Source organism: Pseudoliparis swirei, chromosome 15, assembly GCF_029220125.1.
Source record: "Pseudoliparis swirei isolate HS2019 ecotype Mariana Trench chromosome 15, NWPU_hadal_v1, whole genome shotgun sequence".
Taxonomy (NCBI): Eukaryota; Metazoa; Chordata; class Actinopteri; order Perciformes; family Liparidae; genus Pseudoliparis; species Pseudoliparis swirei.
This window is the reverse complement of record NC_079402.1, coordinates 6,077,742-6,199,802: the sequence shown is the minus strand read 5'-3', so window position 1 is coordinate 6,199,802 and position 122,061 is coordinate 6,077,742. Positions and strand designations below refer to the sequence as shown.

The 122,061-nt window shown below is 45.2% G+C and overlaps 3 protein-coding genes across 27 annotated transcripts; 2 read left to right on the top strand and 1 right to left on the bottom strand.

Annotated features, from left to right (window-relative positions):
* Positions 1 to 13,285: 13,285 nt before the first annotated feature.
* Positions 13,286 to 84,831, bottom strand: LOC130205452 (protein unc-13 homolog B-like). 22 transcript variants are annotated; one of them, XM_056432827.1, is made up of 49 exons: positions 84,574 to 84,830; positions 78,392 to 78,421; positions 68,820 to 68,919; positions 66,756 to 66,873; positions 65,920 to 66,043; positions 63,749 to 63,822; positions 63,515 to 63,572; positions 63,181 to 63,210; positions 61,620 to 61,836; positions 50,276 to 60,277; positions 48,822 to 49,115; positions 48,612 to 48,702; positions 39,928 to 39,974; positions 39,649 to 39,727; positions 38,773 to 38,847; positions 37,626 to 37,845; positions 37,295 to 37,522; positions 37,021 to 37,162; positions 36,718 to 36,887; positions 34,725 to 34,840; positions 34,279 to 34,442; positions 33,750 to 33,900; positions 33,552 to 33,620; positions 32,525 to 32,614; positions 32,231 to 32,368; positions 31,973 to 32,103; positions 31,728 to 31,813; positions 28,453 to 28,579; positions 28,176 to 28,272; positions 27,082 to 27,225; positions 23,331 to 23,408; positions 23,035 to 23,112; positions 22,818 to 22,838; positions 21,622 to 21,666; positions 21,460 to 21,495; positions 20,146 to 20,160; positions 19,989 to 20,009; positions 19,378 to 19,398; positions 19,137 to 19,157; positions 18,674 to 18,762; positions 18,423 to 18,569; positions 18,079 to 18,202; positions 17,925 to 17,978; positions 17,739 to 17,816; positions 16,828 to 17,029; positions 16,585 to 16,641; positions 16,288 to 16,380; positions 16,019 to 16,178; positions 13,286 to 15,481 (listed from the first exon to the last, which is right to left on the bottom strand). In XM_056432827.1, exons 1-49 carry the CDS (start codon positions 84,593 to 84,595, stop codon positions 15,196 to 15,198), a joined length of 15,060 nt encoding a protein of 5,019 aa, XP_056288802.1. In that variant the 5' UTR covers positions 84,596 to 84,830; the 3' UTR covers positions 13,286 to 15,195. The 22 variants fall into 22 exon arrangements, 21 of the variants coding, with proteins under 21 accessions (XP_056288802.1, XP_056288807.1, XP_056288803.1 ...); XM_056432832.1 differs by having other exon boundaries at positions 16,882 to 17,029; XM_056432828.1 differs by having other exon boundaries at positions 21,460 to 21,492.
* Positions 84,832 to 86,326: 1,495 nt separating this feature from the next.
* LOC130205455 (stomatin-like protein 2, mitochondrial) lies at positions 86,327 to 90,354 on the top strand. Its single transcript, XM_056432855.1, has 10 exons — positions 86,327 to 86,462; positions 87,099 to 87,251; positions 87,377 to 87,476; positions 87,572 to 87,630; positions 87,717 to 87,818; positions 87,924 to 88,058; positions 88,922 to 89,066; positions 89,153 to 89,232; positions 89,322 to 89,450; positions 89,573 to 90,354. The coding sequence occupies exons 1-10, from the start codon at positions 86,418 to 86,420 to the stop codon at positions 89,669 to 89,671; spliced, it is 1,047 nt and encodes a 348-aa protein (XP_056288830.1). The 5' UTR covers positions 86,327 to 86,417; the 3' UTR covers positions 89,672 to 90,354.
* A 1,515-nt stretch (positions 90,355 to 91,869) lies between these two features.
* Positions 91,870 to 102,320, top strand: pigo (phosphatidylinositol glycan anchor biosynthesis, class O). Of its 4 annotated transcripts, XM_056432851.1 has the most exons (12): positions 91,908 to 92,032; positions 92,106 to 92,231; positions 92,352 to 92,830; positions 93,533 to 93,676; positions 93,779 to 93,902; positions 94,112 to 94,271; positions 95,078 to 95,260; positions 95,374 to 96,958; positions 97,038 to 97,241; positions 98,866 to 99,050; positions 99,134 to 99,204; positions 100,269 to 102,320. In XM_056432851.1, the coding sequence occupies exons 3-12, from the start codon at positions 92,353 to 92,355 to the stop codon at positions 100,396 to 100,398; spliced, it is 3,264 nt and encodes a 1,087-aa protein (XP_056288826.1). In that variant the 5' UTR covers positions 91,908 to 92,032; positions 92,106 to 92,231; position 92,352; the 3' UTR covers positions 100,399 to 102,320. The 4 variants fall into 4 exon arrangements, with proteins under 4 accessions (XP_056288829.1, XP_056288826.1, XP_056288827.1 ...); XM_056432854.1 differs by lacking the exons at positions 91,908 to 92,032; positions 92,106 to 92,231 and adding an exon at positions 91,870 to 91,892; XM_056432852.1 differs by lacking the exon at positions 92,106 to 92,231.
* Positions 102,321 to 122,061: the final 19,741 nt, after the last annotated feature.

The following is a 122,061-nucleotide window of genomic DNA, read 5'->3' as shown; positions in this document are numbered from 1 at the left end:
GGAGAAGTCTCTGTCTCTCCCACCAGCAGCTGGAGTTCGTCCAGTTTGTTGCACAGTGAGCGGACGTTGGAGAAATATGCCCGGCAGCGCTGTATGAGATCCCGTTTCCGTGCCGCATAAGCGCCCTGAGCGTTTCCCTCTCCGCGGCGTTTCACGCGTGGGCGAAGGTGAGCACACCTTTTACAAAAATGTCCAGTAACTCCACAGAAGTTAAAAACGTTGGAAATAAATCCGCTGGAGTTGTTCCCCTGATGTTCATGAGCTCTTCTCTGGTGAAAGAGCTCTGGGAATCACAGCAGAAAACAGTATTTAAAACGAAAACAACAAAAAACATCGCGCACCAACACACCGAGGCGGCCGTCCGCGGCGCCATCAGGAGGGAGTTGCGGGTCAGCTACAGGCCAGCCGACCAGTTGCAAGCGCCGGCTAGGAGCCGCAGGGGCTCCCCTAGCAGTGCAATCGGGCATGCTAGCTTATAGAGTGGGTCTGCTGACCGCAGAACTAGCTCAGATAAGTCGCCACCCTAGTGCAGGGAGGACTGAAGCATCAGATCCACCCACGGCTGATCCATTCCCAAGGGAGGACATCCCAGTGGTAGCCTTGTGGGGGCAGTCGACGGCCCCATCGGGTTCGTCATTCGCAGGGCACAGGAACTGCTGGATATACAGCAGCCGGAACCCCACGCACGCTAGTGCATTCCTCAGGGGCATTCCCGGCCCTGCCACCTTTTCAGTCTCCCCTCCAGAGACTATCTGAGGGGTTACCATCTTACGATAGATCACCGAACCCCGGCGTCCATGCAGGATATGGCCAAATGTGGCCTTCGTCCCATGCCATCCATTGAGCTGACTATCGCATCCATCGGTTTTTCCCCAAGGGGACTCAGAGGCCGGATGACCGGTGCCCTCCAGCCCAGTCGGTTCTCAGGTGACCATTTTACCGTGCTTACTACACGGCAACTCCCCCTCATATGTCATACTTGACTACAGCCTCAGTGATGCTTCGCTGCAGGCATGTGCACTTACGTCGAGAGAACCTGGGCGCCTAATGCTCTCCAGGGTTCAGACCAGCTGTTTGGCCGGCGCAGGCACCCTTGTCGGAGGCATGTAGGGACAACCTCCCTACTGTCCCAGTGAAATCAGGGGACCTGCTCTACAGGCGCAGCAGCGCACGGTGCAAGCCGGTTAGACCAGGCAGCAGTTATCTGGTCTTCGCAGGACCGTGTCCACACCCCGCAGACTCGGGGGCGCCACATCTTGATTTTCTCAGGCTGAGCCCAGCAGACATCCTTCGTGTGGTCTCCAGAGGAGATCGGCTCATGTCTGTCGACTTAAGGGGGCCTTTTGTCAGGCTCCTAGAATGCTTCACAGACGGTTGCTCTGTTATGCTTTCCAAAAACAAATGGCGCGGCTGTGTCCAGACGCCGTCGAGGTAGCTCCGCGGAGATTGTGCGCTCTTTTAGTTTTTGTGTTTATTTTTAATGTTTTCTTTGCCACAAACACATCGGCACTAACAGCATACGACCACAGCACACTTTTGGACATAAACTTTTGCGCAAAACAAGGGTTTTTGTCCACTTTTTCCATCGATCCAGCGTGGCCGGCAGAGATCGTACGAGCGAACCACATCAACAACAGTGGAGCCGCTACTACGGGGAGACGACGAAAACATCGAGGAAACGGGCGAATTGGAACAGACTGAGAGTTCAAGCCCACGGCCCACCTCTGCCCAGCATCCTTCTTGCTAACGTCCAGTCTCTGGAAAATAAGATGGATGATGTTAGGGCAAGGATCAGATTCCAATGGGACATGAGGGACTGTAATATCTTTTGTCTGACGAAACATGGCTGACCCGCTGGTGCGGATCGAGTCATATGCCCAACCGAGTCCTTCTCTGTTTTCCGTGCAGACAGAACGGAAGAGTCTGGTAAATCTAAGGGTGGAGGGGTTTGCTTCATAACTAACAACATGTGGTGCGACCCCAAGAACATTAAGACTCTTTCTCGTTCCTGCTCGCGAACCTGGAACATCTGACGATCTCATGCCGTCCATTCTACCTTCCCGGAGTTCAGCTCGGTCATCACCACAGCCGTCTACATACCACCACAAGCGGACACCGACGTAGCACTATCGGACCTACATGATGTGTTATGTCGGCATCAGAACAAGTATCCCGACGGCTGTGGTGGTGGCTGGGGACTTTAATAGGGCTAACCTAAAAAGTCATGCGAACTTTCACCAGCACATTACGTGTGCTACCAGAGGAAAGAACGTTGGACCACTGCTATACGCCATTCAAGAGAGGCTACAAGGCTGTCTCTCTCCTCCGTTCGGAAAATCAGACCATGCCGCCATTTTTCTGCTTCCGGGTACCGCAAAAGATCGCGGGAAGCGGTAGTGACGAGGAACGTGAAGCGGTGGTCTGACCAATCAGAGGCTGAGCTACAGGGCGCTCTGCGTGTCGTCGACTGGGACATGATCCAATCCAGTTCCAGTGACGTCAGCGAGTTTTGAAGTAGCAATGAGCCTCATAGCAACGCTTAACGGACACCATCGCCCCACGGTAAAGTTAGGGTCTTTCCTAACCAAAAGCCGTGGGTTGATAGATCCATCCGTGAAGCTGTGAACGCCTACTGCTGCCTATAACTCCGGTCTTGTATCCGCAACATGGACGAGTACAAGGCAGCGGTCTATGGACTGAGGAGGCGGTGAAGGAAGCCAAAGGAGGTACCGAGACAGAGTGGAATCACAGATGGAGCAGCGCGACACCAGGCGCCTATGGCAGGGGCTACGGACTATCACAGACTACCAGAGCAGACCCCGCTATGGTGAGTGCCGACGCATCCCTAGCGGACGACCTGAACTCATTTTATGCACGGTTTGAGGCTAGCAACAACAGCGCTAGCTCGCCGGCTAACAACACCGTTAGCGTAGCCGAGGTGAGTTCTACCGCTGGGGATGAACACACACTCTATGTGACCGAGCACAGTGTGAGGAGGGCTCTGTTGAGGGTGAACACCAGGAAAGCTGCAGGTCCAGATGGCATATCTGGGCGAGTACTGAAGACCTGTGCTAACCAGCTAGCTCCAGTGTTCACCACAATATTCAACCTCTCCCTGGCTGAGTCCGTGGTCCCTGCCTGCTTCAAGAGATCCACTATTGTCCCTGTGCCCAAGAATGCTTCTCCAGCATGTATGAATGACTACCGACCGGTGGCCCTCACCTCGGTGGTCATGAAATGCTTTGAGAGGCTGATAAAGGACTACATCTGCGCCTTCCTCCCTTCCTCCATGGACCCGCTGCAGTTTGCTTATCGCCCAAACAGATCCACAGATGATGCTGTCTCCCAGGTACTGCACACCACACTCTCTCATCTGGACAGCCAGAAGGGGGCTATGTGAGACTGCTGTTCATTGATTATAGTACAGCTTTCAAGAACATAGTCCCTCCAGACTGGCCGGCAAGCTGATTGAGCTGGGACTGAACACCCCTGTGTGCTTGGATCCTGGACTTCCTGACCGCCAGGCCACAGGTGGTCAGGGTGGGCAGACACACCTCCAAATCCCTCACCCTGAACACAGGATCCCCAGGGTTGCGTCCTCAGCCCCTACTGTACTCCCTGTACACACATGACTGTGTGGCCAGGTTCAGCTCAACACCATCATCAAGTTTGCGGATGACACAGTGGTGGTGGGCCTGATCTCCGACAACGACGAGAAGGCCTACCTGGAGGAAGTTGCTGATCTGTCACTCTGGTGCCAGGACAACAGCCTCATCATGAATGTCACCAAAACTAAGGAGCTGATTGTGGACTTTAGGAGGGTACAACAACAGAGGACGTACTCACCACTGGGGATTAACGGGACTACTGTGGAGAGGGTGAGCGGTATAAATACCTGGGAGTCCACATCACCGAGGATCTGACATGGTCAACAAACACAGACACTCTGGTGAGAAAGGCACGGCAGCCTCTACCACCTCAGGCAGCTGAGGACATTTAAAGTTTCCCAGAGGATCCTTCAGTCCTTCTACTCTGGAGCTGTAGAGAGCGTCCTGACAGGAAGCATCACAGCCTGGTTTGGCAACTGCTCCGCTCAGGACAGGAAGGCTCTGCAGAGAGTAGTGCGTTCGGCTGAACGCACTATTGGAACTACACTCCCACCCTGCAGGACTTGTACACCAGGAGGTGCAGAACCAGAGCCGGCAGGATCATGAAGGATCCTCACCACCCCAACAACAGACTGTTTCAGCTGCTGCGGTCAGGCAGGCGCCTCCGTAGTCACGCTGCAAGAACAGAGAGACTGAGACGGAGTTTCTTTCCTCAGGCCATCAGGACTGTGAACTCCGACCTCACCAGGACCCCCACATAGACCCACACAACTGCCCCTCTTAGGCACACACACACACACACACACACACACACACACACACACACTTACTGTAAATATTGTGTTGTTTTTTATTGTAAATAGTGTGTACTTGTTGCCCTTGCACATTCCTGCTGAGCATTACCACTTTCATTTCACTGCACACCCTGTGTGTGTATGTGACAAATAAAACATCTTGAATCTTGAATCTTGAATCTTGAATCAAAGCCATTATTCCCAGGCTTCTTCCATGTGGACTTCCCCAGGAGTTTCTACAAAAGGGCATTACTGCCGCCCTGCAATCACCAGGGCGTGAGGAAACTGCCATCCTGTACGATCTGGCTATGTGTGCCATACCCATTTAGGGCCACACAGTGCATTACTTGCACTCTCTCACGCCGCCCGGTTGGGCCTTCGTGAACATAAAGAGTTTTCTGAGCCATTCTCGGAGCATAACCTTTATTGGGGTAGCTCTAGATGCAGCCACTAAGCGGGCCTGGCCGTCACTCAGACAGGTGGACAGCATCCTCTGCAGCCTTCCCCTCTCTGAGGGGGCAGATGGCTGTCTTTTATCCTCTTCTTGCCTATCGGGTAAATTGACAGCTGCATCAGCTGTCTTACACTCTTTCTCACGCTGCCCGGTTGGGCCTTCGTGAACATAAAGAGTTTTCTGAGCCATTCTCGGAGCATAACCTTCGTTGGTATAGCTCTAGATACAGCCACTAAGTGGGCCTGCCCGTCACTCAAGCAGGTAGGTACTCTCTGAGGGGGCAGGCAGTGGTCTATTATCCCTTTTTCCTTGCCTATGGGGCAAATGCTTGGCTGCTGTCGCGGTGCCCTTCGCATGGAGGGCCTAACAGCCTCGCCTGGGGCCACAGGCACAAGATGGGGTCACAGTGGTGCCCTCGGCTCTATCCCGTGAGGGTGAGAGCATACCCGTCAGAGGGTATCCCCAGGAAGGGTCCGCCCACCGAGGTCGCCACAGCAGACTCCCGCCTCTCGAAGTGGGCGCAGTCTGGCGGTACAGGACTTCCAGAGGACAGTCTATTCGCGACACTTGGGTCTGGAGCCACAGGCCATGCACCTAGCGCTCAAACAGTTCCTGCCATACTTGGGAGGAATATGTACTTGTTGGGCGAGACATCGCCTCCACCACGGGTTGGCTTGAACCTCCAGGGGCCCCTAGGGCGGCAGAGCTGCTACGAAGCTCCCGTGCCCTTCTGATTTTTCTTACTCGTAACCCTTCACCTGACCAATTGTCGGGTGAGGTAGCGACCAGGAGAACGGAACCAGGGCGTTCCCCACATTTCCGCTGTTCTTGCCAACTACTCGGGGTCTTCAACAGGGCCACCGAATTTTGCTGGTGGCCCCAAGGCGTCAGCCAGGACTTGATTCCCTGGCTGCACAGACTTCGCTGTGACGCCACGGTGCCTCGCTGACATGCGGGACCCCTAGTACAGCTAAATGGTGGGACCTGACAACCCGGCCGGGCCCAACAAAGGGCTTGGCCGCAGGAGAGCAGAAGCAGCTGAACAGAATCAGTCCAGAGGACTATTCTAAATGCCGGAGTGCCATCCGTCTACAAGACGTGCAGACGAAGCCGCTTCCGACCAGCGGACGGAGGGACCCAGTACGGTGCCTCGTGCCTCACGGTACTCACGCCTCCGTCACCCCTTCTAGTTAAGGGCATGTCTGCCTCTATCCTGAGGGCTACATAGCTGCCATTTCAGGGCAGCATGCTAAAGCCGACAATGATGCGGAACAGCCACAAGCTGGTGTCCCTCTTCATAAGGAGGGCCTCAGTGACTATCCCTGAGCCCCGAGGGCTCCTCCAGGGACTTGCCCGGGTACTGGACACCTATGCTCGCCTCCTTGGCAGAGGCAGAGCTGTGGTTGCTGTCGGCAAAGACCTTTCATCCTTGCCATAACTGCGGCAGAGCAAGTAGGCAAGCTACACGCCTGTCGGTCAATGAGCCTTGTCTGAGGGGAACTCAGAGGCTCGGGTGTCACACTGCGGCCTAAAGCAGTGGCTTCCCCAAAGGTGCTGGCGCTCGGTCTCAACCAGCCTGTCCAGCCTGCACAGCTTGACCACCATAACTAGTCAGTTAGGGTGGATCTAAGAAGGCTAGGCCACTGCAGAACAGTGCCTGTTCCACTAGATAGTGGAGGCCATTGCCTGTGCATAGGTGGTGAACGTCCGTGCTCTGCCATCCAGAGCAGGGTGTTGTTCTACCAGCGTTCCACATCACGGGCGACCAAGAGGTATGCCCAGGAATATAGGTGCATATGTATGCAACAGCCTCAGGGGCATCGTTGCACATTCACCAGAGACTACAGAGTGAACGGAACACCCTCCATGCATTGCAGGTGGTCCAGATCCTCTGCTTGAGTCATATGAGGTAGTTTCCTTGGGATTCCTCGTGACTCTGTTGGTATAAGTCATCCAGTGCTAAGCACCGCCTCTGGCGGTCAGGAAGGATGAAATAGAACGCAAGTTACGTATGTAACTATGGTTCTATGAATCCTGGATGACCGCCAGAGTTCTTAGTCACCGGAATCTCGTGAGTTCGCGAGAAGATTCCGTAGAACTGATCTCGGGATGACACCGGAACTTATACCCGGTGGGCGGGTCATCCGAGGTCACGGGTGACTTTGTTGTTATTAATACTCGACCTGCTATGCGCAAGACGGAAGATATCCAGTGCTAAGCACCGCCTCTGGCGGTCATCCAGGATTCATAGAACCATAGTTACATACGTAACTTGCGATATATACATATATACACATATATGTATATATATAAATATTTCTAAATATATGTATAGTTACATGAATTTTAGATATATATATATATATACATACACATATATATATATATACATATACATACACACACATATATATATATACATACATAAAAAAATTACACATGAAGTGATAATGTAGCCTTCAGTTAAAAACAATAAGCTCAAAATAACTGCGTTGCACTGTACGTGAAACTCTCCCACGATTTCTTCTGATTAGGTCTTAAAGGGACAGTACGCCTACATTACAACATTTAGCTTTCATTTGTCTACATTTTTTAAATGTGGGTCCGAGATTGCTGCTACAACTTGGACCCGGTGGCCCGTTTGTGAGCCAGTGAGCTCCTTCCATGAGCTGCTTCTCATCGTTTCTCATCAAGAAGAGGCACTACCTTGCTCGTTGTTGGTTTTGGTTATCGAGTGACACAAGAGTTTAAGCTCAGTCTGTACATGATTTAAAACTAGAATGACCGGTTACGCCCCAGTGCAAAAGTCTAACCTCTTGTTTTGTTTTTTTAAAATGTTAAATGCTGCTATTGGCTTATTCAATTCAATTCAATTCAGTTTATTTATATAGCCCAATTTCACAAATTACAAATTTGTCTCGGAGTGCTTTACAATCTGTACACATAGAAATCCCTGCCCCAAAACCTCGCATCGGACCAGGAAAAACTCCCAAATAACCCTTCAGGGGGACAAAAAGGGAAGAAACCTTCAGGAGAGCAACAGAGGAGGATCCCTCTCCAGGATGGACAGGTGCAATAGATGTAATGTGTACAGAAGGACAGATTTAGAGTTAAAATACATTCAATGAATATGACAGAGTGTATGAATAGTTCATAGTAGGCATATTCCACGATGGAGACCTCCACGATCCATCAGGCAGATGGCGGTAGAGAGGAGGAGTGGGCGGAGTCTCAACAGTGGGCGGAGTCTCAACAGGATAGTGGCGTAGTCAGGAGCAGGAATTCCACGACCCAGACCTCGATGATCCATCAGGCAGATAGGATCTATGCCGTCTCATAGGGTCCGATGACCCCATGAGACGTGAAGTCACAAGGACTCCGGGGAGAAAGCAGAGTTAGTAACGTGTGATTGAGAGATGAAAATTAATCCCTAAGGAGAGAAAAGAGGAGATAGGTGCTCAGTGCATCCTAAACGTCGCCCAGCAGCCTATAAGCCTATAGCAGCATATCAAGGGGCTGGACCAGGTGAACCTGATTCAGCCCTTACTATAAGCTCTGTCAAAGAAGAAAGTCTTAAGTCGACTCTTAAACGAGGTGACTGTGTCTGACTCCCGGACTGAAGGTGGAAGCTGGTTCCATAAAAGAGGAGCTTGATAACTAAAGGCTCTGGCTCCCATTCTACTTTTTAAGACTCTAGGAACTACAAGTAGTCCCGCATTTAGTGAGCGTAGCTCTCTAGTGGGGCAATATGGTACGACAAGCTCCTTAAGATATGATGGAGCATCACCAATCAAGGCTTTGTACGTTAAGAGAAGAATTTTAAAAGTGATTCTTGATTTTACTGGGAGCCAGTGCAGAGCAGCTAGTGCAGGAGTGATGTGATCTCTTTTCTTAGTTTTAGTGAGAATACGAGCTGCAGCATTCTGGATCAACTGGAGGGACCTAAGAGATTTATTAGAGCAGCCTGATAATAAGGAGTTGCAGTAAACCAGTCTCGAAGTAACGAACGCGTGAACCAATTTTTCTGCATCTTTTTGAGACAAAATGTGCCTGATTTTTGAAATATTACGTAGATGAAAGAATGCAGTCCTTGAGATTTGCTTTACGTGGGAGTTAAAGGACAAGTCCCGATCAAAGATAACGCCAAGATTCTTTACAGTGGTGTTGGATGCCAGGGCAATGCCGTCTACAGAAACCACATCACCAGATAACTGATCTCTGAGGTGCTCAGGGCCGAGTAAAATTACTTCGGTTTTGTCTGAGTTTAACATCAAGAATTTGCAGGTCATCCATGTCTTTAAGACATGCTTGAATTTTACTTAGTTGGTTGGTTTCCTCTGGTTTTATCGATAGATATAGTTAAGTATCATCTGCATAGCAATGAAAGTTTATGGAGTGTTTCCTGATAATATTGCCCAAAGGCAGCATGTATGAGGTAAATAAAATTGGTCCAAGCACAGAACCTTGTGGAACTCCGTGATTAACGTTGGTGGTTATCGAGGCATCATCGTTTACAAATACAAACTGAGATCGATCTGATAAATAGGATTTAAACCAACTTAGTGCCGTGCCTGAAATGCCAATCGACTGCTCCAGTCTCTGTAACAGGATGTCATGGTCAATGGTGTCGAATGCAGCACTAAGGTCTAACAAGACCAGTACAGAGATGAGTCCTTTATCTGCTGCCATTAAGAGGTCATTTGTAATTTTCACCAGTGCTGTCTCGGTGCTGTGGTGTTTTCTAAATCCTGACTGAAACTCCTCAAATAAACAATTATGATGTAGAAAGTCACACAACTGATTTGCGACCACTTTCTCAAGGATCTTTGAGAAGAAGGGGAGGTTAGAGATCGGTCTGTAGTTAGCCAACACCTCTGGATCCAGAGTGGGCTTCTTCAGGAGAGGTTTAATAACAGCCACTTTGAAGGAGTGTGGTACGTGGCCTGTTAGCAGAGACACATTGATAATATCTAATAGAGAGCCGCCAATTAAAGGCAAAACGTCTTTAAGCAGCCTCGTCGGGATGGGGTCCAAGAGACAGGTAGACGTGTTCGAAGTAGAAACCGTTGAAGATAATTGGTCACGGTTGATGGGAGAAAAGCCCTCCAAATATACACCAGGGCATACAGCGGTTTCCAAGGCCATTCCACTTGAGGACAGATTGGCACTGGTTAAGGGCAAGAGATTATTAATCTTGTCCCTAATAGTTAAAATCTTTTCATTAAAGAAGTTCATGAAGTCATTACCACTGAGGTCTATAGGAATACTCGGCTCCACAGAGCTGTGACTCTCTGTCAGCCTAGCTACAGTGCTGAAGAGAAACCTGGGGTTGTTCTTATTTTTCTATTACTGATGAGTAATAGGCTGCTCTGGCATTACGGAGGGCCTTCTTATAAGTTTTAAGACTATCTCGCCAAACTAAGCGGGATTCTTCGAGATTAGTTGAACGCCATATGCGTTCAAGCTTCGTGACGCTTGCTTCAGTTTGCGGGTCTGAGGGCTATACCAGGGAGGAAACCTCCTCTTCCTCACTGTCTTCTTCTTCAGAGGGCTATCGAGTCCAGTGTCATTCTCAGTGAGCCTGTGGCACTGTCAACAAGATGATCAATCTGGGACGGACTAAAGTTAGACCAGGAGTCCTCTGTTATATTGAGACGTGGTATCGAATCAAATACAGAAGGAATCGCTTCTTTAAATTTAGCTACAGCACTGTCAGTTAGACATCTGGTGTAGAAACTTTTGACTAACGGAGTACACTCCGGTAGTATAAATTCAAAAGTTATGAGGTTGTGGTCTGACAGAAGAGGATTCTGTGGGAAGACGTTCAAATGCTCAATGTCAATGCCATAAGTAAGAACAAGATCAAGCGTGTGGCCAAAGCTGTGAGTGGGTTTCTGTACTCTCTGACAGAAGCCAATCGAGTCCAACAATGAGATGAATGCAGCACTAAGGCAATCATTATCAACATCCACATGAATATTAAAATCTCCTACAATAATAACTTTATCAGTTTTCAGAACCAAACTTGATATAAATTCTGAAAATTCAGATATAAACTCTGAATATGGACCTGGTGGCCGGTACAGAATCCCAAATAGAATTGGCTGTAGTGTTTTCCAGGTTGGATGTGAAAGACAAAGAACAAGGCTTTCAAATGAGTTGTAGTGTAATTTAGGTTTAGGATTTATCAATAGGCTTGAGTCAAAGATGGCTGCTACTCCACCTCCTCGACCGGTGCCTCGAGGAATGTGAGTATTAATATGACTTGGAGGAGTCGATTCATTTAGGCAGACATATTCTTCATGGCTCAGCCAGGTTTCAGTTAGACAACATAAATCAATGTGATTATCTGATATTAAATCATTTAGTAACACAGCTTTAGATGACAGATATCTAATATTTAGGAGACCACATTTAATAGTCCTGTTTTGTTGCACTGCTGAAATAATGGTGTTAACTTGTATAAGGTTATTGTGTACGACTCCTCTTCTGCTTTCTTTTGATAGAATTAATTTTAGTTTAAGTGGCCGTGGGACAGACACAGTCTCTATGGAGCTCTGGGAGGGACTGGGTGAGAGGGGGCGGAGGCTCCGGGGGAGGATGTGCTATGGGGGACACTGGGTGACAGGGATGACAGGGGCGTGGGGCTACTCTGTTTCTGCTTTCTGACATGAACCCTGCGTTGTCACAGATATGGCTGTCCGTTGATCAACGTGGTTATGTTTGCAGAAACGAGACGCGCTCCGTCCAACGTGGGATGGATGCCGTCTCTCCTCATCAGATCAGGCTTTCCCCAGAAAGTCTTCCAGTTGTCTATGTAGCCCACATTATTCGCTGGGCACCACCTCGACAGCCAACGGTTGAAAGACGACATTCGGCTATACAATTCATCTGTCTGCAAATTTGGGAGAGGGCCAGAGAAAACGACGGTGTCCGACAATGTCTTGGCATAAGCACACACGGATTCCACATTAATTTTAATGACTTCCGACCGGCGTGTATTACAATCTGACTGTATCTCCGCTTGTCCTTAGCCAGCAGTTTCAAACAAGACTCCACGTCGCCCGCTCTGGCCCCCGGGAGGCACACGACTGTGGTCCGCGGCTTCGCTCTTTTCACGTTCCAGACTTATAGCTGCTGGGGGACGTTTAAGGATACACTGAGCTCCTATATCCTCTTCTCTCTCTCCTTATGGATGAATTTTCTTCTCTCTATTACACATTACTAACTCTACTTCCTCCCCTGAGTCCTTGTGACTTCACGTCTCATAGGGTCCATAAGATGTATGTGCTTCTGTGCAATGGTGTTTTTTGTTTCTCCTGCTCCCACACTGTACCCCTCTAGGGGCATAGTCGGGGGGTGGCTTTTTCTCGCCTCTCTTCCCTCATGTTATGCTGTCATCTTTCATCCACCCTTTCCTAGATGGCGCGCCGGTGTCTTGGTGATTCTTGCACCTTCCGCCAAAAAAAGTTCCTCGTTTGTTTGTGTTTTTTTAATATGAACATTCTTTGGCAATAAACCTGTTTCTGATTCTGATTCTGATTCTGATGCCTCCTGCCTGGTGGGCCGGCCTCCAGCCATGGCCCCGCTGATGCGCCCCTCCTCTGTTTCATGGAGGTCTGGATTGTGGTCCGTGTCTACTACTAATTATTCATACACTGTCATACTCATTGAATGTGTTGTTACTCTGTAATGCTTCATTCTGTACACATGACATCTATTACTTCTGTTCATCCTGGAGAGGGATCCTCCTCTGTTGCTCTCCTGAAGGTTTCTTCCCTTTTTCCCAGTGAAAGTTTTTTTTCCATTTCTTGGGATTTTTTCCTGATCCGATGTGAGGTCAAAGGTCAGGGATGTCATATGTGTAGAGATTGTAAAGTCCCCTGAGGCAAAATCTGAATATTGGGCCATATCATTTCATATATATTTGTTTCCCCAGTGCCTGTACTCTGTGCAATGACAATAAAGTTGAATCTGAATCTGATTCAACCCCCCCCCCCCTCTCTCTTTCTGTTGAACTTGATTATTGAGTCCAGGTGGACGTGCCAACGCGTTACCACGCTCAAGGGAATAAAGCGAGGGAACGGACACCTTGAAAACACAATGCTTCCGGATGTGTGGTATGCTTATATGGATGGCTGCAGCAAGTTGTGAGGACCCGACAAGAAATCTCAAGCCGGTTTGATGAATGAGTCGTAATAAAAACAATAATGGAATAGATTGACCTCTCGCTCCCTTTACACATTGGAAGAGAACCCTTGCCCTCTGCCTGCCCCCCGAGGCCCGCTGACGATTGGCTTGGAACTGGATTAGAATCGCTCACTGCAACTTTAAGTGGGAAATAACTCAAACTTGTAAAAAAAGACGATCCAAACAAACAATCTGCAGTCCGTGTCACATTTGTACTGGGAAGAAACAGACAGGTCAGATACTTCTCAAATACTTTATACAAAACACGTTGAAGAGAATGTTCACATGGTGACGACAACATTTCAAAAGTACTGACGATACACAGAAAACACGGCGACTACGACCGATAAACCGTCCTCGGTAACTATTGCAGGGACTTGGCGGTAATCCGAGGGTTAACACATTTAGAAAACAGAGAAATAAAGAATACAAGAAAAAGTGAACATCTGTAGCTTGGTATGTGTGTGTGTGTGTGTGTGTGTGTGTGTGTGTGTGTCTATGAGACGTCTGTATGCACAACGGGGTCACTTCCTGTAACAAAGGGAAGAGGTGACTAGTCGAGGGCTCTCATGTTTCAGCGATATCCATCCTTCGTTAAGAGTAACACTTAAATAGTCTTCCCTCAGTCGGGAGCACGTTGGCCGGCGATGCGTCTCTCTGTGTCGTCATGACGACGGAGGATCCACAGGAAGCGTCCACCAATCAGAACGCAGAGTATACGAAGAAAACCCCCGGGACATGTGGTTACGACGTTCCACAACATCATCGCAGATAAGAAGTAGAAAGAAATGATAAGGACCATCACTTGGAAAACTTATTTGACATCATTATGGGCAAAACAACAAAACAACATAACAATAACAACAACTGGCCGGGTCCACATTGCAGAGAGCCGAGAGGAAATGCAAGGAAATAAAAACAATATTAAAAAAAAGAGAAACATCATTAGTCCCCCCCCCCCCCCCCCCACACACACTTATGTAAGGCCACTCATCGGCCGAGCAGAAATGTAAACCGCAAGTCATTCTACACTCGCGTTCAAATGTTCAGATTGACTTTCTTTTTGTTGGTTTTTGTTGGGGTTTTTTTGGAAGAAAAAGTTGTTACCTGAAAAGTGGAACATAATATTTTCTGAACTATAAATAAAACACAGCTCTCGCCATCGCCGGTCGAGGACGCGAGTCGCCACCGACCTGCGCCAGCGTGCAGCTCGGCTCACACCGGACACCCGGCGGCTAACGTTAACTTTGTTAAACGTTAAAGTCTTCGGAAAAAAAAAAAAGCACGGACAAAAAATAAATATGTATAAAAATAAAAAAATTAAAAAACGGCTGCACGCCGTCATGGTTACAGCGGAGCTGCTAACGGAGCTTATATTTTGGACTTATATATATATATATAAATATATCTATAAAGGGGAGCTTCACATGGCAAGGCACACAATTAACTGAACCACCGTAACTAAGGGGCACGTTTAAGGGGTCAAAGGTCGAAGTCCCTCCTCCTGAGACGTAACTCGTGAAAGCGGCACGATATCTCATCAGCTCATGATCAATAATTGGCAGGCTGTCAAAAAGACCGGCCATTGTTCATCAGACTGAAGACCCTTTTCTTTCTATGAGATGAAGATTTTAGAAGAGGCCGAGCACTTTTTCTTTACTTCACACATTCACAGTTTCAGAGTGTAAGGCATAATTATTAAAAAAAACAACAACACACAGGCAGGGTGTGGGTGGGTCAGGTGAGGAGGTGAGGGGGGGGGGGGGGGGTTATTGCACAACAACACTTGTGAGGCGTGAAAACTTAGTTTGGCCTTGCGCCGCTCCAGCGGATGAGGGAGGAGGGGGGCGGGGGGAGGTTGAATGACGAGAGTAAGAGTGTGACGCTCGAGTGAGCAGGTGCGTGTGTGTGTGTGTGTGTGTGTGGCAGCACGGTTAATACATTGAATGTGTTGGGGAACATGGAGTGTTTGTCCATAAGTCCCTCTCTCCGGGCATGAAGGTGACAAGTTTGTTTCGGCGGCCGACAAAACAGTCAGTCAGCAGCTAAGACACACGACAAGTCTGAGAAAAGAGTCTCTGATCGTGGAACAGGAGGCCTCCCCTCCCGTCCCCTCCCCTCCCCTCGTCTTTCCCCTTCCAGCTGCCCCTCATCTGCCCTCCTCGGTCGAGCGCGCCTCCGACTTCAGCCTCACGAACTCCTTGGCCACGTCGTCGTTGGAGCGCTGCGAGAGGATGCGCATGGCCGTGAGGCCCGTGTCGTCCATGTGGATGCGCTGGCCCAGCGGGCACCAGCACGCGCAGTTGCCCTTCCCCCCGATGTCCCGCAGCTGCATCACGGCCACGCCCACCACTCGGTCCGCGCGGCCGAAGCAGTAGTCCTTCATGCAGACCTGCAGCTCGTAGCACTCAAAGCCGTCCTGGTTACCCAGGGCGCTGTGGAAGAGAGAGAGAGGGGGAGAGAGAGAGAGAGAGAGAGAACTTACTGTGGAGGCTCTGGATCTATGGTCCAAACCACGGCCCGCAGTTATCTTTTCACAATAAACATCCCAGTGTAAACACGAAATGTATCTATTCAATTTTGAACATTAGCATCAAATATGTTTGGACTGCCCAACATGTGGCTCTTTCTGCTAGTTTTAAATCTATGTATTTGCAAATGTACACAAGTAATTCGATTTTTAAGTGGGCACTGCATTATAGATTTATTCAAAATAGTTTTATTCCAATTTAGGAGAGGCAGATACAATTGTTCAGACACCAATATACACATTTAATGTTTGTAATGTAAAATGTAAAAAACAGTTTTGATAGAATTTTTTTTGTTTCATGGCACGACAACAACAACACATTGTTTGGCCCGGGACTCCTTATATTTTCGTGAATCCATCAGTCAAAAATAAATTGGTTAAAAAAGTGTCATTCGCAATTCTATTACTATTATAATTCTTGTGGACAAACAAAAGCACTCACAAGTGGAAGGTCTCGTTGTACTTGGGAGACCAGCTGTTGTTCTTGGACTTGGTCTGGAATTTGCGTTTCTTGTCGCTGAGGTGAGGCCCGATCATGGTGACCTCCACGAAGGGCCGGAACATGCCCGAGGTCTGCCACTTCAAATCGCAGGCTGCCACCACTAGAGATGTGCACAAGGACCAGGACCCGATCAGAAAGTGAAGACGTGGCCAAAAAAACAGACACGAAACAAACACGCGTCGCATCGTGTGCGGAGCGGTCCAACAGACCTTTGATGGTCACCTTCCGCTCGCCGCTCCCGGGGTGAGTGTGCAGCTCGATCTGGACGGACACCTCGCCGATCGGCTTGTCCACGCCCGAACCTGGTTCAAAACGCACAATCAATGAGCTTCTGTTTGGCGGCGAAATACACTGTGATTGATGATGAGGCGGGGGGGGGGGGGTGCCCGTACGAGAAGGGGAATGCAGTAGGAACGGGGTTAGGGGTTTGGGATTGACCTCACCCACGTCGGTGGCAGGGAGTGAAAGGGGGGGGGGGGCGGCGGATGATTCCCATTGAAACCTACCCTTGCTGGGCTGTACTTTCTCACTGGGGGTTAACCGTATGCCTTTCCCATTGTGCACTGGCACAGAGGCAGCACGGGAGACAGAGAGAAGACGTCAATGACACAGAAGATAACGTCCACAAGGGGGCGAACCAAAACCAAAAAGAGGTGTGGGGGGGGGGGGGCAGTGAGCAGTCAGCCTGTGTTTATCATGTGATACCCTCTGCTGGTCTACCATGGGAAATGAATTTCTACACCTCTAACCATTCTTTTCTTTTCTTTTCCCTCGATGTGCCATCGGGAAGCAGTGTGCACTACCTTGTGCGTGCTGGGTGGTCACAAAGGTCTTGATGAGCGTGTCCGTGGTCTGGGTGTAGAGGGACAGGGCGTGGCGGAGCGAGGACAGCTCGGGGCTCTTCTCCAGGAACGCCTTCTTCAGCCCGTTGCCTCCCGCGTGGAAGTATTGCTGCAGAGGAAGCAGAGGGGTGGGTTGGCCGTTTGAACATCTGGAGGTTTGCTTTATTTTAGGTCAAAATGGAACGTTTAATGCATATTTTTTTCTTTAATAAAACAGCAAAAGGCGATTAGCTGTGTCAAGTTATTGTATGTTGCAGCCAGAGCTTCTCTGTGTTTGTTGAGCCGGGCTGCATGTGAGTGCATGTGAGTGCATGTGAGTGCATGTGAGTGCATGTGAGTGCATGTGAGTGCATGCGAGCGAACCCTCCCTCCCCAGGGGGGGAACCACTGTTGGCACTTTGGCCGTAGTTTGCACTGTTAGCGCCGTTAGCTTTTACAGAGACTACAGCAATGCTCCCGATCTTGGATTTAGCATATTTTTATTTATTCAATTAATCAGAGTGAGTCCCATCACGGCAGCAGAAACTCTCGAGATGAGGTCAGAATTGCAAAATTACGCTTACAAATTCTCCAAACCTCTCACTGCGTTTCCCGGTGGTCCATTTGAAACTCCAGATGCAAAAAAACTGAAGTTTGGGTTAATAATTAATTAATTAATTTGAGCATCTTTAACCTCCACACACGTCTTTACCCCCGGCCGGTTCTGGCCTTCAGCCGCCCGATGACCGCTCAGGGTACCCGATTATTGGATGAATATTGATGAGGCTAATTTGACCCGTCTGCCGTAGGAAACCAAAGACCCCGCGGTACAAACTGACCTTGATAGTGTCCAGTGCCACGTCCATGACAGCACATTGCCTGGGAGACAGGCTCTTGGCCTCCCCTGCCATGTGATCCTGCACGTCCCCACGAGGAGCAAAGAGACACAACCACCGATGAGTGATCGGCGTATCGCACTGGGGTGAGGTCAACGCGGTGTCTGGCGTACGAAGACATTAGGATACCTTGAGTTTGGAGAGCTGGCCCAATTCTTTGGCGGCCGAGAGAATCTGTGCTCCCTGGGGATAAAACAAAAGAGAATATATAAATAGGAAATGAAGTTGTTTCTTTTTTCCTGCTCCTAAAAAACGAATTAGTGCCAAACGACGATGAACTTACGAAGGTATCGTTGCCCTGTGGCAGGACGATGGTCTTCTCCAGGCTGCTCATTATGATCCTCCACAGCTCCTTGAGCACGCGCTTCAACACGGTCTTCTCGCACGCCGTGGCGAACAGTGTGAGCCTGAGGGGTAACACACACACACACACACACACACACACACACACGTCGATGGGACACGTGGACCGGAAGTGCGTTAACCCTGACTTGGTGCTAGAATTGTAGAAAGTTATTTTTAAACTTGTAATTTATGATTTTCTAGAAGTAAACGAAGATGAAGAAAACGAAGACAAAGACGAAGACGAAGAAATTAACGAATAGATAGAAATATCGACCCACTCACTTTCCATCCAGGAAGTCCATGAGCGGCCGCAGCATGTTGTCAGAGTCGGCGTCCACCTGGTTCTTGTTGTTGTCGTTGAGCGGCCCTTTCATCTGGTACAGCAGCGACGCCATCTGTCGCATGCATTCGTTGATGCGACTCTGGAAACTACAACAACAACCAAAAAGAGAGAGAGGATCGATCCAAACGAACCCGCGGGCGTGCGGTTTATTTAACTTGAAGCCAGAGCGCGGCGGGCGGGATCGGGCTACCTGTTCCCGAACGTGCTGCTGAGCTCATCCAGCACGTTGTTGAGCTTCACCTGCAGGTCGTTCAGCAAGCCGCAGGCCTCGGCGTCCATCTGCGGAGAGACAGCAGGCCATTGGTTAGAATCGACTTCAGCGCCATTTGTTGCATATAAAAGACGGAAACTGAAAAACGACAACTTGAAAATGCAGGGAAGATATTATATTCGTATTATATTCCAGCTCTCGGAGGACATCGATTCACAAAAAAAGCTTTCATGTCATATTTGCCCCCAAATTGACTTCAACGCAAGAACGAGAGCTTACACAAGGGAATTTAAGGTTTAAAAAAAAAGAAGAACTACAACAATCATCAAACCAAAGGGATGAGAGAGGCAAGCTTCTGTGGCAGAGACATAGCCATCACACACACTGAGTATTTAAAAAGAAAAAAGAAAACGATACAACACATACATCCCAGCAAACCCACCTTTTTACCAGCAGGCTCCAACTTTTACAGGGAGCACAACAAAAATAAAATAAAGTTTAATACTGCAGGAGACGTGCGTCTTACAAGCTCAACCATTGAGAGGCAACAGAAATGCTCCAAATAAGTTGTAAAAATAAAAAAAATCACATTTAACAGATCAAAACAAAGCTACGGCCATTTTTGACTTTTCAGTCCCCGAGGCCCAAAAAGGAGAAAACGAAAGTCCAAATTGCAAACCCACCTTTTTATCAGCAGTCTCCAACTTTTTAAAGGGAGCAAATAAAAAATAAACAAGTTTAATACCGCAAGAGACAAGCGTCGTACACGTCTCACAAGCACAGGGAGGGGGGAACAAGTAGGAAACCCTGAATTACCTCCAGAGGGGTGCACTGTGGCAGCCTGCAGGAGAGCGAAGCCGTACACTGAAGCCATGCTGAGGCTCATTAAGCAAAAGACCCAATGGCCTTTTGATTCATAGGCTGTCAGGATCGGGGGGTTGAGGGGGTGGGGGGGGGGCATTACTGAGGAGAGACTCAAAGCTATCTGCTGCGCAGCCCAAAGGAAAGGAAAGGCAGCTCCTAGGAATGTATTGTTTGTCATATGCTGGATGTTTTTTGTTTGGCTCTATTTGGCACGGAGTATTAATACTCATGATTCTGTGTGCCTAAACTCAACTTCCTGTCCCTGAATGCACCTTCAGTCTACGTGGGAATGTCCAGGGTGGGGAAAGGGGGAGGGGCCAACACATGACAAACTCAATGAAGTCGTTTTGCCCATTTGGAGATTCGCTTTAAGTTCCCGCTTAGATGGAACTAGGGAGGGTCGATGGCCGTCACACAGGGCGCTGCCTACCTTTTCCACGGGTTCATCCGTCTTTGCGTGGTGAGAATGTTTTGAGATTTAAGGAAGAAAAAGTTTTTAAAAAGGAATCGGTTGTAACTTTAAGCCACTTAAAATTGGAAAATGAAATGAACATTGGAAAGTACATGTTGGATTTTGTAACACCCACCTTCTCCTTGTCATTCTATAGCAAAAAAAAAACAAAAAAAACAGGGAACACAAATTAGAGAAAATTAAACAACGAAAAGTTCAGAAATAACCTTTTGTTCAGGGAAAATGAGAGACTGGTTTCGAGGGAGGAAAACGCCACTGAAAGAGGGGGGGGAGGACTGGAGGGTGAAATCACCACTGATGATGTGTTAAAAACACAGTAACCACGACAACCAAAGGGACGTCTTGTATCAGTAGGACTGAGGGTCACTGAGAGGTCACTGTGAGAGGGAACAACAGGGTACACGGGGTGGACTTGGGACCCCCGAGGATGACCGCAACAAACCTCAACCTCATTTTTCTCCACATCTTCCCCTACGTCTTCCTCCTCCTCCTCACTCTCCTCAAACTAGGCGTGGCAGCGAAAAGATAACACAACATGATTAAGCCTCTTCATAGTCAACAAACGTTGCTCTTTTTTCGAGGTGACTTCAAAGTGCCTCTTTTTCCCCAAAAATATTTACGGGCGACGCAATATATTTATGTGGAGAGACGGACATTTGAGTCGATGCAAGCATGCGTCACAAAACATGTTTGCATGTACGGGGGACTTGCCTGCCATGCTAGCATTCTATCGTTGCACTAGAAAAGAGAGGGGGAAAAAAACAAAAATAACATGACCGTCACTTCACCAAGGCCAAATAATAAAAAAGGGACATGGACGATTCAAATGCAGTTTGACGAGTAAAAAGCATCCGTTCAGCCACTACGGGATGTCACTCAAAAGCCAAGAAAACGGCCTTTCTGCAAAGAACATGACCCGTGTCGATGGACCACTGACGTCGGGGTCAGTCGGTTTGTTAATCCACCCTTTACGAGAGAGAGAGGCTGAGTCCAAGAAATGAAGATAAAAATGTAGCCATCGGAATAGAAACCCACAAAAAAGAAGTGGACCCGGGGACAGCTAGCGGCATCCGCATTCCAGTAACTGTTCCAACTTTGGACCACTGTTCAAGTATTTTTGTATTTTTCTCAATTTGTTCATTGTCCCCTGAAGTTGAGATTCGTGATGCCCCCCTCGCCAGTCTCTTTTTGGGATGTATTGTAATTATTTGATGATCATCTGACTTTCCATCCAACACCACCAACAGGACAGAATCCAATCAGCCCACTGTCCAATACTTGGCTCACATCAACGTCAGCAAAGTTACTGGACTAGAACAGACTAGATCGGACTTCTGTTAACGCTAAAGAGGGGTTGGCTAGGTGTAAGATTCTGGGTCTACTAGTCTACCAGCAGTGGATCTAATGTGCTACCACCGACGCTACCAACCAGAGCTTTCGCCTCCTCATCTTCAGCTACGACCTGCTGTCCAAGCCAGAGCAGAGGGAAATAATAAATACAGTGGTGCGCCATTAAACTGATTAAACGTCCAAAAGATGCGCTTAAATATGGACAAATATCTGCCGTCCTCAGACCATGATGGAAACCTACCTCCTCCATCTCTCCCGCCTCCTCCTCCTCTTCCAATCTATTTTGCTTTAATGGTAAAGTAAATGCACTGGTTGAAACTTTAGCTCAAGTATCAAACCGCTACAATCCTACAACCGACCAAGCACTACATACTAAATCTAAATAATAAACATGACAGCTACAATAAATAGTACAGAGCACTACATTAAAAAAAAGAAGAAACCAAAAATTCAAAAAAAGAATATCGTTAATTTTATTCCAAAAGTTTCATCCAATTGTTTCATCTAGAACCCAACTCAGGAGTTCTACCGAGAACTCTTTAAAAAAACAAAAGGATTCCTCTAAATCCCACCCAGAGATCCCTTTTATATAGCTAAAGTCCCACGAAGAACCCATTAATTTCCAACGCTTTTCCCTAGAACCCTCCAATGGGGTTCCTCAGAGAACACTTTTAAACTCCAAAGGTTTCACCTAGAACTCACCCAGGGAGGTTCTTCATAGAACAAGATTAAGTTCAAAAGGTTTCATCTAGAACCCAACTAAGGAGTTCTACCGAGAACCCTTTTAAAAAACAAAAGGATTCCTTTAAATCCCACCTAGAGATCCCTTTTATATGGCAAAGGTCCCACCAAGAACCCTTTAATATTCACAAGCTTTTATCTAGAACCCTCCAATGGGGTTCTTCAGAGAACACTTTGAACACAACTAAGGAGTTCTACCGAGAACCCTTCTATATTCAAAGGGTTTTTAACTTGAAGACACTATGAGAGGATTTCATTACTTCCTCACTAGAGTCCTGCAGATGAGTCTAATCTTTGGTCCACGTTGATCTTTGCGTATGCTTTCATTGGGAGCATCATATCAGACACCTTGAGGGCGTAGAGAGCTTTTAAACTTCCACTACGGCCTCGTCAAGAGTTAAGACTACGTCCTGATCCAGCACTACCCGGGCTCTACGAGCACTACTGTATTTGGTGTTTTTATATTTAGTTTAATTGTCATTAGTATTGTGTATTGTGTATGCATATATGTTGTATATATACATATATATTTTATTTTATATTTTGCTTTGTATGCTTCTATATCTTTCATCCCTGTTTTTATATTTTATTTTTTATTCTTGTGTGTTTGGTTTATTGGTGCTGCTACTGCTACGACAAATTTCCCCTTGGGGATTAATAAAGTATATATCTATCTATCTATCTATCTGTACATACCAGTGCTTCTTCTGTTGCAATCTGACACACAAGACACACAAATACAACTGTTGTACCATCATCCAAATCTAGAGACCCACTTTCCATGCTTGAGTAACAAATGTGTCGTTGATTCGTCAGTGTATGTTTTTTCTCCTTTTTCTCTCCTTTTGGAGCCATGCAGATTAATGATGTCATGACGCCAGAGCACATCATGCATCAACGGCGGCTGTCTTACCTGTTTGGCACCCATCGACTCAAACATCTTCTCCAGCTGGATTCTTAACTGCTGCACATTATTCAACAGGACACACGGCTGCCGGAGGACACGGGATGAGACGGACAGAGAACATACAGATGTTACATGACACACATGTGGCAGGAACGCTTCAGTATCGACAAGAGATTGCAACACCGGAAACACAAGTGTAATTTAAATAAATGATATTGATGTAATGGTGATGCTGTGGAGCCACTGGAGGTCAAGTGCAAAAGCGATCCTCAAATTGATGGTGAAGGTGTTGAAAAACTTACAATCTTCTCCTTATCAATGTAAGTAGGAAAACTCTTGGTCAGTATGGCACTGTACTGCAGGAGAACTTTGGCAATAGTCTGTAGATAAAGAAAAAGAAATGCATTCAAACAGCACGCAACTAAACTTCCTTTGAGACAATTTAAAATCTAATTATATTATTCATCACAAACCCTCTCCACAGTGGGGACTGTCCAAGAACTCCCTCCCAACTTCTATATTACAAACATCCCCAAATGTCCTGTAATGTGTTCTTTGGCATGCAGGAAAAGCAAATCCCAAAGCATAAAAGCACAAAACTGTGCAGCCCCCCCCCCTGTCCCCCAAAGGGGAGTATTATGTCCAACTCAACATTTATTTTTAATGAAGAGAAATATAAAATTCACTTTCTAAAAAAAAAAAGAAGCCAAAAGACGTTGTTTTGTATTTCACCTCATATCTGAGTGCAAAGATGGCGCGGCTGTGTCCAGTCGCCGTCGCGGCAGCTCCGCGGAGATTGTGCGCTCTTTTAGTTTTTGTGTTTATTTTTAATATTTTCTTTGCCACAAACACATCGGCACTAACAACATACGACCGCAGCACACTTTTGGACATAAACTTTTGCGCAAAACAAGGGTTTTTGTCCACTTTTTCCATCGATCCAGCGTGGCCGGCAGAGATTGTACGGCGAACCAAAACAACAACAGTGGAGCCGCTACTACGGGAGACGAAAACATCGAGGGAAACGGAGCGGAATTCGGAACAGACTGAGAGTTCAAGCCCACCGTCCACCTTTGCCCAGCATCCTTCTTGCTAACGTCCAGTCTCTGGAAAATAAGATGGATGATTTTAGGGCAAGGATCAGATTCAACGGGACATGCGGGATTGTAACATCTTTTGTCTGACGGAAACTTGGCTGACCCGCTGGTGCGGATCGAGTCATATGCCCAACCGAGTCCTTCTCTGTTTTCCGTGCAGACAGAACGGAAGAGTCTGGTAAATCTAAGGGTGGAGGGTTTGCTTCATGACAAACAACATGTGTGTGACCCCAAGAACATTAAGACTCTTTCTCGTTCCTGCTCACGAACCTGGAACATCTGACGATCTCATGCCGTCCATTCTACCTTCCCGGGAGTTCAGCTCGGTCATCACCACAGCCGTCTACATTCCACCACAAGCGGACACCGACGTAGCACTATCGGACCTACATGATGTGTTATGTCGGCATCAGAACAAGTATCCCGGCGGCTGTGGTGGTGGCTGGGGACTTTAACAAGGCAAACCTAAAAAGTCATGCGAACTTTCACCAGCACATTACGTGTGCTACCAGAGGAAAGAACGTTGGACCACTGCTATACGCCATTCAAGAGAGGCTACAAGGCTGTCTCTCTCCCTCCGTTAGGAAATCAGACCATGCCGCCATTTTCTGCTTCGGAGTATAAACAAAGGATCGCGGGAAGCGGTAGTGACGAGCGAATGCGGTGGTCTGACCAATCAGAGGCTGAGCTACAGGACGCTCTACGTATAACTGGGACATGATCCAATCCAGTTCCAGTGGCGTCAGCGAAGTTCGGAAGTAGCAATGAGCCTCATAGCAACGCTTAACGGACACCATCGTCCACACGGTAAAGTTAGGGTCTTTCCTAACCAAAAGCCGTGGGTTGATAGATCCATCCGTGAAGCTGTGAACGCCCGTACTGCTGCCTATAACTCCGGTCTTGTATCCGGCAACATGGACGAGTACAAGGCAGCGGTCTATGGACTGAGGAGGGCGGTGAAGAAGGCCAAGAGGAGGTACCGAGACAGAGTGGAATCACAGATGGAGCAGCGCGACACCAGGCGCCTATGGCAGGGGCTACGGACTATCACAAACTACCAGAGCAGACCCGCGCAATGGTGAGTGCCGACGCATCCCTAGCGGACGACCTGAACTCATTTTATGCACGGTTTGAGGCTAGCAACAACAGCGCTAGCTCGCCGGCTAACAACAACACCGTTAAGCGTAGCCGAGGTGAGTTCTACCGCTGGGGATGAACACACACTCTCTGTGACCGAGCACAGTGTGAGGAGGGCTCTGTTGAGGGTGAACACCAGGAAAGCTGCAGGTCCAGATGGCATATCTGGGCGAGTACTGAAGACCTGTGCTAACCAGCTAGCTCCAGTGTTCACCACAATATTCAACCTCTCCTGGCTGAGTCCGTGGTCCCGCCTGCTTCAAGAGATCCACTATTGTCCCTGTGCCCAAGAATGCTTCTCCAGCATGTATGAATGACTACCGACCGTGGCCCTCACCTCGGTGGTCATGAAATGCTGAGAGGCTGATAAAGGACTACATCTGCGCCTTCCTCCCTTCCTCCATGGACCCGCTGCAGTTTGCTTATCGCCCAAACAGATCCACGGATGATGCTGTCTCCCAGGTACTGCACACCACACTCTCTCATCTGGACAGCCAGAGGGGGCTATGTGAGACTGCTGTTCATTGATTATAGTTCAGCTTTCAACACCATAGTCCCTCCAGACTGGCCGGCAAGCTGATTGAGCTGGGACTGAACACCCCTGTGTGCTTGGATCCTGGACTTCCTGACCGCCAGGCCACAGGTGGTCAGGGTGGGCAGACACACCTCCAAATCCTCACCCTGAACACAGGATCCCCAGGGTTGCGTCCTCAGCCCCCTACTGTACTCCCTGTACACACATGACTGTGTGGCCAGGTTCAGCTCAACACCATCATCAAGTTTGCGGATGACACAGTGGTGGTGGGCCTGATCTCCGACAACGACGAGAAGGCCTACCTGGAGGAAGTTGCTGATCTGTCACTCTGGTGCCAGGACAACAGCCTCATCATGAATGTCACCAAAACTAAGGAGCTGATTGTGGACTTTAGGAGGGTACAACAACAGAGGACGTACTCACCACTGGGGATTAACGGGACTACTGTGGAGAGGGTGAGCGGGTATAAATACCTGGGAGTCCACATCACCGAGGATCTGACATGGTCAACAAACACAGACACTCTGGTGAGAAAGGCAAGGCAGCGCCTCTACCACCTCAGGCAGCTGAGGAAATTTAAAGTTTCCCAGAGGATCCTTCAGTCCTTCTACTCTGGAGCTGTAGAGAGCGTCCTGACAGGAAGCATCACAGCCTGGTTTGGCAACTGCTCCGCTCAGGACAGGAAGGCTCTGCAGAGAGTAGTGCGTTCGGCTGAGCGCACTATTGGAACTACACTCCCACCCTGCAGGACTTGTACACCAGGAGGTGCAGAACCAGAGCCGGCAGGATCATGAAGGATCCTCACCACCCCAACAACAGACTGTTTCAGCTGCTGCGGTCAGGCAGGCGCCTCCGTAGTCACGCTGCAAGAACAGAGAGACTGAGACGGAGTTTCTTTCCTCAGGCCATCAGGATTGTGAACTCCGACCTCACCAGGACCCCCACATAGACCCACACAACTGCCCCTCTTAGGCACACACACACACACACACACACACTTACTGTAAATATTGTGTTGTTTTTTATTTGTAAATAGTGTGTACTTGTTGCCCTTGCACATTCCTGCTGAGCATTGCCACTTTCATTTCACTGCACACCCTGTGTGTGTATGTGACAAATAAAACATCTTGAATCTTGAATCTTGAAATCTCATACTCTTTTTAACACCAACCACAGTGACACGCTGCTTGTGATCATTGACGGTCAATTCATTATCAAGCATAGAAAAGTACACGTTTGATGAAGCTCCTGTGTGTCGTACCCAGGAGCATTGGGTGTGTGTACCTTGGAGAAGCGGCGACTGTACTGAGCCATGACGTCGGGGTCGGGACATTCCAGTTTCTTGATGATCTCAAAGCTCTGGTTGAGCTGGGTGAAGATGTCCACCACCGAGCAGGAGAACAGAGCATGCTCAGACGTCTGCTGGAACTGAACACAAACAAATACATTCAATTACACTCTTGGGAATAAAAGGTCTCAACTAGAAACGTCTATAGTTTTAAAGCATTTCATGGAACCTACAAATGGGGTCTAAAAAATAAAAATAAACTTTCAACTTTCAAGGGTTTCATCTGAAATCCCCAGAGGCATTTCTACTGAGAATTCTTTTAAATTTCCAAAGGTTTCATCTAAAATCCCTTCAGGTGGTTCTACTGAGAACCCATTTATATTCAAAAGGATATTATCTAGGAACCTAAAAGCTCGGGCTGATGTGGTGCAGCGCAACCCACAACAATCCTGGTTCACAAACACAGTTTAGCGGGGGCCGTTAGCTGGATTGTGGGCGTTTTAACATCCATGGTTTTAAACAACTCTTGAAGAGGTAACAACATACACTACCGTTCAAAAGTTTGGGGTCACTTAGAAATGTCTTTATTTTCAAAGAAAAGCACTGTTTTTTCAATAAAGATAACATTAATCGAAAATACACACTATACATTGTTAATGTGGTAAATGACTATTCTAGGTGGAAACGTCTGGTTTCTAATGAAATATCTCCATAGGTGTATAGAGGCCCATTTCCATCAACGATCACTCCAGTGTTCTAATGGTACATTGTGTTTGCTAATCGCCTTAGAAGACTAATATCTGATTAGAAAACCCTTGTGCAATTATGTTAGCAAAGCTGAAAACAGTTATGCTGGTGATATAAGCTATACAACTGGCCTTCCTTTGAGCTTGAAGTTTGAAGAACAAAATTAATACTTCAAATATTAATCATTATTTCTAACCTTGTCAATGTCTTGACTATATTTTCTATTCAATTTTCAATTCATTTGATAAATAAAAGTGAGTTTTCATGGAAGACACAAAATTGTCTGGATGACCCAAACTTTTGAACGGTAGTGTATAAAAAGGGGCAATTTTAATTTTCTTACTCCATCTTTTTTGTCTCTCTCGAGTGCTCCATGCATGAACTCCATGGATACATCTTCATTCTCCTCCAACCACTGCAGCACAAACTGTAAGAACCATCTGCAAGGGAAAATAAAGACAACACAAGTTATTTATTTCATGTATCTCTATGTTATTGATATAATATCCTGAACTATTACCTAGGTTCGGGATCAATCAATCAATTAGATAAAGAAGTTTGGGGAAAATAAATGAAACTTTTTCCCTGTGCCTACGAGAGAATGAGTCAAAAGCACTTACGATGGGTAGTCGGGAACGACGCCCTTAAAGCTCGGCAGCTCCTTGACGTATTCGTTGTTGAGCCACTTGACTTTGAAGTGCAGGTTCATGTAGTCGGTGCTCTTACACAGCCGTTGCTTCTCGTGCTCTGCACATACAAAAAGACACAAGAGCCTGGAATGAGGTTGAGCCAGAGAGTTGCATCATGGGAAAGAACGAGGATATTCGTGCCATAACTGTGGACTTTAATGTGTTTCTCCCACTTACCACTTATTGCCTACATTTATTTTCAATCTGATAAAACATTTTTTTATTTGTTTATGGCTTTCATGCAGATGCTAAATTAAATGGAGATTGAACATTTTTAATTTAGCAAAAAGAATAGATGTAAATTTAGGTATGAGGCAAATTAGCGACATTAGGCACATTAGCTATATTTGGGCATAATAGTAATTGAACACATTTTCCAGTATCAGGTATGTAGAAAGTCTGGCCCTTACAATTTGGGCGTTTACAGTGTTGGCGTCCACTTTCAACCAATGGTTTTAAAATTGAGTAGAAAGAAAGAAACAACTAGACAAAATATGAGTATCAATTTATGATTACTTTTGATTGATTGACGCACACATATATATATATATATATATATATATATATACATATATATATATACATATATATATATATATATACACATGTATATATACAAACATATTATATATATATATATACACATAAATATCTCACTGGTTGTGTCAAATGTGAAAGCATGATGGTGTGTGTGTTTGTCATTAGAACTAAAATGGGGATTTCTTTGGATAAGTAGGGACATTTTGGCCTCATTGATTTTTTTTTTAATAACTCACATGACTCTCATCCCAGTGCCTCGAACTGTAGTGTTTTTCCCAGACATGCTCACTATACAAAACAAAACTCAGACTCTCACCGTCACATCTGTCAGTTATTACAATGAGACTATCGCTCTGGACGAGCTCCAAAACAAAGATAACGGGCATCAAAAGCGAAATGAAATTTAACAACAGCTCATTTATCAACAGGACTGTATAGTGTAGAAGTGCTTTCATGTGACTTCAAAGAGATTGAACCCTTCATAGAGTGGAGAGGATGGATGTGTCGTGCTGGAATCAGTGGCCTCTGTTGTTCAGAGAGCCTTTTGATCGGACTCTTTGAGGAAGTCCAACGTTTAGGATGACTAATTCAATAAAACTGGAAGTATCAGTGGCACGATGATGACATGAACCGAAAGTCAGATTTACAATCGTACAAGGTGACCTTACACGATTGTAAATCTTCTGACATTCGGTTCATTGCTGCATTTCAATACTGCAGAATCACTGCGCAGTCCCATGGCGGGTGTCTCACTTGTGGAAATCCCCAAAGCAGTTGTTGTGCTTTCAACCACCGGCCAGTGAGCCACAGCATCTAAACGGACTTCCAGTGTTGGATTGTTGAATCTACCGACACAGCGCTTCTCCTCCTCTGTTGCTCTCCGGAAGGTTTCTTCCCTTTTTTCTATTACATGGGAGTTTTTCCTGAATCAATGTGAGGTCAAAGGTCAGGGATGTCGTAATTGTAAAGCCCTCTGAGGCAAATTTGTACATTTTGATCTCGGGCTATACGAAATAAACTGAATTGAAATTGAAATGTTCTTATACACATTCGACCGCGGCAATCAACAAGGCACATCCGGCCTCTGTGGCTTGTTTTTGCATCACGTCTCCAAACTGTGGTCCGTCTCTCTCAATACTGCTGTGCACAATAGATTCTGCACCACAAGGAATAATGGATGAATGCATATAATGATAAACAGACACAAAAAAACTAAGCAAATCCTCTTTTCCCGCCACAAACGGTCTACATGTGAAAAAGCGTTGGAACTTTATAGCCACTTGTTTGAGGAAGTGGTGCAGCACCGCTACTTCCTGCGTCCATGCTCTTTGCAGAGTAATAATCCCAATGAATAAATAGAAAAAGGAAAGTGCCTCTATGTGGGACACATTGGAGGTAGTCCTGAAGTAGAAAAGTCTTTTGATTAGCTTGATGTTAGAAGATTGATCGCTATCAATTATAGATTATAGATTATCATCTTTGCTCTGGACTCGGTCTTGACTTGGTTTCAACTGCCTTTGGACTTGGCCTTGGCTCGGACTCGACTTGGACTGCATCAATAGTAACAATCAGCCCAACTCTACCCAGTAGCTTGAAGAGAATTTTTTGAGTGACCCACTAAAAAACACGTCTGCTCTTAAATCTGAAGTGTCCCTTGGTAGTGCTTCTGGAGCAAAATCTCTGAGGACTCGATCCATCCCTTTATATATTCAAGCGGATTGGACATGAAGGGGCCGCCACTTCTTTGCTGCAGTATGTGAAAGAGAGAAAGTGAGGCTGTCTGTCTCTCTTGAGGACGAGGGCTGGGATAAAAGCTGACTGGCAAATGGAGGCCGATGGTGCAGAGAGAAATCACAGAGAGGCTCCTGGGAGGCAAAAGCCGCTCTGGCACACTGCACGATAATTCATTCTCTCTTTCACTGCACCGTTTAAAACCAGGAACTTGTCTTCTTCCCATTTGTTCTTTCCCTCCGAAGCCCAAACGTTTTCCACATTAAAACAATTTTAAAAACGACTGTGGCTCAGCGGTAGAGCAGGGTTGTCTTTCAACCAGACGATCGGCCATTCGATCCCCGGCCAAATTTCTCCCGGAGGCTGTGCCGCCGGTGTACGAATGGGTGATTGACATGTAGTGTTAAAGCGCTTTGAGTGGTCGGAAGGCTAGAAAAATGAAGTACAGGTCCATTTACCATCTACCACCAAAATTCAACAAATATGAACACTTTAAGTATACTATAAGTACGCTCATATTTAGTGTGTTAGTCACCGTGTCAATTTTGGCAGCTATTTTAGATTTAGTATCATCCTTAAGACGGAGTTGCTTATTAGTTCCAGTCTCATTTATAGCCTTCGTAGTTTTAGTCAACGAAAAGTCACAAAGTCCATTAAGTCAACTTCTAGTCAAAATGTTTTCTCTTGGTTTGGTAAAACTATATGTTTGTCTTTATCTCATCAATGATATTTCACGTTAGATATCGTCACCGTTGCTGTTCAATAACGCAATGAACGAGGTCGTTGACGAACAACTCGTCTATTTAGGAGTAGCTTTAGTTACCGAAATTAACACCGGCGGCAAGTCTGTAGTGGGGTGGGAGGGGGGGGGAGAGGGGGGGCAAATACCGACAATTGATCACGAGTGGGCTGATGGATATCTCACAACGACTTACCTTCCATAGCATACTTCATGTCTTGAGCGAACAATGTCCACATGACCTCCGCTGACACCTTCCCCACGTTCAGCTCTTGGGGGAACCTGACAATTTGACAACGATTGGGTGTTGTGAACATTTGAAACTCTCCTACTGTCACTGGAGCAGGAATATATAACAGGGAAACTCAAGATGCAGTCAAACTTATTGAGTTTATTTCCGGCCACAGAGAGGATGAAAGGGAGTGCGAGCCCGATACTAACTGGTTGAGCACAGGCGTGTAGGAGTTCCTGTCCTCTTCAATGATGGAGACGATGAGCATGATGAGTTTGGGCCAGAAGTCCAAGTTCTTGATGCTCGGCCCCTGCTCCTCCATAGGGAGCTCCTCCTTGTTCTGGGTGAGACCACAACACAGGGTTAGAGAGAGAGAGAGAGAGAGAGAGAGAGAGACATCTGGCCTAGCGGCGCTTTTAATTACTGACTGAACAGGGGCACAGCTGGACGATTAGTAAGCCACTCACCGCGTCGGCGGGTTGGTACTGCCTGCTGTACAGCTCGTGGCAGTTGTTGAAGATGTAGTCGTAGGTCGAGTTGAGGCAGGCCTTGACGCAGTCCCTCACCACCTGGCTGGCTCTCGGCGGAGACTGCAACTCCTGGACCTGACCATCAGACGGGAGAAAAGCGACGCTGGCGGTGAACGACTAACAAATAGGTATCGACGCTCGCCTGGCAACAGGGTTATCTACAAAATGTCGCATGTGAAGATCATTTGATCACCACTTGCTGAGATCCGCCACAGTCGAAAAGGAAAATACCTTCATCCTGAAGAAGGTGATGCTGGTTAGAAGGTCCACGGTGGATTTCAAATCCTGCAGGCGATCCTTGCTGCTGGCGGGGAAGTGGTTCTACAGGAGGAGAAACGTGCCCTTAAACACAACTCAATAGAGTGAAGGACCTACCGCTGCGGTTCATAACTGTTCAATGGGATTGCCGTCACAGTTTGTACTTGTGGTCGGACATCAAATGATTATTCCAAATTCAAATGAGTCACAAAATGTAGAATAAAACATGAGATGACGTTTCCCATGTAAGTGTTTGCTTAACTTTACATAAGCAGACACAATAACTTATGGTAGTATAATTACATTACATGTCATGTCGCTGACGCTTTTATCCAAAGCGACTTACAATAAGTGCATTCAACCATGAGTACAAACTCAGAACAACAAAAAATAAGAAATTAACGTTTCTTCAAGAAAGGCAAATTACAAAACTACCATAAGAAATACCATAAGTAATACTATAAGTAATACAATAAGTACGTGCCATTCAAGTGCCACTGAAGTGCTAATCTGTTTTTATTCAAGGTATAGTTGGAAAAGATGTGTTTTTAGAAGCTGTAGAGACTTTCTGCTGTCCTGATGTCAGTGGGGAGCTTGTTCCACCACTGAGGAGCCGGGACAGCAAACAGTCTGGATTATCTTTGTAGTTATTAAAGTTCGGTTCTAATAGTTTATTTTGATTCTGCACATGTACATAAAGGAAGTCTTATGCTTTAAATGAATACATATAGAAATATATTATAAATTGGGAATATGAGGGAGAATATTATTATCAATGTATTGCAGTGACGGAGTCACAAGTCGGGCTGGGGTGTAAGAATAATATAATACATTCTGTTATATAATATTAAATAATGGGGACAAATTCAGTGTAGCATATCGAGTGAAAATAAATACAACATTATCGGCATGGAGAACGATATCGCGGCGATATGAATTTTGAGAACAATATCATGTCTTTAGTGGTGGCGATATTTATTGAATACAATCATAATCTTACCCTGTAGGTTGAGAGGTCGATGCGCAGGGAGTTGTGGAGCTGGTCTAAGAGCTTGACAAAGCGTTCTTTCTGTGTGGTGAAAAAAAGACAATCATGAGAACAGGAAGTGGAAGGAAAAAGATAAACAAAGACACATTTCTTTATTTCCTGAGTGTTTTGTTTGTGTGTGTGTCTGTGTGACGCGGCAATAATACAAACCCCAAAATTGGAAGCAGCGAAGCGGTCGGAGGCGGACACATTGGTGGAGGCCGTCGTGTGAGCGTAGAAGGCGTTGATGTTGGCCAGCAGGGTGCTCATCACGGCGGGAACCCCGGGACACATGTACTTCGACGACAGACAGGCAAAGTGCCTGGAGAGACGGGGCAGCACGGGGAGAGCTTGATTAAAGACCCGGGTGGCGGCGGGCCGTCCTCTTCCCCTCCGGCCCGTCACATTCACATTGAGACATTTTGCCGTCACGGAATTTGTTGTTGTTGTCAAAGTGTATGTGCATGTTGTTCGTTCCCATTGGAGTGACATTTATGTGAATGATGGGGCCCCGCCTGAAATCCATACTAAGCACATGTGTAAATTATTTTCCTCTTATTTGGAGACCGACGGAGGGGGCGGGGGCAAATTGCTTCTCAGACGGCACCCTGAGGCAATTTCATGTGAGAGCAGAAAGAGAGGGATGGACACACACACACACACACACACCGAGAGGTAGAGAGAGACTCTCCCGACTCACGTCATGGCCTGGTAGATGGACTCGATCCCGTAGCGCATGGAAAACTCGTCCACTACTTCCTGGGCCACGTCGTCGTAGTAGACCCTCCAGGCGTCGTCCCCGCGGGCCTCCGGGATTTTCACCGCGCCTTGGCCGAGCATGTCGGTCGAGTGGTGGAACAGATTCTGCACCGGAACAGAGAGGGGCCGGTCATTTGAATGGCTTTTGTGGATCAGAACAAATATGGGACGTAGAGGGGTTATGCGCAAGGGTTCAGGATATGCGAGGTGTGTGAGATAGTAAAACCTAGGTCGAGGGGGGATTATGTAACTGTTATGCCATTGATTCTGAGGCTGATTACATGCAATTTCTAGCCATCCACATCACAGAAGTCCTGTGGTGGCCGTTACTTGACTTTGTGCTTTTAGGTCATTACCACGACCCCGTGGCGAGTGAGAGCCAAATACCTCGTGCAAGCAGGTGTACTGCACGTGATACGGAGCCACTTTCTCCTCGCCCTTGATCTCCACGTTGATTTGCAGGCGGATGGCCCCCGAGACAGCCGACTTGTCCGTCCTCTTCTCTGTCATCAAAGACACAAAGACACGCGTCAAGCAGATGCAGCGACTCATAACTCCCAGTTCCAATCCCTGACTCGGCAGCCACAGCGGGAAGTCGGCCTCGTTAACGCAACGCTAATTACACACTCTTACTGGGGCAGTGCTCCTGCAGGGGCGTGAGTGTATATGTGTGTGTGTGTGTGTGTGTGCTGTTTCTACAGTTTGACGGCAGCGCAGAGCCGGCGACGCTAATAGAAGTCTTCTGGCTGGCGGTGAGGGAGACAATGGCAGAGGGGCTGTGCGTGGATGTGCGCCTGATAGTTGAAATACACTCGGTTCGGCTTCACAACCTGTTATTTGCTCTGACAGGCACATCATTGAGGGTAATTTGTACGTGTCGGTGGAGTGGTGTGTGTGTGTGTGTGTGTCAGTGGGGGGGTGATAATCACACATCAGGAGGGGAAGAGAGTCCAGAGGGACGCTTCGGAGCGCGAGAATGATACAAAGCGCACACAACATGACTGATCCTTCATTTTGCAAAACGGCTCCTGACAGGAATGTTTCTCCGATGTGGTCATCAAGAGGGATATTAAAATCAAGCACTTTGTGTCTCCCAGTTGACGCGAAACAAGCGCAGATTTATAGGCACATTTGTATTCAGGGCTCTTCCAGCGGGAATGTGATCAATGCCAATCTTTTTCACTTTTAATCAAGTGGAGACAGGACAGTGAACACCTCACTTTCACATGCAACGCAGGGGGGAGAATGGAGGGCTTTTAATGGATAGCGATCAATCAAAGCAACGTGACCTAATGGAAGTGGTTGGGGTGTCTTCAACCTGTACTTGTGCTCCTACTAAATTGCACAAGGGGCCAATAAAATTGCATATCGACTGTATTCGGGGCTCGTCTGCAAACCTGATGGAATAGAACTTGGGATTTTCAAGAGACATTTAGTTTGTTTTTCATTAGCAGGCGCTAAAAGGACCGCACGTATTTTCATGCAGGTCTATTTAGTCCTTGGGGCCACTCCATGAAAACATGCAATGAAATAAATTACCTGCAAACCAAGGAGATAATGGCTAATGAGGTTGAGGTTGTTCTGGAAACACACGTGAATAAATGCACCCTTCTTCGGAAGTGAATCAATCCTTTCGAAAGTGGAACTAATCAAAGCAGACATGGTAAATGAGGAAGAACACGCAGCAACCATGGGTGGAAGTAGAACCGGTACGGGGACGACCTGGTTTTCCATGCCACGAAAAGGTTTAGTTTAGAAACGGCTAACATAAGACGGAAGAACAACATTCCAATTGGGTCTGTGTGCCCTTTTAGTTTTCTTCTGAATCGTTCCAGTGTCGGCGTGTTTTATATAGTTATAGTTGACCTACTGCTACCATTTCTTGCAAACATCTCCAAAGTAAAATATTGGACGACATTTTTTCCTGTTCAGTTTTCTTCCAACAAAACGGACCGCAGGCAAAGCGACGCTGTAGACTTCTGTAACTCGGCTGGCATTATGGTTGGAGTATAATGAACACACAGTGTAAACTGTTGGAGATGGATTTAGTTGTCACTTCAAAACAAAACTAATTGTTATTTTTTTTAACGTTTTGAACATTATGAAGCGCTGAAGGTTGGCATTGTAGTAACGGTAAGAACTTTATTCTACTTTCCTCCCTGAAACAGTATCTTTTGACCCACGGGCCTAAGACAAGTGCAGAGGATGTGCTTATCATCTATACTCCACCGAGAGAAAAGTCTCTCTAATGTGTAGAACTGCTGTGAGTGAGTTTCTATGTTAGGGATTGTTGAGAGTTGTCCCCTAATTCGGTCCAGCGTTAGGTTGGACCAGCAGTATACGTCTTACTGTGTTGTCCATGACCGGACAGCGTACTGACCCAGGTTGTACCAGACGTCCATTTCTCCGCTCAGCGTTCGCACTTCAATTATGCTCTGGCCGAGGAAATCATCGGACTCCCTCTTCAGACGCTGCTTCACCCTCGACTTGATGTCATCGTCCTCGTCCCACACGCGCACTTTAATGCGGTCCGAGGAATTGTGGCACTCGCTCGTGGAAAGAAAACGAAAAGAAAAAAAACGTATACAAACTAAAGAAGAAGGGTAGGATTTCATAGAACACCATATACATGTTTTACATTTATACACACATTGTTCAACCGAGGCATTTGTTGGTGACTTACAAGTGGTACTTCTCCTCCCAGACAGGATTGAGGTTGCCATAAATGGTCTTGGTTCTCTTCTTGGTCTTGCCCACCTGAACAGTGACGTACGGATCGCTGGATCCTGTCTTGTCCTTTGCCTGAAGTCCTTGGGCACAAACAACTACCGCAGCGACAGAGGAACAAAGACACGAGGGACAACCGTTGGCATTAACAAGAATTACAAGTGACCACCGCCAAGATTCATGCTGAGGATGTCCCTTTTAAAGCTGTGGTTGATTTCAGAAAATCTCACCTGTGATGGTGATCTTTGCTGACCACTTTGAAGTGCCGTCTAGAACGCTCTGCTTGATGGTCTTCATCTGCTGAGCGTGGATGGCCTTGCTGATTATAAACACCTCCCTGATGAGTTCAAAGATTTCTGGCTTGTTCCTTTCCCTGATCTTCATCCTGTCCTTCATGGCCATGATGATATTCTGAGTTCGGTCTTCAGCACCATGCTTTGAGCTCTTCTCCGCCGCACCTATGCATTTAACAAGAGAAAATGTACGCAGATTAAAATCCATTGAAAACTACGACTTGTAGTAGTGCATGTGACGCTTGGTTGTTTTCTGGGCGGTACTCACGCTGGAGGCAGTCGGCGTTGAGCAGCTCTTGGCACTTCTCGTGGCACTTGACCCCGCACTCGGAGCAACGCATGCCTTGGCGGGCTATTCCCCACAGCAGCCCCTCACACTCGTAGCAGTATGTGGGTGTGGTGGCGGTCCACACCTCAAAGTTGTGTGGCGTAGTGCAGGATATGGGGTAGATGAGAGCCTGCAGGGTCTTCTTGTACACATGGTTTTTCTACAGGAGGAGGATACTTTTTTTAGGGTGTGTTCACAAATAACTAAACTTAAAATCTGGTCCAGTTGCCCCTGGTTAGTGCGGTTCATTTGGGCTGGGGTGAACCGGGCCGAGGGCTGCCTGACAAGGCTTCCAAGCAGACTCTGGCTTGTTTTTTTTAAAGACCACATCACTTTATAATAGATTGTTTTTTAAAGCTAAACAACTAATAAATCCATCTGCTGATCATGAAACCTGTTCAAGAATCATCCTTATTGATCTGTATTCATAGAACCTATTTATGCGAATGAAGACATGCACGTCAGTGCAGGTATTTTCCAAAATTAAAAAAATCTAAATGGCCGTGCTTGACTGTATTTTGCCAGTTCATTATCTCCATTGTAAAGCATGGGATCATAGTAATACTCCTTATTAGCATGTCTGCACGCACCTCGACATCCGCACCAGTCATCTCGGATCCTGCGAAGTCTCTACTTAGCTATCCTGCGAAATCTCTACTTAACTATCAAAACATGCAATCCATTTTCAGTCTAATAATACTACTAATAATACTTGGTATCTCTTCTAAACATGAATGGATGCATCAGAAGCATTAAAGTGCTGCATAAACTTCCCAGATTTCTTTACTTTCCTGATAATGCAGGGTGATGATCACCAAAACTATTCAATCCAAAATTTACTTTAGTCAGTCAGTCCGTAGAGCTTCATCTTTACTTTTTTCTTGATTTGTTTGTAAAAAGTCAGCGTGACCAGGAACCGGAACAGAAATAAAGTGCAACAACGTCTCATTTTTGCCCTTTGGTCCGGACTAAATTAAATACATATGTGACAGCACCCTTAAATGCATGGAATTAGAACATAAGAATCCTGAATCATACCATTTTTTATTTAATTGGTGGATTTGAAAGGGTAAACTGTAATACTCACCAGCTCCCCATCCTTGATTGAGGACCGTGCGGCCATGGCAGATGCGATCCCCGCCTTCCTGGCTTGGACGAGAGACTGAACAACACGTGACACGGGAAGATTTCGGCAGAGTTAACGTTTATCAAAGGTGCATTCAACCCACAACCAAGCATTGCTCAAAATATGACAATAACAATGAAGGTCAGTATGGTTAAAAGGGTGTCTCGGGGTGGTTTTAAGGGAGGCGAGTAGGGTTATTATTTTTGTTGGAATTCTTACCGGATGATCAGAAAACCCATGTGAGTAGTATTAGTTTCAAGAGACTAGTGAAGAGGAAACTACTAAAAAGTCATACTATCAAACAAAACCAAAACCATCAGCCACACATTTTCATGGGAGTGTTAAAACAAACCAAAAGGTGGGGGAATGATTTGTTGATAACATATTGCAATGATAATATCAAGTAGGAAGAAAAAGCTGCCCAGGACCAAGATGCATGCTGCTTTCATTTTCTATGAAACAAGAGGTTGGCGATCAAAGAGATCAACATGCTGTCGACAAATATGTTCGAGGAAACTACTGTTTTATTTGTCCCACTTGATATTTTAAGCTTCAGTTGAAAAGGGAGTGGCAACTGGGTTCTATTAACTTACCATAGCCTGACCAAGGAGAGTGAATGCATTCAAGAGAGTTGTGGGGAATAGTTTTGGGTTTAAGAAAGGAGGGAGAGAGAAATTAGAAGACTGATTTTATATTTGTCTCCAAAATGAGAACTGCGACTTCTGTGGCGGTCTCACAAATAAAAAAACATGCAAACATCAAATAAATAACAAAAACAAACAAGGTGACATTTGACATATGGTATTAATAATGAATGAATGAAGAGTCAGTACTGACCACATCGCTGACCAAGGGGATGGGCTTCTTTTTACGCAGGTCTGGCATGCTGTCAATCCCATACAGACCAGATCCGCCACTACGCAGACAGAATAAAAGTGAATAAAAAGTTCCCACATACCCGCATACACAGCGGTGCACTGCAGGAAATTTCCACTCATCGCGATAGTCATATGATTATAGTCAGCTTAGTATCGACAAGCTAATTTAGTGCTACGGATTACATTTTTGCAAACATTATACTTACAATTGTGATATAATATTGTATATATGACTTACCCTGGTTTGACCCATGCTTGTCTGGCATTGGGTTCTTCATCTCGGACCTATAGGATTTAAAATGTGAGAATTTAGGCTGATGACTTAAAATGGCGTTCACATTATATTGCACATCACATTTCACGACTGGGATGCATGAAAAGAGTGAAATTGAAATAATGGAAAGTTGTATTTGGTTGAGTTTGACCTCCATGGTGTTACAGAACATGCAAAGTCAAATAAAAAAATCAATACAAAAAGGGATGATGCATTTAAAGCACAAGATCAAATAAACGTTGCTGAACTCTGTACTTGTGAAAGATGTTACGTAAAATACAATGATGGACCAACTTTATGGAGGCTCAATACCACATAAGTTGATCTATTGTACAGGTCAAACAAATCAGTTTTCCCACAGACTGCTTTAACAGACACCCCCAGATCATCAGAGCAGAGGAATCACCTGCAAGGATTTTGCAATACCACCGATATTAAGACTGGGGGGCTACACAAATACATACGGCAAGTTCTTCTAGTTATCCCTAAAAGTAAAAGTATTTAATCTGTCGTTGTACATCGTTCTCTCAGATAAAGTTGAAAGTGGAGATACCTTTGGGGTTAACTCTCAAAGTAAGAGTTTCTGAAGCAGCTGCACTAATGCTCGAACCAAAAGCAGAACTTGGGATTTTTGCAACATGAACGAAACAATAATGCACTATTTATTACACAAAAATACTCAAGTTATGAGACAAACATCCTTTCCAGAACAGGATGAAGTTTGTAATCAACCCGATGATAACCTGTCTCATTTTCAAGCACTCCCTTTGACAAAGACAAGCAATGGAACATAAATAAAAACAATTATCCCACAATGACCAAAATTAACAAGAAAACAACCGTAGCTTGAATAGCTATATGAGTAACCTGATTATCTTCTCTCCCACAATCTGCAAAGAAAAAAATCACAGTAGGATTAGACAATAAAAGTGTTTATAACTGATAAATGTATTATGCTTTAATATCAAGGCAATATATGTACATTTCACCAAATCATTACATGCTTTAAGGTGTATGTTTTTGCTGTTATTACTGGGCTTGACAGTGATTTGAAGTGTAGAATATACCTTGGATAAACTCGTCTTGAGATTGCGATCCCTGAGACCCTTGAGAGTTTTGGGACCCCTGGGACCCCTGAGACCCATGGGACCCCTGAGCAGATTTGGAAAGTCTATGACGGGTTTGCCGCTTTGCCCTCAGAATGCGCTGGAAATTAGCCATACGCTCTTTGTGACTGGCATCAGTAGACTTTTCCTCATCGAGAATGTGGTTTTCCTGAATTGGACTTAACCGCACCTCATCTGTACTGAGCCCTGAATCCAGCGGACTCTCGTCCTGCTTTGCTGGACAACTTTCTGGTGTTAAGTCAAGGGTGGACATTTCCCTATCTGTTGGACATTCTCCTTTGTCCTGGGAAATCTCTCCAGAGTCACATTTAGTCGGGGTGCAGGGAGAGTGGACTGCTTCGTGGGGGGATGGCTTGTCTTCATGTGTCTTGCCACAATCCATGTTGACCGAAGTCTCACTCAGCTCTTTTTGAGTGCCAAATTGAGTGGTATTCTTTGTCAGACTGACATCTCCCTCTGTATATTCTGTACTGCTCTGCTCCTGCTTGGGCTCTCTGGGCTCACTGGATTTCCTGACAGGGAATGGAGATGCTTCAGATCCACCATCATCTTTAACATCTTCAGGGTGGGATCCTTCCAACTTTTTCAAAGCGGACCTGAAAGTGATTACAGCCTTGCCAAAACTTGTTACATCAAAACCTACAGTGGGGGTATTGACTGCGCTATTAGGATCCATTTCAGAAGACTCTCGTGACAAATGTTCTCCTGCTTCATCCCTAGAGTTGCTGTGATAGGTCCACTCCCTGTCCAAACTGTCAGCAGACCCCAGATCAAGAGTGTCACCGGAGGATGGCCAGTCATCACACAGTGAATGCGGCTCCAGGTAACCATCATCACAGTCTGTCAACAGCACAGTGGAGCAACTCAGACTCCTGGAGGGTTCACTACCCAGTTCGTTTGCACAAGCATATATGGTGTGGTAACCAGAACTACGCGAGTATGGGCAGTTCGCCGAACAATCGCACTCCAGGTTTTCTTCCTCAGTTGGTAGACTCGGGGGCCTCCAGTCCGTCGTACTGGAAGAACTGGAAGGAGAGTTGTAATGGTTTCCGAACAGCAATGAGAGATGCTCAGAGCTGTTGTGTGAAGAATGACCCGGTGTGCTGCTTTGTGTCTCCTCCATGGTGCACCTGTCCCAAACATCAACACAATTCTCAAGCTTTTTGACGCTGTTCACACAACAGACACTTTCCTCCTCACTCCAACATCCTTCCCCACTTCTACTGAGCTGCATATCAACAGAAGGCCACCTTCCATATTCTTTTTCACCAGAGAGTAGGCTTGCTCCCTGACAATTGAAACTGTGGCACGATGACAAAGAGCTGATGCTTTGGTTGTCCTGACCACGATGAAGCTCCAAGAAGCAGGGGTCGGGTTCCGCAGGGCCTAGCATGCAAATGTTTGAACTCTGCTTTGAGTTCCCTTGGTCGGTTTGCTTGTCTGATTGGAGGGTGAATCTGTCAACGTGCCACGGTTTAGGTGATCTATGAGATGGCATACTTCCCGGATATTTTCCAAAATCGTTGCGATCCAACAGTGCACTGGTGTCCCTATCTTGAAGAGATGTGATGGCATTCTGTCGACCCAGGCTTCCTCGTCTGATGCGTGATGTTTTAGAAACAGGACTAGGATGAGATGCAGCGGAAGCCCCAGAGTACAGCTCGCCTATTTCACTGAGCACCGCATCGACGCAACAAGATACTTCATCCACCGAGCCTCGCACAGATGTTAGATACTGCCTCAGGTCAGAAATTTCTTCCTGGATCTTGTTAATGCCTTTCAGTTCTTTAAAAATATGTTCCACAAGTTTACTAGAGCCTTCCCCTGCCTCCTCGTCCTCCCTCTCCTTTTTCTCTTCTATGTTTCTGATCTTTTCAATATGCATGGGTAGAGTATCCTCCACAACCCCAATGCCATCCTGGTAAGCCAAACTGCTGTGGTCAGCTTTGGTGCAGATAGTTTCCACTGATGACAGGTCATGAAGAGAGTTGTCCTCTTGTCCTTGCAGGCACTTCTGCAGCGTTTGGCGCAGGCTTCGAACCACTTTGGGGCTCTGGGATTTCTTCCTCTGCAGGTCTTGCCTCTTGGGCGACAGTGGGAGTACGTCCGATTTGTGGGGTTCATCGTGTCCACTGAGCTGTCCACTGGGAAGCATCCCTAAGAGGTGGCACTCTTTGTCAACTGTCCCCGCACATGGACAGATCATTGCCTCAGTGACTCCTCCTCAGGGTGGCGTATAGCATAGCATAAGCTGATATTTTAAACTTCAAATAGCTGAGTGCCTGTGCAGAAAAAAATAAAGTTATTTGTTGAAAAAGCAGTGAAAACTGATCTATGCTCGTTGTATGTTACTATTGGAATCTCATTTGGCAGGCTCTGCTAGAAATAGAAAGATTGTAACATCGGAAACTGAGATTACTAGGTAGCAAATAATGCTACATTGACTAAATAATGGCAATACATGTATTTATGGCACATTGAGAGTGTACAGTACTCAGTACAGTATATAAGTAGGATAGATAATGTCTATAACTGACCTTCTCTGAGTCAGAATAGCAGCACCATGCAGCTGCTTTCATCTCTGTAATTAGGATGCTCTGGAAAGGCAGCTTTGTAATTAGATGATAGGTCAATTCTTTCCTCTAAGACCATGTCATTCTTTCACACCCATACCAGCTGCCCGGCTTAACCATTGCCCACAGTATAAACACTAAAGGGATTATTGAACACCACAAAAATGCAACTTAATTTGATCTGATGGTACAATATAAGTAGTATTAATGTGCATCAAATTGAATGCATGCATGTGAAATTGAGCAATGATATGGATACGTCTTCCATGCTCTTTCCATTTAGTCATAATGTATATGTGGCACAGCTCATTGGTTGGTGATGATTGATTACATATGTACAGTTACGATATATACATTATATTGTGGCCTGCCCATCTCACTGGTGCACACTACGTTTGAAGAATGTTCACACACATGCTCTACATATCTATTTTTGTGTGTGATATGTGCCACTTAATAGGAAGTAAAATAATTTAATTCGGACCAAATGCAGCAAATTCTGAATTTTCGCAAATCTAATATATGCCAAATACTATGGCTTATGAAGGATGCATGCTGGTTTCTAGATATTTTATCCTGTGTTGAGATAAATAATTAATAATAATTGTATTCTCCAACATATGATTAATACTTGTTTAGGTTTTGGTAAGTAGATTTCCTATTCCATGTAATATATAATTTCAGTGAGTGTATAATAACTACATTAACCCACTCTGTACTGGAGGTCTCCAATAAGCACTTGATCCTGATGAGAGTTTGTCTGTTTCCTATTGCTACTGAGATTGAAAAAAAGCTGATGAGCGTTTAGCTAAATAGAAGCAGATGAGCTAAGATTAAGACACATATTATTGTTCTTTCATTTTCTCATCAACAAATATTAATGGAAATATCTGGGCTGTATAACACATTATCTACCAAATACAATAAAATACATTAAGCTTTTATTCTGGGCGCTTCTGGCTCTTTTTACAGCCAGCCATGATCTGCTCTGGGTGCACACGGACAGTCAGTCATTAATTAGTTCGCTGTCCAGGATAAAGCGTAGAAAGGGTGTTCGGGTCAGGCTCATTTTCTCAGGTCAGACGTAGAAACACACAGGAGTCTCTTTTCTCTCCTCACTAAATAGTCCAGGGCAGAAGAAATCTTTTCTTTTGAGGTTTTTAAGTTGACATCTAAGCTAAATATTTGCTATGAAAATTTAGATCACCTGACCAACAAACCAAATTGAAATTTGACTAAGCTTAGACTTAGCATTAAGATACATAAAATATGTTCTATTTACATCAGCCGAACATACATTTCTCTCAGTATAACGTGCAGTTCCGCTTTCTATTTAATCAAAGTCTACACAAACTTGACGCAAAGTAATTCAAAGAATGGAAAATAGATATTAAATTGTAAGCCTTACCTTATCTGGAAACAGATGATAATCAAGAACAACCTGTAGATGTAATCTTCCAAGATCAGTAAGCCCCTGTTTATGTTCAAAATGTATTCCCAGGCATATTATTAAAAATGGATGCTTTGCATTAATCACACCAGATTTTCTCTAATTGACAGAGATGCATTTCTGCCGAATGGCAAGCATGACAGTTGCAGACCACGATCGTATAGCAATTCACTATTCAGTTAAGTAGCCATCCCTCCTCCCCCTCCCAGCTCCCACCCTCCTGCATTCTCTCTCTCCTTCTGTCCTCTGGCAACGAATTCCAGTACAAAGCTGATCTGAGGCTGTGAGACCGCCAGCTCAGTCACATTTACTCCATTTCTGAGTTTTCACATCTGGCGGCTGCTGATACTCGGGATTATTCTCTTTTCTATTCATAAAAAAGTGAAAACAACCCCTTATAAATATATCAGTACCATTGGCTTACCTGTAATTACTGATTTCCTTGCTTACTTTTAACTTTGTTGATGGAAAATTGTTCAAATATTGCAGTCAGTGCATTCTTGCATTCTTTCTAATGGCCATCAGGGGATTCTGGTAGCATAAGAAATTGTCTATGAGAAAATTACCCTTAATTTATTTTAGTGCTGTGAAAAATAACGCGTTAACTCAGTTAATTCAATTACAGGTTTAACTAGTTTTTTTTTTTTTAACGCATTTAACGCATGCGCAGAATGAGCTTCCAATCCGTCTGTTGTTGGTCGTCGGGACGAAAAAAAAGTCACTTGCAAAATGAGCTTCCAATACACCACTTCAATCTGAACTATGTCCGCTCTCATGCAGACGGTCGTGCTGTTCACGGTAATGATCCTTCCGCAGGTTACGACTTTTACTTCCTGTAGATCAGGGTCTCAACACGTCGATCGCAACCTGCCAGTCGATCGCGGCGTAGTGTCGGTAGATCGCATGACATTAAAAAGATTGGCCCGCCCCCTGACATGTTCTCTATCGCACGTCTTTGTTCTTTTATTAAACTAAACGTCTGTTGTTGATCGTATCTCCACAGCAGCATGTCATTTCTGTCTCTTCGCGTTGCGTTAACACTTATCAAGCTCCGTGCGCGCGCATCGGGACCGAGCAAAAAAAAAGTCACTTGTCAATCTGTCCACCTGTCCGTGTCCGGGCCGGTGAGGTTTCAGCTTTGCAGCGGTGTCCCCGCCGTCCCTTTCATCACGGCCCAGTTCATGAAGAAAACCCACACAGTCAGTTTGCCTCAGCAGCTGCTAAAGGAAGACTAGAGGCCTTTAGATTGTATCATGGTGGAGTTAATAGTTGACAAACAAGAGAAAAATTTTCTGTTTAACCCTCCTGTTACCTTTACATTTACTAACATATTTTACCCTCGGGGTCAATTTGACCCCAGCAATTAAAACCTCCAGAAAATTCTTAGAATTAATATTGCTTCCCAAGTTTAAGTGTGAGGTACTTTATGTTTGTTTGTTGACTACCTAAATAGCCCTTTAAATAAATTAAAAAGTTGATATTTCTTATATGTTTGAAAAACAGCCTGGGGTCAAATTGACCCCAAAGAACACCGACATTAAACATTGAATGGGGTCAAATTGACCCGAAAGGTAACAGGAGGGTTAAACATTCTGTTTTGGATGAAGATGTATTAATGTTCCATATGGAAGAAAACTGCTAAATAACTGCTGAGTTGCAGCACCATTGTATAGAAGAATGTATAAATGTATATATCCGTCTTTTGTCATAAATCTCTATGTTCTCACAAAATATACCGAGAATATCGGTAATATGTGATTAATCATGATTAATCCACAAAAACCTGTGATTAACCCGATTAAAAATTTTAATCGTTTCACAGCCCTAATTTATTTATGACCTCAGTACGCATTGTAACGATGATTTCTTGGTCTAAAAGACAGAGACCAAGACTTTAAAACAGAAAATATGGGGGGGAAGGGATTTGGGAGCTGGTTTCACTTCTTGTTATATATTTGCCCGTGTGCAAACATTTGACAGGAAAAGGTATGAATAAATATCTCATCTCATTCTATTATCTGGATTTAAACATACTTGCAAGGTTGATTTACAGTGTCTCATTATGCAGGTGACTGTTCATTACAGTCATTCGCATTCGTCCTGTAATAAATGGCACTTAGACAGCTTTCACCTTGCTTTCTAGTTACCTTCGCATTTAAAATGCGGAAGGTAATGTTTTGATCGCCGTGTATTTGTATGCGTGCGTGCGTGTTATTCGCATAAGTAAAAAAGTATTAAACCGAATCGCATGAAATTTGGTGGGATGATTGGTTGTTATCCGGGGACCATTTGATTAGATTTTGGGATCGATCGGGTCAAAGTCATGAAAAGGTCAAAATCTTCTTTTTACCATAGCGCGGTCAATTTATATCCAATTGGCATGCAACTAATGCCAAAATGTTCATAATTCAATGCCCAATCTTGTGATATGCGAAGGTATGCGCTCTACCGAGTGCCCATTCTAGTTATACTCATGTCTTCGATCAGCCATCACTCACCGTACATGTTCATCTGCACAAGCCCATGCAAACCAATCACTAAATGGAGCCAATCAATGTTCTATATACTTCTTTACTGCTGTACCATAAAAACCATAATCAACGGGATGAACCCCAGTTAGAGCTGAGAGACTACCATGTTTTCATTATGACCACCCACTAAAGATTCCCAATAAGATGCAGGACTAGATTTACTATCAGTTAACATGCGCTGGATACCAATTCTCCAGATTGGTATTGGTTTAATATGAAGCTATGGGGTATCTGATTCTGACACCAAAAGCCAAACATGACTTGATGCAGTTCAAAACAATGGCATATTATTTACTATATGTATTAAGTTTATTTTTAAAAAATTAAAGGATTTCATCTCATCTCTTGCGGTACACCCTACCCTTTCATGAGATTTTTTAGATGAGAAGAGAATGGTGGTTAATACAAGATTGTTGTCCCTGGACCATCAAACATTTTCCCGAAAACAAACCCATTGTTTATCAATTCTGATAAAATACTCAGTGACCATCATTGAGTCACCATTCGCTGTAGAACATGAGTGAACCATCTATTCAGGCAAATTATAGGCTCCTGAAGCAGTGAGTGATGGACCCAAGTCAACAGAGGGACACTATACCATAGCCACACAATCACAGTGACATATGAAGAGATCAACCATTGAAAAACGAGACTGCGAGAGGGAGATGAGGCAGACACAGACTATCACAAATGAATTACAAATGCAATATCACTGAAAAACTATATCCGAGGGTATGATGTTACAGAAAACAATTATATTACTTATATTATCCTTACACATTGTATCCATTCTGAAACAACCAACAAGGTAAAACTCAACCACTTTCAAAGAATTGAAAATGTGTATGTCTGCATCTTCATTGTGTGTGTGTGTGTGTTTGGGTGTGTGTGTGTGTGATAGGGGGGGGGGGGGAGAAATTGTCAAGAACGTCAATTGGTGATGAAGAACTGAAGTGAAACTGCCTACCTCCCGGAGCTGAACCCTGACTTTATTGATGGCCTTCAACCAACGAACTCTGGATGGCGAAAATGGTAAAGGCGGCCCATCATCATGGAACCTGGTTCCATAGATTTAAGAATAGGGGTCGCAGAAAGAGATGGAGACAATCTATCAGTCCCCATGCATCTTTGTTGTAGCACATATATGACTGAGTGGAATTCAGAGCATAAACTGTACCGTAGCAGTTTAGAGGAGCCTCGCTCTGCTGGTGTGTCCTTTCCCAGGCCTCGTCCGACTTCAGAAGTCGTCCCATGTTTCTGATGCTCACCGACTGCAGAGGGACCATTGGTGGGAGGATGTTCATTGGTGCGTGGTTGTCCATTGTTGGAGGAATGGTAGCTGGTACTGTGGTAGGCGTGGAAGGACTCCTCTAGTTCGGACCCTCCAGTGCTCTCCTGGCCAGTTTCACTAAGCTGGGAGCTGGTCTGGCTCAGGTTTCCTGATGACCCAAAGCGACTACTTTCCACTGGACTACAAAGGTGAGAGAGGGGTGAGGAAAATATTCAATGTCAGATTTTTGGGAGATTAAAACATGGGTGAAAGACAATTTCTAAATATTTTTGTAGTTTAGATTTTTTACATTAGCCATGGGCAGATACGTGGGGATGGTTACATAAAAAACAATCTCTAATAATCTTATTTTAGAATTAGTTTCAATGCTCTAGAATACTAAAACAATGACCACAATAATTAGGCTTTTAGTTTGTAATAAGCACCTTCCAGCTACAGGCAATCTGCACACCCTGCCTAATGCCCTAAAAAGATACCCAACCTTGCAGGGAGCCGGTTGCATATTGGAAAATAATTAAATTTTGTATTATTTTCCGACATTGAAGTTGCATTTTCAAATAGAAATGGCACCCATAATTGTTTGCTCCATGGTGTGGTGTGAGGAATACAATCCCCTGTTCCTGCTCGTCATTCCTAAAAATAGTTTATTTATGCACACACTTACACCTGCCTATTTTATTGTCAATGTTTTACTTTCACCTGTGCACGAGAGGAAACACATATAAAAGGTGTATGATGATTCATAAGCTTATGGAGATGTGGGGTTGAAGAGCAGATGGATGTGGACAGTAAAATATGCAGAGTTGATCTGTGTTTTTTATAGTGTCATTTGATGAGTGCTTTCACTTTTTAGGGGTAGAATGCAGTGACCAAATCCGATTTAACACAAATCAGAATTCCGTAAACAAAGTGTACAATATTTATAATGTTGCAGGCATTCGCGTTTATATTTAAGCCTGTAAATATGTCTCTGAACAAACTAAATATTGAAAACATTTGCATTTACTGAGGATATTTCTAAATGATCAGTATGTGCAGAACTATGTAGGACTACAATCAAAATGAACTCTCCATTAATATAAAAAGATCTACATTTTGTTTTGGAATTCTGTTTTCGAAATTACGTGTAAGATGATGTAGATACAACACACAATAAAACAAACACACAACCTGTTCCAAAGACTGTCCACAACCTACACAGATGTACAGACACTAAAGCTTAATATTACATTAATCTAGTGAGGATGGATTGCAGAGCTGAACAGGGAATAATTTTTTTCCAAAATGTCAATGCATCATAAATGGTGAGGGTGAATGCCATTTATTATGCTTCTACTAGCCTTTTTGCATTCAATAGATCCTTCTTGGACTGGTTGTCCAGCTGCACTCCTGAGGTAGGACCTGTAGAGGGGTATGTGTCTACAAGCCCTTCCTTCTCCTTTGGGGTCAGGGATGCTGAAGGATCTACTTCAGGAGTGGAGATGCAAATCTGGGGGTTTGCTATATCACCAGTGGGACCTACCGATTCAGATTTTTGGGCATCGGATGTTGCAACCTTTTGTACAGTATGTGTATGACCATTCATTGGCTTGTTGTTAGTTTTAGGTTGAGATGTTACAACTGGGACAGCTTGTGGCTTGGGTTGCTCTGCCTGCCAAGGAAAACTTATTTTTGTCCCAAATAAGGAAGTGGTGGGTCGCTCTTGTTTTCCAGGAACAGGTTTTTCCTCTTGAAATAGGCCTCCAGAAAGGGTTTTTAATCCTGAAAACAGACCACTCACTCCTGTTTGAGACATTGATGGAGCACCTGATGACGTTGTTGGTGAAAATAGGGATCCAAGAGATTTTCCTGCGTCACTCTGTGTCGATATAAAACCGAACAGAGACTTAGCTTGAGGAGGCTCTGCAATGTTGGGCCACTGATTAACTGGAGACACTTTATTAGTATCTGCTTCCTTGGCATCAGGTGGAACTGATGTGTCACTTTCTTTACCCTCAAGGTGTCCTTTAATGACCATGGGCTTCTCATCTATCATCTCTGCTTCATCAGCAGGTCTCTTTTTTTCAGTATTTTCTTCTTGATGGGTGAGGTCACATGTAGTGCTTCTTGAAGCATTTGTGACAGCAGAAGCTTTTAGACTAACTGCCTCAGATGCGACAGCACTACAACTTGTTAGACTGCTACATTTTAATTGATCGTTGTCTGGTAAGGTTGAGTCCCCTATTGTATATGTGCTAGTCTCAGTGCCACATAGTGCCCCTTTTGGTGGCCCACTTTCATTCTTAATCTCTGACTGTGGTGTAGTACCGACCATTATCTTGGGCTCAGCCGGCATTTGTTCAGATGGCTTAGGTGGTTGTCCCATTCCCCCAAATAAAGATCCACCTATGCCCCCAAGTATTGATGGTCCAGTCAGTGATCCAGCAGTCTGAGCAGTGACTCCTCCAAACATTCCTCCAAGTAATGAACCACCAGGCTGTGCTGTTGTCGCAGATCCTCCAAACATCCCACCCAGTAATGATCCACCAGTCTGGGGACCTACAGGCTTGGGAGGGGAACCTCCTCCAAACATTCCACCTAATAATGATCCTCCAGTGCTGGGGGTGTTGGTTTGAGTACCAGACTGAGGAACAGACCCCTTGAAAAAACCTCCCAATAAGGATCCCCCGGTCTGAGGAGCTGCTGTCTCTGTGTTGGAACCTCCAAAAATACCTCCCAATAGTGATGCTCCACTCTGACCAGTAGCAGCTTGGGGTGCAATTCCTCCAAGTCCAAAAAGGGAGTTATTCTGCTGGGGACCTTCAGTGGGAGCAACTGTTGGTTTGAAAAGGGATGACATAAAGCCTGTAACTGTATCTGCTGCTGAGTCACCAACAGATGTTTCCGGCTCTGGAGGCTTTTGTTGTCCCTGTACTACCGCACTTTTAACTTGACTTGACTGGCCACTCACAAGCTCTCTTCCTGCAAGCTGTTTTGCTTGAGCACAGATTTCAGATTCTTTAGACTGATTATCATTAGCTAAGGTAGTTGACTTGTCAGCATCTTGGCACTTAACTTCTTCGATGACATTGCTGTCAGTTTTGGCTAAGCTTGCTTCAAGACACTGGTCTGTTCTGTGAGGTTTCTGCAGTGTTTCTGCCTGCTCTTTACTTTTGCTAGCTGTATCAATTACAGAAATGTCATTAGCAGCTAGAGCTGGGGTAGTAATACTGTCATCAATGGGGTTTGGCAGAACATTGGCATCTGAAGTAATGTCAATAAGAGCTGAAATTGAAGTTTTCTTGTCATCATTAGACTTTGGTGCGCCTACTGGAGTGGGTGTTGCGGGTGGAACAGATCCTCCAAGCGTAGAAAGCAAACTTGCATCAGGTATCTCATGAGGAGCTGAAGCTCCAGGAAAAATGACACCTGAAAGAGATTTACCAGTCTGCGGTGTAGCTGTTTGAGAAGAGGATCCTCCCAAAATACTTCCCAATATAGAGCTACTTTTTGAGGGTCCTGAAGTTTGATTATCAGCCCTTCCAAACAATCCACCAAAGGCCCCACTAGTCTCAGGGGCTGTTGTTGAAGCTGCTGATCCTCCAAAAATCCCACCCAAAATAGATCCTGCAGTCTGAGATCCAACAGCCTGTGGAGCAGATCCACCAAATAAGCCTCCAAGCAAAGATGACCTTGCCTGAGGGCTTGCTGTCGGTGGAGCAGATACTCCAAGCTTAGTGGGATCAACTTGAGGAGGAGCCTGAGGAACAGACCCTCCAAATAAACCACCTAGTAATGACCCACCTGAAGCTGGTGTTTGGGGTGAAGAGCCTCCAAACACTGCCCCGAATAGAGAATGTCCAGGTTGCGAAGAGGGCTGGGCAGCAGAACCTCCAAACAGAGAGAATAAACCTTTGGCTGGAGGGTCATTGGGTCCTGATGATACAGACTCAGACCCTGTCGGTGAAGGACCTATCTGGCTAGCACTTGGTTCCGCGGAGCCTGATCCACTTATCATAGACAGAAGGCCAGAATATGGTGGTTCTTCAGAGGGAGCAGGATCTTGGGGTGCACCTTCTGTGCCCGTTTTCTTTTCCATAGTGGCACATTCAGAATTTGGCTCCATAGATACAATATCAATGCCTTTACGTTTGGCATCCTGTGTAGTATCTGCAGTAGTCCCAGTAGATAAGCCACCATTCACTTCACTTGATATTTTACTGGCATCTGCTGCCACTGGGACATGGCTACTGGAAACAGATGACATTTGGGAAGTACCTTGTGCCGATAGTGACTCTTTAGTATTAGTAGCAACAGCAGATGATGAATCAGGAGTTTGTTGCGGAGGTGACACAACATCATTAAATATAGAGAGTATACTCTTTGCAGGTTCTTTGGGTGCTGCAGTTACTGGAGAGGTAGACACATTTTCCCTTCCTGTTGTTACTGGAGTACTGGGGCCACTAAACATAGAAAACAAAGCTTTTCTTGAACCCTCACTAGAGGTAGACAAGCCACCTAATATTCCCCCAAGAACAGAGGGGGCTGGCTGCCCTTGTGGTTTAGATTGTGTCTGAGTTTCCCCTTGTAGGTGAGTTTGTGACTGTGGTACTCTGGGTTGAGTTACCGATGTTGGTGGCTGAGGTTGTGGGGGACTGGGATCACTAAACATTGAACACAGTCCCTTCATTGGGCTTTCAGTTGAACCTGATGACCCAGGCAGAATTCCCCCGAGAAGAGATCCTGTTTGGGCTTGCTGTTGACAACCAAACATTGAAAGGAACCCAGTATTTGGGGGGTCTTTTGGAGGAACAGTTCCCTGTTGCGGTATTTCCACAGCAGACTTGGTTTGAGGGGGAGGAGGAATTGATCCTCCAAACATAGATAATAAACTTTTACCGAGTGATTCCTGTGGAGGAGGTTGTGGAGCTGCACTTGGTGGATTTGTGTGAGGCAAGGGCCCAGTTTTAGGTGCAGCCTGTGTAGGACTTGGCCCACTAAATATTGATAATATAATTTTACCAAGTGATTCTTCTTGTGGAGCTGTCGCTGATGCAGGTAGTTGAGGTCTGGGATCAGATGGAACAGTTGCTGTTGATCCAGCAAGCATGTCTCCAATTGAAAATCCAAACAGTCCACCGGATGGTTTAGTTCCTCCTTCTTGTTTTGGCTGTTCTATAGAGAGCATAGTTTCTGATCGGGTTGTGGCAGGGCCTGTGGAAGAACTCTGGGACAATGGTTGGGATGGACTTTTGTTTGGGGGTTGGCCCTGCACGGACCCAGAGGTACCACTTTGGTCCATTTTTCGTTGTCTCTGTATGCCTTTAGTTCTAGATGCTGTTGTTAGTGAGCTCTCTGTAACACTGGGTTTCATTTGCAGTTTCTGTGATGGAGGGGGCTCAGTACAAAACAGACTGCTAATTGATCCAAAGATATTCGACACCCCTGTAGCCTCTTTATTTGTAGGAGCACTTCCTGGTAAGGAAGCAGTACTGCCAGTTTTGCTCTGTTCATTGGAAGATGTCTGAGATATTTTTTGTGAATCTGGTATAGGCTCTTCTATGCCCACTGCAGATTTCAGAAAGTTCATGAAGCCTGGCTGTGGTTCAGATGGTTTATCCACTGGCTTACCATCTGTAAATTGTCCAGATTTAATAGGAGACTCTTTTGACCCTGAAGTAATTATTACATTAGGCTGTGTTTGTGGGGTTGGTTGTTGTGTCAAGGGAGTCTGACGTGAAAGTCTAGGTTGCTGTGAAGCTGGATGCGATCGAATTGAGGGTTGAACCACCTGAGCAGTTGTTTGTACTGTGGGCAAAATTATTTTCTGTGTGGTAGCTGGCCCAAGCATTTGTTGTTTAACAATTAAATCTGGCTGACTCACTTCAGCAGGAGATTCCTCTTTAATTATCTTTGACTTGAGACTTTTGAAACCTGATGTAAGAATGTTTTTTGAATTTTTGTCAGGAGCTTTTTCACACGAGGATATGCTAGTTTTGTTGAACTCCACCTCTGATGTTTTGCCCACAAAAGATGACATAAGGGAAGACATCTTTTTGACTTGACGATTAGGTTGTTCCTCTCCTGGAAACACTCTGTCCCTCCATTCCTTCTCTGATACATCATCTACATGCTTCACTGTAACCCCAGTGGATGAACGTCGCCTTTGGCAAGGGTGGTAACAGTTTTGAAGTACCTGCTGATTGGAATTTGCAGTTGGAGTAGAGTTCAGGGAAACGGAAACCTTTTGAGCAAGAAATGTCTTCATATCCTGGTTGTTCCAATAAGGGCCGATGAGGTCTTTATTATGACAGGAAAGGTCAATAACATCTGTGCATTGGTCTTCATAGATGTAACTGTGCTGTCTTGTCTCCATCCTGACTTTGTTTAATCTGTACGACGTGAAATCTACACCTCGTTGCCCTTGTGACTGAAATGAATTTTCAAACATTTGAGAGAACTGCTCGAGATTTAAATTCATGATCTGATTTCCTTTCCGATAGGCTGCAGACAAATCTAAGGGTGCATTAAGAAGTTGAGAATCACCATGCTCTTGACCAGGTAACCAAAGAAGCTCATCCTCATTGTAAAGTGGAATTTTAAAACCACATACTAAAACCATTTCACTGTTTAGCCAAGCACTGGGAAAACCATCTACTTTCTTTTCATTTCCACAAGACTCACCTTCAGGGGCACATGTATACACATATTCACCTGCTTCATCTGTAAGCAAGGCATAAATGAAGTCAAGATCTGTGAAAACAAAGTAGCCACAGTCACCATCTTCTGCTGGCCACCACATTCCTTGTTCCAAAAGTGCAAGCCACTGCTGATACCATTCAGTGTCTTCGAGATACAGGGAGTCTTCTGTCTCAGTTGTTGGGGGCCAGTTTAAATCTATTGGTCTATTCAAATGAAACTGACTATGACTATGGGCATTTTGTAAGACTGCATTGTCCATTCCATATTGCCAGTTAGCTGAAAAAGATAAGCTTGGTGCAGTCTCCTCGTGAAAATCTTCGTGATATGAAACCCCACTCAAGCTGCAAGTGCTGCCATTATTAAACGAGTGCCATTTCCCAAACTTTGCATTACCTTGTTTATTAGTTAAGTTCAATGCTCCCTCCTCCTTAGGTAAATATTCTCGGTTTCCCAAGTCTTCGTAGCTGTTCCATAATTTCCTCCTGGGATATTGATCATCATTCATGTGTCCCTCAAACTGATATGGTTGAATTTGCTCACGGCAAATGACACCTTGCCATGGTGTGGAGGAGTTACATGGCTGATATATATTTGAGGAGCTGCGGGGAAGAGAAGATGACGGTAATGACGCACCTTCACAGTTCGGTCTATACACTTGATTCTCTCCCTGAAATTGATAATTCAGTGAATCGATCTGAAATTGCTGCCAGAGAGCACTTTCACGAATCCACTGGTTTTCATCATAAGAGAGACTTGTACCATAAGGGGACAGCTGACCTTGGTAAAGATCATGCCCTGTTGCTCCAGACAAAGAGGAAGTGCTTCCGTAAATGTTTGGCTGCATGGTCATTATTGAGGAAGGTGTATTGCTTTGTAAAAGGGAATGGATATTTCCTGTACTATAAGCCATTGGGGGAAGTGATTGAAGTGAGCCGGAATAATATGACTGGGATAAATTGCCTGTGCTAATTGAGGAGTATGGGGCCTGACTCTGAAGAGATCTTGTAAAAATAGCTGATGTTCTTAAGTCTAGACTCTCAGTATCAATGGAGACAGGTGTATTGATGAAAACATGTTTTCTCTGCCCTGGATTGAGAGAATCTCGAACAACTCTTTGATAGTTGTCCCTTCCAAAGTCTGAGGAAGCACTACACTTTAATATGTCTGAATGCAACTCTGTGAACTTATTAGAGTGTATCTGTTGTTCTGAAATCTGACCTGGTGTTTCTACTTGTTTCTGAGTACAAGGGTCCTCAGTAACATTTTTGCTAAACAGTCCAGATAAAAACCCTTGTTGGGCAGGTCGTGGAATCCTCTTCTCTTTGTTTTCATGTTCATGGGAGGATGGTTGTGTGACATTAGTGTGTACTTGTGTTTGCAGTGGGGTCTTTACTGTAACTTCGTAATTATTGGCCTTCTGATGCGGTGATTGTCCTGTCATTGTCTGGCAGGTTGTGGGGACTTTTTCAGATGATTTTGTTAACTTGTTAAACAACCCTGAGAGTACTCCAGATGGACTTGCTGTCTCCACCTGTGTTGCATTTGTATGGCTGCTTGGCACTTTGATTTGTTGTTGTGTCTCATGGATGATTTGGGGCTGTTGAGCTATATTTTCTGAGGAGGATTTAAGTAATCCAGAAAGTAGACCACTGGGTTGAGTAGGTTTCTGTGTTGAGCTAGTTTGTGGTTGATTTTGGTTGGAAATTGGGATATTCCTTGCTCTTGGTTGTTCGTAGCTGGATCTACTTGGCATGATTACTTGCTGTTGAGCTAATGTCTGCTGTTGTGCATTTGTGTTGTCTGCTGAAGCAAATTTAAAAAGACCACTTTGTTGAGATGGTGTTTGCTGGAGTGGAACTGTTTGTTGTCGAATAAAGCCTGGTTTACTTGTCTCTTGTTGGACAGCGTGCGGTGCTGATGCTCTATTACTGAGATGAGGCCCTTGGTTTGGACCTTGAGTATTCTGTTGGTTGAAACCACGTTGATTGTGTTGAGCACTGATTTGTTGCTGCTGAACTGTTTGGCTGTTTGAAGTATTCTCAGAGGATGCAAATTTAAGCAAGCCAGTCAACAACCCATTTTTCCGAGACTGTGTTTGCTGAGTTTGATCGGAAGTATGCTGCTGACAAGAGTCATTTGCAGGGATGCTCCCCTGCCTTTCAGCTTCAGAAGGCTGTACATTTTGTGCTATATTTTCGGTGGATGAAAACTTCAATAGCCCTGAGACAAGGTCCCCCATCCGTGGTACAGAATAACTTGGTTGTGGAGGAGGTTGATTGGGAAACTGTGAGGAATTAATGCTCTTGGGTGGTTGATTGTCATGGGAAGCCTGCTGTGGCAGATTGCCAGATAGGTCATTGGTAGAGCCAAATTTAAGAAATCCAGATAGAAGTCCTTGTTTAGGTTGATTAGAGTCCATATGAGAAACGTCATCAGCTGAGTTCCCTTTGAAAAGACCTGTCAGGAAATTTGATTCAGGCTGACTAGGAGCTTGATGCTGCATTCCATGGGGGTCTGCTATTGGTTTCTGATTTGATGTGTTGTGTTCATGTGAGCCAGATGACACTTTGCTGTTCTGACATTGCTGATTACTAGTACAATTCTGATTTGAACCAGAGGGAGGATTAAATAGGCTGGAAAACCATCCTCTCTCAGTGTTTTCCTGGGGCACACCAGAATTCGGTGTAGATGTGGTGGTTGTTGTTGAAGTTGAATCCTGATATGATTGCACAGGATTCGGTGTGTTTATGGAGGCACTAACATCTTCATTGGACGCAAACTTTAGAAAACCAGAGAGCATTCCTCCCTCTGATTTGGGACGCTGATGAGTGGAGACATTTTCAGAAGAGAGGAAAGGCAGTTTAAGTTCACTTAATGATGGCTCCTCCACTGGTTTCTCGAGTCGGGGATCCTCTGTGGCTCTAAACACTGGATACACTGCCACAGGTGGAACTCCATGAGGTGGAATGGGGACAGCAGATGTCATCAATGAAGCGAATGACTTCTTGAAAGGGCTAAAGAATCCAGTGTTTGCTGATGGCGTTCGGCCAATCGGCCTTGCTGGAGGAGGCACATTCTCTTTTTCGTAAATCATCGGATTTTGTCTGCCATAAAGATGTTCATCTCGTTTTTGCTCCAAATATTTTTCTTGCGAGGAACTTCTTGATTTTTCTGATTTCATATTTTCTTCTGCTGCCACTGACTGTTCACCTTGTCGAACACATTTATTATCCCATTGTGTGTGGCCTTGAGAATGTGTATACTCTGGTGCCTGTTCACCTGAGTTCTCATTATCCCCTGCTGAAAAAAGCTTTAACGGATTCAATTTCCCCAAAACTAAGTTTCCTGGAGCACTTTGGGGTTTTGTTACACACTTCTGTTGTTCTTTTGTATGCGTTTGACTAGGCAAATAATTTAATGATTTGTCATGACAACTTTCTACTGGAGACACAACAGCAATAGGAGCTGAACTATTTGATTTTTGACGAAACAAAATCAGTTGGGTTAGTCCAGATTGATTGGAAGGTTGAGCAGATGGTGCTTGTGGAGATGGGACAGGCTGTTTGGATCCACCTCCAACTGTGAGAGAGTCAGTGAGGGCACTAAATAATGAGCTCATGGCATTTTTTACTCCAGAAATACCCTGATCAGAAGGTATATGTGATTGGGTCTCTCCTTGAGGCTCCTTTGATGAAATATGTTGGTCCTCTCCAAAAGAATCGGTTTTATAGCTACCCAGAGATGATAGCCTTGATTTGCTTGTTTTAGGAAGGGAACCATACCTGCTAATTTCCTCCTCTTTTTCAGCAAGGTATTCAGAAACTGTTTCAACTAGACACTGAAGCTCATCCATTGGGTCTACATATGCATCACTTGGTTCCTCTCCAGGGGAGAGCATTGCCTCTGGAGCCCATCCTCTAAGTTTATCTTTTCCGCACTTCTTCTCCCGAAGGCCCTGAGAATTTTCTATGTGACAGGAGTAAGAATACCTGTCTTTGTAATGCCTTGCGTTATCGAGGTGGAAGTCTTCCTCTATAAAAGCAATGTCATCAATGTCCTCCTCTGGTCCAATTGGGTAGTGCAGATCCTCAGATTTCTCCAAATCAAAATCAAACCTCGCCCTCCCTCTAGCATCTTGTTCTTTTTTATATGCCACATAATTCTCCACAGTGTTGTCCAGCTCATTTTGTGCCCACATTCTTGTCTTGTAGAGAAGCGTATTCTGGTGTGGCCTCAGGCTTGGTGTAAAACGCTCCTCTTCTTCCTGCATCTCAACTACCTGCCGCATAAACAGCTCCCCTCTCTTCTCACGAAGCAGTGCAAGGTCAGAAGGAAAGGCCTCTACCCTCATTGTGTCTGCCTCCGTACTGAGCAATCCCCCTGGGTCCCTTATTTTTTTCTTTCGCCGCCGATCAATAGTGGCATAGCCTTCAGGGTAGGTGGGGGGAAGAAAACCACTGGGTTGTGAATTCAGACGGATAGAGGTATGCGATGGCTCGGGGTAGGGTCTCCCCATTCGAAGGATAACGTTGTCTTCCCGATCATCCAGGAAGTCACTCAGCTGTGGCTTGCCATGCCCTTTGTATTTGTTTTCCCAATCTTCAACCCCCATGCCAGAATCTACAGGTATAATTCTGACCCTTCCTTTCTGGTTTAATGATCTAATTTAGATTAAAGAATGGATTTAACAAAGAGGTGGGAAAGGATACAGGGACAGAAAAGGAGGAAGCAAACAAACAAGAAAAAATGCAAACAAAAGTTAAGCAGAATGATAAATGAAGCAGAACGATATATTACTACATTCAAGCCGAGAAACTCTTGATGCAAAGGTATGGACACAATTTAGCTTAGTCATCAATGTTGCAATAATATTACAACGTTCTTAACATAGACTGCAGGCTAAATAAAATGTAGCTGTTTTTGTTGATCTTGTAAAGCTTTAAGACACTATCATTTCCTCAGAAAGCAAAGCAAAAAAAATTGCCGTGGAATACAACTGTATGTGTATGCAAGTGTGTGAGTGTTTGCATCTGCCGCTTTGAATTAAGACCTTTGTAAATCCCTGAAGCAACAGTCATGCTTATCAGCGCTTCAACACTCAGTGGTCGTGAGAATTGCATGCTACAGTAATTAACCACCATATGGCGCACACAGAATTAGTTTTTTAATCACCAAAGAATTGTGCGTGTGTGTCACTGACCTACTCCCTCCGTGTGCGACAGAGGGATAACCTAAGAAATATGTCCGAACCAAGTCCGGAGCCTTTCAAACATACTGAACTTTAACAGAACCTCAAGACAAAAAGAAACACCAACAATGAGCTTTCCCTGGCCTGTAATCCCCTTTTCGTTTTTCGTTTTTTTTCCCTGATGTAGAATTATCCGGATCAACTTCCTATCAGTCCACACAGGCAGATTTGCAGCGGTCTCACTGGTACTCAACCCATGGAAGCACAAAAGTAAATTCCATGCACTGAGAACACTTGTCCTATTGGCCACAATTGGCCTCAAAACAGCTGCATAGTGGCAATATTATTAATAACAACAATGTATTAATGTTTCTACAGCAATGCTTCTTCCTGTCTTTGCATCTGTAGTAAAATAGAACATATTTTTTCAGTCATACAAAACATAAAGTCTAGCAGGCCTTGTGACGTGCAAGTGAGTGGATGAATACAATAGAGATTAAAGGCGCTGAACATTCAACAGAATCCTCCTGGTGGACTGAAGCAGCTGAATTAACCATCTGCTGTGGCGCATCGGACAGCGAGCCAACAGAAAGAAAATAAAACTACAACGCTCCATTTGGATTCTTAGTCATGCAAACTATCGGAGACATCAAATTTAAGAAGCAAGAGATCTAAAATGGCTTCTCCTGCCTTTGCGATTCATAAAGGTGAATTGTCTGTGATGTGTATATCTTATAGAGCGAGAAATGACACGACTGTGTGAACTGGTCCCTGGCTGCCAGCTTTCGCAGTTTCAACATTGCGACTCCGTCTACCTGGTTCCCCTCTGGTCTCTGTAGTCCAGGTCGAAGCTGTGGACCGAGTCTGTGCAGGAGTCCGGGTGCTGCTGCTGCTGCCGAGGCCCCATGGGATACTGGTGGACGGACGAGTTGGGCTGAGCCGTGGTGTGGTACCGCGGAGGCAGACTGTTACTCGTCTCGCTGCGGTAGTCGCTATCCCGGTCGTCCACGGCACTGTCCTGGTCATCCAGAGCTGCAGCAAGGGGACAGGGTGCGCTCAGTACACACGTCTCCTTTTTTAGACACATTAATTAATACATTAATCGTTCCTAATCTTTAACCCACGTTGAAGCTGAGGGCGCGTCTCACTTAAACTATGGCAACATAACAAAATTGCGACGAGCCGACGAAATAAACCACAAACTGGGGTCAGCGGGCGGCAGGTTTGTGGGGAGGTGGAGAGGGCAACAGGTGGGGGTGCACCTTCACAGCTCCCATTACGTGTGCATGCGCTCCCTATTATTGGAGGCCATCGAGCTGCCGTTGGTCTGCGTTGGTCCCGTAGATGCTGTTGCTGTATCGTCAATGCATAGGCAAATGCAGAATTCACCGATACGGTTTCAGTTTCTGTATCATTTGGCACTCTCTTGTTTTTCTACGTGAAAGATGGGGAGAGAATGATGACGTACCAACGCAGTTCAAACACAAGAATGGCTCCGTAGAAATTTGATGCGGCAAAATAATTTGTACTGGCGTTCAGTCAGTGGTGGAGGAGCGTGGCTAGGAATCTCATTTTCATGTGTTTGAACATTACTTTTAGGAAAAGGAAACTTTGTGCTGCGCTACAGAGGGGATACTTTGACAGTGCGTATATTGTTACATTAAATGCGTATCGCCCAATTTGCCACGTGCCGGAGGGGACAGCAGAGTTCATCTTTCCAAACGGATAAAGTGAGGAGCAACTGATTCTGTTGATATCTCTTGGGAGGACAAAACAAATGTCAAGACGCAGAATGACATTTGATAACAAATTCAATCCGCATGAATACAGTTTAGCACAGACTGCCACCTATCCCTTTGGTGACACAACTGCAACTTGCGCCCCTTAATTAGTATTTCAAACAAGCTCTTGTGTTGTTGTTTTTTTATACTTCTGCAGGTTTTGCTAACTATAACTTAATATTATCGATCTCAGTGTCCCCATTGGATTCATGCTAATTCTTTCTAAAAACATGCATGAGCACAATGTCAGCGTATTTTTCAAGGTCGCCTTCTTAACTAATAATTTATGGATGAAATATATTTTGGGTAATGAGAATTATAGGACATCAGCAGTAAAGAGGAAAACGGCAAAAGCAGGGATTGGCAGTAAAAAATATTAAATTAAATAAAAAAAGGCCAAAGGGAAATATGGGAGAATCACTGAGGAAAATCAAGTGTTATTGGAGAAATAATGAAAAACAAAATGCTTGGAAGCCTTATCGATGACAAGTTATTTGGGAATACGGTAGGACATGCAGAGGGCACTGAGGATTGGCCAGGGAGGGGGAAAGGGGGGGGGGGGGGGAGAATTTCATCAAAGTTTTGTTTTACATACTCAGTGGGTCAGCCCATCCGAAATAGTTGCCTGGTGGAAGTGCAGACGTTATAAAAGTGAGAGGTACAGTCAGAGGATGCAGGGGTTGTGCAAACAAAGAAAAGCAACCCAGTGTTGCGATAGTGGGAGGATGGGAGGATGTTATGTTTGTTTTAAAAAAAACATCTAGTCCCTCATTTTCAACTCGGAGTAAGAGTGCTCGAGTGTCACAACATCAGGCAGCCCGACAGGGTTTATGTAAGACAGAGGAAATAATATCAAAGCCTGGGAGCCAGAATGGTGGAGAGGTGGCTCCATCTAGAGGCCGATGGGAGAACGGGCGGTGCACACTCACAGCACTGGGAGGCCGCGAACGGCGGCGGGGGACACTGAACGTCATCCTGAAGAGGGTACTACAGAGGAGACAAACGGCAGGCATCAAGCATGACACCCGTGTTGCTGTTAATGAGCACAGTAGTTGCAGACAGGAACATACAAGCGCGCTCCTTTAACTGTGAAAACGGTTAAACACTCAAACCCAGCAAGACATTCATGGGGAGTAAAACGTTGTCATATAATTGCACGTCACCTCATCGTGGATTCTCATGGTATTGATGCGCTCCAGCTTGCCCGTCCAGTACTGCGCCTCGTCATCTGGGATGTCTGGGGAACGAAATATGTACAACACAGCAGATGAACAGAGATTAAAAAACCTGCAAATTGGAAGTTAACAGCCTGTTCCTTCGGATTTGAAGGAACAAATTAAATCAAACAATTAAAATCCCAAGTGCAGGACGGGAGTGTTGCTTTTTTCTCTCCCCCTAATGGTTTCCCTCTGGCCCCAGCCTCTCCAGTCACATCTGAGCCTGGAGTACTGTTGTGTTCTCGGCCTCCGCATTAAAGCCAACACGTTCACGCTACAAACAAACGTTGTAAATGCTCTCATTTAAAACCCAGTCATCGCCGTCATATCATTCAGAGATGAATGTCATGGACAGTGCTTCCGGGGCGCCAGAGGAGGCCGCATCCTGTCATTCTGATGCAGCCTAAATGAACAGACAGCCTTCTATGTGAGAGCAGCAACAAACCTGGAGAAATTATCTGCACAACATAAAGCATGCAAAAAATATATATAATCTCCCTAGTTATGGACTTCATTCAATTATAAATTAACCAGAAGCGATGTGTTGAAATCACTCCTGATTGATTTATAATTTCTATTTCACAGAAAATAGTGGAATTATGCTTTGAGTGATATGCATTTCAAGTTTAAAAAATTGTGTGTATAGTTCTCTATCCATTTTTCTCTTAATGGACATTTATTCAAATGGAAACATTTTGAGATTGCCACTTTAACTTTAGTTACGTTTATTGTAGGTCATTTTGAAGTTGTGACGGGCAAAACTTAGCTGCTGAGCTAAACCGAGTCCTATAATAATAAATACAACAACAACAAAAATGAAGACGTATCTGATCAGGTGCTCTGACCAGTCCCACTTCTCAGGTGTGGATCTCTGCTTTGCAGACATATGCACATTAAAGGCCGCACGAACAAAGGCCAGGGCTTCAAAGACACACACTTTAATGAATGGCCCTGGTGCCACAGAGAATCACGATGGCCTCCCGCTGGACTCCTCTCAGAAAATGGGGAAAACACAGCAGCCCTGCTTCCACTTTGATGCTCTTTGATCGCACCGTTTGAGCCTGACAGGAAGTGTTGAAAAACAGAGACTGTTGCCCAGGAGTACGTGGCCCATTTCGCCCTCCGATCATGCAGAGCCTTTATTGAATAAACTCTAACTCAATTCAGGGCCAAAGTTTTTTTTCTTCATATTGTTAAATGTATATATTTCTAAGGTCCAGCATGCGTTCTGAAAATGAAGTCTTAGATAAACCAATGAACGCTGCTATAAGTAAGAATTATAAAAATAAATGTATATATCTATATATATATATATATGTCCCACAGTCAAATATTCCACTTCTTTATGGTTGATTTATATATACGGTCGATTTATTTATATATATATAGATATATCTATATCTATAGATATATCTATATATATATATCTATATATAGATATAGATATATATATAAATAAATCGACCGTATATATAAATCAACAATAAAGAAGTGGGATATTTGACTGTGGGACAGTTTAGGTCACCAACTCATTTTTTAAATACTGTATATAAATCAACCATACTCTGTATAAAAAATATTCTTAATGGTTCCTTAATCCGGTTGGCCCAAATGAAACAAACTGGCAAAGACCAAATTATATTACTGAACCTAAGCTAATAGAGGGAGATCTGCCGTTGAACCAGTGGCCTCAATTCAAGCAGGACAGAAAGTCCGAATCCCCAGTGGAACCAGATCGGGGACGATGGACCGTTAGATGAATAATAATGGCGCCCTGCTGCGAGCCATTCAGCTATCAAAGCAAGCGTCCTCCTTCACATCAGCCAATGAGATCATATTATTTTCTCATGATTTCTATTACATCCCAAAAGAATACATAAAATCCTGTCGGTGCCCGCGGAACCTCACCGAGCGACCGCTGACATTTTCGGCAAGAAGAAACACGTGTGGCATTTGTTGGTACTCCATGGGTCAAGGTTTTGATCCGCCCTGAGGGAACCGGAATCAGTGCCCCCCCCCGCCCCCCTTTCCTCTCTCACCCACTGTTGTCGAGAGCAGGTACAGCTCGGGTAAGCACGTGAACTTTTCTAAAGTGCGGTGTGAAATAACCGTCTCACCAAAAGGCAGCTCGAAGCGCGTGTCCAGCAGGAGGCGGTGGGGTGTCGGGTTCTTGGTGCCATATATCTCGTCCGCCTTCATCAGAACCTCTGCGTCCAGACAGATCCAGTCGCCCGAGCCCTCCTGCAATTATATATATATATATAAATTTTTTTTTGGGTCTTGGTTTATTCCGTAGAGACGGTGCACATTATTAACGCATTGATGTAAATGCACCAGTTAGCCAAGAGGCTATTTGGCTGGACAGATGTTACAAAGTCACCCTTAAAATACTGAATATCAGACTCATTATTATTTCTTGATTCATTATTACTTCAGACATGCAACAAAGAGGCTCACACAATAACATATGCAAAGCAAATGAATGAGGGATAATTATGTTAAGTAGAAACACGGACAAAAAAACGAAATGACGTCGCATTATTCGACAATAAAAACCTACGGAGCAGAAGCACCGACCATAAAAGCAAGAAGAGCATGTACAATATATGAATCAGTCGAACAGAGCGGAACAACAGTTATAGACATGCAAATGCAGGTCGATGAGGGCCTTCTTTGTGTCCAATACTCAACCTACTCTCCATTATTAATATAATCTCCATGAGTAATAATATCTTAGAGCAGTTTTATTATTTCCAGGCTAATTAACACAGAGGCCACATTGAATCTGAATGTATATGGATGTAATGCTAAGTGAAATATCATTTTAGAAATTAGAAACATCATTTCAAAATATCAAGCTGTGTTTTGGAAGGAAAATATTCCGAATGCATGTTTTTACTTTTCCGTTGACTTTGTGAAGTGTGTGTGTGTGTGTGTGTGTCTATTATCAGACCTCTTCTGATTGCGGGATGCTGTTCAGGGGAATCCAAGCCATCCCCACGATGGTGTCCCAGATGAGGCCTTTGTTCCACACCTCAACGATGAGACCGAGGTCCAGCCGGTTGATCTCGCTGAGGGGGAAGGGGAGCGGGGAGGGGGTGGTATTTATGTATCAAATAATGTCAAGCTTCCATATATAAAGAAGCCCTCCCGTATAAACTGTGTGGGGAAATGCAAGCAGATAAATGAGTGGAACAATGACTGTGTACTTTGGGCGTTTGTTATCAGAATATATTTTTTTAGCGAGGAAACTTTCCAATATGTCACTCGACACTCAATAAAGCCGAAAATGTCTCCATAATTACTGCCAGGCCCGAGCAGCGGCTTGTAACAAAGGACACCTTCCTCTTTTTTGTTGTGTAATAGCTGTCATAATACATTCAGGCCTTTTTTGTCATTCAGTGTGCCATTCAAAAAGGGCTCCAAAACAGCTTGATGACAGCAATGAAATGGCATATACATTTTTGAAAGGAGCCGCTTGACAAGGGCATTTGCATATTCTCATCTGCGGTGGCTCACCGCTATCGACGGCGCGCCAAACAAAAGGAAGATGAGAGAAAAGATAATCAAAGACAGCAGCTAATTGAGAGAACTGCGGGGAGGACGTGGGTGATGGGGGTGGTGGGGTGGGATCCAGGGTGTCCAGGTGCAGAACTATACAGGCGGCTTTTCCAAATCATGTGCTCATTCAAAGTGCCACAGAATATAAACTATAAAGGTGTGCTCAGCAGAGCGCAGATTTCCGCCAGGTGTGTGTGCAACATTGTGCTGCGTCACGTGACTGAATGAATGCAACCCACAAAAGGGGCCGTAAAACACACGTCATCCAAAGCGGTGATGTGTAAATGCTCTTGAATCGGATTCGTCGAGCAATCTCTTCATATAATCTCGACAAAAAGCTCAACGGCCGAGCACATGGCAGTGGCTTGTGTGGGCCTACGCGTAACTCCGTCAGTCGTTAGCCAAACACAAAAAGATAAATGGCTGAGCGTATGGGAGTGCCGTGTGTTTGTGTAACTCCGTTAGCCAAACACAAAAAGCAAAACGGCTGAGCGCATGGCAGTCGCGTGTGTACGTGGAACTCCGTTAGCCGTTACCCAAACACAAAAATCTACATGGCCGAGCGCATGGGAGTGGCGTGTGTTTGTGTAACTCCGTTAGCCAAACACAAAAAGCAAAACGGCCGAGCGCATGGCAGTCGCGTGTGTACGTGTCACTCCGTTAGCCGTTACCCAAACACACCGACCAAAACGGAGTGCAAACTTTCTCCCCCCGATGATGTCTCTGGCAGCAGAGCGGCGACTGGGGGGCGGCGATGCACTCAGCTGTGTTGCTATTGTATAAGTATAATTAGGACAGCTGAGTGCATCGCTGAGTGGGTATTAGCCAAAACAATAAAAGTGTGTTTATTGTTTCGACCCCTCCCATACACCATTTTGCTTTCTTTCCAGCAGTTGGATGACACCCCTCATGTCCAGTTAGCATATTTTAGCACAAAGACGAGAAACAGGACGATACAGCTAGCTTCAGTCCGTCCAAAGGAAACAAAAACGTGTCTTCCAGCTAAGCTAAATCTACAGGCTGCGTTTCATTTCAATGGAGCTCGTTGCATTTTATTTATTTTTGCTGCAACAGGTGGTGCTGAGAATTCTCCGGAAACGCCGATGAATGGCCATGTTTTGATGGTCGGTAACACCACGCTGACACATCATTAATGAAGAGCGGAAGGATGAAGGTCTGGAAAAACAAACACCGTCGCAATGACGGAGTTCACAGAAGACAAACAATGACACGCATGCCGGCTCTCTCGTCGCCATAGATACCTTTCAAGGGAAAGTAAAAGGAGGAAATTAAACCAATGAATTACTCGGAGGGAAATGAACGCCAGCTGTTTACCGAGATACTCGCAAAGCGTCCAAACAGGACACCTCTCCCGTAGCTATGAGCACGAGGGAAGAACTAGACTTAAAACAATATGTATGAAAAGCATAGAGCTTGCGTTGGATTTCTAACTTACAACATGAAGTCCTGTTCCCAGCAGGGCTGGTCGCCCCGCACTGTGATGGTTGTGCTCTTGACATTCTGCACCTTCAGCGTCACGTAGGCGTTGAACTTGTCTGAAAACGAAGACAAAGGGAGATTGCAGTGATGGTCACAATATACCGGGAACATGTGGAGGGGCTACATCAGGCAGGGACGTGTGTGTGTGTGTGTGTGTGTGTGTGTGTGTGTGTGTGTGTGTGTGTGTGTGTGTGTGTGTGTGTGTGTGTGTGTGTGTACAGGAATCTGAAGAGAAGACAGACATTAGTACAGTAAGAATATGCAACCTGAGCCAAAATACATGCAAGTAATACAGAGCATCCCGGTTCTAATTTGGCTTTGTGTGGTAGAAAAAGACATCAGGAGCTCTAGTGAGAGTGAAAGCAGATAAATCCCCCGACCCATCCTCCATCCCAACTATGTCAAGCCAGGCCGTGCCAGGCCAGGCCAGCAAACACTGACCCAGTTAATCTCCAAAGAGAGCCAGCCCCATGCAGCAGATACGGGTACATGATCTGACTGCATGTTGGAGTTCTTTAGAGCTCGTCACAGAGGCAGACGGGTTCGCCGATACCGTAGCGGAGTGAAAGACCCTCCTGACCTCTCACTGCTGTGGGAAAAGGTCTCTTGTCTGCCCCGATATGATCAGGACTGAAAGACGAAATGCGGTGAGGTCTAAAGGTGACAGCCTTCACAAACAGAGTAGTAAACAAGGAGCTTTTTTGTAATTCTTTTTTTCTCCTTTAATTAAACTGGCACTGTCCATACAACTTCCCCGCCCGGTCATCTCCATCAGCCTTCTCTCGGCCGTTCAGCGGCGCCGCAAACAAATCGTCCGTGCCAGCTGTCAGCCCTGGGCGGGGTTACGGTGGAAGGATGAGGGGAGGGGGCAGGGGGGAGGGATTTAGACGGCCAGTGACACAGCCACCACTATTTCATTTCCTTTGGGGTAAAGGGAGTGTCGACACGTGTCTGCCGATGTGCTCCGTTTCGCTCTGCAAGATAACCAGTCGGTGGTCCTGCCTGCGAACTGTCCCCCCCCATTCGAGCATAAGTACTCCCTACCTGGCTGGCGCACGAAAGCATGCAGCTGTAGGAAGCGGCTTAGATTGAAATGCTGATCTTGATTATGGGTTGGAGGGCAGACTGGGATAGGTCATAAGGATCAAATCACATTTTATGGAACTTTCATGATTTCAAATGTCAAACTGAATATAGAGGGATGTCTGTTGTTAGCGGTTCAACTGAATTAAATACTTCATCACAACGTCGTGCGACTCACTGATTTGCGAATGTCCTGTATTAAGAAGTCGACTGAAACTACACCCGGGAGTTTCATGAAACTGAATCGAAAGAACGCGGAAGAAAAGAAAGCACTCAAGGCTGCCAACTACCTCACTCCAGTGAGCCTCAAATAACTGGAACATACCACCTGCTCACAGGTAAGCGCAGGGTGAGCCCAAACGGAGCCGGCCTTCAAATCTCACAGAGGAAAACCCCAAAAACTGTAACCTCGCCCACCTGCTGAGAGGACACAATGAGGCAAAAACGCTCTCCTCCATTGAGGCGGGACAACTGAGGAAATCCCATGAACCCGGAAGTCTAACGAGACCAGCTGGTGTCACCCTGTATGGAACAGACTGAAACATGGGACAGGAAGTAATATGTAATTCCATTCCCATCTATGTTCCTGTATGTATATGATGTTATATATCGCCGTGATGGCCAGCCCTACAACACACAACTTATCTTTCATGAGTGCATTTTTTAGATTTGCACTTCCAAAATATCAATGAGTCCAATCATAAGGGCTGCAGCTTGTGATTATTTTAATTATCATGCAAATTTGTTTCTCTTTCAATTGTTGGGTCCATACGTTTGCCATATTTGACAATTTCTCAAAGTGAGGTCTCCCCATTGCTTGTTGTATCAGAAACAAACAATTTCTTTTTATAAACATTCAGTTTACCGTCACAAAAGCGAAAAATCTCACTGAAAAGCTGGAGCGATCGGATATTTAGGCTTTACGATCCAAATAGTTCATAATAAATCAATCAAATTATCATTTTGGCTTCAAAAAGCAAAACACACACAACACACACACACACACACACAGATGGTCTATGGGAAATAAAACCCAAGGCATCAGCTGTTCCTTTGATCGATCACCTGACCACACACACTAAACAAAGATTGTTTCTTTCCCCGGGTTACCCCCGACAACGTATTGAAACATTTACTCTGCACACAGCAGCCGGATAAGTAAACGCAACCCGTGACACAATGACACAGTAAACAACAGATACAGGTGGATTCTTATGACACTCAGCTGACACGCAGCAGAAATAAAGATTAAATTACCCACGCCACGTGACGTGGCCAGAGAGCATTGTCCGGTGCCCCTCCTACACGCACCGCGAGTGATAGAAGCCAGACCTTATTAGTGTGTGTGTGGGGGGGGGGTATTGGGACAAAACACAGGCATCATTACACAGGAGCCTGGGGGATGCTTAAGCCTTTTCCCTGATTAGATAGTCCATGCCTTGTGCCACATTTGGGCCGGCTCCCATGATTAGAGGAGATGAGATAAGGGAAGAGGATGTATGGATTAGATAAGAGCCACTTAGCGGCTGTGGGTCCTTTACAGCAGGTGCTGCCCACAATGCGGCTGATACAATCTGCCCTGCTGAGGAGAAAGCAGCAATAACTGCCCGCGGGGGGTGAAAAAAAAAAAAAAAGTATATGCCTGCACAGTAAAAGCCTGACATACTGGATTTGTCCAGAAAGAAAACGTCACATTAACCCTCTGAACCAACAGAACCCGCCGGCGAGATGGAAAAAAAGCACGTTTGTTTTTTAAACGATCGCCAAAAACGACTGCGTTTATCGCAGCCAGAAGCTGTAAAAGCCGTCATAATCCTATGACGTCCATTTTTCCCAGAGGGTCCTCAAACACGTCATACGCGATGAACGCTTCTGTCAGAAAAATAAAAACGAATAATGGCACCCGATAGCCAATCCAGCTGTTGGTCGGTAATAAAGCGATATCAGTGCCGGAAGTGCATCTCTACTGTTTCCCCCAACTGTGTCTCTGTGGATGGCATGGAGGGGAGGGGAGGGGAGGGGGGGGGCGTATTGCACTTAGCTGTGTCATCCCTGCTGATTAAGAGCGGTGAGTGGGGACTCAGCAGGCATTCAATGGCACTATAGAACCGCCAATGAAAAGGTGTTTTGAGGAAGTGAGAGTCACCGCAACCCACCGGAGGTCCTCGAGCAAGCAGCCAGCGACTCAGCTGTGTCATCCCCGCTGATTAGGAGCGGTGAGTGGGGACTCAGCAGGCATTCAATGGCATTATAGAACCGCCAATGAAAAGGTGTTTTGAGGAAGTGAGAGTCACCGCAACCCACCGGAAGTCCTCGAGCAAGCAGCCAGCGACAGCCGGCCAAACTATGAGGCGGTTTGCTGCTTCAGAGTGCGCCGTTAGCCGCGGACAGACACACACACACACACACACACACGATCCTCCTGGCGGACATGATGCTGACTGATGCTGACTGGTGTCTGTGTTCTTAAGGCCAGAGCCTTCAGTTATCAAGCTCCTCTTTTATGGAACCAGCTTCCACCTTCAGTCCGGGAGGCAGACACAGTCACCTCATGTAAGAGTAGACTGAAGACTTTCCTCTTTGACAGAGCTTATAGTTAGGGCTGAATCAGGTTCACCTGGTCCAGCCCCTTGATATGCTGCTATAGGCTTATAGGCTGCTGGGGGACGTTTAGGATACACTGAGCACCTATCTCCTCTTTTCTCCCTCCTTGTGGATGAATTTGTATCTCTCTATTGCACAATACGAACTCTGCTTCCTCCCCGGAGTCCTTTTGACTTCACGTCTCATAGGGTCATCGGACCCGATGAGACGTCATAGATCCTATCTGCCTGATGGATCATCGAGGTCTGGATCATGGAATATGCCTACTACCAACAATTCATACACTCTGTCATATTCATTTGTGTTGTTACTGTGTTTTAATGTGTGTGTAATGATTCCTTCTGTACACATTACATCTATTGTTCTGTCCATCCTGGAGAGGGATCCTCCTCTGTTGCTCTCCTGAAGGTTTCTTCCCTTTATTCACCGTGAAGGGTTGTTTGGGAGTTTTTCCTGATCCGATGTGAGGTTTTGGGGCAGGGATGTCTATGTGTACAGATTGTAAAGCACTCCGAGACAAATTTGTAATTTGTGAAAATGGGCTATACAAATAAACTGAATTTAATTTCATTTCATTTCATTCTTCCCGAACTTCTTCCCAGTGAGATATTAATGAGCTTCTATATAGGACATCGGTGTTTTGAACATTACCGCTTAAGTTATATTCAAAGGACTCAGTTATAATCCGGGTTAGGATAACCCGACTGACATTAAATGGGAACGTTGTAGCATAGGATCTCATTTACCCAGTATTTTAAGTTTACTAACTCAACAATAAGGGCCCAGCTGGCTAGCCCGTTCCTTCACTGCAAAAAACACGCAGGACACAAAGCAAAACACAAAAAACACAACACGGAATACAGTTCATTCAGTGTCTTTCAAGTTTTATATAGTTCTTCGGGTCAAAAGAAACGAACACTGTCCTTTAACGGAAAACCCGACTCAAAAGGAGTCTGCAGATAACGGAAATATTTCTCTTATCACGTTAATTAAATAACATATCATTTCCAAAACCACAATGAAATAAGTGTGAGAAGCAGATGATCCAAGTAGCAGGCTGTCAGGAGCCCCTCCAGACCAGATCCTGCTCGGATGCCCGAGAATCTCCTTCCCGACAGAAATGCCCTACAGATAAGTCCTGTACACCCTCCTATCCAGGCCCGACCGCTCTGTTTCTACCAACAATCCCACACACACACAAACACTCTCTCACTCACACACACATACACACACACACCTTCCCCATCTTCTGAACTGGACTCTACAGGACATTTCCACCCTCCTGCCATTGCACACATCCCACTGCCCCTCACACTTATTTCATTGTGATTTTGGAAATGATATGTTCTTTAATTAACGTGATAAGAGAAATATTTCAGTTATCTGCAGACTCCTTTTGAGTCGGGTTTTCCGTTAAAGGACAGTGTTTGTTTCTTTTGACCCGAAGAACTATATAAAACTTGAAAGACACTGAATGAACTGTATTCCGGGTTGTGTTTTTTGTGTTTTGCTTTGTGTCCTGCGTGTTTTTTGCAGTGAAGGAACGGGCTAGCCAGCTGGGCCCTTATTGTTGAGTTAGTCAACTTAAAATACTGGGTAAATGAGATCCTACGCTACAACGTAAATATTAGACAAAGCCGTCACGGCAATGTTGGACAATCATACTTAATTCGGGGCCCAATTCCTTTTTGTATGCGGATATATCCATAGTAATCCAATATTGACTGATAACAGGCCAATAATAAACATGATTATCGGAATAATGTGCAACGTGACGGCATGACGTGTGTGTGTTTGTGTGTGTGTGTGTCTTGAACCATTTATGTTTTTTTGCGAACCGCCCACTGGCCCCTGAGCCCTCGGTTGAGCATCTCCATCCATTTTTTTCTCCAATAAATTAGTCAAAGAAATGCAGGAGGCTGGAAGGCTGACATTTCACATGCGGTCCGCTCATCTTTATCGCATGTGACACAAGAGCATGAACCCAGCGGAGGACTTTCTGGTTTGTTTTTTTCTTCCATTGTTGAACCCCACTCCCCACAAAAGGTTAAAGGGCTAGCAATCTGTGTGATTGCTAGCCCCGCCCTCATTGTGTCCACCTGTGTCTCGTTCCCCTAAGTCCAATCACCTGCACCTTCCCTGTGTATTTAAACCCTCAGTGTTGGTTCGTACTGTTTAGTGAGTGTGTTTGACCTTTTTTCAGGAACACTTTTAATCTTCTGTGGAACGTTGTTGCCATTGTCCTATCTCTCTCTCTCTGGCTACAACAGCCATCCTGACACTGAGTGCTGCATCTATCTCATTGTTGGACTCCATTGGCCTCGGTCAGACAGTGAAGAAAACCACTCACTTTTTTTTCAGTTTTTTGGGGAGTTTTTCCTGATCCGATGTGAGGTTCTGGGACAGGGATGTCGTATGTGTACAGATTGTAAAGCTCAATTTGTAGAGGCAAATTTGTAAATGTTGGGCTATACAAAATAAACTGAATTGAATCTAAATTTTGACCGACATAAAATGCGTGCAGGCATACATTTGGATTTACTGACACACAAATTCACCCCTGCTTTTTCATGTCAATCGGGGGAAAGTCCATCCAAGGGCACCTTCTCTTCTGCACAAACAGTGTTCTCCAGAGACTACTTTGTGATGAAGAGGGCTCAGCATAAGGCCTAAAAGCTGTGCAAGCGAAGGTGTTGTGAGAAGCCCAGGGCAAACACACCCTGTGTAAACGCAGAGGCCTCTTCTAATAAATCCCGCCTCTCCTCTTTCGCGGATCGAGTCCTGCTTAGCGCGGAGGAGTCGTATGGGACCCACGTTAAGTTCAGTAATGCCTTCCTCTGACCTGAACCCGAGGCAGCGGGAACATGCAGCCCTGACGCAGCATGACGTATTACTGAAAGAAGAGCCTAGCTGTGACCAAATCAATGATGCTTTCATTGTATGAAATTGAAGTCATATTCAGGCTGTATTTCATGTAAATGACATGTAATGTAATGTAATTTCAATATCCTCATCAAATATTGTCTTTAGTTTGTTTTACGTTGGTGTTTCTTGGTGACACTTTTCTTGAAAGGTGCCTGCCACTAGGGCCCTAACATCACAATATTCTTATTACGAATACATACGACATGGGTGCATATAGTAAAATAATGTAAAGTTTCATGGAGAATAACCCATTTGATGACCTATGTGGGTAATGGTGTTACAACAGACCAAACAATAACCAAAGTACGTCAGTATTTAATGACGATTTTGTTGGAATCATTCATTTGGCCGATAGAACATTATATACAGGACTGTCTCAGAAAATTAGAATATTGTGATAAAGTTCTTTATTTTCTGTAATGCAATTAAAAAATTATTAAATATTAAAAGAATAAAAGGCTTGCATTATTTCAGTTGATTTGTAATGAATCCAGAATGCATGACATTTTTGTTTTTTTAATTGCATTACAGAAAATAAAGAACTTTAACACAATATTCTAATTTTCTGAGACAGTCCTGTATAGACACACACGCACACATATGTATTTATATATATATATGTATGTATATATGTGTGTTTCTATATACATATATATATATATATATATATAGACACACACATATATACATACATATATACAGGACTGTCTCAGAAAATTAGAATATTGTGATAAAGTTCTTTATTTTCTGTAATGCAATTAAAAAAACAAAAATGTCATGCATTCTGGATTCATTACAAATCAACTGAAATATTGCAAGCCTTTTATTCTTTTAATATTGCTGATTATGGCTTACAGCTTAAGAAAACTCTAAAATCCTATCTCATAAAATTTTAATATTTCCTCAGACCAAGTTAAAAAAGATTTATAACAGCTGAGTGTTTGTCAAGGCTCAGGAAACACTTGCAGGTGTTTCGAGTTAATTAGACAATTCAAGTGATTTGTTTAATACCCTACTAGTATACTTTTTCATGATATTCTAATATTTAGAGATAGGATATTTGAGTTTTCTTAAGCTGTAAGCCATAATCAGCAATAAATCAGAATAAAAGGCTTGCAATATTTCAGTTGATTTGTAATGAATCCAGAATGCATGACATTTTTGTTTTTTTAATTGCATTACAGAAAATAAAGAACTTCATCACAATATTCTAATTTTCTGAGACAGTCCTGTATATATGTATGTATATATATTATATATATATATACAGGACTGTCTCAGAAAATTAGAATATTGTGATAAAGTTCTTTATTTTCTGTAATGCAATTAAAAAAACAAAAATGTCATGGATTCTGGATTCATTACAAATCAACTGAAATATTGCAAGCCTTTTATTCTTTTAATATTGCTGATTATGGCTTACAGCTTAAGAAAACTCTAAAATCCTATCTCATAAAATTTTAATATTTCCTCAGACCAAGTAAAAAAAAAGATTTATAACAGCTGAGTGTTTGTCAAGGCTCAGGAAACCCTTGCAAGTGTTTCGAGTTAATTAGACAATTCAAGTGATTTGTTTAATACCCTACTAGTATACTTTTTCATGATATTCTAATATTTAGAGATAGGATATTTGAGTTTTCTTAAGCTGTAAGCCATAATCAGCAATAAATCAGAATAAAAGGCTTGCAATATTTCAGTTGATTTGTAATGAATCCAGAATGCATGACATTTTTGTTTTTTGAATTGCATTACAGAAAATAAAGAACTTCATCACAATATTCTAATTTTCTGAGACAGTCCTGTATATATATATATATATAACATGACAGTATCTAAGTTATACTGTATACAAGGTATTTTAGTATTGCCCACCCATTAAGTTGATCAGTGGGATGAAAGAGGACACACTATCTAAATAAGTCTGTTCCGTCATAAGCTGACAAGTGCAGTATATTATGATATACAGGAGCTGCATTCTGAAGAAATGGCCCCCTAATAAATGTTAAAAGGCAAGCCCCAGACCGGCTGCTCATGCGCACAGTGCTCCTTTGACACACACAGCAACATGTACATATTTGCACGATGACAGTAGACATGTTTCTAAATGTCATGCCAGAGTGTACTTGACAAATCCTTCTTTGCTTTGACAACAAACAAAAAAAAGTGACTGATATACATTTCACCCAAGGGAGATAACAAGCTTAACTGAATTGCCCTAATGTTTGCTCTGGGACAGGTATGTGGTGTGACCCAGAGGGAGGGAGGGCAGAGACAGAGACAGGCCAGCCTAGGCTGACAATCTCTTAAAAAAATTAAACAAACGCATATCTCAGTGCAACGGGGCTGCTTGTGACGCTTGTAAAGGGACCTAAACATGTTTTCATAAAAATCATTACGCTGTCCCGTTGGTGGGGGAGGAGGGACGAGGAAAAGTCCCACGAGGAACAAATGCAGACACCTGCCGGGTAATTAACTTGGCCAATTAGAGAAGGGAGGGAGGGAGGGAGGGAGGGAGAGGGGGGAGAAGGGGTCAGCCAGGGACTGCAAAAGAGATGGAAAAGTCACAGCGGTGGCGTCTCCCCGTCACGGGGCTTAGAGGGAGGCGCGAGGCTGAACACTATGAGGGATTTGCTGAAGGTGGAGAGCGTGGGGATTTGGATTTAGCGGCCATCCATCTAAGCTCACCTGTGCAGGGCCGGCCAGTAGAAGGACACTGGGATTACATCACGCAAAATCAACCCAGAGTTTTCGGTGACTTGACAGAACGTTTAACGGATGAACCACGCACGCCACGTATTGAGACTGTGGCTCCTGAACAGGAGCTGAACGTTACAGCTTCCAAAGCTCAATAAAGGGATGTCAGACCAACACAGTAAACATTCATAAAGCATAGAGCAGTAAAACAGTAGCGCTCACCTGGTGGTCCATGGAGCTTGGCTTTTTTCACTGCAACACAAAAACAAAAACAACGATGAGGCAAAAAAACAACGTTCCCACTGAAACGTGATTCTTTCCGCATGCACGTGATGTTTTGAGTGCAGCGGATGGAAAAGGAAAACACTTCTGGCCGCGAGTCATGAACAGCGGACAAGATGTCGTGTTATCGAGGCCTGACAAAGCGGAGCCACTCGAAACGCTTCGACAGCCCCAAAAATGAATAAAATACATCCAGAACTTCACTTATTCCCCATATGCCAAAACTTCTGCTCAAGCTCACGGAGGGAATAGTCAGGGGGGTGGAATTGTTTAATGAATCAGAGCAAGTGGGTTGTCACATTTGAGAGCTGTTACGTGACGCTGAGCGGAACACAGTACACTTCGGATCGTTAAATAAATAAATATAAATAAAGAAGCATAAGCCTGTGTCCAGCTGTGTCACAGAATACACTGGCAAAAGTGGGCCAGGGCAGATGGGTTTTAAGGCATCAAACCACTTGAATAATACATACATACAAAGTAGGAATGTCTGGCCAAAGCTGCAATGACGTAAAACCTCAATAAAACATATTTAAGTGGGAAAACAAGAATGGTTATTTTAAAATCATCTTTTAGCCCTTTGATACATAGAATAAACTTTATGTGATTGCAGAGCGCTTTGCAGGGGATTAATTTTGATTGCTGTGGCGGGGATATGTGTTCAGACATATAAACTCATAAAGCTCCGGAGCCCCCGCGGTGGCAGATGGGCAGGGCGGGATGATGCAGGCACAAATGAAGCTTTCATATTTTCATGTCTCGCTCTCTCGCTCTGCGTGCATGAAAACAACGACGTAGGAGGCCGGACTATTTATTCGATTTCCCGATTTTTATTATTTTAGCCACAAAAAAAAAAATCACAGTGTCACCTTTTCTGGGGGGCGCGAAGGGCGGGGGCAGTGGTCAAGAGGGAAGGAAAAAAATGCGGAACTCGTCACTTCTTCCAAAGCATTTCCTGTCTGGTGCTGTGAAGCGGAAAGGGAGCAGTGGAAATGTGGAGAGAAACCAGCAGTGTGATATTTTCTTTGGCTTTCCACGGAGACCTTCACAAAGTGAAGGGCCATAAAGCATGGGGCCCCCATTGTAGTGGAAACTGATGCTTGGCTCCATGGCTTTAGAGGTCATTTAGCTCACTATTTGGCAGGGCGAGTTGCACGTTTACCCTGTCAACCTCCTGCTTTTTCTTCCCTTTGTTCTTTTCCCATCATCCTGTTATTATTGTATGGTTCACAAAAAAATGTCTCCTTTGATTGTTTGAGTTAACATTTCACAAGAGCATATGAAAGAACTAACTAGGAAATAATCATTATAAAAATATTATATTTACACCTTGTGAGTTAACCGTCTCTGACTCTTTAAATATACCTGACTGACATGTATATTTTTCATTTTAACATATTTAAATGCATTGTACATAATTAAAAAAACGTTTTTTTAAGTCCTTAAGAAGAAAGAAAAAAAACCCAAAAGTGGGACTGTTTCAAAATAAAGGGACTTCGTCAGCTGGAGGGTGAGCAGCGGCAGGACAGTACGGGAACAGGAAGTGACACCGTGGATCTGCTACTGTCGCAGGCAGCTTCCTGCTTGGATCTGATCAGTGGAAGAGGCAGGGAGGGAGGGAGAGAGAGAGGGAGCAACAGATGGCCAGGGGATTACTCCCACAATCTCTAAGCGCTCTGCCTCGTTCTCTCATAATTCCACGACTCGGGCCGCTCGCTACACGCCACCCCTCTCCGCCTGCAGCTCAGTCCTTTCTAGTTCTGCAGAGGGCCCTTCGGTTCTCATCCTCCTCCCATCACATTATTTTCTTGCGATATCTCCTCAACAGAGTCAACAGGCTTCGGCCAAACAGCGTTGCCGCAGCTGTGTTAACCGCTTTCCAATAACTGGAGTGTGTGACCGGGACAAAGAACCGCTACGTCACCGTTGGAGTGAAACTAGCTTGCTCGTTTCGTTTGTCAACACAAGAATTGGCGCACACACAAAAAAAGGCGCGGCGGTCCATGAGAACGAGCTCCGTCCATTGTGTGTGTGTGTGTGTGTGGACAACCGGCAATAAAACCTCAGGAACAATGAAAGTTCACTCATACCAAACGGGACTGAGAGAATTGTGACACCTGAACATGCGAGCCGGTCGATAGCGAACAACTCCTAGAAAACAGCTGTATTCACTCAAGTTTCTCCCGCCAAAAACTGAATTTTGCCCACGCCATGAAGATGTAAAAATGTATCTTTGCCCCTTACTAAGTTGTACTAAACAGAGCTTGAACGCATCGTAATGTTACTCAAAGCAACCGCCGTTAGACGTTAGCGGTTAGCCCGACGGCTTCTAACAGCTGACACGTCAACAAGCGCTCCTCCCGCCAACTTCAACGCAGACTTGTTGTTTGCAACGTAGCATTACAAGGGAGGCGGGGGGGGGGGGGGGGTACAAGGGGAATGAGAGTGCTGGCCTGGACTTGAAAATCTCTTTTCTCGTCTTCCGACCACTCAAAGCGCTTTAACACCACATGACATCATTCACACACTGATAGCAGGAGCTACCATGGAAGATGCCACCTGCACATCAGGACTATCTAGCATTCATACACCATAGGAACAGCCTGCTGGGGGGAAATCAGGGTTAAGTGTTGTGCCCACTGGGAACATCGACATGGACCAGCGGAGCCGGGGTTCGAACCACCGATCCTGTTATTGAAGGAAGACCCCGCTCTACCACCGAGTCGCATCACTTTGGGCAGATCACGACACCAAAATACCGACATCTGCCTCAATCCACAAGCGCCTTTCTCAAAAACTTGCAAGGGGCCTTATTAAGACCAAGACCGAGACCAAACCGTGACCACAAAGGCCGCCGTCCGATGGCCGCTGCGAGCTCTGAACCTGTATTCCGGGTCCAACCCTCTCCAGGGCCCAGGCCACGTGTCTGAGTCTGTACAGCTCTAACCCTGCTGCGTCACAGGGGGTCCATGTGAGTCACTACGTCCGGTCAGCCCCTGACCTGATCCACTAATCTGTTGTGCAAATACATCGCCATTGAGATGAGGCATCTCCTTTACCAATAAATAAGAAACATTGTAAAGCTGTGCAATCAGGGGATGAGTGACGTCATCGGCTAATCACGCAACCCCCTTTATCTCTGGGATGCATAACTTCTGCACTAGCCTGCGTTTGTCACAACCGTGATCAATTAAACGGACCGAAGCGCGTTCTCCCGAGGGACCACTTGGCACAATGACGCTTGATTGTCGGAGCGATTGGGCCGAACTCTCTGAAGCAAGTGGGTCCGAGCTGAGTTGACTTGCCTCCGTCGGGACCTTTTCCCTACGAGGAGCCTTTTCCTCTCTTCCCGGCCTGGTGTATTGAGCAAAGATGTCTTTTGAGGCGTGTTGTTGAAAATGTTTTCATAGAAACAGGTTTGTTTTTCTTTGAAAGAAAAGGCGACTGATTTTCTGTTGGTGCAGGTGATTTTTTTTTCTTAAAAACTTTTAGAACTACGGTCTTTTGATTGTTCTGACCGCAAATCTAAATAATAATAACAAACGTTTTAAGAAACAAGGTCCTCTGAATAATAGTGATCGGGCCCTAATAATAGTAATAACAACTTTACATTGTCATTATATATAATATGGTTAACGCGTCATTCATGAACCAACTTTTTTGACTTGTGTGCTCTGCTGAGCTTTGATTCTGTTCCATGAGTCTGTTCTGTGATTCTGTTCCATGAGTCTATTCCATGAGTCTATTCCATGAGTCTGTTCCGTGAGTCTGTTTCTTCCTCTACCTGGTTGTCACGATCCTAAAATTATAACTTCTATACATACCTGCCATAAATATCATGATAACAGAATTCAACACAATACCATAAATACGATACTGGTATATTTATCTACAGTAGTAATAAAATATAAAACATGATCGCGCGCTCTCTTAATAAAGTATCGGTGCTAAAAATATGCAAAATCATATCGTTTTTTAACGTACTGATACCTTGTTAGTATCGATACACCGTGCTACATGACAGCAGTAGATGTAGCGGGCTGACATTCAAGCTAACCTAAACCCCCAAACGCTGTAGACATCTTAACACTGATTGGCCAAGACGCGACACGTCCCACCAAATATGTTTTATTGAGAAGAGCACCACATCGCATGTTCTCCGTGTTTCACTCCAATCTCATAAACGCTGGCCGGTTAGTTGACCCCCCCCCCCCAAACTCTTCGGATCTACACGATTCACGTGGAGTTTGCAGGTTTGTTATTTTATATAGCCCAATTTCACAAATTACAAATTTGCCTCAAAGGGCTTTACAGTCTGTCCACATACGACATCCCTGTCCCAGGACCTCACATCGGATCAGGAAAAACTCACACAAATTAGAAAAAACCCTTTCACAGGGAAAAAAGGGAAATTTAAATTTATTTAAATTTGTAAACAGGATTTATGGAGGCTGGCTTCACACTAAATGTTGTGTCAATTGAAACTAGAGAGATACAGACACAAAAACACAATCGCAAACCCGAGCATCGTTCTCTGAACACTAGCTTTTCGTCTCTGATGCTCGATGACATCTCGGGGTCCGGACACCAAATAGTCCACTCTTCGGACATCTATTCATGTTTTATGTTCTTTATTTTTTGTATTCGAACATTATTATATTTATTGTGTTTTATAACCCATTGGGACAGCTAGGATGGCTGACTCTATCCCAAGTCCTGTCACGGAGTTGAGCCCAGAGCCGCGGAGACATCAGCCTCAAAGCGCAGCTGTTTCGGGAGGAAGGGGGGAGGGGGGGACTCAGAAGAACGTCTACAAACAGAGGGATGATGAAAGGATCACTTATGGACCCATCACCAAACGTGGTAGAGAAAGCCACCGAGTGTGACTATGAAGGTCTGCGCTGTTAAAAGTGCTCCAGTGGTCTTCACCCAATGCTTCAACAACCCCCCCCCGCTCCCTCTAACCCCCCCAAAAAAGAGTGTAGGTAGGTACAGTGCTCCCTGTCTGGTTTGATCTCCTGCTCTGTACTTGGCACTGAACAGGGTGTTGCATAACGCGCTTTGCTGTGGTGAAGGATGCTCAGGCTTCTCTTTAGTGTTAACCCGCCCCGGCCTCATTTGGTTTAGTCTTGTTATTACCCATAAACGTGTCCGTGTAAGGGAGACTTTGCACTTGTTATTATAATTATTTGGCCACAGACAAAAAAATATTAGATTATTTTGCAATGTTTTCTCTCTAATGGAATAGTAAATCTTTGTCAGTCACGGCACACATATGCATCAAAAACGTACTTCTATTGTGGGTGCTTTTTCTTAAAAAGGGACAGTTCCACTAGCAACTACTGTGGAGTGAAAATATTCCCCAAGTGAAACCACTCACTACAAGGATGGTCTTGATTTTAGGAAAGAGACATTGCTGTTGATATATTTTTTTGTTAAATGTATATTTGTGGCACTTTGAGCACCACAAGCACATTCTATATATTATATTGGAGATAAGGCAGGCATGTCTGCTGGCAATATCTCCAAAAGCTATAGGCAACTCACAGCAAAATAAATATAGCTGGATGTAAAGCACTACATGGGGGGGGGGGGGGGGTTTAGTTTTTTGTAATCAATACATTAAATGGTTTGTCTCTTTATCCATACCTCTCATATTAAACTCATCATCCGACACTGATAATACAATATGATCATGGCTTCTTTGTGTTGTTGTTGTTGTTGTTGTTGTTGTTGTGATGTGTCAATGTCAATACACCAGGGGATCAGTGGTGGTTCTTTTAACAGCTGGTATGGCAGTCGATGGAAAGCCTGGATCAAATAGAGCCAACATCTCCTAGTCAGGGAAAACAGCTCATGCTTTTTATTCTCCTCATGAACAGTGGAGGTTAATAAAAACATGTTTTTAAAGTTAAATCCCGACAGGACAAATGAAGGTTGCGATTCACTTTTCTTATCCATAAAGGGGGCTTGTGTCAGAAAACCTGCTCTGCGAGATTTTACTGACATTCACAGATTTAATTAAACAAACTCCGCGTGGAACTTTTACGTTTCCAACACTTCGTCTCGCTTTTTGACCTGAATAAAATAAATGACATAAAAGGAGGTAACGTCGGACTCACCTCGGACACACAGTAACGACATGGCAACGCGCTCGTTCTTCCAGCCACAGGTCCAGCAGTTTCACGCAGTTTCACGCAGTTTCACGCAGTTTCTCGCGGACCACTCTTAACAGAGATTTACTCCGCCCGCGTTCGGTGCCAGCGGAAAAAAAGTCACTTTGCGAAACGCCGGACGGCTCCGGAAGGCTGTTCACAGGTGGTTTCCCGGTGCTGAACTCGGGCAGAGAGCGGCAGCCCCCCGCCACGGCCACGCCATTATTAAAACTCTCATCACAGGTTTAGCGACTGACGGAACAACCTGAGGGCACGGACTGGAGGGGGGAGGCGGGGTCGAGGCACCTGTCACTGGGCCTCCGTGGATATCCAATCAGAATGGAGTATCGCGCTGGAGGGCGGAGCCGTTTAAAAACACCAGAAATCTGACCAATCAGGTCACGTTGTAACTCCTGTAACTTTGTTTTTATGCTTTTTTTTCTTTTCTTCTCCTAAATGTATCTTCATGTGATTGTGAATAGCTATGAATAAAACAATGTACAACCTTTGACTTATCTGCACCACATGTACGATCGCTGATTTCTTAGTTTCACAATTCTCTTTTATTTCTTTAATTATTCTCTAAATAAGTTTTATTTCTGTTTATGTATTTTCTATCCAGCATTACTGTAAGTGCATGCATCACGTTACAGTTGCTGCAGTATGTAAAAACTAAATGTGTGTGTGTGTCAAGTCAGGTCAGGATTATCAATCCCTCCATGACAAAGAGATTTACAAAATAAAAGCAGCTCACTCAATAATGAATCACCAAAAATATAAAAAGAAGTCATACACTAACACTCTAAGTGCCCCATGTAAAGGTTCCTTATACACATCCATGATATGAAACAAAAGATCCCACACAACAACGATAAGCTACATTGTGTAAACGGGAACAACCGCAGCAGTCAAGACCAAACCAACAGCGCTACCCTGTGTAATTAGTGAGTCACTAAATGTTGGTCCTGAGGCCTTCATTGAATCGTTTCATGGAAAGAGTAACGAAGTATTTAAAGATGTATCTCACTCTCTTTTGCTCTTTCCCCTTTTCATCAAACGTGGGCTATTTGAAAATGTGATAGAATTGTTAATGATATTTGGGTAAAATGAACAGTATTGTATTGTATTGTTTAAAACGTGTATACAGTACCCACAGTATGTTACTGCAAAGGTTTATGGGAAAAAGCTTTATATCGATTTTGTTTCTTCCCGGTTTGTAGTGAGGTGCCCCACTTGTGTTGTTATTATATTCAGATAAACATGAACAAGTATACTGTGCAGCCTACAAGATGTAAGGCGACAGACAGAAATGCCTTATGAATAAGGACTTCACTTCACTTCAGCACAGAATATACAAAGTCTTATCACCACAGAACGCCAATAAAACAACTCACTACTCTGTAAAAAAATATTTTTTATTTATTTACTAACTACAACAATTCTGGAAGGAAAGAAGAACATGCGTGGAATGTATAAATAAATACATTGTTTAATTCAAAGTGTAGTAAGCTACAATTGGTCGTTTATTTTTAACCAATCAGATACTTAGCCTAATGGTTCCTACCGCTAATTTATTATTATCATTATTGTTATTATTATTCTAAGTAGTATTAGTAGTAGTATAATTAGTCGTTTACCAATATCCTGCTAGCGGAACCTTAGCGGGTCCGTTTTTGCAGCCCGCACTGACGGACTTCTTCCTCGTTGCACCACCGATGTAACGTTCATTTCCTGGCTGGTTGAGGGTCACACATATGAATACAGAGTTTTCGTGGAGTTCAGTTTCTACGCGGCCACTGAAAGTACTTTGAATGATGTTACGAGCGCTTTGTCGGACCGGTGGTGCCCTTCTGCAGGTAAACTGAAAGTATTATCCTCATATCCGGTTCGTTAGCTCGCGCGGACCTTCTGCAGGACGGCTCTGGTCCAGCCGGTACAGTGGGTGTCATTCAGCGCGCGCCGGAGTGTTAATAATCCACGAAACGTTGCACTCCGTCCCGGTAGAAGCACCACTCGGTCAGCATAAGAAGCGGACCGCTGACTTATCGTCACCATTCACCCTGCACAAGACATGTACTATTATGATGTGTTATACACCTGTACAGTGTTGACCTATATAATCAATAACGTTCTTATAATAACGTGCGCCCTTAACTCCGTGCTGTATTTTAAAATACATAATTATATTCAGCAGCTAAGAAGAAGAATATTATTTATTTTATTATGTATTATATTTCAGTGTATACCGGCCCCCTCCCCGAGTTTGTGTGTATGCGTGTGTTTAAAATAAATATTAAGCTTACGATACAACACATATCATCGAAACAGAATTGTGAAAATAACTCTTGTTTGCGGTCCTATTTTTATTTAGCTTTTTTTAAAACAAGTGACATCAGAAATTCAGAATTGTTGCAATCATTTTGGTTTGAATAGGGTATTCTGATTACTTTCTTTTTTTTCTTGACTGTTTTTATTATTATTCTTTCTTTTAGCAAACCCAGCGGGCTGCCCCGAAGTTATGGGTCACACCAGCCCAGCAGCGATGGGCGTCCAGCCTTCCCATGAACACCGTGGTCCTGTTCGTGCCCCAGCAAGAAGCCTGGGTGGTGGAAAGGATGGGTCGCTTCCACCACATCTTGGAGCCGGTATCTACCACGTGTTTTCTGAGACGATTCCTGTTCAAATAACGGCAAATATTTATCGCGGGGAATAAAGACCAAAAAGCGTGGTAACCTTTTTATTTATTTTTCTCTCTCTTGTTCTCTTTTAGGGTTTAAACTTCCTCATACCTCTACTTGACCGAATTCGCTACGTGCAGAGTCTCAAAGAGATGGTCATCAATGTCCCGGAGCAGTCGGCGGTATCTCTAGGTGAGGGATCAATACATCCGATCGAAATTACAAGCGCGAGAGAAGTTAATAGACGTCCAGTTTATTTCAAGTGATTTACATCTTGTTTATTACAGATAACGTGACGCTGCAGATTGACGGAGTGCTTTACTTAAGGGTCCTCGACCCGTTTAAGGTACGCCGCGCCGCAATGATTGTCTGCACCCTCGTGTCATTTTTTAAAGTCAGATCTCCAGTAATAGACTCTCGTTCATCTCCCAGGCCAGCTACGGCGTCGAGGATCCAGAATACGCCGTCACACAGCTGGCACAGACCACCATGCGGTCAGAGCTGGGCAAACTCACGCTGGACAAAGTGTTCCGGGTAATGACAAACATCTGCCTACCTCTGCAGGCTTAAAGTGAAAGATCTTACAAGCACTTTAGATATTCACCTTTTCACTCATTCATTTTCCGTCTTTTTTTTAAGGAAAGGGAGTGTCTCAATTTCAACATCGTCCAATCCATCAACCAAGCGTCAGACGAGTGGGGGATCCGTTGCCTCCGTTATGAAATCAAGGACATCCATGTTCCCCCTCGTGTCAAAGATTCCATGCAGATGCAGGTGGGGTGAAAAGAATGAATGAATAAGTGAATGACATCACCGACAGACATACTGTTCAACTTTGACACATGCAGAGAATTGTGAAGTGGCCCCAAAAGAAGCGCTCTGCGAAATGTAACCATATCATTTTTTTATTTTGTAAGTTTCGCATTGATGAATCAAGATTGTCTTGTGTGAATGTTGGACTTGTTTTTATGTTGATGGTCTGTTTTAATCTTGTTTCTGTCTTTCATGCTTTTATCTTTTATTCTGTATTATTTTATTGTAAGGTGACCTTGGGTGACTTAAATGGCGCCTCTAAATGAAATGTATTATTATCATTATTATTTTGGCACACTGCAATAAACCCACTATCTTTAGAGATGCTAAATCTTCTTCTCGTACTTGAAGGCTTTCATACAGACCATTTATTGCCTTAAGCAACAAATGCAACTTTCTAAATCCTTTAACCCTTGTGTTGCCTTCGGGTCATTTTGACCCGATTAAATATTTAACCCTCCTGTCGCCTTCGGGTCAATTTGACCCGATTCAATGTTTAATGTCGGTGTTCTTTCGGGAGTCAACAAACAAACATAAAGTACCTCACACTTAAACTTGGAAAACAATATTAATTCTAATAATTTTCTGGAGATTTTAATAGCTGGGGTCATATTGACCTCAAGGGTAAAATATGTTAGTAAATATAAAGGTAACAGGAGGGTTAAACATTGAATCGGGTCATATTGACCCGAAGGCGACAGGAGGGTGAAACATTGAATCGGGTCAAATTGACCCGAAGGCAACACAAGGGTTAAAGACATGCTTTAAAAGAAAACCCCCGGTTTTTTTCACACACATTTAAAAAAACATTCTGCTCTGTGCAGGTGGAGGCCGAGCGGAGGAAGAGGGCAACGGTGCTCGACTCTGAGGGGATGAGGGAGGCGGCCATTAACGTCGCCGAGGGTCGCAAACAAGCTCAGATTCTGGCCTCGGAGGGCCAAAAATCGGAGCAGATCAATAAGGCGTCTGGTGAGTTTACTCAACAGACCCGGTTTGGTTGTTTTATGTCTCTATATAAGTTATAGAACCCTGATCGATTACTTTGTTCCCTCCAGGTGAGGCCCAAGCAATCATAGCCAAGGCACAAGCGAAAGCTAAGGCTATCAGTATGCTGTCGGACGCTCTGGCGGAGCAGGTGAGGCAATATGTTCATGACATCACAGTCTTGCATCTTAAAAGTGAATTTTGACGAATCGTCTTTTTATAAAAAAAATTCCCCTACAGAATGGAGACGCGGCCGCCTCGCTAAGCGTGGCCGAGCAGTACGTTGCTGCCTTCTCCAACCTCGCCAAAAAGACCAACACCATCCTGCTGCCCTCGGACGCCGGGAACATCAGCGGAATGGTCACACAGGTATTTACACCTTCCATCATTTAATTATTTTTAATGTTTGGGTCATTTTTTTCTCATAAATTGTCTTTGAATCTAGACGTTGGCCTCACTCTCTCTGTGTGTGTGTGTGTGTGTGTATTCAGGCTATGACCATTTACGGCGCGTTGGCAAAGACCAGCCCGGCGGTGCCAGTGGCGGAGGAGAAGAAGAGCGGCGACTTTGGGAGCCAATCGTCTCAGTAGTGGAGGACTTGAATGACACGGAAAGCAGCAGAAGAAGAAGAAGAAGAAGAAGAAGAAGCCGTCTTCAGCTCCAAGGCGTCACTGTGTGTGTGTAAAGTCTCTCGTACCTTCTCCCGACAGGACAGAAGGGGAGAAAGCTGACAACTTCATAACCTTCTGGGATATTTTTTTTGCCTTTTTGGAGTCACATCTTTTACAAGAGGAGTTTTAATCTTCACTGACAATTCTTTATGCTCAGTTATTGTCAGATTTGGGGACTTGGCACCAGACTCTGGCAGGCTGACAACATGGAGAATTTGAATGCTTGATGATTCGGCCACTGGGTGAAAACAGTGTTGACTTTGATGTAAAGGGTTACACTTTAAGGGAGCAGTGTGTAGGATTTAGTGGCTTCTCGGTGGAGTTGTAGATTGTATCCAACTTAAAACCCCTCCGCTCACTTCCCCCCCTTCCCAAGCATTGTTGGGAGAACTACGGTGGCCTGCAGGGTCACATTAAAAAAAGAACCCCGCACGCAGCTGGACTACTGTAGAACAGCAGCACCAGATGGTGGACTCCGTTGAGAGGACCAGCGCAATATGTCGATATAATTAATAAGAAAAGGTTCTTTATACGTCAATTAAAAACGTAGTTGTAAATATGATATTGAATTCCTCCCAATAAATCCTACACTGTCGCTTTAAGTGCAATGTGTGATTGTGTTTATTGTTTTTTCTTTTTTCTCTTGCGACTTGTTTACCAGCATTCAGGTTCTGTTGGTATAGTAGTAACAGCAGGGTAATTACATGTTTATAAACGGCTTGTTTACAGCCATCGGTGGCAATTCTTCCATCTTTAGCGTCGTGGGAACCAGTTTCAGTCGCTACGTGGAACGTCTGGCTGAATGCCTCTTCATAATGGAAGGTGTCCCACAGTTTAGTTTATTCACAATTTGGCCAATGTTAGATTAAATAGCTCCCTGATCATGCATTTACTTAAATATGACCTAATTATATTCTAGATAACTAGCGGGTATACAAAGTCAGCAATAGGAACACACGGTCTTTTTGTCTCTTATGTCTTATGTCATATATATAAATATATTTATTAAATTACATGACTGCAAAGACAGAAAGTTAGTCTTTTTCCTTGGCTCGTGAAGTTAAGAGCGCTTGGTTTAGGTTTATGACCCGGGGTGTCATGAAAATATTAAATTATTTCAGAGGACTAAGTGTAGAATAAGTTGTCAGAAAATAGCTGGACTTTCTCAACTCTGTCTGAAAACAACTTTAAATTTGAGAGGGACTCAATTCAGCAGTGTTAATTTACCATGGAAAAATAAAAAAGGGTGGTATGTTCTGTATTAATAAATATATTATTAAAAGTGCCTCTTAAATCTGTAGAGGGAGGGAACACAAATACCAGAGTTGGAATGGTGTTTGCATTTTAATAATTTATTTTATGTACGTCTTGTACGTAATAGCTTACATGTGGTAGAGCATTACATAGAGAATAAATGGAGAATATGGAAATGACCCTTTAAGCTCAAACTCTTTAAGCTCTAAGGTAGTGGAGTTCTATTGTTTTTGTCTTGCATCCCAAAACGTACAGAAGCAGTAAAGTGTTATTTTTTGCATATTACCATTAAACAAAATGTATTTTAATCAAATATATCATGTATTAATTATTTGTAAAAGTTGTCTGTGGGAAATGACGTTTATGACAACTATGGATTAAAAAAGTTTACAAATCACAGAATATTGAGTGAGTTTTTGATTCCTTGACAGTGACATATCTTTGCTTGTTTTCTCCTTCTTGTCACTGAGGTCTTAAACCCTCTTTTCCTCACAGACGGTGGGAAGCGTGTAGTTTGGGCTTCTTATTTAGGTTTTACGAATAAACAAAACATGTATCCATCCATCATTAGTACACTTTTGTCAATCAATTATTGAATTATGAAAAGAGAATCAAGGACGGCGGTTTAGAGAGCAGCACAAAACGTCCTCCTCTGTTTAGACATCTTATATACGATATCTGGTTGGCCAGTTTCCGAGAAAAGCCAGATCGTTTTTTAATTTTTTATCCCAAACAAAGTTGCGTCTGAAAGCCCGAGTTTACAGAGTAATCCATTTGGTGTTACATCGAAACCCGCCCGCCGCATATTTCCGCAGGGTTGCATGCGCGCTGAGGTTCCTATCTGTCACCAGCCACCTAATCTCATTGTACCGGAGTCCACATGAAGGTGAGGGAGGTGTCGCGCAGTTCTCCGTTCACCTGAGATACCTGTGCCCTCCCCCTCCCCCGCCCCCTCCCCCCGTATTTGTACACACAACGCCCCCTTCCCTCCGCCTTTGGTAGGACAGAAAACCCGCCTGCGACAAGGTCAGTGACGAGCGCGAGAGGAGCTAGCCGCGGCTAACAAACGTCAACTTATTCACCTTCTCCTCCTCCTTAGGTTATCTTGTTATTTCCACCTGTCACGTCCCGACAGCGCGTGCCTTGGCGTGTTTCGGGCTAAAGTAGGAACGTGAGGTCGCTTGTCAATTTTACACGCCACTGGCGCGAGATTCTCGTATAGCAGGTGCACAGTTCATTTGACTTTTTTATTTTTATGTTCTTATCTCGTGTGAAACAAGTGTGCTTGTATTTTTTGTAAACATTTTTTTTAATCTTTTAACCTGTACTTCTGTGACCTCTGCAGGATGAAGAGGCTCCCGGTGCTGTGGCTGCTCCTCTGGATCTGCGCGGTGTACTCCGTGGGCATCTACCTTTTCGTCGGTGGCTTCCTGCTGGTGAGGCTGGAGGTGAACAGGACCAGCACCTGCGGGGACGTGCTGCAGCCCGGAGAGGAGTCGGCCGACTTCTGCCGCGTGCGGCCGCGCTTCCGCCGCGCCGTCCTCCTCATCATCGACGCCCTCAAGATCGACTTCGCCTGGTTCGACCCGGACAACGCCGCGCCGCGACCTTACGAGAACAAGCTGCCGGTGCTGGAGGAGACCGTCGCGTCCAGGCCCGCACACAGCCGCTTGTACCCGTTCCGCGCGGACCCGCCCACGACCACCATGCAGAGGATCAAGGGCTTCACCACCGGCTCTCTGCCCACCTTTGTGGACGTGGGCAATAACTTCGCGTCCAGTGCCATCCTGGAGGACAACCTCATCCACCAGTTCGGGCAAGTGGGTGAGTAGTGCACACCCTGAAAGTTTAAAAAAATACTGTAAAGTCTGTTCTGGATTTTAGATGGATTTAAAATATGAGGAATTGTATGTGTGTTGTATATCTTATTTAATCAGGGGGTTGGCGGTTCAATCCCCGCTCTAGTCGATGTGTCCTTGAGCAAGACACTCAACCCTGAATTTCTCCCTGTAGCTGTTCTATATTGTATGAATGTAACTTTAATACACGTATAAGTCGCTTTGGATAGAAGCAACAGCTAAATGTAATGAATGTAATATTTCAATTACATTTAATATACACACCACCTTTTTATACAGGCCGACCAGATCAAAGTGCCTTACAACAAACGGATTAAAATGTACACATAAAACAAAGCAATGCAAAAAATCAAGGCACATGAACAATACACTTTTTATTTATTCGGTATTGTCTTTTTAACTGAGTTAAAAAAAATGTTTATATTGCAGAGCTTGCGTCTCTTTATAGTTTCGGCTTTGAATTGTATAATTCTGGTGGTAAAGCTGCTGGTTTTCTTCTTTATGTGATAGTTTGTATTAATTAGACATTTTTAAACACACAGACAAAATTATTTGTTCTGCTCGTATCATACTTAATTATACCGCAACATCTATTTAAAGGGTGTCGGAGCGTTTCAGGATTTATTCTGTTTGAAATGTGTGTGTGTGTGTGTGTGTGTCTACACAGGCAAACGCGTGGTGTTCATGGGCGACGATACCTGGGAGAACCTTTTCCCAAAGAAGTTCCACCGCTCTCTGCCCTTCCCCTCCTTCAACGTCAAGGACCTGCACACGGTCGACAACGGCATCCTCCAGCACCTCTACACCACCAGTACGTGTCCACGCCTCAAACTCCTGTGCTGTCCTTGTGCTGTGCTTGTGCTCACGTCTCTCCGTCTGCCCCGTGCCTTTTGTTTTTTGTTTGTTCTGACAGTGGTGGGGGACGATTGGGACATCCTGGTTGCCCATTTCCTCGGAGTAGACCACTGCGGTCACAGGTTCGGTCCCGACCACCCGGCCATGGCCGACAAGCTCACCCAGATGGACGGGGTCATCAGGTCAGGCTTTGTTTCCACATCCGTCGTCCCGTCACAGACACGCGATGTCGCTTTGCAACACGCTGAGACAGATAGTTGCTCATCAAGGAGTAAAACTAACAATGGCTGCAGTTGATTGGTTTCCACGCCCGAGGCATCGTGGGTTTTTTTTATTGCAGGAGCCCCCGGAGTTGTTCTCTGACCACCCATGCGTGCATCTCCCCTCCCAGGTCTGTGATCGACCGGCTGCAGAACGACACCCTGCTGGTGGTGATGGGTGACCACGGGATGACGGACACCGGGGATCACGGCGGAGAGAGTCAAAAGGAGACGGACGCGGCCATCTTCCTCTACAGTCCCTCCCCCCTGTTCTCCACGCCGCCGTCCCAGGTTGGTGGGAGAGGGGAACGGTTGATTCTTAACGTGAGGTGGTTGATGTGGTCATTTTTATTGAGTAGTCGAGAACTCCGTAAGATGAGTTCCAGGCCAACAACTGATGAGTTTAAAGGAAAGATTTTAGTGCATTTTGAGAACACGTTTATTGGAGAAGACAAAAGGGATAAAGATGAATGTAGAGAGATCTGTTTTAACAAGGACACATTTTATACAAATATTAAACGTCAAACCACTTTGTCCACAATAGTTTTGTTTTTTTCACGATCTGCCGGGCAGTTTCACAAAGTGGCGTCTGGCAACAGTTTTTCTCTAATTTTTTATTATCTTATATTCATTCATCAACCTCTTAACTACAGCTGGGTCACAATCACAACTAAAACTTTGCCAATGCTGAGTAACTTGAGTGAAACTGCACCCCCGTGTGGCCACAAGTGGTAACTTAATTGCAAGAGAAGGGAATATCGAATCATCTTCATTTCCGAGTTGAGCAGAAAGAAATCATGAAGTCAGTGAACACATCACATAGCTTCAGTGAGACGGACCTCTTTTCAAAGTTTGCTCACATTAATTAGCCACTGTCAGCTGCTCGTCCTACCAGACCAGGTCAGGGTTTATTTTATGAATTCAACTTTTCATTTAAATCATTTGTAAACCGGTAGTAAATGCCATTCGATAGTGGATATGAACCACCTCACAGCTGCTACATTTGAATTTTCTGACTAACCTGGCAAATAAAAAAATAAAAAAAAATCATAGATAATAGGAGTCGTCATCTTTCTTATTTACCTCACGTTTTATAGAACGAGCCAGACGTCGTGCCCCAGACGGACCTGGTGCCCACCCTGGCTCTGCTGCTGGGGGTTCCCATCCCGTACAGCAGTGTGGGGCAGGTGCTCCTGCCGGTGTTCGCTCCCCACGGGCAGACAGAAGGTGCAGTTGGAGGTCTCAGCCAGCTGGAGGCGCTGTGGATCAATGCCAAACAGGTAGTCTGCTCTTTCTAAAGAATTGTCTCAGACAAGGGACGAAAATGTCAATGTGTGTGTGTGTGTGTGTGTGTGTTTAATTTCACCTTTTTGTGACTGTCCTGTTTCTGAAGGTCAACCGTTTCCTGGAGACGTACTCCAGCATGGCCAAAGACATCCCCCCCGAGAGCGTCTCTCAGCTGAAGGCCGAGTTCTCCCGCCTCTCCTCCGAGTACCTCGCCACGGTCCGACAGGGCCGGCCCCCCTCCCCGCAGCTGGCCGCCTCGCTGCAGGCCTACCTCACCTCCGTCAGGGACACCTGCCGAGCCACCTGGGCTCGGTTCAACCCGCTCAAGATGGCCGCGGGCCTCGTCATCCTGGCGCTCGCCTGCCTGGCGTGTCTCGTCCTGTCCGAGCTGTCCCACGCGCTGCTCAGGGAGGACGGCCCCGGACTGAGGGGCCCCGTTGCCGCGGCGCTGGCGGCGGCGGTGTGCGCCGCCGCCGCCCAGTTGAGCTGGCGGGGCCGCGTGGAGGCGGCGTGGTGTCTGGCCGCCGCCGCCTTCAGCTCGGAGCTCCTCTTCCTCTGGCGAGCTCGCCGATGCGGAACGGCCGGCGCGGAAAAGAGCTGGTCGGTCGGCGCCGGCCGGCCGACCCTGCGGCGCCTCCTCGCCCCCCACCTCCTGGTGCCGCTCCTCCGCTGCGCCTCGCTGCTCTCCGACAGCTACGTGGTCGCAGAGGGGCGCGCCGTGACCTTCCTGCTGTTCTCCCTGGCGCTCTCCATTCCCATCCGGCTCAACTGGGACGGCCTGCTGCTGCCCCCCAGCCACGACCCCCTGAAGGCCGCGGGGATCCTGCCCCCCCCGGCGCTGGCGCCGTCGACGGTGCGGAAAGAAGGCGTCACCCTCGTCGCCTGCTTGGGGCTCCTCGTCGGCGTCCTCTACCTCTCGCTCTCCTTCCACGCCTGTCGGGAGGAGCAGGGCGCCTGCCAGCCGTCCCCGTTCCTCTCTCCCCTCTCCCGGTTGCAGGACAGCCGGTTGAAGAACCTCCACTACGTGCTCTCCGTCTGCGCCCTGGCCCTGTGGACGTATCTGCTGCGCCGCTTCCTCCGCCACTACGGCAACCTCAACGCCGCCAGCGGCACGGTGTTCGCGGCCCGCCAGGTCCTCCCGCTGCTGTCCGTGTGCCTGGCGCTCTCCTGGGCCGTCGGCGCCACTCCCGAGGACAGCTTCAGGAACCTGGCCCAGCTGATCGTCCTGGCCCAGCTGGTCCTCCCCCGGGCCGCCTTCTGCCTCGTGGCGCTGGGGTCGTGCCTGATCTGGCTCGACCCGCTCACCGTGTTCACCAAGACCAGGGCGGCGGCGTCGACCCGCGGCCCGCCGGCGCCGCCGTGCTACCGAGCCAGCACGGGCATCAGCCCCGAGGCCGAGCTGCACCACCTCATCCCGCAGATCTACCAGCGCATGCGGCGCTCCCTGGACGACGGGGAGCTGAGCCGAGGCGCCGAGGAGGCCGGCCGGCCCGCCGTGGAGGCCTACGGGCTGGGCACGGTCTACACCGCCCCGCTGCTGCTGTTCTGCGGGCTGCTGGGCGTCGGCCTGCTGCTGCTGCACCCGGAGGGCATGGCGCTGTCTTTCCTCCTGCTGCTGCTGGAGATGGGCGCCCTGCTGCACATTCACGCCTCCTCCACCACCCTCAGCGGCCCGCGCGCGGCGTGCGCCGGTGAGGTTCTCCTCATCTCTTTCTTTCTGTGCTGTTGTTTGTCGTCGCCGTGATCTGATTTTGCGTCGGTCCCCCTCAGGTGGCTTCAACGTGCCCTGGACGACAGTGGTGCTGTGGTCACTGGCCGCCACGCAGTTCTTCCACGCCACGGGTCACCTCCCCACCTTTCCCTCCATCCAGTGGGGCGCCGCCTTCGTGGGATTCCCCGACGGACACACGGGCACCGTGCTGCCCGCCTGCCTCGTCGCCCTCAACACTTTTGCCTCGCACATCTTGTTCTCAGGTAGATTTTTTTTTTTGTAATTTTTTTTTTTAACCCTTGTGTTGCCTTCGGGTCATTTTGACCCGATTCAATATTTAACCCTCCTGTCGCCTTCGGGTCAATTTGACCCGATTCAATGTTTAATGTCGGTGTTCTTTCGGGAGTCAACAAACAAACATAAAGTACCTCACACTTAAACTTGGAAAACAATATTAATTCAAATAATTTTCTGGAGATTTTAATAGCTGGGGTCATATTGACCTCAAGGGTAAAATATGTTAGTAAATATAAAGGTAACAGGAGGGTTAAACATTGAATCGGGTCATATTGACCCGAAGGCGACAGGAGGGTGAAACATTGAATCGGGTCAAATTGACCCGAAGGCAACACAAGGGTTAAGTGAGTTCAATGTGACCCAATGTAATGCCCCGCATAACAACCAGAGTAAACTGGAGCCAGAGAATCCCGTACCAAAAATACAGGTTTTATTGATGATAGAATTTATAGGTTCATACATAAAAGTGCACAAACTACAAAGTAAATCATGGAGTGGGTCTAAACTGCACTTTCATGGATATCGGTGTAAAGTTAAATAAAAAACAGTAAAATAATCACACAAACCGTTCACGGCAAACACACAATAAGTGGCACAATAATAAAATGCCCATGTAAAATATATGACTCTAATCACTGTGTTTATCACTTCAGCCCAGCACAAAACCGCACAGGCTTAAATAAAAGCCGAAAAGAGCCCATGCAATTGACTTAAAAATGATACTAAAATATAATAAGCCTGGGGAAAACAGTGGTTGCTCCTTCAAGGACCGTTTAAAAACAAAAGAAACTCATTAATATAGAAAAGATACATGTACGAAAAACATGCATCGGGAGAGTAGATCTACCTCTCTATTGGTGGAACACAGACTCCTCCCCCAGTTGGAAGACAGGCAAGTGAGCTTGTTGGAGTCTTAAGCAGTTCCTCCGCGTGAACGTCCCTCACCGAACACGAAGACTGCTAAACACACATTTATGATTTAATACAATGAACTTACAGGATGATATCGTATTTCTAAACTCGTGCTTTTCGAACATGCACAAAAAGAAAAGGGAGCTCACCAGAAGAGTCCCCCAACAAGGCCTCAGCTGCTCTCAGGTGTTTGACTACCCGGGAAGAAAAAGGTCCAGCTGAGCTTCCCACCCCCCCGACCCCCGTTTGCCTGGGTCCTTAATTGCAGGCTGCCTGTGGCCCGCCTGACCACATTAAGACGAGGATTTACAAAATAAATCTGCTGTTGCATCTGCATAAGAAATATGATTGAGCTGGGACAAAAGCTAAAACCAATTATTAATCGGACTACATGATTAAAAAGCAAGGCTAATGCATATTTTCTATACCAACAACAACAAAATAATGACAAAAATAAAAAATGTTAGTTGTAAGTGATTTTTTTTTTAAATTAATTGTTACTATAGAACGCATGCAATACTAAATAAATAAATATAAAACATAGTGCAAATTAGAATTTTTAAAAAAAGATATCAAATCCAATGACGTTGCTGCTTTACGACGCCGGTCGACTCGGTGCAGGGGATGGAACTCTGACCTCTGACCCCCCCCCCCCTGTATGTGTCTCCTTGTCCACAGTGGCTTGCCCGCTGCTGCTCTTCTGGCCCCTGGTGTGTGAGGTGCGCGGGGGCCGGGCCGGAAGAGCCGGCGGGGAGGATGGGGAGGACGCCGTGATGGAGATGAGGCTGCGGGAGAACCCCCGGCACTTCAGCTCGGCCCTCCTGCAGCTGTCGACGCGCTACCTCTTCATTCTCGGAGCACAGGTACGTGCGTCGGCCCCGATCCATGCTGCGGCTTCTGTTGTTGTTCACGCTGCGCGGGCCAACTCTCTTCCTCTTTTCCTCAGGTCTTTGCGTCAGTCTGTGCCGCCGCCATCCTCAGGAGGCACCTCATGGTGTGGAAGGTCTTCGCGCCCAAGTAAGTGCCCGAGCAGACGCTGCGGCTCACGCCCGCTCAATTACAGCAGGGTCTGGACTCCCGCTGACGCAGGGAGGGCCTACTTACCCTAGACCAGGGGCGCTCAATACGTCGATCGCGGCGTAGTATTGGTAGATCGCATGACATTGACCCGCCCCCCTGAAATCTCCGCCCGCCCCCCTGTAACTTTCTATATAGCGCCAAATTACAGCAGAAGTAATTTAAGGTCCCTTTTCTTAAAGACGTCTTTGTCCTTTTATTAAACTAAACAGCCGTCTGTTATTGATCGTATCTCCACAGCAGCATGTCATTTCTGTCTCTACGTGTCGCGTTAACACTCCTCGGCTCGCCGTCTCGCGCGCCGCAGAGCTCCGATGCCGGCGTGCCTGCGCGCATCGGGACGGAGCAAAAAAAAAAGTCACTTGCCCCCTGCCCTAGACTGTAAGATACACATTTACATCTGTTTAACAGATTTAAAAAATTTAAAAAGCGGAATTCTTGGCTTTTTATTACCTTTGCATTCGAGAATGCGGAAGGTTATGTTTTGATCGCTGTGTAGTTATTTATTTATTTGTATGCGTGTTATTCGCATAACTCAAAAAAATATTAAACCGAATCGCATGAAATTTGGTGGGATGATTGGTTATTATCCGGGGACCGTTTGATTAGATTTTGGGATTGATCGGGTCAAAGGTCAAGGTCATGAAAAGGTACCAAAAAAGTGGCTGCGGCGAAGGTATGCCCTCTACCGAGTGCCCGTTCTAGTTAACTTATGTTATTACCGAAACCTTGAGAAATAAGCAAAACAAACAAATACAGCGGTCTTAAGCATTTTTGAATACGCTGTTAGTATATAAAACCTGAAAAATAGAGTTTTGGAGTTACAACTTTTTGACATGTCATACTGTTATGGCGGCGTAATGCTCAGCCGGTGTTAGTCCCGTTGGTCGGTGATATCATCTCTTGATGAACAGAACATTAAGAAAAAGATGGGCACAGTTGGACTTTGAATTGAAATTAGGCAGTCACAAAGCCGTCTTTTCTTTCTTTTTCCCTCCTTCTAGGTTAATGTTCGAGGCCTCGGGGTTCCTGGTGAGCAGCGCGTCTCTGCTGATCGGGGTCACATTAGTGCTGCGAGTGGACGTGGCCGTGGGCCGCTGGTTTAAGAGACTCATCCCCGATGCATCCAGGTAGCAGCGGCTGCTGCTGCTGCTTTACCACGGAAGCCCACCAGAGGTCACTGTGTCACAGAGGAAACGGACATGGCGGTGTCACTGTACGGTTTTTCTTTTCTTTTTTAACATGGATCCTTCACAACAAAACATTGCCATCCGTGTCTAGCGCAAGGAACCCGCGTCGCTCCCTTTTTTTCGAGGGCTGCGTCGAGCATTACCGACCGCCTCGCCTTCAGCCAGAGAGACTCGAGGAAGATCAAACGATGGACTGACCGATGGAAGACGACAAGCTTGTAGACCCGCCTCGCCCCGCCCCAGCTCGTGAGGTTGAAGGCCTACACACGCGGTCCGAGAAGGAACGGCAGTTTCTGAATGTTTCTCTCCTGAACTCCGGTCCTCGTAACTTAGAGCGTGGACGGAACCTTCCGAGGACGGACGGCTTGCAAGCGTGTCACATTGCAGCAGCCCCAAAAAAATAGGGCTCTACTAAATGCATGCGGAAAGCCGTTTACACTCGATACATACAGCAGCGACAGCGGTTGCATAACAAATTGGTCTGTTACAAGTTGAATATTATTAAGAGAGAAAAAAGAAATGTAATAAAGGGAAATAAATGACCAATTTAGTTTTAACAACCAAAGCCAATTTGCCACCCGATGTCTGGAGCTGCTTCGTGATAAATTTGCAAGCAGATCTGAGCCATTTGGTGGAATCCATCCCAAGTGCTGGAGGAACGTTTTGTATTTTCAGGATTTGTTGAAATAACCAGCAGATCTGGTTACTGCCAATTCACATAGTATTAACGTGAACCTTTTGTTTTTTCCTCTCCAGAATTCTTGATCTGTTCTGATTTTAAATTTACAATTCAGATTATTTAATAACTACTGATGCACTTGGGGGAGAAAAACCCCTCAAATTTAACTTTTGTCTTAACGAGGCGTCGTACATCTTTTCTCTGGAATAGGTGCATTCACCCCCCCCTCCCCTCTCCACCTTCTGTATGATGTCATTACATTAAATCCAGCACTTGCCGACAGTTGATTTTATATTTCTTGCAGGAGGTCCGAGTCTAAAGTGAGATCTGTTACTGCCGTGCAGCTCGAGCTCATTGGCTAACGCTGGATGTTGAATCGGCTGCAAAGCAATATGCACCGCTGGTCGTCCGGGCTTCGGAGCGACGCTTCGGCGAGGTTGCGTGATGATGGGGCACTTTTTATTTTTTCCTGTTCTAAAATGTTTAATATATCACTATTTGATGAATTAGGGTTTTTTTTTTTTTTTTTCATTCTGTAAATTTTTTTTAATGTAATACAACTTTTTTTACATGTGACGTCTTGGCCTCGCTATGATTTTTAGATCAATCTTCAGATTTGCCCTTTTTGCGATTTCTGGTGCGTTTCCCGTTTCAACTTTTATGGATGGTTTGCAGCACAGACTATTCATACGCTGCTCAGAAGTGGTATTTAATGTTTCGCTTTTATCGATCCGGGGTCTTGATGGAGGAGACGGCTGCTGCCAGGAGTTTTTACTGCCCATCAGTCACGGAGCTTTATTCATTATTCACCGGGGCTCTTCCACATTCCCGCTTCCCATAAGTCGTGAAGTCGTCAAACCGCTCACTTCTACGAGTGGTCAAAGGTCAGGTGATATAATAGTGTAGCTTTTCAAGTCCAAACAACATGGAACATGGTGGTGAGTCATGAGTCAATAAATGTTTCCTGAGTCAATATTCAGTGTCTTTATACCGTATAGAGAGCTGCAGGAGTGAGTCCTAAAACTAAGAAATGAGTCAGCATTTTTGCACTTTAGGTTTACCTCAAATAGAAGTTAATAGTTTTGGTGTTCGATCCTCAATGTAAGCTTCAGATATTTATAGTTTTGTCATACATCAGTAGATGCCCCTCTTGAACTTTCATGTATTAAATAAAGGTGTTTGCTAACGTTGGATTTGTACTTCAAAAACCAGAACAGGGATCATCTCTGAACAAATTGTGTAAGTGTCATGAACTTGTGTTTGCCACAGAGTTGATTTTCTGCAATAATTCAGAATCCAAAGAAATGCCATCGCATTGTGTGTTTTTTGTGTGTCGTCATATCGGGGAAACAGTGCGACAGGCCAATCAGCCAATCACGTGCCACGTAGACATGGCGATGACAATCTGACGAAGCTCAGAACCCAACGACAGAATGGATAAGTACGAAGAGTGGACCCAAAACTGCTCTAATGACCCAGACACACACATACACACACAGACAAAAGACATGGGGTTATTGTTTTGAAGCTTTGGATCTCTTCTGTGATACGTGCAGCACCACTATGACCGCGGAGCAGCTTTCATTGGAAGCATCGGCGCTCGTCTAATTGCTCCATCGTTATCAGATGAACGCGGCCTTTGGACAACAACCCGGGCATTTCTGCTTTTATCGGCTATTAAAAGACCAATTTTGTGTTATGGGGATGGAAAAAGAAGGAAAGACGTCCTCCGGCTGCCCTCTGATGTTTTGCACTTTTGAGTTCGGTGAGAATGGCTTCATCTTTCCATCGGGAGGGGGGGGTGCAGACAAACATAAAACTGTTTTGATGATATCCACCAGCGCTTTGTGGGGCTAATCTGAAGTGAAAGGATGTGCCGTCACGCCACTTAACTGATACAGGACCTGTAAAGAGGCACACTTTGAGTCCAGAAACTTGGTGTTTCAAAAGTGAGTTGTTACAGAAAGGAAGTTGTGTACATGCAACATGACATTTTTTTAAATTTCATCCAGCTTGTGTCGGCACACAAGTGTAAAAATAAAAATAAATAAAAAACATGTTAAACAATATTTAATGGTAACATTGAAAATCAAAAAGACGGAGTTTTAATTAAATAACACGTCTTTCTCTTACCTTTTTTACGAGCAATGAAACCCAACATTCTGCTGTTAGGACTTTGTCTCAACTCGTTTTGATGGTGTTTTCTTTGGGTGGCCGAGGGTTTTGCAGACGCTATTTATTTCAATTCAATTCAATTCAGTTTATTTGTATAGCCCATTTTCACAAATTACAAATTAGTCTCAGAGTGCATTAAGAAGCCATTTGTGAAGGATATTTGTACCCCCGGGTGGCGGGAATGGCGGACCCCTCTACCAGCGAGCACCACTGAGAGAGGTTATTGCTGAATGTAAATACATTGATTTGCCGTTGCTGAAAATACAGGCCACATGTAATTCATGAAAATCTTTGGGATAATGTAAAAAATAAATTAATTAATTAATTGAAAGAGAAGAAATGCTATATAATAACATGATGTGTCTCTGAAAGCAATATGGATGGCGACTTAAAGGTTCGACCTATTTTAACACGATGGATGGATGAAAAATGCAATTCAATAATGTCAAAATACAAACATTTCCAGGTAATCAATTCAGTTTATTTTGTATAGCCCATTGTCACAAATTACAAATTTGCCTCAGAGGGTTTTACAATCTGTACACATATGACATCCCTGACCTTTGACCTCACATCGGATCAGGAAAAACTCCCTACAAATAGAAAAAACCGTCTCCCCGAGGAGCATCCCTCTCCCCGGATGGACAGAAGCAATAGATGTCATGTGTACAGAAGGAAACATTACAGAGTGACAACACATTCAATGATTATGACAGCAATTAGAGTTACATAAACACATATAATGAGTATAACAGGCTGTATAAATAGTTTGTAGTAGTATGGACCACGATCCAGCTACATCACCTAAGTAGCATTTAACGATACTGATCACGGGAGGGGGGCTTTGTGTCTCAGGTTCTTGTTGCTTTTACAGCAAACCCTGTGTTCAGTACAGATCTGCAGATTCAGTAAAAAAAAGAATGTAAAGTAAAATATGTGTATATACAGAAAACCAGAGCCTAAAAACACAAAAGACACGGTATGAAATCAAAAGTCGTGCGGTGAAGATTGGTCTTCAGAAGCACATGATTAAGTCTGCAGTCTGTAGCTATTTCAGCTTCTCAGGGGTCTTTTCAACATCATTTTGTATTCTGCCTGCCTGAATAAAAATGCACTCTGCTCCGATAAAAAGAAAAAAAACCTCGAAGAGACATTTTACTCGGAGTTGTCTGTCTCTTTTTAATGAAAGAGCAAAACCGGAAAATTGTGTTTCTAGCTGGAGCTCCCGGTAAGAAGACAAATAATGTGTATTTCTACCTTTACCAGATAAGCTGTTGGTTCACAGCGGTGTTTGTTGAATTGAATTCCATGCACTTTAATTGGATTTGATCTCTATAAAGTATTTATTTGCAATCATACCTTGTGATGCTTGACACCTCCACCATTCTTACTCTTAAGGTGGGTTCACACCAAAAGTGTTACGAATTGTTTGCGTGAGTAGATCCCATAAGCAAAGTCAACGTACAGACGCGAGTGGTTGCGTTTGACGCAAATTGCGAGTTGCGAAAGCCAATCAGCGTTGAGACGCTCCGCCGTGAATAAATCTAACTGGCTGCTGCTACTCACGTCGTAGCGCTGGAAGCGGAAGTCATTCAGACGTAGTCGGTGGAAGTGACTGAACCTACGGGTGATGTTATGAACCCAAACCCAAGGGCGTTAGATGTTCCAACGTTTGTGGGATTATCACAACAAGTATAAAGCATAACTAGTGGTTATTTCCCCCGTGGTGGATGGTGAAAAATATAACTGCTTCCACGGGGGAAAGCCACGGAGACAAGCCCCGCCCCTCGCGGGAGTGAAGTGAAAAGCCACAAAAGGTCAAGTGCGTAAACTCACGAGAGTAAAGCATTGCGAGTAAAGCATTGCGAATATTCGCAACACTTTTGGTGTGAACGCGGCTTTAAACTTTCCCTTCTTTATTTCAGGCCTAAGCCCTCCACTGAACTTTGACTTACACTAAATTATAGCATCCTAAAATGAACCAGTGGCCTTTTGGAGATACTTTTTTCTGATAATATTCCCCCCTCCACACACACACACACACACACACACACACACACACACACACACACACACACACCTTGTACCTCTGTACTAGTGAGAACCCTCACGGTAAAGGATTTGCTGAACCACAACCTTCATTTTAAATCTAATTCTAAACTTCCCCAATAACCGCGTGTTTGTCCTCAAACTGTCAAAATGTATTTTCCGTAAAAAAACACGAGTCCCCATGTCCCCACCAGAACTACAAGAATTACACGAAATAACACAGCATGTGCTGAAGGCCAGGGCGAGAGATTCATTTTATAAATGACGTGTGTGTGTATCCAAGCAGGGAGACAATTTGTTGCTTGAATGCTCCCCCCCAAAGTAAAAATTTCTAAATGGCAGTTCCGGGAAATCCTAAAGGATATATCATAGGGTTTCAGCCTTCATAATAAAATATATGCAACGGGACAGCAAAACTGTTAAGTCCTGAAGCCCCAGATTCTGGGAACAACTAGCACAAGAAAAGCCCCAAAAGAAGTCCAAAAAGAAACCTCCCCTTCCCTGGATGGCTCTGGGTCAGACATTTAAGAAACTACATTACAATAAAAATAAGTCTGTGAATAGCAAGGACAAAAATAAAGGAAGAATGTGTGAGTTAAAATGTTAGTTAAGGATGCCATTTTCAATAGTTCCACATGTTCCAGTCAACAGGATTGTAACGGGTTAATTTTTCGAAATGTGCGATCAAAAGGTCTGCCGCTCCTCGTACGGCTCGGTACCTTTGTGATCTTTCACCTTGATATTACTCATCTTATAATATATATATATATATATATATATATATATATATATATATATATATATTTATATTGATCGTGTAGGCTACACATATTTCCACGGCTATAATCTTAAAATGATGTTTACAGCAGCTGTCGTCACATTTTTATATTTTGATGAAGACCATTTCATGGTGTTCCGCACCAATTTGCTGTATTTCATGTTGCGTCATTGGGGGAAATATTGTTTCTGTACCAACCCAAACGGACACAACACAAAATATGTCAGTGTTTTTTAAAGTCAGTAAATACTGTAAGCGGCCAGCACTGTCACCTCACAGCAAGAGGGGCTCACAGCTTAGGTTTTCCGGAGGGACCCATTATAAAAGCCTACTTTGGGTTCCCGGTGACTTCCGTGTGGAGTTGGCACATTCTCCCCGTGGCAGTGTGAGTTTTCTCCGGGTTCTCGGCTTTCTCCCAAAGACATATAGCTTAGGTTAACACTGTAATGGGAGAGCAAGACGCCTAGTGCTCCACATGTTTGGACTACGGGGTTCTGATGGTAAGCCAATGGGATGCTGATGCAGTGGGAATTTCACGTTAAGGACGGCAAACGCAGATGGCAGCGAAAAAATAAATAATTATAATAATCTTGCTCTTTCACCCAGTTGGCACCAAACTCACACGAGGCCACTTGCCTGCTACTGTGAACACCTCGGTCTCTCAAGCATTAAAAGCGTACACAATAGATAGGAAGCCCGGTGGTGTATCTAATAACGGTCAAACAACTTCTAAATTTAAGATGATGTATTCTTCTGGTCACAGGCAATACAATTACAAGGGCAGGTGCCTCTCATTGCAAACTTATCTCTGCTTCCCCTAGGTATGTCAGCCGTCTGACCTGAAACTGAAATCATCTGTTTTTTCTAATCATGAGTTTCTTGCAGGCCAAGGATGATGAGAGCTCTTATAAATGGAAGTATACAAATAAATAATCCAAGAACACATACAAATATAATACATAACAGCAACAAGACAGCTCCCATTTTGAGGGTCACTATTAGTGCATTCGTGCGTCTTTATCATCACCAATTTCGATCGTGAATTGTTCTGTGCAGTATCGAGCCTTGCTTGAAAATGGATTGTTGAACCTGAAATAAAGGTGGTTATATTTCAAAGAGAGGTAATTTCTGTCACAAGATTGCCATCTCATCCAACAGTTGTTGTATTTTCCCTGTCGAAATTTTTAAGAAAGAGTGTTTCAGTGCTGCTTTTGAAAGCTGGTTGAAGCCTACTCTACACTTTTTCTAAAGGGTCACAGAGCTGAGAGGATCCAACCAAGAACTGAGATGCTCTCACTTCACCACTGATGCTCTGGAGTGCAATAGAGCCCCAGGTAGATCAGATGCTGGCATTACAGTACCTAGTGGTTTTCTATCGATTTCCCTGAGGGTCTCCCCGTCTAACACACCAGCATGAAGCACCGACAGAGTTTAATGTATCAGGCCAAATAAGATAGGGTCAAGTGTCACTTGGAACATTGAAAACCATTTTTTCCTCAGCAAATTCGGCAAGTTTAGTTTTTGTGTGTTGAACCAAAGTCTATGTGCTCGTTTAAAGCTCAAACCATGATGCTTTTGTCTGAATTCACAGATTACACCATTTTTCAATTAAATTCAGTTTTTTTTATTTACAGCCCGGAATCACAAATTACTAAATTTGCCTCGGAGGGCTTTATAATCTGTATACACTGTCCCAGGACCTCACATCGGATCAGGAAAAACTCCCCCAAAAATAGAACAAAAACGTTTCACAGGGAAAAAAGGGAAGAAACCTTCATGAGAGCAACAGAAGAGGATCCCTCTCCCCGGATGCAATAGATGTCATGTTTACAGATGAACATCATTTCAGAGTTACAACACGTTCAATGAATATGGCAGACATTATTATGAATTAGTAGTTGGCAAGGACCACGATCCATATTTCCACAATCCATGTAAACAGAGAGGTGGGGCATCATCAGGGCCATGACAGGAGGCAGGAGGCCGGCCCATTAGGCAGGAAGCATCGCGAAAGAAGTCAGGGCCAATGAGGAAGGAGGCTTGGCCCAGACCATGGCCTAGGGGCCGGATGCAGGAAGCTGGGCCATGTGTTTACTGTGATTTCAACATTATCTCACAGCGGCATGTACGAAATGGCCACGACCTCCAGAACAGCACATTAATTAAAATGGTGGTGGCACGTTATGTACATGCTGTGGCCGGTAGTCATACTTTGTTTAATTTCTGCATTTATTACTGGAGCACTTCTGGCATAGGATGAAATTCAATTCAATTCAATTCAGTTTATTTGTATAGCCCAATTTCACAAATTACAAATTTGTCTCGGAGTGCTTTACAATCTGTACACATAGACATCCCTGCCCCAAAACCTCACATCGGACCAGGAAAAACTCCCAAATAAACCTTCAGGGGGGAAAAAAGGGAAGAAACCTGCAGGAGAGCAACAGAGGAGGATCCCTCTCCAGGATGGACAGATGCAATAGATGTAATGTGTACAGAAGGACAGATTTAGAGTTTAAATACATTCAATGAATATGACAGAGTGTATGAATAGTTCATAGTAGGCATATTCCCCAATGGAGACCTCCACGATCCATCAGGCAGATGGCGGTGGGGAGGAGGAATGGGCGGAGTCTCAACAGTGGGCGGAGTCTCAACAGGACAGTGGCGTAGTCTGGAGCAGGAATTCCACGACCCAGACCTCGATGATCCATCAGGCAGATAGGATCTATGCCGTCTCATAGGGTCCGATGACCCCATGAGACGTGAAGTCAAAAGGACTCCGGGGAGAAAGCAGAGTTAGTAACGTGTGATTGAGAGATGAAAATTCATCCTTAAGGAGAGAAAAAAGAGGAGATAGGTACTCAGTGCATCCTAAAACGTCCCCCGGCAGCTATAAGCCTATAGCAGCATATCAAGGGGCTGGACCAGGTGAACCTGATTCAGCCCTAACTATAAGCTCTGTCAAAGAGGAAGGTCTTAAGTCTAATCTTAAACGAGGTGACTGTGTCTGCCTCCTGGACTGAAATTGGAAGCTGGTTCCATAAAAGAGGAGCTTGATAACTAAAGGCTCTGGCTCCCATTCTACTTTTTAAGACTCTAGGAACTACAAGTAGTCCCGCATTTAGTGAGCGTAGCTCTCTAGTGGGGCAATATGGTACTACAAGCTCCTTAAGATATGATGGTGCATCACCAATCAAGGCTTTGTACGTTAAGAGAAGAATTTTAAAAGTGATTCTTGATTTTACGGGGAGCCAGTGCAGAGCAGCTAGTGCAGGAGTGATGTGATCTCTTTTCTTAGAAATACATTCATCGACATCGAAAAAGGAAGTGTGGTGATTGGATTAAGTTCAGCGGACTTTGAGGCGAGCACCGCCTACGGCCGACGGACAAGCAGTAAAGAAGTCAGCGAAGGGCGACCGTAGAGACCACATCTTCACATGTTCTCCATCGTTGGAGGTGGACTCTGCGTTTCCATCGTGACGCCTAGTGCTCAAACATCAGTCAACGATGACTTTATATGATGAGGCCAATTATGTGACCAGGGAATTGTTTTCGTGGCTGCCGTTTACAGTCCATGATGCAAAAAGAAAAAAACGCACTGCAGGAATTCGCACCACACTTTTTGTGTTTGCTTTGTGTTTGTTGTGTTACAAATGTGCTACAACTGCATTTCATTGTGCATCCCCCTTGAATCCTTACACTTCAAACAACATTATGGGACACGAACGCCGCTCTCCTGGGTGAGAGTCCTGTGTTTGTCTGTTTGAGCCATCCATCTCCCCGAATTTGGATACATTTAATATTCTATGGCTTGCTTTTTATCTTCTTTAATTATTTATTTTTCAAATTTGTTTAATTGTGTTCTTTATTGCATCATCTTTTACTGTGTATTTTACTTTACTCTTTCAACTGTTGAAATGTTTTGGCTCCTGTTATTGCCAAATTGTTTTAATTGACTATTGTACTGCACTTTGTCTGTGCTAATTGCAATATAAATAAACTTTATTTCCTTACTTCCTCCTCCTCCTCCTCCATCCCCAGTCTCTACATTACGTTATCACACTCTCTGAGCGTTTTCTTTCCACTCCTGAGAAGTGTGGGGTTTACATTCTAGTTAAGTCGAGGTCGTCAACGGTACGCTCTGCCAGATCGGGCTCGGCGGGTATCCTTTCTGTGCCAGACCACCGAGTGGGCGGGCCTACTGGCTTCCCGCCGTCGTCATGTTTATGCACGGGATGGAGGCGTGCAGCAGACTCCAGGCTCCATTGCCCTTGCTGTTTGATGTGGGGGCGGCAGACAAGAGAGAGGATATGAAAAGTGATGAGAGTACTTTATTTGTATTTATTTTTATGTTTTATTATTATGCATTCTTAATTTTGAAGGATGTATTTCTGTAAAAATACCAAAATAAAATGTCAAGTATAAAAAAAGAAAAGTGATGAGTTCAGTTTGAACTCGTCACTATCATAGGAGGCAGTGCTCAGATGTCGTATGACTTATTCAGCATTACAGATGATTTGTGTATGTTTTTTTGCATGTGCATCAGGGGAGCACATGACATTTAAATTTAAATTGTGTGTTTCTAAGAAGTTATTCTTGATGCACGCCATTGGTGCAGCGGCGGCAGCTGGGAGCCGCCGACACGGACGCCACAGTGATGGAGACCAAGAGGCCGCATTGCTGGCCCGGGAGGACCAGGACCAGAACTGAGCGGGTTAGGACCCTAGCTGCAGTAAAATGAGAAGTTTTCTAAAGGAATCTGGGAGCTCGGAAACACAAAATGATCCTTTATTGTAGCTTTAATGAAAAAATATGAGTTCAAAAAATAAAAAATATCCACAAAATATTTATTAAGGGTGAAAAGTCAGCCCTGTTGGTGGTAAGTAATTTCGCAAGTTATACATTATATATTATAGCCATAACACTATGGTTTAAAAAAAATGTGAACCATTTTTCATATCTTATAATGGAAGAGGACGCTGCTCAGCACACTTGTACACTATTTATAAGGAATGGTTCTGATTATGCCTTAAGATACCTCAAAATAGCTGTGAAATTGGTTCAAAACATCTATTTTACTCTTTGGGTGACTGCAAAGCTCAAGAGGCCTTTCATTCCTTTCAGAGAAGAGACGTGCCTTGAAAGAAAAGCATGGCATGCTTTTTTAAACCAACCAACACACACACTCACGCACAGTGTTACCTCTTCCCAAACTGCCAGGTAATCCGACAAATTAGTCTCAGCTCTTCCTTGTTGGGGGAATATTTTTCCTCCCCGCGGTTCCTGAGATTGACAGCTTCACACACACACACAGACACACACACACACACATAGACACAAAAAGTCCTCCTCGTCTCGATGCTCCCAAAATGTCTCTCCCTTAAACTTAAAAAAAAGAAAAGAAAAAATATGGGTTCTGATAATGAATTCCCTGAAGAGATTCTCAAATATTATGCGCCCATTTCGGGACAAACTCGTCTGTAATGGGGAGCTGAACCTGGCACTGGTTATTTGGCTGCAGGCGGCGAGCGTCCTCATGATGTGCTTTTCTGCTCCCGATTGGGTAGTAAAATATACTGCCAGTTTTAGGACGACGTAAAATGATCAAATTGACCATTTTTGTTGTTGTTGTTGTTCTTTACTTTACAGAGCCAGTTATCTGGCATAAACGGTCACGCTCATGCACGTTTTCCCTTTGAATTGAAGAGCGAGCTGGATAATCGTTTCATGTGTGATGTCTTTGCACGGCTGGTCACCACATGTTTGAATAATTTTCTCAACCCGGAGCATCGAGCTCTGGAGCTTTCAGCGCCACTGGCAGCTGTGAGGCAGATGTTGCTGCGGCAGATGCCACTGGATGCTGCTCGATGACGGAGACACTTCCACTGCAATGGGAACCAATGCAGAATCAGATGGCTCATTGTAAACTAAGCCGTGGGATCAAATAGAATAAGGAGCTCTAAATAAGGATAGTTGTTTGGCTCGACGCTTATTTGATCTTTTTCTCCAATCTCTCTTCACATTGATTTTGGTTTGCAGCAAATGTATTGAGCATTCTTCCAGCACCTCACTCATTCCTGTCTCTTATTGAACCACTTATGTGTGGAGGGAATATTTGTATTTCAAATGATCCTGCAGTGTGATGGCTTTACAGAGATAATCCTAACGTCTCTGCTATTTCTAATCCTGATTCTTGTCATGCTGTAGTGTCGGAGGACAGCGGTAACAGCCAATGAGAGCGAGTTGCGTACTTGTATCGGAAACATAAACATGGCTGCCAACAATATCTTTTGTCTCCTGAGCCAGTGGGAAAGAAGAAAAGGAAGAGAAGCTTGTGGAAGTATGAATGGTTGCTGAAAGAAAAGAGCGCTGAAATAAAAGAGCGCTATAGAGTGCTATAAGAAAAGAGTGCTGAAAGTGTGCTGAAAAAAGGTGCAAAAAGAGTGCTGAGAAGAGTGCTAAAAAACTGCGGAAAGTGCTTTGTACCCCAGCAATTGACGACAAACGTGCAAGCCCCAGTGGAAGGTCAGAGAATGTATAAAAATGACTAACAATTTACAACGTGCCCCAAGCCCGTGTTGTTTCTGTTTTCTCAGCTATGACGTCATCGTGCTGGAGAAATGTGGGATCACATATTAGACAAAAATCCTTTGTGTCATGCGTTTGTGTCCAGACCTGCATTCTCTCTAGTGTCCATCGGGGGGCGACTCCTCTGGTTGTATAGAAGTTTGTGATAAAATGACTACTCTCTTCTCTCCTGATTTATTCTCTTGGTAAACATTGTAACACATATTTTATCACGATGACTACGGCCCCTTCTCATTCACTGTCTCTATAATGAAAGAAGAGCAGAGAATGACACTGAAGACCTTTGCGATTGACAGTTGGTTCATCCAATCACCTGCCAATTATTCTTTGAAAGTTTCCTCCTCCATGTTTGTTTTCTCAAGTCAGGTTTCTGGTAGATCCCACGTCCGTTGAATCGCCACTCTGAACTTGATTGCTGAAATTGTCTAATGGCTTGGCGTATGCATTCTTACAATAATTTAAATAACTTCTAGTGTATCCTCTAGTGTTGACCAGGCTTCCGAGAGTAAAAGCATAAACCTGCAAGAGATACATGCATATCCATTTTTTTGGGGTGCAATGAGACAGCTGGCTTTCATGTAATCTTTCATCTTTTTAGTCGAAGTACAGAGCATTAAAATTAGTGGATGATACAAAGGGAGCACGAGTCATTGTTGTCTGTTAGAGGAGGCATCACTCATTAACACAACATGTCCCATCTCCTCTTCCCAAGCACAACAGAGGGTTGAAAAGAGACGAGCACATGACAAAAGTAGTCATTGGGGCATTGGAGGGATCGGCTATTGAGTGGAAAAGAACACATTAGTCTAATGGATGAAGCCAGTGGATGGCTCTTCAACCCCCACAGCCTTCCGAACGCCATATACAACCTCTGCGCACTAATGTATCATCCCTCCGATGCGTGCTGGACAATTGCTATCCTCCCTAAGAGAATAGGCCTGCACGGGATGCTTTTTTAGAGATTATATGCATTTTGGATGAGAATGCTGTCTTGACGAGGCTCCAGTCGGAGGTTTTGAGAGCCGGGGATGAAGCATGAGAGGAAAAGGAACTGTGAATTACAGTTATCACACCACTTATGCAACATTTTTGCTTTTTGGTCCTTTTCAGCAACTAGACCGGCATCTGTAACCATTACATTGGAGGGGCAGAGCCAAGCATCTGATTTTCCGAAAAAATATATACACAAATCAATCCTTTTTCTCATTTTCAGGTAATATTTAATATCTTCATGAAAAATAACAGAACAATTACATTTATTGTGTTTTCAACACTCAGTCTCACTGCATCGCTTGGCAGGACTTCTTTTTTTGCAATTACGCAATGAAAGGAAAGTTAGGTTCAGGCAACGAAAACTCGTTGTTAGGTTTTGAGAATAGACATCGTGGCTCGGCATAAAATAAGTACTTCCAGTTAGGGTTTTGGCAGTAAAACCACTTTATGGTGTCACTTACCGGTCTCATGGCTGAAATTCCTGTTTATTGAACCAGACCACCTCCCTTCCTGCGGGCCATGAGTGGTCTTCTCAATATATAATACAAAGTCACTTGTTCTGGCCATTGCATGGTCACGTGGATGGGAATTTGTGTGTCCACCATGGAAAAGCATCTTAATTGACTTTCAATTGGCATTGTTTTTGTGCACAGCAGAATAAATACTAAAAACAACACAATTTGTGTCCCTGTACCAACCAATGGATTGCAACTCGTTACAATTTCACGTCCTTTGTTTAGTTTTTTAAAAACCAATGCTTATTTCTGTGACTCGGCTGTACTGGTGTTACAAGAGAGGCACTCATTGGGGTGTGTGTTCAGCTATGATTTCTCTTGGCTTATAAATTGCTCAACATTGCTTCAAAGCTACAAAGAGACCATAGAAACAACGAGTGTCATGAGGATCAACGGGATTAGGATTTGGAGTGGCTCGAGAAGTTTCTATTGTTTAGTTTCTGTTATGTTGCACTTATTGGGGTCGCTGCTGGAACCCATTGCAAATACTAAAGTGTGACAGCAGAGGCCTTGTGGGCAATACTGATACGTAGTTTTAGTGACAGAGTAGATCCTCCTAGATTCAAGGTGGGCTCACAGTCGTCTGTGCAACAGATACTCCACCCAACGTTACTCTCAAAAAGCTCTCGATGTAACCATGACAGAGAAAATCAAGGACGTCAAACAACATTTGCAGCCAGACTTTGATGCGAGTCCCGTGTTATCTTCTTCTGCAGAAAGGATAACATCCACACTGGCACACTGAATCGATGATACTGCTCTTCAGCTTCTGCTGATCACAGGGAGGGAGGGTGCTCAATGTGTCCCACGGTGTGGATGTGAGTAATTAGCAAAGCCACAATTAGAATGGATCACACTGGGCGTGTGTTGCCCAGTGGGATGAAGGGCTGGCATGTATTTTGACAACCTTCCAAGGACACGTCCCTCGCCCCCGCTGGCACGCTGTCAGCAGTACGGCTTTTGGGCTTTTAGAGGGACGCTCGCCTTTCAGAACCACTGAATGCCTAATGCTTGAGAGTCAAAGGTCATCGGCTTACAGGCATTCTTGTCACAGTACTTATTCGGTCACTGATTTTACCTCCCTCTTTTAAGTGCTTTTGAGGAGTTGCAACATTACGCTATTTAGTCCACAAGTCAACCTTTGTTCGTCTGTCATTTATCATGCAACGAAAAACGGCAGTTCTTGCTTTTTGTGTCATCTTAATGGAGGCAGGTGAGATTTCATAGGACACCAGACACAACACTTATCTTCAGGGATCGTCATTTCTCGTCTACTCTATAAATAAATAGAGAAGTATTACATTAAGTTGGAATGTTCTTGTATTATATTCAACAAAGATTGACAGTTACACTGTGAACACAGAATCTCAGTGAAACACATTTCATGAATCTGGGTCACTAAGCTATAGAGTGCACTTCCCAATCTGAAGAAATGACTTAAAGCCAAAACTAACTCAAAGTGCCTTGAAACTGTGTCACTCAGTACAAATAATCAGTGTATAACTCAAGTGCATACATTTAGTACATAAATAACTGTAGTGGTGGCTCTTTTGTTAATGCAGAAATAAAAGACAACAAACAATACATACACTTAGCTCTGAACTTAACAACTTGAAATATTTGGTCCATTAATAAAGAGAAATTATGCAATATATCACAATATACTCACTAGGTTTTATGTTGGTGCTAGCTCAAATGCACATGTGGCAGCTACAGACACCCAAACCATAGAGCTCTATGGTTACATATGGTTACATATATATGGCTACATAACGAAAATAAACAATATTTTCGGTACAATAAATATTCTCGGACATGAATAATAACAGAATGTATCCCTGTAGGATGGTCCTAAGATGCCACACATAGCTTTGCTTAGCTAAGCTATGTGTGGCAACTTAGCTTTGTAGTCTTCACATGAACACTCAGCACATGTACACTACCGTTCAAAAGTTTGGGATCACCCAGACAATTTCGTGTCTTCCATGAAAAATCACACTTTTATTTATCAAATGAATATAAAATATAGTCAAGGTTAGAAATAATGATTAATATTTGAAATATTAATTTTGTTCTACAAACTTCAAGCTCAAAGGAAGGCCAGTTGTATAGCTTATATCACCAGCATAACAGTTTTCAGCTGTGCTAACATAATTGCACGGGTTTTCTAATCAGATATTAGTCTTCTAAGGCGATTAGCAAACACAATGTACCATTAGAACACTGGAGTGATAGTTGCTGTAAAAGGGCCTCTATACACCTATGGAGATATTTCATTAGAAACCAGACACTTCCACCTAGAATAGTCATTTACCACATTAACAATGTAGAGAGTGTATTTCTGATTAATTTAATGTTATCTTTATTGAAAAAACAGTGCTTTTCTTTGAAAAATAAAGTCATTTCTAAGTGATCCCAAACTTTTGAACGGTAGTGTAGATAAAATCTGTAAACATCAGATCAATTAAATCACCATTGGTGCATTTAGCGACATACAATACATCGCCTGACTTCTATACACTCATATTAATGGACATCTTTTGATTGTTTTGTATAGAAATAACATTTAAAACAGTTTACTTCCTGCTTCGCTCTTTACGTCTTGCTGGCTTTCTCTGAAGTGCAGTGCCCTCTATTGGCTGTAGTGGTGACAACGTCTTTCTCACTCGGTTACATTAAAAACGTAAACGTGAGAATGTGCTGCGCACAGAGCAATGGATGTGGGGTAAGGAGTGAGGAATACAGGAAGAAACAAACACAGAACTTTCGACCAGGACAGAGGCGTCCGTGTCCCAAAGTGTTGTTGGGTTATTAAGTTAAAGAATTGTTCGTACTATTGTTACGTTGTTTTACATTTGACCAAGTTTACAAACTCATTTTAAGCCCCCCAAAAAAGATCTTCCTGTACCTTCTCAGTGGTTTTGTTGCCGAAACCAAACTACCCTCGCTTCACAGTAGCGGTTTGGCGTAATACATGAGGCCGCTTAAAATGTGACGTAGTTTAAAATGTGTTGGTGGTGGAGGAGGTGGATGCATCAAACAAACAGACCAGTGTCTGAGACCAGTGTCCTAAATTAAAATGTTTTACGGTTTGTCATTGACGTTTGTGAAGTGTTTTCCTGTTACGTTGTTTCCATACACACATTAAGTAGTTATTCTAAGCCCAACCATGTTGTCCATCCATCCATTCTCATCCGCTTAATCCGGGGTCGGGTCACGGGGGCAGCAGACCCAGCAGGCCGACCCAGATATAATCCCTCCGGCGTATCCTGGGTCTTCCTCGGGGTTTCCTCTCCTCCCACTTGGATGTTCCTGGAAAACCTCTGAAACGAGGCGTCCATGACCGTGTTTACATGCATTCGAATAACTGGCTTATTCGGACTGAAATCGAATTATCCGTTTCATGTAAACACCTTTGTTCGACTATGTGCGGTCCGACTACGATCCGATTAACACCCCTGGATAACTCGATCCGATCCGGTTGATAATTCGACTATCGCGGCATGTAACGGTGAATTGGATTAGGAACTGGACTTTGCGTCTTTCCCCCAAAAGATAGCATAGTCCGACTAAAGCAAGATTCGAATTATACCATCATGTAAACGCACTGAGTGAGGCTTCTGAATCAGATGCCCGATCACCTCAGCGGACTCCTTTTGACGCGACGGAGTCGCGGCTCAACTCCAAATTCCCTCCTTACACCTATCTCTAAAGCTGAGTCCGTTGTTCTGCATAAACCTTACTGAAGAAACACACTCCTCAATGTCAGTTTAAGGGTTTAATGACAGAGATGAAGACACCCTGAAACAGACAGTGCAGCAAGATGAGCTGACAAAGTATTACAATTATGCATGTAATAAATACCGTAATACACATATACAAATAACGATATACGGTATATGCACATTAACTAATAACGTAAACAGTTCTCACATGAATGAGTGGATGAACATCTCGCCTCGAGGTGGAATGGATGAATGACGAGACTAAAACGGACGCTGACATTAACGGAAGGCAGCGTGGCATATCCGGTCAGGTAATTAGACGCTGCCCTCTAGTGGCCGGCGGTACACTCTACATCCCCCCCAGACCGGAAAGCTATAGGCCGGAATAGGTTAACGGTCTAAATCCGTATCCAGCTGCCGGACAGGCGGCCTCTGCCCGGCCGAGTAGGCTGGGGCAGCGTCGGTGGCGACTGCGGCACCGGGAGCGGTGCGCCCAGGACGGCACCCGCAGGAACGGTGAGGTCAGCGGTCGCCTCATCAACAGGCGCCGAGCGCCCACAGCCCAGTCGCGGGGCCCGTCGGCCGGCGGCTGAGCAACCCTGGGCGCAGCCCAGCCCGGTGGATGGGTGGGGCCGATGTTCCTGGGCAGTGGGCGGCGGCGCGGCCGACTGCTGATGGACGTGGGGTGTGGCGTAGGCACGGAGGAACCGGCGGTTGCGCAGTGTCAAACGTCCCGAACCGTCAACCCTGACCCGATACTGGTCGTGGCTCAGTGACTCCACCACAATCCCTGACCTGTCCCATTTGTGGGGGCTCGGGCCTTGCTGGTTCTGGAGGAATACTCTTTCGCCGAGTGCCAATGGCGGAGCGGTCTTGAGTGAGTCCCCAGAGACTGTACGGGACACATCACGGATCGAGGCGTCCTCCTTAGCCGCCCATGCCTCGCGCCATAGCAGGCGGATATGCGGGTTCGAGAACTCTCGAGGCGGTTCACGGGAAGGGGGCGGCCAAGATGATCTGCGCTGGCGAGAGGTGCGGTTCGCGCAGCTGCAGCATAGCACGCAGGAAGCGGTCCTGATCAAGGCTGCCCGACGGGCCGGTGTTGGACATCAGGAGGCGCTTAGCAGTCTTAACCGCCACTTCTGCCCTCCCGTTAGACTGCGGAAAGCTAACAGAAGACACACGGTGTCTGACGTGCCATAAGCGGAGGAAGTCCTCAGTGTGGCTTTGAATTCCGGACCACCGTCGCCGAGAGCTCCTCCGTACGCGAAGGTGGCGAAGAACGAACGGAGGTGTTGGACCAGGCCAGCTGAGCCCGCCAGGGCAGTACCGCCGTAGAGCTCAGGACCTCTACCCAGCCCGAGAGCCGATCCCGACAACTAGGTAGTGGCGGCCCCATAGTCGAAGAAGTCAGCAAACACCGCCTCGAATGGCGTGGGGGTGAGGAGGGCAGGGGTGTAGCCGCCTGTGACGGAGCATTGCGGTTGCAGTCTGCACACCGCCCCTGGTGGCTTGAATGTCCCCGGACATCCCGCCAGTAAACTATAGCTCGGGCATGCTGCCCCATCGCAGAGGTCCCCTGATGAGCTGCATGGAGATGCCAAGGACTCTCTCACGGAGGGATGGGGAACCACGACGGGGTCCCGTAGAGCAGGACGCCTGCAGCTAGACGGACTCACAGACCGATGACAGACTCGCCAGAGCAGGGTCGTTAACGCAATCCCACCCTCCTGCTCGATGAGTTGGAGGAGGTGGCTGAGGCATTCGTCAGCCGCTGTCTCCCGGGCGAGGAGGGGCCAAGAGACGGCTCCGAGCTCTGTGCGTCGTCGCGGATGGAGGCCATGAGGGCTGACTCCAGGCCAGCTCTGCAGCCCCAGTGAGAGGCTGTTCGCCGAGCCCGAGGGGGAAGGATGCCTTGACGTAGCATCAGCGGCATAGTTGCTCTTGCCAGGCAGGTGCCGCCATGGGAGGGTGCGCTGCTTGAGTCTAAACAGACGCGAGTTCGATATTTCATCCAGGGTACGGTCGCCAAAGATTTTCACTAACGGCTTATGGTCGGTGACCACGACGAGGTTGTCGGACCCCTGCCCGCGCCTGTTCCAGACCCCAGGCCACGGCTAGGGCCTCTCCTTCCACGTGTCACAGCGCGCTCGCAGGGGGAGGGGGACGCGACCCAGCGAGGGTGATCCTCCATCCTCCTGGACAGCAGTCCGGAATGCCCGAGGCACAGTGGCAATGTTGCTGGAGCAGGAAGTAGCCAATGCCACGCATGGACCAGTCAGGGCGGAGGCAGGTACGCTTCTGCATGTCGAGATCTCCACGCCCTCACGGATGGCCTCCATTATGGCTTGCTTGGACGTCTGGAAAGCCTCCTCCAGAACGGGGGACCATAGGAACACACAGCGTGGGCTGAGGAACGGCTTGAATGGAGCCATCGTGTCACGCAACTGGGCGTAGTTAGCCACCTGGTTGACAAGGCCGAACCAGCTCCTGATGTCCGTTGTGGAGCCTGGGGTAGGGAAGTCCCGGATAGCGTCCAAGTATTTTGGGAGCGGTTCGATGGTAGATTCCGACACCCTGAATCCAGCGAAATCGACGCACCTTTCTGCGAACTGAAGCTTGTCCGGGTTCAAAACGATGCCCGACCGGGTCTGGCGTCAGGAAGTCGATGGTCCTCCACCAGTGTTGCTCCAGGTCGGTGTCATAGTGGATGGTGTCATCCACACAACGTTCCTTGCGTTCAAAGTCCGAGAGGATGGCGTCAAACCGACGGTTGTAGCCATCCCCTGATGACAGGAAACCTTGTGGTGCCCTGGTGTAGCGCCACAAGGGTGTGATGAAGGTAGTGAGGTGGCGATCCGACTCCCGCAGGAAACACTGTGGTAGTGCTCCAGGCGTCCGTGACGGTCTTCCAGGTGCCTTCGGGATACGCGGTGCGGGGTGGAACGGGACTCAGTGGCGAAGGTCTCACGTTGGCAGAACTTGTTGAGGGGAGAGGTCCACGGTCCTGCGGGGAACTGGGTGCTCCGAGTGACTACCATACGATGGCACCACGTAACTGGCTCGCCATATGGCACGCGTTCAATGACTCTCGCAGGAGGTCATCGTGACCCTCCGCTGCCAGTGTAGAGGCACGGTGGCCGGTGTGGCATGCCTTAGGCGTGGCTGCGGGTCCACGTGCATCCGGTCCCTCCATGCTTGGTAGTGCCCGATGGGGGCACGTGTTGACATATCTCCCGAGTAGCCAACCTTTCATCCGGTTGTTGTTCTCCGTGGCGCTGAGGACATGAGCACTGGGCTCCTGGGGGCCTGGCCCCTACGCAGCCGCCGCTGGTTGACCTCGTCGCGTTGACGGACAAAGGCTGGTCTGCGGGGCGGCTACGCCTGTCCTTGGGCCCCTCGACGCCGTCCGACGGGAAGTTCACGGGCAAGAGGCCGAGGTTGAGCAACGACTCGTAGGAGAGGTACATGGCCTGGACTGAGCTGCTCACATATACCATGGAACGGCAGGTTGTTACACGCCCGCTGCAGGTCGCCGAGAAGAACGCCTCGATGGCTATAGGGGAGCGGTTGGCGACGGACAGGCTGAGACTGACGGGTGTCAGGACAGCGCGCACGAAACCGCAGGCCAGGAACTCCTCCAGAGACCAGAGGACCGACTGCGCGCCAGTGTCTGCGACGGCGGATATCCGAGCTCCATCGGCCGAGCCCGGTGCCGGTGCCATCCTCAGCCCGGCTGGCATGTCCACCGAGATGGTAATTAATGCTCGGGGTGGTCTCTCAGCCTGGCTCGCTCCATTCGCCCTTGGAGAAGATGTGGTGCTCGAGTCTGATAAGTGCAGGCCTGTTGACACATCCATGCGTCGCGATGGCTCCCGCGACATAGGCCAGGGCGGGCTCCAGCTTGCACCGATGAGACCTGGGAGATCAGCTCCGACTCCATGGCGGCCTGTTGACCGTCGGGTGACGGCTGCTGGCGCCTCTGTCGTCGGCGGGCCCTGTAGCAGCCGATGCACACCTGGTGAGGCTTAGGATTCCACCCGCGAGGCCCCTCCGTGAAGACGTTAAAGACGCCTACATTCTGGGCACGAGGCTCGTTTAG

Coding starts and splice junctions, on each gene's coding strand:
- LOC130205455 (XM_056432855.1), top strand. CDS start 86,418: ATGATGTTACGAGCGCTTTGTCGGACCGGTGGTGCCCTTCTGCAG. Junction 86,463..87,098: donor CCGGTGGTGCCCTTCTGCAG/GTAAACTGAAAG, acceptor TCTTTCTTTTAG/CAAACCCAGCGGGCTGCCCC. Junction 89,451..89,572: donor TCAGCGGAATGGTCACACAG/GTATTTACACCT, acceptor GTGTGTATTCAG/GCTATGACCATTTACGGCGC.
- LOC130205452 (XM_056432827.1), bottom strand. CDS start 84,595: ATGTCGTTACTGTGTGTCCGAG. Junction 63,573..63,748: donor CCATGAGAATCCACGATGAG/GTGACGTGCAAT, acceptor TCTCCTCTGTAG/TACCCTCTTCAGGATGACGT. Junction 39,728..39,927: donor CAAGCATGGGTCAAACCAGG/GTAAGTCATATA, acceptor CTGTCTGCGTAG/TGGCGGATCTGGTCTGTATG.
- pigo (XM_056432854.1), top strand. CDS start 92,353: ATGAAGAGGCTCCCGGTGCTGTGGCTGCTCCTCTGGATCTGCGCGGTG. Junction 92,831..93,532: donor CCACCAGTTCGGGCAAGTGG/GTGAGTAGTGCA, acceptor GTGTCTACACAG/GCAAACGCGTGGTGTTCATG. Junction 97,242..98,865: donor CTCGCACATCTTGTTCTCAG/GTAGATTTTTTT, acceptor CCTTGTCCACAG/TGGCTTGCCCGCTGCTGCTC.